General features: G+C 40.8%; 3 protein-coding genes and 2 long non-coding RNA genes across 16 annotated transcripts; all 5 read right to left on the bottom strand.

The window, feature by feature from the left end:
• Nucleotides 1–8,055: 8,055 nt before the first annotated feature.
• LOC136020042 (uncharacterized) lies at nucleotides 8,056–12,793 on the bottom strand. Its single transcript, XR_010615171.1, has 3 exons — nucleotides 12,654–12,793; nucleotides 12,445–12,546; nucleotides 8,056–8,348 (listed from the first exon to the last, which is right to left on the bottom strand). It is a non-coding gene; the product is annotated as an uncharacterized LOC136020042 (long non-coding RNA).
• Nucleotides 12,794–19,792: 6,999 nt separating this feature from the next.
• Nucleotides 19,793–46,357, bottom strand: FBXO38 (F-box protein 38). Of its 10 annotated transcripts, none has more exons than XM_065690470.1 (23): nucleotides 43,815–43,980; nucleotides 41,961–42,027; nucleotides 41,171–41,312; nucleotides 40,181–40,314; nucleotides 38,939–39,102; nucleotides 38,383–38,548; nucleotides 37,916–38,053; nucleotides 37,514–37,651; nucleotides 37,006–37,099; nucleotides 36,457–36,587; nucleotides 35,979–36,149; nucleotides 35,592–35,734; nucleotides 34,489–34,711; nucleotides 33,708–33,827; nucleotides 32,427–32,606; nucleotides 29,900–30,619; nucleotides 26,740–26,840; nucleotides 25,704–25,806; nucleotides 24,484–24,650; nucleotides 22,771–22,916; nucleotides 22,003–22,106; nucleotides 21,636–21,749; nucleotides 19,793–20,440 (listed from the first exon to the last, which is right to left on the bottom strand). In XM_065690470.1, exons 3-23 carry the CDS (start codon nucleotides 41,296–41,298, stop codon nucleotides 20,262–20,264), a joined length of 3,564 nt encoding a protein of 1,187 aa, XP_065546542.1. In that variant the 5' UTR covers nucleotides 41,299–41,312; nucleotides 41,961–42,027; nucleotides 43,815–43,980; the 3' UTR covers nucleotides 19,793–20,261. The 10 variants fall into 10 exon arrangements, with proteins under 10 accessions (XP_065546542.1, XP_065546544.1, XP_065546545.1 ...); XM_065690472.1 differs by lacking the exon at nucleotides 43,815–43,980 and adding an exon at nucleotides 43,385–43,562; XM_065690473.1 differs by lacking the exon at nucleotides 43,815–43,980 and adding an exon at nucleotides 43,044–43,219.
• A 5,706-nt stretch (nucleotides 46,358–52,063) lies between these two features.
• LOC136019906 (ovomucoid-like) lies at nucleotides 52,064–59,166 on the bottom strand. 2 transcript variants are annotated; one of them, XM_065690532.1, is made up of 4 exons: nucleotides 59,103–59,166; nucleotides 57,001–57,020; nucleotides 54,759–54,892; nucleotides 52,064–54,238 (listed from the first exon to the last, which is right to left on the bottom strand). In XM_065690532.1, exons 1-4 carry the CDS (start codon nucleotides 59,164–59,166, stop codon nucleotides 54,193–54,195), a joined length of 264 nt encoding a protein of 87 aa, XP_065546604.1. In that variant the 3' UTR covers nucleotides 52,064–54,192. The 2 variants fall into 2 exon arrangements, 1 of the variants encoding a protein (XP_065546604.1); XR_010615112.1 differs by lacking the exons at nucleotides 52,064–54,238; nucleotides 59,103–59,166 and having other exon boundaries at nucleotides 54,799–54,886; nucleotides 57,001–57,123.
• Nucleotides 59,167–67,390: 8,224 nt separating this feature from the next.
• Nucleotides 67,391–101,031, bottom strand: IL12B (interleukin 12B). 2 transcript variants are annotated; one of them, XM_065690785.1, is made up of 14 exons: nucleotides 100,369–101,031; nucleotides 97,444–97,656; nucleotides 95,369–96,251; nucleotides 91,601–91,747; nucleotides 87,898–88,006; nucleotides 80,561–80,642; nucleotides 78,505–78,688; nucleotides 76,080–76,161; nucleotides 73,436–73,717; nucleotides 72,169–72,286; nucleotides 70,946–71,139; nucleotides 69,937–70,082; nucleotides 68,477–68,598; nucleotides 67,391–67,559 (listed from the first exon to the last, which is right to left on the bottom strand). In XM_065690785.1, exons 8-14 carry the CDS (start codon nucleotides 76,159–76,161, stop codon nucleotides 67,556–67,558), a joined length of 948 nt encoding a protein of 315 aa, XP_065546857.1. In that variant the 5' UTR covers nucleotides 78,505–78,688; nucleotides 80,561–80,642; nucleotides 87,898–88,006; nucleotides 91,601–91,747; nucleotides 95,369–96,251; nucleotides 97,444–97,656; nucleotides 100,369–101,031; the 3' UTR covers nucleotides 67,391–67,555. The 2 variants fall into 2 exon arrangements, 1 of the variants encoding a protein (XP_065546857.1); XR_010615180.1 differs by lacking the exons at nucleotides 67,391–67,559; nucleotides 68,477–68,598; nucleotides 69,937–70,082; ... (5 more) ...; nucleotides 80,561–80,642; nucleotides 87,898–88,006 and adding an exon at nucleotides 90,200–91,102 and having other exon boundaries at nucleotides 100,369–101,028.
• Nucleotides 101,032–103,328: 2,297 nt separating this feature from the next.
• On the bottom strand, nucleotides 103,329–109,856 carry LOC136019866 (uncharacterized). The gene is made up of 4 exons (XR_010615097.1): nucleotides 109,617–109,856; nucleotides 107,746–107,853; nucleotides 106,251–106,439; nucleotides 103,329–106,103 (listed from the first exon to the last, which is right to left on the bottom strand). It is a non-coding gene; the product is annotated as an uncharacterized LOC136019866 (long non-coding RNA).
• Nucleotides 109,857–144,179: the final 34,323 nt, after the last annotated feature.

Below are 144,179 nucleotides of genomic sequence, written 5' to 3'. Positions count from 1 at the left end.
TTATTAAAATGGCACTCTCTGCTCAACAAAGTGTACATCTTCACAGTTTATCACTTACAAGTACCACTTACTCTTACATAGTAACATCTTGTCTTTCTCTAGTCCCAACAATTTTAGTGGGTGCTTCTGTAAATAACAAGATGTTATTTGCGTCATAGTGTGACTGGGAGTGATCATCACCTATTTGCCTTCCTTCTTGGAAATCCTATTATACAGGCTTCTCTTTTCAAGCTTCAAGCGTGTGACGGATCTGGAAACAATTCTTTTCATTTCAACTCCTTTGCAATATTTTATATCTGAGACCTCCTGCCCCACTATTTTTACATCAAGACTTAAGGATCTGATCTGAACACAGATGAAAGCAGAGGCACAGTGTCAAGGTTTCTTTGTTCAGATTGAAGGAATCTCTACTTCTGCAGTTCTGGACATTATCCAGGTTCTAATTCCTGGCCCTCATATCTCCTTACAAATACGTCCTACCCAGGCTACCCCAAGATGCCACCTGTGGCAGATCATCATTCAGTGAGCAGTCTGAGGGCTGTGCCGCTGGTGAGCTGCTCAGAAAAAAGGCTGCAGCTCTCCTATGGCTTAAAGCTTTGCTCTTCTGCACCAAAGCAATTGGCATCTCTCATACCCCGCAGCTGTGGCACAGCCATGGAGTCACCAGAAATTTGCAGGCAGAACTCAGGGGAAGCAGTAGAGAATGAGATGCAAAGGTGCAGGACTCCTGTCTGCCTCCCTGGGCCTGCTGGGAGCAGAACCAAAGGTGGGAGGGATGGGAGAACAGTGGAAAAACTGATTGGGTTCATTGAGAATAACCAGAAATATTTGTGTTTTCTGGGTTGCCTCTGCAACCATTGTCACGACCTCTGAAGGTGCAAACTGGATGTACAAAAGCTGTTACTAAGAAGTTTTCTGGGGTTCTGGGGTAGTTTCTAGTTGGATATGAAGGAAGAAACATATTCTGAAATGTTTCATTTGGAGTGCTGGAAATCAACAACTGGAGCAAGGAGAAAATGAAAGAGGCAGCACTCAGATGAGTGCTCACCCATGCAGAATTGCCAGTAACGCAGTGGTTAGATCAGTCACCTTGAGAAAAGGCAGAAAAAGGCCTTGGACATGAACTGGGGGCTGCTCTGTTTTGAGGGGTTTTATCTCTCTGTCTGATGAGAAGTTGCAGATTTGCTTCACATCAGAAATGGGAAAATATTTGAGACTGTGACAATTTTGGGGGAGCAAGAAAAGCATTTCTTGTACCTCTGATTTTAGCTTGAATCTCATTATTTTTGACCTAGCAAGTAAGTCTCTATAACTGCATGTTTCTCAGATCCTCTGACCTCCATTAAACATCCACTCCAACCCATTAAATCTCCTAATTGTAAACTAAATGAGCCTGTACATTTTTTCAGGGATGCGCTGTCCCCAGAAGGAGCTTGCCAGAGCTCAGCACAACAGATTTCTGCTCAGTTTGGACTGCAGCGTGCCACTGTCAGGAAAACATGAATGGATTTTGACTTTTCAGAGTTTCACTTCTGTTCAAATTTAACGTTTGGTTTGATTTGAAATCTTTCATTTGGAATGAAAGCAGTTGACAAAAAGAAAGTTAAAATAAAAATATTAATTTTCCCCAAAACAGCAGCAAATTGCAGTGCCTTTACAGGAAAAATTTTGCTTGTCATTTTCACAGAATTATTGGGTTTTGCTTATTTTTTAAAGACAAATTCATAGAAACTGGCACAAACTCAGGCAAATTTCCAGTGCCACAAAACCTGCACATTTATTTCTTTACTCATTATTTCAAATTTTCAATAATGCCACAGTTAAAACTTGCTCCTTGCCTGCCTCTGCCTGAATTCCCTGCACCAATCCAGCAGGGAGTCATTAATGAACGACCAGCCGCAAACCCCAAATCCCAGGACAGGGATGTCTGAGGGCTGCAGTTTCATTTCAATTTGGGGTAATCTTCCTGAACTGTGTGAGTGTGGGGCTAGTAGGAGACTCTCACAGGCAGCACATCTATAAGGTCACCAGTATGGCCAGTGGCGGAGGATATTACAGACTTCAAATGATTTAGTATGAACAGCTAAGAATAGTACTTACTTGAAATAATTTTATACAAGGTTTTCCTCTTCTATTCTTGTATTATTTAGAAACTCTGGCATTAACTACTCTGCATTTATAATATAAATATTATCAAAAAGATTTGCCAATACAATGCAACTTGATGCTTATCAGCTTTGTGTATGATTTGTGTCTAATCCCCAGACTTTGCAGCCATTTGTTTACCCAGCTGAGACCCAGGCTATCCTGGCAGTACCAGTAACACATGCATACTACATAAATGGACCCATCCACCTCCTTCTGCAGCAACACTGACCTCTTGACGTCTGAACGTGTGTGCAAACTCTCTTTCCTCCCTGGTGACAATGTGTCATTCATTTTCCTGGCAGAAGGGCAGTGGATTTAGGTGGCTAAAGTCCCAGGGAGCAGCAAGTTAACAGCTCCCTGTATGCCCCCCAAAAGACAAACCCTTCCCAGCCCAGCCCAGGGACAGATGCAGAGCCTCACCTCAGTCTCCAGTGAATGTCAGGACAACAGGAACCACCTTCTGCCAGTTCAGAAATGGAAGTAATTAATAATGTAAGCAGGTGTATTACTGAACTGAGAGCAGAGAGCTGTGCACCCCCAGCGGGCTGGGATGGCTGTGGCTTCCTACAGCAATCCACCTCCATTCCACCTGAAGGCTTTGCTGTGCTTCCACAGTTGTAGGCATTCATTTTGTTCGTTTTTCCTCTGCTATTACTATGGCCCTTTAGGTAAAATAGTTTCTCCTGCCAGGGTTAAAGGGACAGAGGCTGCTGAGGGAATGCTAAGCCAAGTGTTTGTTCAGAGGCTGTGGGAAGTGCAGGGATTCAGCTGTAGCTGGGAAAGGCTGTCTTTGCTCTCAGTTTGTTATTAATGAGCAGTACCTTTTAACGTGTTCCAAACCCTCACAGTTTCTGTACCTGCGAGGGTCACCTTGCCCTTTATAGCAGCCACCAGGACTAACTGCCCACAGGCTGATGAACTCGAGTTTGCAGGGAGTTTAGGAAGGTTGGATACGAGTGGTCAGAGCAAGGACTACCATTAAAAACCAGGGGTGTAATTCACAGGTAAACCAGCTGCAGGGATGCTATAGGGATGCTGGGCAGGGACTCTTCATCAGGGACTGTAGTGACAGGACAAGGGGTAATGGGTTAAAACTTAAACAGGGGAGGTTTAGATTGGATATAAGGAGGAAATTCTTTCCTGTTAGGGTGGTGAGGCACTGGAATGGGTTGCCCAGGGAGGTTGTGAGTGCTCCATCCCTGGCAGTGCTCAAGGCCAGGTTGGACGAAGCCTTGGGTGGGATGGTTTAGTGTGAGGTGTCCCTGTCCATGGTGGGGGGGGTGGAACTAGATGATCTTGAGGTCCTTTCCCACCCTAACTATTCTGTGATTCTATGATTCTAAGTGCAGGCTGGGCTTCCCCAGCACTTCTGGTGCAGAGGAGCTGTTGGTATGTGTAACCAGTGTAGGCAGCTTTACACAGGTACTGCAAGCATGAAGGGCTGGTAGGAAGCATTTTTGGGAAAGACCGGATACCTTCCAATTCCCATCCATTCACTGCTGTCCAAAGAGTCCCAGGCACCATCTCCAGACAGAGGCTCCCTTCTGGAAACTGGACCAGTGGGTATGGGCTCTGGCACAGAGGTGGCACACACTCCATCAGGATATTGCTTCCCCTCCTCCTGGTCATGCTCTGCCAAGGAAATGGATGCAGTTAGGCTTTGTGCTCAGAGCCAGGAGCCCCAAATTGCACTGCTTTCCAGTAAGACAGGCATGATCCTGGGGACAGAGCTGGATGCCAGGGATTTGCCCATCAGGAGAGGGCGAAGTAGGGACCTCAGGCTCTGTGAAAACCAGTGATTATTTTTCATTACAGTAGGGAAAGCCAAAGACCAGCAATTTTTTGGCTTTTCCTCCTTAACAAACTGTGCAAGTCGGTGTGTGGGATAGCTCTGCTGGGAGCAAAAGTGGAGAGATCACAAACAGCTGCTGCATCCCCTTGATGTTTTCTCCTCTGCTCTCTCTAAATTCCCAGGATAATGCTGGAGCTCCTTGTTCTGGTCATGGGTCTACAGAGGGTAAACCCACACAGCTCCCCTCTGCTGTGCTGAGAGCTAATCCAACCAGTTAATTAAAGAGTCCATTGGACTGTCAGATGCAGCAGGAGATGCAGAAGCAATTATCTCCAAATTGGTCATCATCACAATTAAAGTACCATTTGGCAAGTATGTGAATTGCCTGCAGCAGGGTCCCTTTATAGGTAGTAGTGCCTTTTCATCATTGGGCTTTATTGCTGGGTGGTGGTGTTTACAATCTGGGTAAAGCTGTCAAGTGAAATGACAGAAATGCTCGCCCCCAGTTCTGGGACATGTTGGTTACCGGGGGCAGAAGCAGCCTGGGATGCTATTTGTAATTCAGCTTGGTAGCTTAACATGCCAGTGTATACAAATCCCATCGAAGGAACTCATTATAGGCAGGAAAGCAGAGCAACTAATTTGCTGCCCATAATTTATTTAATGCATTTAAACCTTTTTCTTTTTTTTTTTTTTTTTTCCCTGCTCACATATTATGGCTTCCTCAGCTGTTTTCATTACTCAAACCTACTTGATAAATTCATCTTGAAACATTCAGCCCACACACGCAAGGTCCGAGTGTTGTGTTCTTCTTCTGGTCAGTAAGATAAATCTCAGGGTGCTTGGCTTCTCAGCTGGGTGGGAGTTGAGGCACCTTAGCTGCGCGTTCCTCTAGGTGAGGCAAAAATGAGTGCAGCTTTGTTTTCTCTTTGAAGCTTGCTTCCCTTAGATACTGATGCCTGAAAAATTGTGTTTTCAGAGAGCAGATCAGTTAAGATGCGATGGTGTGAAAAAAAAGCAGGGCTGTTACAATCCTGTCTTTTATCCAAAACTAAATTGGTGCCCTGTAGCTGGCAGGTAGCTTTGAAGGGGAAAACTACAGTATGTGAAAACAATGCCGGTAGCACAAACCCCTGCCAGCAGAGGATTCCTGTAACAGTTTCTTGGAGATGCTGGTAAGATTTTTAGGAATGATGTGCCAGCGCCAGGGCAAGGCATCACCCCTGCAGTGCAGCCTTCGCACCCTGCACATGAATGCTCTTTCCTCCTCTCCTACCCATCCTCTTTCCCCACAGGGTAAACAGCTGGAATTGTTGAGCTAACTGCCAGAGGCTTCAGACTGACACTTTGTGCCACACGAGACCCTGGGACACCTTAATGACTTCTTTTTAGCTTAATGCATCTTTGTAACAAATGGCATCTCCTGCTAAATTGCTGATCTTGCACAACTGTTTTCTGACTACTGCAGAAGAGGAAGAAGAAGAAAGGTTTGGCTCTTTGAATATCCTGTATGAAGTCAACTTTCAGTGCCTGTCTGTTGTGCTTCTGAGCAAGTCCTGAGTTGCTCTGAACAATGTCTGCCTTGTTCGCAGGGCAGGGGGTCTCCTGGCTCTCATCCTTTGTATCACTGTTTGTAGCAGACCATGCTAGAGGTCTCTCTGCTGGGTGGCCTCACACAGTGTGCCATGTCTGACTTGCTATATAGAATTAAAATTATGTTATGACTTGTATGCTTCATGGTCTGCTTCATGGTCATCTAATCGAAGTGTCTGTTCAGTGTTAGACGCAAAATATCTTGTTTCTTACATCAAGTCTGTATCTTGTCGGTAGAACTAGCACATTTATTGAAAGTTATCATTATTTGAATTGATGGAGTACTAAAGGGATATGTTCCGTGGATATATCTGCACATACAGACATCTGCATTAAGGCAGCCTAGCTTGACCATGTTGAAAACCAGCATCTAGTACGTTAGAGGGTAGATTCCTCCAGGAATATTCACCAGGGAAACCCAGACAGGCAGTACAGTTTATATCCTGGCTTTCGTTTTGAGTCCATTGCTGATCTACTGGAATTAATGGATATGTCATTTGTAGAATCTTCAGATCATCTACTTCAGACATGTCAGTGGCTTGTAAGCAGCTTAATTAGGAACCTAAGTCCCAGGTATACTCAATGGAGAAAGAGATGCATCCAGATAATTAATACCAAGTAAACTGATGCTGTAGGATCAGTTTTTGCATATGTAGACAATGAGGAGTTCCTGACCTTTTTTTCTAATGATTACTCAACCAAATCCTGAGGCTGACAATGCTTCTGCTAACAGCAGAACAGGTATATTCCTCTATTTATTTTCTCAGGGTTTTTTCTTTTTTAAATGTTTACTAGGATGCAGATATTTCAGGTATGTCTTAGATATTTGTTATTAAGAGAAACAATGCATCTACATCTCTAAACACTCAGGAGAGGAAAGTCCTAACAGAGACCTGATTCCCCCAACAGGCAATTTGGATTAGGAAGAGGTATATGCATCACATAACTCCCAAGGACATAAGACCTGAAGAGCACTAGTAAGTGCTGTATTCAGCGAGACAATACTAGAGACTACTTACTTTTGTAATTGAAAATGCTCTGAAATGTTGGTCTTCATCTCAAGTATTCACTTCCCAAGTTAGTCTCAAATGATCCTTTACATGCTTGCATTGAAGACATTAACTGAAGTGCCTGTAGCTTAGTCCACCTGCAGAGGATCAGTGTTTCTTAGTTCTTTGGTCTGGTTCCCTCTCATTACCAGATGCACCTTAGATACATGAAAACCAACAGGTTCTTGGTTTTCAGGGATAACCTTGACTGTGTCAGACTGAAGATTTAGTCCTGTCATGGAACAAAGTAGGGATTCACATTTGCTTAATGTGGGATGTGGATATTTGTAAGGTGTACTGTCTCTTAAGATGTACTTCAGGGTTTTTAAGAACTCATTTTACATAAGCTTATCCTTTTAACTAGCACAAACAAATTGTTCTTTATGTTTTTCCACTTCCAGGTACACTGTTTTACATAATGGGCATCATCAGGAACATGAGAAGCTTCCCATCCACAATGACCCTGAATCCCAAGAGTCCTGTTTCTAGTCACAGTCCTAGATGAGGAATAGCTCAGCTGAAGGGACAAATTCCTTTAGGATAACCAAAGGATTCATGGACAGCAAGACTTTGTGAACACTTATTCATCTGCATTTTCATGGTGCCTCCTGCCCTGACTTCACATGAATGTCCAGCTGCATGTAGGTAGATTGATGGGGGCATGGGAAGGTACATGAACAGAATGGCTGAGGAGGCTTTCCTGTATCTGCAAGGACAGCTGGGCTACATGACTGTCTCAGAGCCTTTCTTCAGGAGTGAGTTGATATCCACCAATGTAAGGAAACAACAAAGATACAAACCACCCAGTGCATGGACATGGACTTCTGTTATTCCTTTCCAGCTGCCATCTATGCACAAGCCATTTCTGTTCTGTGATATGACCTAAAAGATTGCAAGTTCTGGGTAAAGCCCTAACATAATGCGAGACTAAATGCCCGCTTTATCTGTGCAAGATCCTGCCCAGCGGTGACTGGATACTGTCAGGAGAGAAACAACACTGTTTTCTTCAGCAAAGTAAGAGGAAATGTTTGCCCTTTGATTACAGTTACTGGTAAAAGGTCAGCATGAGCTGCTGATTCACCCTACCCTTCAGAGCTTTCTTTGTAAATGCTTTACTGTTTCCTGGCCAAGTTCTTTGGTAGAAGACTCATTGGGCATATGTAGTGCCTGACAAGCTGGAGTGGGACCTACAGGACATTTCACTGCTAACAGAAGGCCCTGCAAGCACTATCTCAATCGAGCCCAGCTGCTAAAAGACAGCAGCCATCCTCTGCTATCCAGAGGCCAATGGAGGGGATGTGGCCCTCAAAGCCAGTGCTGCCCTCATCTGGGCAGACTTTGGGCATTCTTACCAAGAAGAAAGGGTGGCCAAGAGGCAGTCAGTCTGTAATAGATCACCAAGTGCCATCTTGAAAGTTACACCATCTATAAAGCTACATTAGGAAGACAGACTTCTATTTACGTTTTCCATCTTTATTTTTCTATTTGTTTCTGTTCTCTTCCAGTTGAAGCGAGAAGTTCCAAGACTTTCAAATATCCTTGTATGCACACCTCTGTTTGCAAAGATCTCAGTCCTTAGCTGCTTCCTGCATGTAGATGTTGCTATGTTCCTTGTGAGCTGCTTCCACCTTTGCATGGAAAGGGTAGGCAATGCAGTAGACTTTGCAACTTTGGGAAGACGATTTTCATGCAGTGGGAAGTATGCAGGATGAAGACCACAAGCCTCTTTTTAGATGAAGACCTAACCCAGAGATGCCACCCTGGGCCTAGAAAATAAAACCATACTTTGTTACATTGTGCAATCATGTACAGATATTTTTAATGTAAAAAGAAATGGTGACATTATTTATTATTTTTTATCAGGAATGTGGTTCTTTTTTCATTAAAAGCTTCTAGACCAGGGAGCTTAACATTATATGTATTATTATTTAGTAATATTTCTGTTGCTATGTGACAGGTATTTACTGTAAAACAAACAAACCCTGCTTTGAACAAAAATGTTGCTCAGTAGGAAACAAAGTTGTGCATGGTAAGAACACCTGGCTTCCTAACCATGGTGTCTGACTTCTTTGAACACTTCTTCCACACAAAAGTTGCTGACAAAGCTTTACATAATTTTCCTTTAGGATTCGAAAGGACACTGGGCAGAAACAGCCCTAATGAGAAGACAGACACTTACCAATGCAGAAAATTGCTAGTGGTTAGAAAGAGAAAAACTACTGGTGTTTGTGGTTGTAGATGCTGATGGGAAGAACATGAGCTGTTTGAAAAGATATGGTGAGATAGTTTGAACCAGTTCCTGGTTCGCCATTAGGAACAGTTTGGCAATGATCTGTTTTACAGGGTTGTGTTTCCAAAAGAACTTGTTATCAGTTCAACTCTATTATTGACACCAAAACAGAGCAGTGGGTGAAAAAAATAGGCCATTATTGAAAGTCTGGAAAAAATCCATCCAGAGCCACTTCATTCCTATGATCTACATCTCTGTGGAACTGCTCCCATGGGGTTTTGTCTGGATTTGGATATGCAGGACTGCAGGAGAGACTGTCTTGGTTTCACCTCAAGTATAGAATTTCCTCAAGAAATCCTGGAAAAGCTTTTTTCTCCATCCCTATTAAAAAGCATCAATATATTGGTGTGAAATTACTCAGTGATATGGAACCCGCAGCGTGGGGATGCTACAGTGATGGTGTTCTTTGTTTCTGCTGTTGTCCCTGAAGTGTTTTCTCTGATATTTTTATGTGCTTTAGTAATATATCTCTTCTTAATTTTAAATTAACTTCTCAACACTGTATTTTACTCATGGGCAATGTTCAGAAGGCTCTATCAATGGGATCAGCAGCTCACTAGCCAAAATCATTGAATCATAGAATCACAAAATGGTTTGGGTTGGAAAGGACCTTAAGATCATCCAGTTACAACCCCCCTGCCATGGGCAGTGACACCTCACACTAAACCATGTCACCAAAGGCTCTGCCCAACCTGGCCTTGAACACTGCCAGGGATGGAGCATTCACAACTTCCCTGGGCAACCCATCCCAGTGCCTCACCACCCTTACAGTAAAGAACTTCTTATATCCAATCTGAGCTCTGATAATCTAATCATCAAAAGCTCTGAGAGAAGAAAAGGCTCCAATTCTAAACACCATATTTGAATGAAATACCAAACACAAAAGGTTCATGTTCTGCATCATCTCTGGCTAATTGCTCACTGGACTCAGTAAACCTGTCATGAATGACCTGGCGCCTCCTGCTGAATAAATCAATAATCCCAGCAACTCTTCTGTGAACCCAGGAAATGATGAGGTCCATCATCATCTAGTGGAAAGTGTCCGTGTCCGTGGCAGGGAGATGCAACTAGATGATCTTTAAGGTCCCTTCCAACCCAAAGTATTCTATGATTCTGTGATCAACAATGTTAGAATTTCTATGGAAAAGAAGCTGTCCAATGGAAAGGACCCATACTCCATTTCCATTGCTAAAGGTAGCTGCTCCTGTAGCCTCTGGGTTCACCTTCTCATTGACCATTTTGGCTAGTGGTGTCAGAGTCTTTGCCTGTGCTGAATGATGTGTAATGCATTGGCTGTTTCTAAAAATAAAAAATCCTCTATGTACATTGCAGTAAATTCCAGCTCATGCTCATTTCTTTTACTCTTTTCACTCAAAATAGAAGATGCTACCAAGTAAGACTTCCCACCTGCCTCACAATATACTCAAACAGCTGTAACAGCAAGGGAGAATCTGGCACCATCGCTCTGAAAATGCTGATGAGCTCTTGAGTCATTACACAAGTTCCTAATATTTATCTACCAGAACAGTCCCGCCTCCTGTTCCAAGTTCTCGTGCATCAGCTCTTCCTCCCCACACTTCTGCTTAGATTGTTACTGAGTCCCTCTTTCTCCCTTAGCTGTGCTGTGTCCACCTCATCTCTTATTTCTCCACTGAGAGATGTCACTGCTATGGGATCATATTCAAGAGAGGTACTTGCAAATGGGGAATAGGATGTAATTCTGTGTGGCTCTGTTTCCCCTAGTTTCCCAGTGAATTTGACAGAAAAAAGATGCTGCCTTTCCATCTCTTTCCTGCCATCTCTCACAGATTTGCTCTAATAACTGTCTATTTATTTCTTCACAGTACACTAGTACTCATCAGCACATTATCACACCATCACATTTATGGGCTGGTAACACTTGATATTTTTTTGAATGCAGTAAGCCTCAGAAGTGTTAGCATGATGCCTGCTGTAGCTGTTTTCTTGGATTACAACTGATTACACTTTTCCTCGCCAGAGGTAATGTGCTAGCAGTTCAGCCAGCTAATAAGAAATTGGCTGTCTGGGCTTTTGCTAAACTGTCTTCAGGAGGCCGGTCTGTCAGCACAGTTGTATTTCCATATTTCTGTATTTTCCTAGGCTCCAGAAGCATTTCAGAGATCTTGCATGACATTTGATAGCAGGATGTGTGCCCAGATAAGCAAACCCAAAGATGCATTGAGGTTACTTGTGCTGGAATAGGGAAGGAGAGCAACAAGCTGACTGCTTCCGGAGGCAATTTAAAACCCAGCCTAACGCTAAACCCATGGGCTGTCTGACTTCAAGGGGGCCCTAGACAGTGTCAGGGTGCACAACACCATGAAGTGAGCCATCCTTTCTACTAAGCAGCTTTTCATCTTTCTCATACCCAGTTTACTCAGATAGATAGAAACTAAGCCACAGCCATGCTGCAAAGTAAAATTCAGAGACATAATAAGAATGTCACCAATGGAAGCTGTGTTCGAAAAACAGAAGCTCCAACAAAGAGTGCAGAAGAGACCATACACTTTAATTAGCTGATGATCAAGACTGTCTGGAGGGATGTGAAACAATAACTGGATGATACACGCTCTGTAAATGTCAGTCCTTGAGGCAGTCAGCAGCTGTGTTGCTTAGTGAGATGTATGAAGATATGGCTGCAGCCCAACTGTACTAGCAGGTCATGCTCATATAAACACCATGCAGACAGATGAACCCTTATGGGGAAGTGTCCTTTTGACATTATTCTTCACAGCTCTTTCAACACTGAATACATTTTCAGTTTTTAGTCTTGGAGAGGGCAATGAAAAGAGAAGAAATTGTATCTCAGCAAAACATTTAGAAAAATGCTTCCAAAAACTCTCAAAAGCCTTCCCGTTTAATTCAGAAATGTAGTATGTGACCTGCTCCTATTGCAGGATCCAATGCCCGTCCAAACACAGTAAGAAATGGAAATATTTACTACTATGGCTTAAAAACAAAGGCAACAGCTTCCATTTGCATTACACCAAGGTATGTTGCCTTTGTGCCTACACTCCAGTCGCAGTGTATTAGCATTGCTCAGAAGGGACTCACAGTGGAAACTGAGGGACAGTGTTGCCGCTGAGGAGTATTTGTAGAGATGTGTGAGAAGCCCTTACTTGCTTCTCACTCACATAGTGCCTGGCCCCAATCTACATTTTCCACATTCAGCTTATTTGAAGGCTAAAATCACCCCACAGTCTCAATATAGAAGTGTATACTTCAAAGAGAGGTCATGCACATAGTATGCATGTGTAGAGGACTTGAGCAGAAAACCCAAACTGGGCACACTGAAATCCTCTTTCTCTATGCTCTGTTCTCTGCACATTTCCAGTCACAAGCAGATAGCTGTGCACATACAACCACCATTTGCTTACAGAGATACTGTCATATTAATAAGCTCAATTCATTACCGGTTATGATTTACTTACAATTATAGGAGCTCACACTTTGGCCTAGAATATCTACTGAAGGAGTCACAGGTTCGAGAGTCACTGTGCTGATGGTTGAACTTGCAGAATGAGTGCAATCACAATGCAAAATGGACTCACATGAGCAGTAAAAACCATTCTTGGGGTCATCTTGATTCTGAGCAGTACGAATCCCTCGCTCCAGAGAGTCTCTTTTTCCAAACTCTGGTCCTCCACGAGTCTCTGTTACAAGAAAGGACACTTCAGGGAGAATGTACATTGGAAGTGTGTTAGGTAACCACTGAGAACTTGAACGTGAGTCAGAGCTGGGAGGGCTAAATGATACTCACCTTGTCTTTGACTTCAGCACACTTTACAATGGCTTTTATTTTACCATGCCTTCTCCTACTGTCCCCTAAACGGGATCGAGAACTCTGTGAATAACCAGTAGCAGTGTATTAGTTGTACTTAAATGCTTTTGCGCATCTCAAAATAACTCTCAATGTAGATATTACTAAGAAATACCTTTGACCTAAAGATTGTGGCTCTTAGGATGAAATACATAAAAAAATGGCTCCGCCCGCAAAGACGAGGAAGACTCAAAAGGTATTTAAGGTATTTATTGGCATCGGCCTGACTGGGTAGTGTGCAACAGAATTAATCACCTGGGTCCAAATTGTGTCCATTCAATTCCTAGCACAGATGAAAAATACATAACAAAGCCAGTAAAATGATGGTTTCTTGGAGCAGGCAGCCCACGTATGGCAGACTCTGAGTCATTCTGAAGAGTTTTCCTCACCCATCTTTGTAAATGCTAAAGCCAAGGAGAGCATTTTCATTCTGTAACTGTCAACTGTAAATCCTTCGCTAGTTTAGGATTCAATCTTTTTCTCTGCATCAGATTTTCTGAGGCATCTCTAAGTACTATCACGCCAAAAGGCAATGAATCTGTTGGATTTTTTCTACTAATATGAACTCAATAAGAATATACAAAAGCTTTGCTTTCTTTCCATTTTTATATAGCTTAAATCTCTTAGAATTCAAAACAATCATATTCATTCAGCATCTTATAGACTTACCTTATAACAGGAACTTTCTCACCTAATTATAAAACCAGATACAATTAAATTAGAATTTACCCAATATTGGAGTTCCACTACTTGCTAAACTGAGCTGAAATTGCCTTTGCTATTAGGAAATCCAGATTTCCTGTGAAGCATATGCTTATTAGTTAAATGATTTCAAAGATTTGGCGGAAGAGCTTAACATTGTTTTAGTGTACGTTATTTGACAATTTACAGAATTCTGTCTTTTAAAATGATTTGCATTGATCTTCTGAAGTTCTTTTAATCAATCATTAAAAAACCCCAAAGAAACCCTAAGTATCTTTCCTGGATGTCCTGGGTTCAGCAGTAGCAGTCATCTTTTCTCCTTCTCAGTAGCTGGTGCAGTGCTGTGGCCTTGACTTTCAGCCTGGGAACAGTGCTGATAACACCGATGTTTTTAGCTGTTGCTCGGTAATGTTAACCCTGACCAAGGACTTTGTGATTCTCATGCTCTGCCAGGGAGGAGGGGAAGCCGGGAGGAAGCAGAGACAGGACACCTGACCCAAACTGACCAGAGTTATTCCATACCACAGCACGTCATGCCCACTATATAAACGGGGGGGGGAGTTACCCAGAAGACCCAGACCACTGCTTGGGTCAGGCTGGGTAATGGTAGGCAGGTGGTGAGCGGTTGTATTCTCTCCCCTTGTTATTTCCCTTATCAGTATTATTGGTGGTGGTAATAGCAGTTTTGCATTATACCTTAGTATAGTAAGGGGGAAATAAAGGGGGTAATAAGCAAGAGGCTGTGTGGTTCTGAGTTACCGGCTGGGCTTAAACCACAACACTGGACTGCAACAGAACAGGAATGCAGTGCTAGCTGATGCTCCTTACACAACAGCTATAGTGCCAAGGTCTGTTTCTCTAAGAGATATTGTGAAAGGGGCTGCTTAGTCCTCCGGGACAAGAGGAAAATGTATTTCCTTGCTGAGTAAGTATCACACTACTTCCTTGAAGCTTTCTTCCAAGTCAAGATTAAGGAGGCCCCAAATGAGGACCTCCAGCTGACATGAGGGGTACTTCTGTCAGGCAATGATCCAGAATATCAGAACTAAATCACTTTCCAGCAGCCTCAGTAATGAATCTGTTTTCATATTCCTGACAGCTGAAACCCACCCACCAGACACAGCTCTTGACATAATAAGTATCTGAAAGGGCTGTCAAACCATAACAACAGTCATCTTTTTATCACTAATCTCTAAATCCAACCCTATTCAAGGGCATCCCTCTATCTGCGAAAAACAGAAAACACAAAGAAGAGTCTAGAGCGTTATTGCAACAATTACTGCCAGTGATGGAACAACGGATATTAATCCAGAGATTACTTTAAAAACTACATAGATTAACACAGATATGTTTATTCCACACCAGTCTCCATGACTGTGCCCCACTATGACATTTGATCATTACTGTCTTTGAAAGAGTTCACTTGCTACTACCTTTACAGTCCTCAGTGGCAGTCCCAAGATCATTATTGGTAATCATCTTCACGCAGATATTCAAGCTGTGAACATCTGCGCTCCTCTTATATAAACTTAGAGCAGCCAAGAGAGGCGAGTTTTCTACCCCTGAGAGCCTACATCGAGCTCTGCATCCCCAGCTTGGCTCCCTGTGGACAGTCTCACCCAAGAGTACAACTCGTTTCCCATTTCAAACTGCCAGATTTTCTACCCTTTGCTAGACCAAGCATGTTTAAACCAAATGCCTCCACTTGCTTGCTCCCCTCCTTGCTCAACTGACAGCTTGGAAAGAGGAGTGCAGCAAAGCCAGAGTCTAACTTTAGTATAAAATCTGATTTTTGTACCTTTTTGCCCCTGGAGAAGAAACAGATTGAGACATAGATGAGGAGATTAATCTATATCAGGAAATACTCTTGAGCAGAAATCCACCTTTGCAGACATACCAATGGAAGTAGAAGTTTTTCCCTGCAAACAGAAAGCTGGTGATTTTGCTCTATAACAAGTCTGCAATGGAGAACACTTATCTCAACACTTTATGACTGTTAATGAACTAATGGAAACTCTTCAGATTTGGCTGTCCTGTTATCACATGCAGTGCACACAGATATCTACAAATGCCCTGTCTTCCCCCAGAGAAAGGATTAAGTTTGAATTGCTTGAACTAGTAACTCAGAGCAGAAATCATGGGCACGGCAGGAGTCTGTAGCTGCTTCTAACACATTGAAGAGCTTAGAAACTAGTGGTGGTAAAATTCTTACCTCTATCAACTCCTTATAGCTTTTCCTCAAATAAAAACCTTCAAAATCCTTTTCTTTCCAAAACCCATACAGTGATTTTGTCTTTCTCCAAAATCAGAGAAAAAAAGCAAGAACCAGCATACTGCCCATCTTTGAGACAAGATGTGCTCCTCTCTCCACAGCGCTCACATCTTGAGCATACTTTCTGCTTTATCTATTTACCTTATGCACTTTCTATTTAGATGACATTTCTCAGGCACTTGAGGTACTCACAGCCATGGTTACATCTTTCCAGATGAACTGTTACCAACTCCTACTTGCTGTGGGGAAAGGAAATCACAAAGCAGCTCAAGCACTTGCCTGCAGTGGCACAAGTCATCTCAGACTCACTTTCCAACGTGTCAGTACCTGCCTCTGGCCAGCTGAATAGGCCCTGGAAGTGCTTCTTTCTCTTCACTGACTGTAAGAGGAGACCTCTGTGACTACTGCAACTGCACTATGGGCATATGAATCTAACAAAGGTATAACCCACCAAGGAAGTGTATTGTTGGCAAGGACTGTTAAATCAGAGCTAACCTAGGGAAGATAATCCTTCTTTCCTGTTCGATTCTTTCCCTGAAGCCACATGCATGGAAAGCACATGAGGAAGCAGAGGACAGAAGTTACATAATCATAACAGAATTTTGTTTGTCATTTTCCTTACCTATCCGATTCAGTGCTTGCAAAGCTGCCTTTGAACTCCAGCAAACAGCTTTCTTTGATATCCAGATGCAAATTATTTTGATAAATGGGCTGTAAATGGATTTCATAGTTCATTCCAAAGCTGACACACAGTAAAGCTAACAGCCCCAGCCAGAGTGTCCTCTGTTGTGGAAAGACGAACAGAGCAGCATCACTCAGCCATCTTATCTGCAGTGACAGCAGCCTGCTTCCCCTGCCAGGAACCTAGAGAGAGGTGTCAGACTGGACTTCAGCGTGAAGAGGAAAGCCTGTCACATTCAGACGGAAGGCATCTGGACTGCTTCCTGAGGGAAGTTTAACAACTAGGCAATCCTCCAGGGCTTGAAACAGCAATTGAGTAACAGACTGACCAAAAAGGAAACAAAATGGAGAGGTGGGGAGAAGCTCAGACATAAAAGATCATATCCCTTTACAACCTGGAAGCTGCAAACCAGAATTGCTAGAGCTTGGTATCTCTCCATCTACTTCTATAAATGTGGTGATAGTTTTCCAAATGGTATATAGGGTCTTTTGGAGATATATGTAGGAAATGAAATAGACATAAGGTATCACCTTTTCTAGGGGCTGCAAATTTTTTTAGAAGAGATTGTTAACCGTGGCATTGCACAATACATACTACTTTTACAAGCCTAAATATACTCTGTTGTACCTTTTTTGACCTCCGGGAATCAAGCCGCCAACAAAAGGAACGGAAGTGATTGATATCTGCTTAGTTTATCTAGAGCTCCGATAGAAGGGTATTTATTTATTTGTATCAGCTGTTCTTTGCTCAAGAAGAGGTCAAGCCTGTGTCACCAGGACTCACATCTCGCACAAGGAGTGAAAAGTGTGCCTGAAAAGAAAGTTCCATTTAAATTAAAACAAGAGAACGATTCTTGACCCCAAACGCCTTCACTCTAAGCCTTATTTTCTCCTAAGTAGTCAAAACTTTGCTGCCAGAACTCGCTAAACCCAATGGAACGTTGCGGGAGCCCCCGGGGCACAGAGCCAGTGCTGCCGGGCCGCTCTGCGGAGCTGCAGCCCAGGCGGGCAGTGCCCCCTGCCGGCCGCCGGGACCCGCGCAAGAGCCCCGCCGCCCCGAGCAGCCCCCGGCCAGCCACCGGCACCCAGGCGCTGCCAGAGCGAGTCCAGCAGCGGCGCGGTTATAGACACCGGTCTGGCCGTTTCAGCGGGATGAGGCTGGCAAACGGTCTCAACAATCCAATGTGGAGAGCTCAAACATGAACACCGGTTTGGTTCCGAGTCCTGCAAAGGAGATGTAACCCTCATGGGAAAAGATTCAGCGTAATGAGGAAATCTCAGACCGCCTAGCCCATGAGCAAAGGGGGTGTGGGTCAAGTTTGTGCTTCTTACCGGGTTTCAGCTCCCCTGCTCTCACAGAGCTGCTGGTGCAGTCATTCCGCTTCGGCTGATGATAGAATCAAAAACTTGCAGAAGCAAACACAACTGCTGCACACCCCACCAGCAAACCCGTCTGCTGCAGAGCTACCTTTACTGTGAACACACACCCCCCAGCGCAGACTCAAGGATCCACAGAAGAAGAGATCAGACACCAAAATGACAGCTGTAACATTTTGTCCTTCAGGAAACAAACCATAGCATCTCCAGCCCTCACAGCCAGGAGCTGGCAGTGTCCTGCATGCATGGCTCAGACCACTACTGAAACCACAGACTGGCACACAGATTCCAGTTTGTACAGCAGCTCCTGCTGACACAAACTATACCTGTTCATACATGAGAATAATAACTATTTATTCATTTAACTAAAAAAGGTTGAGCAGGAAAGTAATTATTTTCATCTGTTTTACTCCTTCCTCAATTTCGGATACTGGACTTGGTGAAGAGAGCAGCTCCCCTAGCCAGACCACAGATAAAATCACTGTCACTCAGAGCTCTCATGAGATGAACACAGTGAATTTAGTCTCTACATTACCACTATATGTAAAATGGGTGTAATGTTTAAGAAGTTAAAACTATTGATTCAGTTGCTTACAGAAAGAAATATTGAATATAAATAAGTACGTTATTTGTATAAATACTTCTCCAAAAGGCTAAAGTTAGAGATGCCAGATGGAGATCTGGTGCAACACGCTAGAAATGCAGTAACATTTTCCTGTACATGCTGTGTTAAACAGTAAACACGACTGAATCAATGAGTCAGATTACTTGAAACACTTCTAAAAAGGGTCACAGCTATGTTTTGTCTGAATATTACTGAATATATTATCTGTGGTTAAATATGTTACAACTAAACCATTAACTTTGATCCTGCATTAAAGCAAATTTCTCAGTATTCACATCATTATCTGGTATTTAGCACCCCACCTCCAGTTAGAGAGAGCACAGGCAAGAGATACGCTAGTGTAGCAAATATCTTGCTGCTTCCATTAAGTATGATTCTTTTCCTTTAATATATTTCCATTTCCACATTACCTCAGAGATTTTCTACAGAAGGACCTAGGCGGTATTGAACAGTTTTGCCTCTTCAATTCAACAGAGAGAAGCATCATAGAAATCCCCAGTAGTCATATTTATACCAAAGTTCAAAACCTAAAATCCGTAACAACTATGTGTAAAATCATATCGTGGTATAAACTAATCTGCTCTGTGGGTTTCATCACAGTAAGTTAGCAAACTGTCACTTGTTAGGCTGCTAACGCAGCAACTTTAAGAAAACATGAATGCTGCCACAGCTGATGGTAGGGCACGTGAGAAGGTCCATTTCTGCAGGCACAGCTGTTGTATGCACACAGTGTTTTACAGCATGGCAAATTTGCCTTTAAGAGCTCTCCCACCCTCACATGGCACATTACTAATAGCACACAAGCCACCCAGTTTAATACTAACTATATGTGCATTTTTATACCTGTATACTGGACTTGCAGCAAATTCTGGTCATATACAGAAACCATCCACAGATGCTCTGGGAACCAGAGGCATTTCCTATACACAATAAAAACAAGTAGTCAGGGGCAAAAAGCAGCAGCTATTTACTGACTGTATGGGAAAAATCTGCATTCATGAGTGTGCATGAATCAGCTCAAAAGTTCACTGGTTTTGAGTCAGATGGCTCCTGTACTGACACAGCTATAACTAAGCAATAACATGTTCCTTTTCCTGCCTATCTTAAGGGAAAGCAGGGCTTTCAGCCAGTTAGTGTGTGCAGATTTATGTTAAAGAGAGTGGAAGCAACAATTATCAACTTATTTTTCACATTACAGCATCAAATACATTATCAAAACAAAACCTAACGGCACAAAATGCTCTAGGAACATATCTTCTGTTCCCAAGGTACTAAAAGCTTTTTCTTTCCCCAAAAATGTTTTTAATGAGCTCTAGAAATTACCACAGATCAACTTCACTCTTTTTTTTCTGGTTTTGGCTTTCTTTGCAACAGCTGTAGAGTAATTCTTTCCCTTTGAAAAATGCACACCAGACACAAAGATTATGCTCAACAGGTTTACTCAGACTGAACTCTTAAATGCTCAAGAAAAAGGCACAGATTAAAAGAGACTCTGATGATTCTTTTGAACACAGCAAATGGGATTGTGTTTGTAAGAAAACAAAAAATACTCTTATGAATTGTATGGGCTGAAAAATTCAAATATTCTTCCCTGTTTCTAATTATTGGCCTTCATTAAAATGAAATTTAAATTAAATTGTATAAACATATGAAATAAAGTCTTGGTATTAGGAAGTTTTTCTTTTGTTTTCTCTATGTACAAATCTTAGTATACAATTTTTACTTTTCATTATACATTTACTACATACTCTTTTCCAAACTGTGTGAGAGCAACTGCAAAATATGTGTTTCATGAAAATGCTTTGCATTTGGAAGGAATCCACCTGCTTTCTTGGCCAGCAGAGCCAATCAGAATTTTGAGAGATGATGACAGGGTAAGGACAGTATCCACTCAAATGTAATCATCCTCTACTGGTTCACCATTGACATCACAGTAATGGATGAAGATGGCCACCACACGCTGGAATACACCTTTTTTCATCTGGCGCAGCTCTGAGATCTCTTCTCCTATTGTTTCCATGCAGATGTCTGCAGACAGCTGCCCTTTCCTTCGGGGCGCATAAATTGTAGCTGTGGAAGGCACATAAGAACAAGAACTAGAATCTTTCCTGTAACAAAATTTATAAGCGAGTCTGTTTTGCATTAAATGAGGTGAGTCTTAGAAAACAAAGCAAAGAGAAAAATCTTCCATTGAGCAACTCCACTTAAGGAATATTATTCAAGCAGAAAGAATTCTGCATTCCCCTTATTTAAACTTTTTGATAGCTCCAATACTGATCTAATATACACAAAGTCCATATGTCTGCGAGTGAAGGAAACCCCAACAGGTAACAAAGCCTTCCCCCCTCAAATAGGTCTGATGTACTTTCATGTTTTCAGTGATCACTTCAATGTTTTATAAACAAGAGAAATTAAGATAAAGCAAGAGTCTTTTTTTTCTTTATGGCTTTAGCATCATATTTAATCTATTTATTCTTTTAAATCAAACACAGATATATTTATTATAGCACAGACTACATACTGAGTCTATGAATCAGTTTCAAGTAAGTCTATGTTTCAGATAAGTTTCAAATTAAGTCTATGAATGAGTTCCAAATTAAATAAAAACAAGACAAAGAAACAAAAAACACAAACAAAAGATCAGAGAAACGTATAGCCAAAAAAGACTTCTTCCTCATTCTCTTGAGCTTCATTCCCTTGAGCTGGAGCTAAAAACAGGAGCCAAAACTATGTCAATTAAAAATGCCTCAAATGAAGGAGTTTCCAAGATTTTCCTAATTAAAATAGTGGAAGAACATATTTTTCCCTGCTACCAAGCAAGGTTCTTCATTGAGTCTTAGGAACTGCCCACTATAATATAATAAGACAAGCTCCAAAATAGAAAGAGGTGTATCTATCCTAAACCCACATAATTTCTGTTTCCAGAGTTCCTTCCTCATTTCTCACAAGTTTCTGAATCTCAGTTCTCTTTGCTGGACTCTCTTCAGCCCATCGTAACAACCTTTCCCAAAGCAAAGCCAGAGGCTGTAGTCCAGCTAACCTTTCATGCCAGAAAAGTCCACAGAACATGAATTCCTGCGACCACATCACATTAGCCTTGTTTGTTTTAGATGCATGCATTCTTCTGGATTTGACAAACCCATCACATTTTTAGGCTAAGCACTAGATAGTTCATATGAATTAGAAAACTGAAAAACAAAGGAATGCATTAGGACCAAGCAACAACTTAAAGTTCTTTGAACACATCCAAAAAAAGATTACTCACTTCTCTCATCATCCTCAAAGTCATATCTAGCATAGCTGTTTGGCTCTGCTGTTCTCAGTGATCTTAACCATGGGAAGTCAGTAATCATGGAGTAAGGGGCACCATCCACAATGCCTAGAAGACAGGATGAGGATATGAAGAGGACAATGTCACTCCTGCAGCATCAGTGCTCTTCATAAAGTAAACTTCACTGATTTTCATAAATTGGTGACTGTAATGCAGAAAAAGCACCTCCTCACTTCAATTCCCCAAAGGTCCTCCACTTTCCTCATAATAGTTATTATTTATGTCTCTTCTAACTTGATGCAAAGTCACTTATCTTAGCAAGAAACTGATCATCAGCTTCCAGGTCTCTATAAACACTCACCTTCTAGAGTGTAAATATCTCGTCCCCAAGGGTACTTAGTGTATTTCTTCAGGTCTTCATCAGTTCGTGTAGCTTCAGGGAAGAACTCATATTTAATAAGCTCTCTGGAGAGGAAGAAGAGATTACAGCCAGCAGTGATAGGAAATGTGAAGGCAGAAGGGAAAGAAACCAAATGAGAAATCCTGTTACACAACCTTTCCTTTAACGAGCCTGAATCTACAAAAACACTCCTCTAAGACCCTTACACAAACTCAGTATGCAATCCCTTCGCTTTTGAGAGTAAGCATAGAGAGTATGTAAGGTTTAGATGAGAATTAAGCTACCTTTTAAGCATATCTTTCTATCTGTAAGGAACAATCCAACACAGCCACAACTAAACAATCATCTTCCCCAGAAACGAACCTTCCTTCTTGGAGTAAATCAGTTCTTCTCTTTTTTTTAATAAAAGAAACTTGTTTTCATGTTTGAAGATAACCCCTCAGCCATCCTGACTAGTTCAATGTTTAACTGCATCACTGCTGGATTGAACCAAATCAGAGAATTCGACAGTATTTTTGTATGGTTAGGTTTATTTAAGATGTACCTAATACAAAACACGGACTGACATTGAAATTCTACATTGCACCATCTAGAATTCAACAACAAACTGGGTTTTTATTTGGCTAACAAAATACAGCCAAGTCTACAGCTGGACTGAAGCTGAAGCTGCTGAATCTGATTCAGCACTGAGTGCCTCTTTTGTGAAGTTACTGAAGGGCAAGTACTCACTGGTTGATATTTGCTATTGTGTCCATCCAACTCCGAATGCGCACCTTATTGCGAACATTAGGTGGGTTACTGAATTCATGAATTATGCAGATGTGGTATGGGTAAGGGCCACTAAATATCTTTTGCTCCAGAGTCAGCGTGTCAACCTGTGAAGGGCAGCAAACAGACTTGTAACCAAGAGAAATAAAAAGATGTGATTTTAAAGTCAAGAGCAGACATCAAACCCCCCAAATTCTGAGGGAACATGTCCAATGAAAAGGAATTTTAACAGCACACACAGCTAAATACATGACTAAGCAGAGTAAAACTTTCTGAGAGCAGCTTTGCCAATGAATGATGGGAAATGTCTATTTTCTGATGCATTTCACAACTCCAGTATGTAAGTAAACTTTTATAAAATTACATAATTTTTGTTCCAGTCCCCAACACAAGAGGGACGTGGACCTGCTCAAGTGAGTCCAGAGGACATCACAGAGATGCTCCAAGGGCTGGAGCACCTCTGCTCTGGAGACAGGCTGAGAGAGCTAGGCTGGCTCAGCTGCAGAAGAGAAGGCTCCGGGGAGATTTTAGAGCAGCTCCAGTGCCTAAATGCGCCAACAAAAAGGCTAGAGAGGGGCTTCTGACAAGGACCTGTATGGACAGGACAAGGGAGGATGGCCTTAAGCTGACTGAGGGGAGATTTTGATTAGACATTAGGAATTTCTTTTCTGTGAGGGTGGTGAGGCTGCCTAGAGAAGCTGTAGCTACCCCATCCCTAGAAGTGTTCAAGTCCAGGTTGGACAGAGCTTTGAGAAACCTGGTCTAGTGGAAGGCGTCCCTGCCTGTGGCAGGGGGTTGGAACCAGATGAGCCTTCAGGTCCCTTCCAACCTAAACCAGTCTAGGATTCTGTAATAATGGTCTAAACTACATTCACTTTCTTAGAATTTGTCTCTGGCATTTCTAAGGGCTAAAGCAAGAGGTTTAGTTTCAAAGAAAAGCTGATTTTATATCAAATCATCCCTCCCTCACTGGTCAGGCAAACCAAGCCAGAAAAATAATTCCTCTGCATGAGGGAAGCAGCATCAGAGTACAATACAGAATGCTCTGGCTGAAGTGATAAAGTAAAAAAAATCCCAGCATTCCAGATCTTAAGTTAAACCCTCTTAATTACTTGTCAAATGACCTCAACAACTCACTAGGCGTCAGTGTTTACATCTCCTACACAGTCTGACGGTGGAAAGGGTGGCTCCCAGTAACACAACTGTCTTTGCAATACTGTTTAGCATCAGAAGAGGATGCAGCTTGCAGCAAAGCAGTATTCAAAACAGTAACTGCTGTTACTAAATCTAACAGGACATAGTTAAAGATTCCAAATGCCTATATCATGCTTCTGCTTATAAATACCTTCAAGCTGACTTAGCACATCTAGGTTCTTATTACTTTCAGTTATTCAGTTTGGAATGAATTCAGTGCAATTTTTTACAGGATCTTCTAATGCAAATGAATATTGGAAAGAGTAGCATTAAGTCTTAACATTCAGTATCATCCAGGCACTGCATTCTGCAATAAAAGCCTTGATAGGCTAAAGTTTTAATAAACAAGTTTCTCAAATTTCTGTTATTGTAACATCTCCATTTCGTGGGTTATTGAAAAACACATGAAGCCAAGAGTGGTAAAAGAATACAGGCAGAACTTCAGGTCTGTTCACGATTAAATGAAAGCTGGCTGTGTACCTGCTGCATTGGACGAAGATAAATGATCCGGTTTCTTTCTGGTGGCATCCTGAGAATCTGATCTAGTACCTGATCCATGTTTAACTTCTTGCACTGGGCATAGTCAAACCGATTGACAACTGGTGCATTTTCTACTTTTAAGTGTTTCAATACGCGGCACCGGGTAGCTATAAATCGACAAACAAAATTATTAAAAGAAATGAACCTTAGGAGCCAACTGGTTTGAAGACAAACAAGTAATGTAACTAACAGTTATTGAAGTAGTTTGGCTAGCTGGCAACTTAAGGATATTGAAGAAACAGATTAGCTGTCCATTTCTTCCACATTATGATTAAACTTTTTATTTGTGAACTTGTAAAAGTCCTTTTAGAAGGCCGTGTCGAATTAAATCTAACAATGACCTTTTTCAGACTTTAGTTCAATTCACAAAGGCCCCTGAAATGGTCTGTGGACTGCCACAATTGAAAACCACAGACTTCAAAATCAGACCAAATAGTATTGTGAAGCCACAGAATGGAAAATCAAGCTATTTCCTTTCTATCACTGCTGCTCATGTAACAAAAGCTCAATTCAAAATTAATGTGTGCTCTGAGAAATACTTTATTCTCAGAAGTTTCTGAGAAGTGTGTTTTTTATTCTGGAATAAAGAAAGAATTTCTTCATTCCCTATGTAGAGATACCTCACTTCAGAAGAAAAAGTATTATTTAATGTAGATGTTGCAGAAAACAATACATGATCCAATGCTGCAATACAGGACTAGTCACACACACACCCTGGCATGTGAATCTAGTACAGCCTAAGTGCCATAACTGAAAACAGGTTTTTATCACGTCAAGGAGGAAAATATCATCATGTCAGCTAAAAAAAAAAAAATAAATAAATCTACAGAAGTAGGAAGAAATGAGATTAAAGACAAGGTATCGAGTTCATTTAATCAACTTCCAATTATTGTATTATCACTCTTCAATAAACATCCCATCCTCCTGTCACATAAATTCATTTGTTGATTTTCAGATGTTAATCTTTAATAAACTTGTTACAACTTACAGGGAAAGAGGCAGCCAAACTGAGAAGCAGTAATATTTGGCATTATAAGCATCAGTCTGACACATAGCAAAGCAACTGATGAATATAAAATAAGCAGTGGACTGACTTCAATTCTTACAGAAACTTCTAATAATGCCAAATGGAGGAGAGATGCATGATATTAATTACATACCATGTATGAACATCATTTTAGGGCAGTCTTTCAGTACCAAATCTGTTATGCCACAATTGGTCAAGGTGATTCCAACAAGGTTTTTGGATTTCAAAGTCAGAACCTGGTGAAAAAGAATAAAATAATAATAAAAAATATCTATGACAGGATGAAAAAAAAAGGAAAACTAAGATACTGCCAGCTACAGAAGGGTATTAACGGGATTCTAATCAAACACAAGAACACCCAACCCACAAACCACCCCACAAAACTGTTCTCTCAAAATCACATATTTGATGAAAAAGCACATATCCCAAAATATCTTTTATTCTAACTACAAAAGCTGTAATGCATCCTAGTAACCAGAAAAGCATTCTGGGGCACATTCACAAAAGCTATCTTGTAGCAGTGAGGTTAAGTTCTTCACTGGACAGAGACAAGAACATAAACACAGGCAGGTTCCTCTACAGCGGAGCTCAGAAGAGAAGTAAAATTTGATGTTCAGAGTTACCCTCTCAAGCAATCTCATGCTCTGCCAGAATATAAGCCTTGGGTATACAGTAAAGCCAGACCTTGCAATTTCTCTTTCCATGACTAATCTTCAGTCCAGAAGAGTTAACTCATGTTACTTATATAATAAGAGAACCTCCAGTCTGCAGAGCAACAACTGAGTTGCTATGTCCAGAGGTAATTACATATCCTGCGGTTCCTTTAACAGCAGTAGCCTGTGCTGTCATTTCAAAAACAAATGCCAGAGAATACATTTTTTCCCCCTGCTCATCAAGAACACTGCAGGAAGGCAGGACTTCTTGCAGCACTATAGCCAGGAGCATCTGACCAAACTTCAAGTTTAAACTTGTACTTTGCTCTTCTTGGGCCAGTCTAAGTATTGCTGCACCTCAGACAAATTTCCTGTATGTGGTTAAGACGAAAGAGAGCAGCAACATCATTTATAACTCATCTGGCTCTATACAGAAGATAAGGTTGCATAATCACATCATTGTTCATTGGCATCCCCAGCTAATAAACCTGTAGCAAGTAAAGAAAAAGACCTTACTTGAACATGATCATCTTCAATAACTGGGTCACTTGTACTTGTGGACTTGTCAGCTGTCCTTTTCCGCTTTGTGGTTTGCCGCGGCTTTGTCTTAGCCACCTCTGGGAACAGAAAAGCAGAAAAATCTTTCCTTTGTATACATTTCAGGACAACAACAGAGGCATTCCACAGCTGAAAATGTCCAATAACGAAATCTGCTTCTTACATAAGGAGCCAAAATACCTGAGTATGCAAAATAACTCTTCCTTGCACAAAAACACACTTTCACGTTTGTTGCTCTGAATCATTCATACTAAATAATTTGGGCACAGGGGGTGGGCTCTTCACAGATGAAAACACAGGAATGCTGAACTTGTAAGCTCAACATCACAGACGGATGTGGAGTCAAGAAAAGATGAACTGTTAGGTTATACTTGTCTCTCTTCAGCAAAGACAATATCCTTGATAAATACGAGAACTGAAATACCTTTAAATTACATTTTAAAGTAATGTTCTAAATATTAGAAATAATCTCGAACTACTTAAAAGCCTGCTCTTTATGACCATCAGTAAGTTCTTCCCAATTTTGCAAAGGATGCCCAGGTATAAAATTCTTTGATGATCCCGAACTGCTTCTTACTCCATTTCATGCACCAATGACATCAAGTTCCACCTTGATTTAAAAGATGAAGCTTTGAAAAAGCAATTATGACAGACGACCAACCTTACTTCCTATAGAGAAAAAAAATGCCCTAGCATTAATTTTCTGTGATTAACATCACAAGAATACATTCTTGATTTTACTAAACCAAGAACATATTTTACTAAAATTAAACTTCTTTTGACTTTTTTGTTAAAATATATGACATGTTCAAAAATCCACAATCAAGATATAAGTGCAAAATATTAGAAACTATATATGAACTACTCCATGCTATACTACCATTAACATTTAAAAAAATACCTCTTTTCCTAAGATCATCATCAAATTCCACCAATACATGCAAACTATTAATTAACATGTGGCATTCACTGAGCCCATGAGCTCCAGAATTCAGGCTATTGCTTTAGGGAATCCACAGGTTAAAAGATATAATACTGAAGTATTATATACTTGTGGCACCCATGAACCATCCCCAGGGATTTTTTTTGACAGTTCCTAGAGTATCTACACATAGTGAAATACTTCCTTAACTTTCCAATTTTGTGTGGAATTGCTCAAGGTGCAGCCTAAGGCAAAGAAATCTTCAAAGAAAGGTTTACCATAATACACTTTTTATAATGTGAAAAGCTTGCTTCCCTACAAAATGCAAACTAAATCAAGCTAAAAAACCCACATTTTTTACAAAAGTGGCTCACATTTTTACTAAAGTAATAATCAAAATGACACACTTCAGTCATCTTTCAGTCAGTCTGGGGTGATGATGCTTTTAAAATTTCACTCTTTTAATATTTGACTTATTCCACTGTTTAATATGAGTAAATAATTTAAGAATCAAAAAAAAAAAAATAGGGCTATCAAACATAGGTTTGTTACAGGAGCCGAAAAGCACAATGCCATTTATGCTAGAATAACACAAAGCACTTATTCAAGGCACATTTTTAGACAATTTATGCAAAAAACATTTCCAACTCTGTAACAAAGTGTTTTCAGGTTATACTGTAATGAGTTTATATACTGTGCTAGTGAAGAAAAGCACTGTAACAGCCACGTAGAAGAAGCCTCACTGCCCTACGTATTAAACACAGTTTTAAAAGATAAAAATGACAAATCAAGTCTCATATTCTGCCTCAAGCATCAGCTAGTATCTGATGCTTTGAAGAGGAAAGTAAGTGCGTAAGACATACACATAATTGTATGGAGCTGGGAAAACAGTTGACTTGTATAGCCTAAATATAGAAAATACTGACAAATTTTTCTCCACGAGCAGAACAGATCTTTTTCCTGACTAATAACTGAAACATGAAAACAGAGTACTTTCAGAAAGATACCCTAATTTAATACTTAGATCTGACTGACTTCACTTCATGTTTTGGCAATGGATGATGATAGAAAGGAAATATTCTTTTGATTTTTGTATGCTAATTACTAGTCAAAAATGGAGCAAGGTAGAAAACAGACATTTTAACAGCAGGATCATTTCCTCAATCTGAGATGCATCTTGCTACAGAACAATATTCTAGGTGATTTAGATTTCACTAACACCTGGAAATATTAAGATAAACTGGAATAATACTAGGACATACTGGGTTTGAATCATTCCATCTTAACAGAGATATGAACTTCCATCAATCTTTTTTTACCTCCAATGCACACAGTTCTCCAGCTAGCACATTTCACTTTTCTGTTTCATTTTACTTGCCAGATATTTTCAGCAAAAAATCCTGGATATAAGAGGAAATTATAAAGTGGGCTACGCCAGACTAAGATGATTATTTTGGAAAGTATGTGTGGAAGAAACAGCAAGTTCTTCTCTCACATCTATTCTTTTCTCCCAACATTTCCGGGTTCATTTCAGCCCTTCAGGATTTTGGTTTTATTTCCTTGTTTTCTTTGGTTTACATGATGTGAAGCATAAACCTATTTAATAAAAGGACAATCTTCAACAAGTTTGATCACAATGCCTTATACACTTGGAAGTAGAAGCCAATGTGCAGCTGCACAAGCTTAGCTCAATTATAATTATGGCCTTCTTCAATGGTTGATAAAGTATCAGCTATAAACTTTTGCCTTTTTGCTAACATCTGAGCATACCTGCTGTCTTCTTCCTTTAAAAGGGAGAATTTTAATGGGGGAGACAGTCTTACATTTCAATGAATAACAGCCTTCACAGGAAGAGAGAAGCTGTCAAAAGAAGTTGCATTTGGTTTCCAAACGAGCAAATCAAACACTGTTTAGCATATATGGATAACACACACACAGATACTTGCATGGGGAAAAAAAGTCACTGGCACTGTGTTATTTTACAGAGATCTGTTACTTTACCTAGCTATGGCAGCGGTCAGTCTTTTCTGTTCCATCAACATTCTGACCCTTTGACAAACCACTTACTTTAAAACTATTAATGAATAAACTTCATGTTAAACTTCAGTACTATCTGTGGCTGATGCAGCTGTTCAATACTGTCTTATGCCAGCACAGCAGTTTACACAGACATTAATACATACATATAGGTCATACCTGACTCCGACACCAGAGGGACATGGGACAGCCTGCTTCTAGCTCTTGTTAGTGGCCTGCGAGGGTACTCTTCTTTATACTCCATCTCACAGCTCCTTTGCTGTGAGCCTGTGCTCTCCCCCTCAGCAGCAGTCTTACATGCACTCCCACTAGTCCTCTCATCACTTGCCTCTCCCAGAGGCCTACAGTTCGGCAGAGTCCTAAGTGCAAAATCTGATCCAGTGCTGTTTTGTCCATTCCTGCAAATTCCACTTGTGGATGGGCATTCCCCATCGCAACACCTTCTAGTCCTCTGTTGTGCATCCCGTGGCTTGTAGCAGGTACACCTGGAACAAACATAGTTCTCCTCAGTCTCTCTGTCGCTGGAATCTTCACTTTTACAGGGTGAGCAGGCACACTGCCTGGATTCATCTCCAGCTGCTGGACTGGTGTCAGCAGAGTGGCTATTAGCTGTCTGTGCAGAGTCAGGGCTAGGAGAAACAGCACTGCAGGAGCTGGATGCTCCCATTGATCCTGTGGCATTACTGCAAACTGGGTAAGAATCTTTGTTTTTGTTCCTTTCAGGCATGTCACTTGCTGCTTTCATGTCTGCTTTAATCTGCTCACTTGTTACTTGACAACCTTTTTCACAGCTGCTTTCCTCAGTATGTAACTGCTTTGTCTGGCCCACTTGGCTGGCACTACATCTCTTCCGCAGTGGTGTCTTGCCTTTACCACTCACTGTAAGAGTTAAGCAAGAGAGAGCAATGAGACAACCTAAACCACAGCTGAAATAAATGCTGAATGCTACTCTGTGATACACTACTTAAAACAGAAGGCAGCTTAAAGGCCAATGACAAATCCTATCACACCATGCTGCTATCTATTCACATGTTATGGGAACTAATAGTATCCCTACACAGTTGCTGGATATCTGTAGTATCTTTTAGCTATTTTTGCAGTCATATGCTAGGGTGTTTGTCAGTAAATGAGATACATGTTTGCCAGAGTGACTATTTTCACAAAGCAGCTAACTGGTTAAAAAGGCCAAAGCACAAAAATATGAAGAACATGCTGCTTATAGGCTTCCATTTTCTTAAATATGAGGACTAAATCTGAGGAATTAAACATAGACAGGCCTAAAGTTTATGCTTTCAATAACAATCCTTAGCTCCCCCTCCTGGGTATGGAAAGTGGTGCCAATAGGTAACAGTAAGTCTCAGTTTACAGATGAATAAAAAACCCATAGTGATGAATAGCGTACAAACACAACTGGAACTTCATGTCTGCCGTCTTAATCCTCTCAGCTAATTACACTAAACCACGCCTGAAAAAGACTTTATTGGCACAACAAATATTTATGCAAATCGTCTCCAATCACAGGTTATTTCAACCCTCAAACCAGAACTGACATCTATGCTATAAGCACAGCACTCTACAGATTTCAAGGTGAAAACTACCAGCCTTGTTGAAATGCACTAATATGACAGGGGGACTGATGTGTAGGGAGACTGCTAGTTACAATAGGAAGATACTTGATACATTACAGCTTTGATATATCCTAGGCTTTCCAAAACTTAAGCCAGATCAGTACATTTCTCAGTCCTACACAATGCAGGATATTTATGTTAACTGCTTAGCTAATTAAATATTCATTAAAGCTTAATAGTATATGTACTTCATCTGTCAACTACTTATAGATCACAATTCAGCCTCCTCCTATCTTGCATATGTACAAAACCACTTCATTTAGAATGCAAACTACAAGAAATAGCATGTCATTTCTGTTGCTGGAAAGGGCGTATGTCATATGGCACTGGACCCAGGACTCAGACTTAATGTCACAGATGTGCAGCTTATAGCAAACACCCAAAAGACAGGAAATGTCTTTTTCTGTATCTCTGTATTGTTGCCATACACTACCATGAAGTCCCAGGCCTCTGAATCTGAATGAGTCATAATAATACATATATTACTATTACTATTAGCAATATATACACACACTGTAATAGTCAGGGCTGTTCAGAAGTGAAGGCTACAGTACTGAACATCAGCTTGAGAATTCTAACTAATCCTCAAAGCTTCCATCAAAGCAAAGTTGATCTTTAAGTCTCCCCTTCAGAACACTCCCCCAGGGCTACCATGGACCAAAAGTCAGCTTGCAACTCTCAAGCATTTGCCCCAGTGGTCACATTTTGTTTCAACAGCAGTGCTTTGACAGATGAATCAGACAACATAGTTGCAAATTTGGCTTCACAGATGGGATAAATTCTGTGCACTTGGAAATCCGAAAGAGAAGCTGCAGGTTACTGCATGCAAATCACTGCACCACCACCATTTTTGTGTTTCTGTATAGCAAGTATGTGATTGGAGCTGAGCTGTGTCCTTACACCTTCGCTCTAGATTTGTAATAGGAAGAAAAGAGTAGGAGGCAAACAAACAAGCATGCCTGTGACAAAGTTAGGAAAAAAAAAAAAAGAAGATGGAAAAATAGAAGCTTAAGAATAAATATTGCTTAACAGTGCCCAGGAACCCATCTGTTCCACACCTGAAGTTTCTCTAGTTTCTACTGGATCTCTGCTTTTCTCTTCTCCATCGGAGTAATTCTGTGCAATGTTGTTAGAGATGCAAGCTCTTGAAGTCCCTACGTTTTCTTCCTCATCCTCACTGTCTGAATCATGGACTGTAATAGGTGCTGCTTTTACAACAGGCTGAATGCCACTTGGTCCTGAAAACAGCAGAAAAATGCCAACAGTTCATGTAAAAATAAGCCAAGCTGGATAAAGGGCTGAAGAACTTTTCAGAAGTGTTTGAAAAAATGACAAAAGATTGATTCAATCTAGCCACCCATTCTGTAGCTCCCTCATTAAAATCCAAAGATAAGAGCAAAACACTGCATTTCAGCATTAAAGTGTTCTAGTTTAGAAGAGTGTCACAATGTAAGACAAACTAGTGGTTTTCTGTAATGTTTCTCTGCTTGAACAGTTTAAAGGCTCTTCCACAATAGCATGAGTAACAGTACAACCGCATGTTACAAGCAGTCCCTGAAACCTCCACCACAAAGGCAGAAATGTTGGTCAGAACATCTGCAATTATTCTTCTAAATCCCACGACGACCAGTGGGAAGAAAACGCATGAAGTATCAAAGCTTCTGTATAAATGTGCTTTTTTAGTTACCTCTCTTGGCTACTAACCAAGTGCATTAGCCCATCACTATGATGTATCTGTCTGTGAATAACACGAGAAATGAACATGAAGTTAAATAACCTTTTCAGGAGTTACTGTGAAAAAGTGAACAGATCCAGCATATGCATGTGTCACTTCATGTTGTTGGCTAATTACTAGAAAATTACATTGTCCAGCAAATAGTGACTATAAAAGGAATCAAGACTTCCTTATGTCATTAATGTGTGTTACTAATGCAAATTAATTAATACTGGAACAAGTTGTTTTGGCTTGGAGGGAAGGAAAAAAAAGGCAAAAAAGACTCCACATGCTGCAGTGAAATAAGTCAGGCCATTAACACCAACACAGGAACATGATGAGCTCATTCAGCCCTTCCGAGTTTTCTATTATACTGGGCACAAAAATAACACTTTGAAGATCAAGATATTTTACTCCATATGTAAAAGAAAACTGGAGAATGTAAAACAGGCTTTAGAACAGAGGAGATTTCTTCACAGCAGTAAGCTGTGTTAGCAGCATTACTGCAAACACACCATACAACCCAGCTGAAGAAAACCATCCAAAACCAGACTTATGCTGAAAAGTTTAACCCTTCTCAAGAAGAGGATTCCAAAAGGTAGTTTTACTCCAAACTCAGAGTTACCTGCTTGCTCTTCATCAATCTCCATAGGAACAACAGCCTGACTGTGAATTGGGAGCTCACTCGGGCCCGGCCCAGCAGCCATCCCTTCTTCCTGTGCCACCTCCTCCATCTCATTCAGTGCTGAAAAGATTAAAGTGAGGTCAAGAAGAGGAAACAGAAGGAACAGAGCTCATAAGCATAGAAGGAATTCAACCAGTACCCACAGAGAGTCACAGAATCAAGAAGTAAGAAACAGCTGCCTTGATTCCTTCAGTGACTCTCTAGGTTGCACAGCCTCTCATAGATTTGTTTTGTACCTCTCCAGCCAAGGCCCCATCCTAACTTTTGGGGTTTACTTTTCCCCAAATTTTCCACTCCTCATCAGAAGTCTTGTTCTACTGCAGTAAGCTGCATAACCTGGGTAACTTCTGACTTTGCTGGGGAAACTTAAAAACATACCATCTGACACTGTGATGTACTCCCAGCTCTGACCAGAGGAGCCTAGAAAACACTCACACTCCCACAGATGAGTATCACATTGAAACTCTACATTGCTAACATTTGCACTGACACATATCATTGAACTGCAATGTGTCCATAACAACTATTAGATACAGTACAAAGACAGCTTTTAAGTCACAGGTATCAGATGTGCAGACAGCCCTCAGAAAAAGGTTAGTTACATACCAGGAACTGAAAATGCCACAAGCTTCCAATGTATATTTGTCTTCTCTAGGACCCTACATAAGTGGCAATGCAAATAAAATCACTTCCTAAAAAGGATCCAGAGATCAGAAATTACCCTCAGCTGCAATCTGCTGCTCCTCCACTTGACCATCTTGTCGCAGCTCATTCTCCTCATTCTGATCATTTGGGTGTTGGTGATTGTTGTGGTGGATGTTTGGATTATTGTTATTCTGGTGGTTGTTGTTGTTGTCATTGTCATTGTTAGAGTTCTGATTGCTGACAAGGGCAGATGAGACACCAATTCCTGTGCCTGCACTTAGGCCCACACGAGCACAACCCTGAAAGCAAACAGCAACTATTAAGACTTGAAAACACAGACACAATATCTCAACAAGATATCCTAATGCCCATAGAAAAAGCATTCTGCCATTAGTATCCAGGACAGCAGAATAATATGCATGTGAAGAACAGGGAAACTGTCCCTAATACTTCCGTATGCTCTACATTGCAGAGGTCTATTTTAAGTTGGGCAACCCAGAAAACTTACACTATGTTAAGCTCCTAATGAAAGGGAACTCCACAAAGCATATAATCTTACTTTACTAAATGGTATTTCATTTGCTATAAAATCATATTACATCAATACAAATAGCAGACTACATAGTCTTCCCAGAACACAGTAGCCTCGAGACAGAATTAATGATCAAAGAAAGCAGGTTTTTATGTGGGCAGTTTTCATTACGTTACAACAGCTGATACAGAGATTTGTGTTACACTGTGGGAGAGGGGACAACACGAAGAAATAAAATTCCTAAGCCCTGGAAGGGACTCCAAAAGAACAGCGCCTCAAATTCACCACTACAAAAATCTTCAAAACCCCTTGCCATTGTAAATAAATCCCAAAGTGTGAAAAAAAATCATAAAAAAAGCAGCAGCAAAATGAAGTAGCAGCAGAGACCTCAACAGAAATACAGAATCAATGCCAGTCTTATTTCCTGGTCACATATTCATTCAAGATCATACCTTGCCACTGCTCCCGTCTGTACAAGCAGCATCATTCTCCCTAACATATCATGACAACAGCAACTGCAAACCAAAGTAATTTATTTACCAAGCTATTTAATTAATGACAATTTTTAACAGAATGCATAACAACTGGAGCTCACCATATTTCCAATGAGCTGGCAACAATAAAAGCAAAACCATTCCCTGACTCACCTTAGGAGGTTCACGGAACATCTGGTCCAGAGAAATAAATTCTAAGCTTGGCAATAACTCAATGAACTGACTAAAAGAATCTAGCTTTATTGCATGGCATCGCACCAGGGTGAGGTCAACTAGTCGGGTCCACCTTGAATGATCTGCAGAAAAGAAGAAATGCATTTCCTGAAGGATTCCTATCTCAGTTTTCACTATACCCTTTTTAGGGTAGACATCTTTTGTATCTCCATTCTGAATGTCACCAGCATCATTATGGTTCCAAACCAAGCATCATCTACTGCACTTACTAAGACACAGAACATGCAGTACTATGAGCAGAATAATCCTGTTTAAGTGTCACAGCAATTCATATAATATCTCCAAAATTTTAAAAGTGTGCAGTACCTGTGATCCAATTATTTGGGTTATGTAGATGTGGGCAGTTGTAAATGACCAGATATTTGATGCAAGAAAAAACTTCATTTACAGCCTTCATACCAATATCTGTAATAATCCCCGGATTTTCAACCACATCTGCCAAGCCATACTTCACTAAGTCTCCATTGGTCATTTTACCTATGGAAAAGATAGTAGCACAGCAGTGAATTTCAGAAACTTGCCTTTTATAGCATGATCTTCTAACTCCCTATTTAGTCCGATTTTGCAAAATGGATCAGGTTATTACTTCAGTTCAATAAAGCTGAGCCTTTCCCCACTTAATTTCAGGAAGAAAAACATATTCTGAAGCTGTAGGAGATCAGCAGACAAAATATGGATACTTTAATGTTCTTTTTAATCACTCATAGAAAATGACTGAAAACACATCCACTTATTTAATCCTTATATTTGTCAAGTAATATATATACATAAAAATATTACATACACTGTAGTAAAAACTCATCTACATATCCTAGATGAAGAGTTTCAAACTGTGGAAATTCCAGTTCAGCCATCTTCAAAGCAGAAAAAACACCGTCTTTGGTCAAGGAAGGCTGGATCCGTACTTCATGCAACCTGAATGCAATTAAGAATTGCTCCTATTAAAAGGCATGCCAAAACACAATTACCATAGAAACCACTGAAGTAGACGCCCTCTCATAATAAAATGAAAACATTCTTTCAATGATGGCAGGATTAAGAGGAGATTTGTTTTATCTTTATGGCATTATTTGTCAGCTACAGAGCAATATTGTGAGAATAGCAGCATTGCGCTTTTCAGGTATCAATCTAAGGCAGCAGATTATGACACAAAGAAATTCTGAAACAGACATAACTCCAGTTATTTTAACCAAGGATATGCTATGTAAAGTTTAAATGTGTATTCTTTTAATTTTTGAAGGTGGTTCTGCTGTTTCATGCTCTTGAACTTCATCACTAAGATACTTATTTTAAAAAAGAAGAAGGGGGAAAAGAAAGATCTAATGGCCCATACCTTCGTGCAGCAGTTATGATGAGGTAGCCAAGATCCACTTCAAGTGCATTCTTGCAAGCTCCCAGAACTATAGTGTGCAAATTCCTAAAACCACCTGACAATGAAAACAACCCAAAACATTCTTTCACTTCAGTCACAGATCAAACCTTAAGCCTTATACATTTCCACCACTGTTATCTTAACAAGTGAATTAACATAATGCATCTTTTTTAGGAAAGCAATAGAAACACCTATGCATCCAACTCCCTTCCCATCCTGCTAGTTTAATTCACCAACACATGCAGCTGGAAGCTCATAAATCAAGAGTTAACTGCAGTTAAAAGACCAAAATGATACTCAATACAGAGATATATTTAGCACCATAACCATAGTTCCAAATTTGATACTTTTAAAATAATGATCAAGAAATGATATGTTACAGACAAAAAAGCTAAGCTTCACATGCCTCCAGTATCTGCTAATATTTTTATTCATTTGTTTGAAGCATGAGGGATAGGAAGTTTCATACCTGATCTCCAGCTATCTTCTACCACGTGCTGGATAAGTCCTCCAAGAAATGGAACACGAACCAGCTCTAAATGCTCCAAATTTCGAGCAGATGCCAGGCCTGTCACTAGAGGAACATACTTCAAAGAATTTGTGGGTCCTACACAGAACAAACCAATGTATCATATTAGAGAATTAAAAAATGTCCACATACATCCATCTAGGTCAGGAGGTCAACAGAACTACACAGCACCAAATAACGTACAGGAAAGGCACACGTTTCTATCCAACACCATGAACATAACTGACTGTTTTCAGAATCTTGCATTCTAGTATTTCCATTTACAGTTGGGTCCTACACACTTTAACAGAATTAGATCTCCTACATGTTAAAACATCCCCTCCATGTGTGAATCCCTCTTACCAGCACAGTTCCTCATGACAAAAGCACGTAAGCTGATACAAAGGAAATCTTTAAAAGGCTGTGGTTTGGTTAGCCTCACCCACTTCAAATAAAGGTGCCTCAGCATTGGGATACAAGGAATCTCAGGGACATTCACCCCTACAAATAAACATAAACAAAACAAACAATTTAAACAAGCTTTAAACTAGGAACTCCAGGATCAATTTCTTTGGATTTACATTATGGCTTTTACAAGGAAGCCTGTGGCTTATGAGAAAAGCTGTAAACATTTGAAACACCTCAGTCTGTCAACACAGCTTTTCTAAATTTTGACCTGTGGATCTGTTATCACGTATATAGCAACTAATACTTTTAAAATGCCATGTGCCAAATTCCCTGTCTTAAAAAAGAATTACAATCTGGCAGAGTTTCAAAGCCACTAAATCCCCCTGTGTTGAAGCCAACTACTTCACCATTACCACACTCACCTACTAAGTGCAAAGTCTGAATTTTAGCTCCTATAGGAATTTTCAGCTTGTTCTCAGGAGGAATTGGAAAAGCACCATTACGATTACGAAACTTCCCTAAAATGTGAACTTGTGGCATGTATGTCCAAATAGCTTCCACCAGCTCTAAATGAGAGGTCTCAACACCCTGGATAAAAGGAAGCAAAGCAAATGCTCTAACACCAGTTCAAGAAAATAACATCCTCTTCCCCATGTAAACTTCTAAATAACACACCATACCTAATGCAGTGTGTTATTTCACTTTGCATTTGCAGCAAGTCTTGTCTTTTTAAAAGCAGAGGAATCAGTTTTATTTCTGCACTTAAGAGCACCTGTGATTCCCACTGGTACAACTGAAAATAGTACTCATTTGCAAATATGGTCACAATTAATTGCTACTCTGCACAGCCTGATCTGAATATAAAGCCCAGGTTTGAACACAGAGCCCTGTAAGCAATGAGTCCCTGCCACACTTCTGCTGTTAACATGCCTCACCTCAACTGCTGAAGGAGGTTCTCTCTCAAGTCTAACCACTCACCAGCAGATTTGGACAGGCCTGCAAAGCCTCTAAAACTCCAGGAATGCTGAAAGCTTCATGGCCACGGACTCTGCGTCTTTCAAGATACCTGGGATGAAGACCATAAAGTTGTTCAATGTCTGGCATCTTCCTCAGCAGCGTTAGGAAACTGGAATCAGTGAAACCTAAGATGACAACAACAGATTTGGCATTTGTGTGACAGCAGACACCTAGCTGTAAAGGGAAAGCCAAATACACTGCTCTCTTTACATGGTAGTATAAATTCTACAATGGTGAAAGATACTCTTCTGCCTGGAGCTTTGCAGGCTTGCTATATGTTTCCTTCATTGGAGTTACATGGCTGCAGGGTTAACTATACTTTCTCCCTTCTCAGATGAAGCACCTCTGCAGATTGTCAGGCTTTTGTCTCTGTTGTCTTTCCTGGTATGCCATTTATCAGCTACATGGCTCAAAAATGCCCAGCTGGATCATCTGTGAGCAGTTCATCATTATTCACCACAGCTCACAGTTCTCAAAGAAACAGCACCATTTCTTAAAGCAAAGCATTTCATTCTACCATAAAACAACACAAACAGGATTTTAAACTAGTAAGTTACCTTATTTACAGCTATCTTAGGTCTAACCACCTACCTGATATCGGCCTTAATAAATCCAACTGTGCAGGTCTGCTGACTCTTAGAATTCACTCATTTCACCTCTCTCCCCCAATGAATCCCCAAAGTGTAAATTAAATCCAACAGAAATCCTAATACTCACATAGTTGACCTAGGTTGCCAAATTTATCTATTGATTTGAAGTTGGCTTGAGGTATCACATCAAAATTTATTTATTCTTACATTGTTAAGTGTTGGCGGATAAGTTGCTTTCTCATTCCATTGTATTTTTTCCTGCCTGCATGCAAACAGCCTCTTCTTGGATTAACCCTTGGATAAACTCCCTTACAATAATCAAACATTCACAGATTGTATTTACAGATTGCTAAAGAAAATCCTTATTTCTGCTACAGCAATATCCAATACATATATACACACAAACACACACACACGCTCAGATGAGTTTTCTAAACCACGTACTCAAGGAGGCCACTCAAATCCCATAAAAGTCAAAAGGAATTAAACAGCTAAGTCCTTTTACTGCTCTTGAAAATTTACCCTGCAGACATCATTATAAATGGCAGCACAGCACAGGCAGTTTTGATCAATACCATTTTAACGCTGTATCCTGAGTGAGTGTATTACTCACCAGTGGGCATGTATTCCCACCAACGGCCCGCACACAGATCCACAACCTTCACTACTCGCAGATAAAGAGTAACTGCTTCCTTCAGCTTACGGGACAGGCATTCCATGCACATGATATCCTGCAAGGGAAGGTACCTTTGGGAGAGGAAAAAACACCCCTCTGATTTATCAAAGATGGATCCTTTTCAATTTTTTTTACAAACTAAAAGAACATCCCAAGCATGACTACACAAATTCATCTATTTCTAATGTAATAATATTAATTCAGACAGAACTGTCAGACTGAACTTTAATAAAGCATGAAATTTTGCTTAGCAGAATTTCAATTTTTGACATTTAATATAAGTATTTGAGGTACAAGTATAATATTAAAATGGAGAGATGCTTTAGTTTTCTACTAAATACCGGTGACCAAACCATTTGCCACAAGAGTTTCTACATGCTTTAATTAAAGGTACTTTAATTTTCTAGTACATACTAGCATGCTCAATTTGCAAACATTTAGAGCTACTGTTTTTAAAGAACCTGTCTGTATGGCATTGTTTTGAATATAATAAGATGAGTGAACACTTTGGAGGACTGTGCTATAGGGAAGACTATATGTTCATTCAAATTCCCTTCTGCACAGTATAAAGCAGATGAAACAATTTCAAATCTTGCACCTCAACTGTGTACTACCTGAGATACATTTCTGCACTGAAATGGATATTTAAGCACTTGTTACCACACACTGGTGAACAGAGTTAAAGAATTTATTTCTTCTTTGTTCTATCATTCATAAAAATTAATTTTCTAAGCATCCAAATTAATTCTGGGACTGAAATAAACATTTATCTTCCATTTTTATCCAGTTTTTATCCACCAGTTCACTCATGGTACATCTGAACTTTCTGACTACTATGTGACACAAGCATCAATACAGGTAAGAACGGTAAAAAGTAGAAAACAATATAATAATAAACAATAAATTGACATCTGACAAGCCACTCACCTAAAGATGTGACAAAGCACTTCATGAGAAAGTTGGTTCATGTAATCTTTTGGCTCATCAGCTTTGGTAGACTCAGAGACTTCCCTGTTCACTGAGCATGGTTTCACATTTTTCCGCCGGGGACCCATATTTGCAATGGTTTCTGATGAAAGGAAATATTCACAATGTTACGTAAATTCAGTGCAACTCAAAGAGAAAAGGACAGAAAGTAAGAGGAGGAAACATCAGTTAAGTTCTGTTTGCTGAAAAAAACCCAACAAAACAGCAAAATGTGCCAATAGACAAGACCCAGGACAGATAAATTAAATAACAAAAAGAAAAATTCTTCCAGCAAGTTAGTTTTCCTAGCACATGAGGTCTCAAACATAAGCTGACAATGATTAGATAAACTAGGGAGTCCTTCTAAGCTAAGGGAAATTGACAAAGAGGAAAACCACTACAGGTTTAATCAAAGATCAATTCTTTAATGTGAATAAAATGTCTTCAGAGACACCATCCTGTGATCAAGACAAATCACAGAAAAGCCATGCAGAGACTACAGAGGTTACCAAGCAAATACCAACAAGACATTCTAGTGAAAAAAAAGCTCAAAGTTTCTGTTTGGCTGAAAAATACATAATTTTCCTTTCATAAAAAATGGGCTTCCACCAACCATTCAAAAAAAAATAAAAATAAAAAATTCCCTATTAAAGATGCTCAAACCAGCTCTTCTTAGAGGTCCAAATACCAAATAAAATACTCAGGTTGCTTAGTTAAACATCAAAGCCCCAGAAAAACTGAAAGACCTTGCCTCAGCAACAATGTGCAGGATATCCTCTCCTCTTTACTGAATTAATGTGCTCATGTCTATGTTGTTCCTGCAGCACACAATAGGCAAAGAAAGACTGAAATAACAATCGTATGTTTCATATAAAAACATATGAATCAATTATAAGAAGTAAGGAAGAAGTAACTCAATAAATACAAACTTAATACTAACACTAAAATAACTAAGTTAACACCTCATGCGCATGAACAGCAAGAGAAATGGCTTCACTGCTGCTTTTTAGCTAAGGAATGCTTTCTAGTAAGTCAGGTAAAGCATCATTAATGCAGTAAACCTGTTTAGCAGGTTGAATACTAAAATTCAGTGGAGAAACAACTTTAAAAAAAGACCAATTTTGGAAAACTTAACAGAGATGCTTCTGTTATGGTATTCACTGTGATGTAAGAATATCACAGTGTTTGCTTCACATTACATGAAAGTGGCAACCGAGAAGAAAAACAAAGTACCTTGTGAAAATGAAAAAGAAAACATATAGAATTTCTATGCTGGCATAAAATTTGAAATATTGGTAGCCTCACTGTGATCTAATTATTGAAAAACATGTGCTTTCACACATTTGCATACGCATTTTAAATTAACAACTGTATGTTGTCATAATTAATTTTATTTTTAAACTGTGATATTAAAAACCTAAATTAGCATCCTCTGCCCATGAATAGCATGAAACATGTCTCTGCTCCTCTGAATAGGCTATCTCCAGCCAAAGCTAAAGACACTGAGCTTTTTGCCCATACACACACTACCCTTCCTACTGGTACATACTGGAAGGGGTCACTACGCTCATAATACTGCATTGTAATGTTGTTCAACCTCAACAGAGCCAAAAATTGACTTCAAGCTACTCATGAGACTGGATTCTGATGAAAACCAGCATTACACAGAGTCACAGTGAATGTCACCTGACTTAATTTGAACAGAGAGCAGGATACCACGTAAAAAATTCTAGATTGGTACAGACACATAATGGAGGACAATACAGCAGCATCTAAAGGACAGCATTAAAACAACTGTGATGGAAGGTAAGAGAAAGAAAGATATTAGACTAACCAGCATACAGAGAAAAAGACTGAAAGAATCCTGTAAGACTTCAATGTAACACGCACAATCTGTCCCTTGAGTTTGGACTGTAGCTTAGTTTGTCTCCTGCCACGAAGTAATAGTGAAAAAGAATGACCTAGTCTCTTATGAGGCAGTAGTTTCTAGAAAACAGATGTTCCTTTTGACATTATTTTCAGCTAACGTCTGCAGCTTTACCATCTCATTCTACATTAGGAAGCTGACCCCATTAAAAACCAGCAACAGTAACGAAAAAAAACCAAAACCCAACATAAAACCCCCACCCTTCAGGTACTTTATAAAGCTGACAAAACAGAGTTTTCCTTTCTCACACTCAATGCGCAAGTCCATGTATGAAACAGCTCAATGGTAAGTAACTACTACACCGACTTTAAAAGGGTTAAAACCTCCCGGGGAGACCCGCAGAAAGGGCCGCTTTAGAGCAAAACGCGGAGAAAACAGCTAGGGACGGCCTGGCAGGCGCCAATTTAAGGGGTGTTTCCTTACAACCTAGAGGAGCAAAAACAACAACAAAAAGAACAAGTTTATTTTTGCTGGATAAGCGATATAAAAGCAGGTTTCCCCACAGCCGCCTTCGCTGCAGCAGCCCAAACGGCGCCGTTCCCTCAGCGGGGAGGGCGGGGGTGAACCACGGGCGGCAGCCACCCCTAACGCGGTGTCTCAGGGCTCCCCTTCTCCCGGCAGCAGCGGGAAGGATAGCAGCTTCCCTCAGGACCTGTCACACCGGAGAACGGCCCCCACCTGCCCCAGGCCGGGCCGCCCCAAGGCCGCCGTGCTGGACACACAGCCCCAGCTGGTGAACGGAGACAGCGGCGCCGCTCCGCCGTACCGGGCCCACCCAGGGCCAGCGGATAAAGGGCGGCAGCCCCCGGCTCACGGGGAGCCGTCAGCCAGCCCCGCCGCCAGCCCGCGGCTCCTTACCTGTGCCCAGCGCCGCCCTGTTATTGTGGCCGCAGGGGCAGGGTTAACCCCGGCAGCCGCTTCCTGCGCATCCACTTCCGCCAGTGCCTCCGCGCTTCCGGTTCCACTTCCGGCGCCGGGCGCGTTGAGGGCAGAGAGGGGCGGGGCTTTGCTCCCGACATATCGAGTGTGGCGTCGCCCTGAGGGCCGCCATGCGGGTGGTGGCTGCAGCCCAGCCGGTGGCAGGGTGGAGGGCTCCCGGTCAGGCCCCCGAGAGCACCAAGTGCCAGCTGAGGTACAGGGCCATAAATTGGGTATTTTGAAAGGAACTGAAGGAACCCTGAGAGATTGGTGAAGAGTTCTGGAACAACAACAGCAACCCTACCTGTGTGGCGCCTGTGAGGTGCGGTGGATTAAAACATTTGGACCCTGAAGTCACTTTGCACAGACAGGGAGAGAAGTGTAACTTATTAAAATTATACCCTAATGCACAGTTCTGTATGAACTGACAGGTGGCAGTGATACATTATCTGCAGAGGCTTTAGCCTGGCCCCAGGAGTCCTGCTAGTTGCCTTTGTCAAAGTGTATTTGCAGCTTTGTGGTTCTATGTTTAGGCCATCTTATATTCAGTGCATTTGGATGGATCCCAGCAGAACTCACAATTTACTAAACATCTTGGAGGCACATTTCATAATTTCATGTAAACACCAAGGAGTTGAGTAACAAAGCCCATTTATTACTGTGCAGACTATTAGTGGTTTACTGTGAAGGCCAACATACAGAGAGTCACAGTTAATGGTCTAACAATCACCCCAGAATAACCCACAACACTGCAGTGAAATATGAAGCAACAAAATCAGTTTTCAGATTGACTTTGCAGAATGAGTCACTGAGAAGTGGGAAAACCCACGTGCAGGATGCATTAAGACCATCTCTTTTGAGAGATCATATGGTAAATGCATGCAGTAGCATTCACATTTAGTCTGATGTTACCCCAGCTGTGAAATGGCTTCAGGAAATGCTCCTGTTTAGCTTTTCCTCTTACATGTTAGAGGTAATTCTCATTACTATAAAAATCAAATAACTGTTCTGTCCAAGTCTTGTTTCTCTTCATCCCTCATCTAACTTCTCACATCATCACTGCTACCTACAGCAAAGACAACAGGAACATATACTGGCTGATATCTTATACAAGCGTCTCACAGCCTGGCACGTTACATTCGTATAAGATAATTTGAGTACAGTGGAGAAAAAGCAGAAGGCAGCAGGAAAGAATGAACCAGTGACAGGAACACATGCAGAACAGAATTTAAGCTGTTTGCTAAAAGAGAGGAAATGCTGCCACTGGTGCTACTGCTGCACATAGAACAGTAATAGCTGTGCAAAGAGGGACAGACCCTCTTTCTGGCAGTCAACGCGGATTTTAAATGAGTCAATTGCAGCATCCAAAAAGTTTAGACCCCAAAATATGGGGAAAAGTAGGCAAGTGAGGCCTCCTCTGAAAAGAAAACAAGAAAAGGAGAACAGTAGTTCATCAATAGCAGGATTCAAGTCTAGTAATTATTGTTCCTGCCTTCCCCACAAAGGCAAGTGGCATGTATTGAGTGGCAATAAGAGGAGACTGCTAAAAAGACACAAGAGAGACAAAATTGAATTAAAAAATTTGGGCAGGGCACTTTGGTTTAACTGTTATTTAGAGTTATGTATAAACAGCCACAGTATATGAATGGTTTAGTGGTTACAAGATAAACAGCAGAAACCAAAACCACCATATTTTTTTCTTAAGAGAAACCCCATTACTTATCACATAGATCAGTTATACATGGGTCTTCAAAAGCAGCTTGCTGATTCTATTTCTTTTTCTCTCCACTGCTACTTATAAGAAAATTTAGAGTTTGAGTCACTTGAGTATATCTAAACTAAAACCCAAAGCAAAACAGTTAGAAACTTGAGATGCTGAACATCCATCAGTAAAAATACCGTTCTGGTCTTGGTCAAATTTGAAATGAAATAGTACACTGCATCACATATAGCATACTACTGAGAAGTTTACAAAGTTAAAAGGTTATTGTTTCTTAAACTAATATCAGAGCATTGCCTTTGCTTCCTTTTATGTAGGGTGTTGGGACATCTTATTTATGGCTGGGGGAAGCTATTTGAACATACACACTACAAGTTTATACTGTAGGGAGGTTTCATAATGTTATTTCTGTAACACAGGTATCATTGAATCAAAAATAAAGGACTTAGGCTTTAAAGAAAAAAAATCAAAACAAAAAATCAAAATCAAACAAAAATCAAAATCAAAACAAAACAAAAAAGTCAAAAGCCTACAACCCACAGCCTCTCAATACTCACCAGTCTCTCAAAGTGATGTTTCTAAGCTTTAACCTTCTGAGACAGCGAATGCTCTCCATACGAGCTGGTGACAAAATTAGGTGCCATCTACATAGGAAGTGGTTAACAGTTTATGTAACACTTTCCTTGCATCTGCACCTATCCCATCAACATATTTGTCAGAAAACACCTTAATGTTTCCTAAACTCCAACAGATCATCATTCCCTTCCAAAGATATTCTTTCTCTCTGTATTTATAAGAAATTGGTGCCAAATGTGTCTCACCTGCATCACTGAATCAATAGTTAGTATTTTTCTCCTCTCTCCACAGTTGATACCTGATAAAAGTGAATCAAAGGTATTCTGACGTACAGGGTTCCTTTTACATGTTAGTAGTATTTTCATCAAGGTTTAAATATCTAGCCTCACATTTTTGTGTCTTCTTCTCTTAGAAATTTCTATTTTAACAAGGTTAAAATTTGAGAGAATAAGTTCACTTGGAGGGGACTCCCTTGTTTTGTCATTCCCCTGTTTGGAAGGGTGTGAGTCCTTCCCTATCAAAATCCCCAAGCCCTCCTGTAAAGCCTCACCGAAGTGTAGTTTGTAGAAGTAAATGCAGCTTTGGTCCTTGCAATGATGGGCTTGCTCACTGAAGGAGTGGAAACTACCCATGATAGTGGGTACATTGGGTACAGTGGCAGATGCAAACCTTTTCTTTTGTTATGCTCTGTGTCAGGTGAAATCACCTTTCAGCTGTGCTCAAAAAGAGCAGAGATGTGCTGGTGGGAGGCCAGTAGCTACAGATGTGCTGCGCTTCTCCCAGGAGGTGGCATCTCAGTGACGTAGATGGGAAAACAGCCTTCCCCATGGCCGTATTCCTCAGCCTTCAGGTGCTGCGTCTGCGAGGTCTGAAGCAGCTTGCCCAAATTGACATAAGGTTCATGTAACAAACTACTCTGCAAAAGGGCTGTTGTTCTTTTTGCGATTGAGGGATCATTAACCTTCGGGGATGAGATACTAGAGCTGTCATGCTTGTGGCTGATGCATTCTGTCTTCCTGTTATCCCTGAGAATATCTAGGCATAACAGGGGGAAAACGTTGTAATTAGTGATCCCTGGGACCACCTTGTGCTGTAATTTTGGCTTGTGCTGGAATGAAGTCCAATTAAGAAAGGAAAGAAAAAAATTTTAATCTTTTCAGTTTTTCAGAATTTTAATGTGTATGTCTGTGTTTGCCTGTGCCTCAGTAGCTTAACACACCTCATGTCCCACAGATAGCAAAATTATTATGGACAGTTAGTTCATGTAACTCATGATGTCTGTAACTTGTATACAAATCTTTGTGTTACTAGAAATTGTCCAAACTGTCAAAGCATTTGTAAAATAGAGGTTGAGAATCTTACTACATGCTTGAGAGTTGTCAAAAGTCACTCAGATGCCTAGTTTAGATTACTATTTAAATTTGATTATGCCTCCTTCTGAGTGATTCCCAAGGAAGACTGTTACTTCCTCAGTTTCCCAATCCTCAAGTAACTGAATCTGAGAACCCAAATGTTGCCAGACTTAAACTTTTAAGATGTCTCCTTCTTGGCACATGAGAGTGCTGAGAACTTCAGTGGTATTTTAGTGGTGGTATTTTTTTTGCCAGTTCGTGCAGCCATGAGTTAGAGAGTCTTATGGAGTAAGACTTTATGATCTTCAGATCAAATAGTTGCAAATGTCTTCTGCATACATTTTCTTAAGCTGTAACACTAAGGAACTGTTTTCTTGGGTTTTGTTGTTTTCTTTTTTTTTTTTTTTTTCCCCCGAAAACTTTGTATTATTAAAAGATTCAGAAACACTGGATAACTGTAGTAACTAGAAACACTCAACAAGCATGAGATAGATAACCTTTGAGCTATTTAGTGTAAAAAGCCTGTGCAGCATCATGCTCTTTTTAGAGCAGAGTTAGAATGCAGCTCTCCAGGCTGAACAGGCACTGATACACTATAAGGAAGCCAGCTAAATGTGAACGACTATATTCCATTATACTTCACCAGTCACCTGATATTATCTTCAATCCAGAGACATGGGATTCTGATCTGATCTAAGGAATGATTTATGCAATAGTGACTGTAGAACACAGCGGGCAATTTTTCATCTTGCCCTGATGCCTTTAAAAATGTAATTGCTGGTGTAGGAGTCATGGAACCTGGATGTTGGTTCTGTCTCACTCATGCATCTCTGACATATAAGAGGCTTTGATTAAAGTGTTTATGTTTCCCCCAACAGGTTGCTCTCCAAATCAATCTCTGAGGTCTTAGGAGTGGGGTCTATCCCTTACATTGAGCACGTAGAGCACCAATGCTCTTCATCTGCTGTACTTATATGGTAGAACAATGACAGTAACAACAGTATCAAAAGATGACAGTAACAACAATATGAGAAAATACACTGTGGGCTTTAAGGATAGGTGAAGTAGCTTTATTATAGCACTGACGTTTTCTTTTTTGACAATCCACCCCATCTGATTTTCAGGCCTGTGTTTCATTGCCTCTTGTCAAAGAAATGAAAAAGAAAATGTCGTAACACCTTACTATGAAAATCCTTCCTTCTCCTCCACATATAAATAGCTACAGCAAAGATACGTGAGCACCTTTTCAGTGCAAAGTTTTGAAAACTTTAATCCTCAATAAATGCAAGGGGATGTCTTTTGTTTTCCCATTCAATGCCAATATCTGTCTAGCTCTGTTTTATTTTGTAGCAAACAGGATCTGAGCATGTTTCATCCCCTCATTCAAGCTATGTACATTTTTCCTTCCCCATATTTCTATGTCATTGCTCCATCACACAAACTTGACAGTCCAGATTGTCTGGCCACTTCAGCATTTTTCTTCAGATGCTATTTACAGTAATTTGCAAATCATGTTCTTTGCTCTGGCATGTGGCAAAAGCTGGTCTGCTTCTCAGCATTATCTGCAGCTATGGGCCAGCATGTGATACTTACAGGAGATGATAAAAAGCACAGGCACTCTGTGTTGGAAATTATTGCTCTCAGCTGCTCTCATCTACTGTTCCATGTCAGAAATAATCAGAAACAAATTAAAGTTCCAGGGATCTGTGGTTGATGCAGGGGTCCATGGTGGACTGTTTTAGTTCTGTAACTTACAGGGATTTGTGGATGTGCATTGACTGCATGGGAAACATAGTATCATAGGTTTGGTCCACAGACACAGTTAAGTATCTCAATATACTAAAGCAGATGGTGTCAATACCCATTTAAGCTGTAACAAGCCAAGCTGGAAGGCAGAAATTACCCCCAGATTGTCTGCTGGATTTTTTGACATCACGATAAACATCAGAGTTTGGCTTTTTTTCTCATTTTTTCAGTCAAGACACATTTACAGCAAAATGACTTGTTCTGAGAATCTTTTTAGGTTGACTGTTCAGAGCCACAAGCCTTTGAGCTATGAGAAACTTACAACATTACCTTGTTCATTTTCATTCCTACTACCTAATTGCTGAGACCTCACTTCCAGATAAACAGAATTATTATAATGGTGGCTTTAGCCTGTGTCCTAGGATAGAGAGAAGAATTTTCTGCCAACATTCTCCATTAATTCCTCTCATTCAATGCTATAAGAATTATGTTCCTTAAGTTTCTCAGTTTGTCTCTTTAACAGGAAACAACTCTAGCTGATGAGCATTAGCATTTCATCCTGGCAGATTTTTCTGCTGCCACTGGTTTAGCTTTAGCTGCAGTAACAGCCTACATCCTCATGCTTCATACATATCCTAATCCGAAAGATAATAGAGCCCCCTGACAAGCCTCTTTCACCAGCCCATGCGCACAGCCCTTAAGTCCTGCTGTTCTTGTGCCAGAGGTCATGAGCACTTGTGGCTCTAGCCAACAATTTCTAATTACCTTAGTACAGATCTACAATTCATCTCTTTATGAGCAATATATCTAATTAATGTTAATATGAGCAGTCTAGCTAAAGAAGAAACTAAAAGTGTGTTGGAAGTACCTGAATAGTCTGGTGACCCAATGGAGGAGTTTTATGGCAGTGCTTTTCTAGTCTGTTGTCTTACCTGAAACACCAAGACATAGCAATGTCGCTAGACTCTTCAAGAGTATTTTTAGAAAATACTTAAATGGTATGTAATGTTCATATATTGGGCCAGAGAAAAATGAAAAGAAAAAACAACAAAACCCTGTAATGTCAGTTTACATCAGTATTTTCCTAATATATGCCACCATTCTAACAGTCTCTGTCATTTATTCACTCAGATTTACAGAGTTGAAAGAGAGTGGGAAGATAACCATATAAACCACAAAAAAAGTGCATGTGACTTTGTTTATGTTAGACTTACAAAGATTTCCAACTACTTTATTTCATAGAGAAGAGAAAACTACGCCATCTGCACCTGACCCTTTATTAGTGTTTCAGGCAGCCTGTAGGATTCTTGAGTACGTGGCTTAGCTGAATAAATGGAGTCTTTTCTACCAAGCAATCATGGGAAAAGAAAGAAGGCAGTATGATCAATATGTGTTTCACTACAGATTTTTTTCAGCTGACAGATGTGTCCTTAGGAACCAGTAAAGATTATATCAGAGAATCATAGAATAGTTATGGTTGGAAAGGACCTTAAGATTATCTAGTTCCACCACTCCTGCCATGGGCAGGGACACCTCGCACTAAACCAGGTCACCCAAGACTCCATCTAACCTGGCCTTGAACACTGCCAGGCATGGAACATTTGTCACTTCTTTGGGCAGCCTGTTCCAGTGCCCCCACCATCCTCACAGTAAAGAACTTCTTCCTTATATCACTCTGGTTTGTGCAGTAAAGTAAGCCTGGAAAGACAACAAGAACATACAGACAAGTGCTGTCCAGCTTCCTGGTTTAAAATCTTCTCTAAGCTTTTTTATCCTGAAGGTTTCCTCTCATTTTTCCTAAGATTTGTAGTATTTGTTATGTTTCACCTTTAGTTGTGTTAATATATTTTACCTTCCACAAAAAACAAGCCTCTTTGACTTGAATTCCTTCTCAGCACTTGATATATTCATCTCCAGTATCATCTACCTGCTGTCTTCCCTTTCTCTTTTAGGGGTCAGTGTGGGGGCTAATGAAGAGGAAGAGATGAACAAAATTCAAAAGATCTTATGGGTTGTTAAACTCTAGTCTATATGTGTTGATCTCTATTTGGTGGATTCCTGGGTCATGTTAAAACATCGTCTGTGGGTTCTGCTTGATAGTCACTCATTTGCCTGTGGTGCTGTCACTGCCACCATCTGAAAATGTTTGAACATGGCAAGTTTCAGGATCCGTGATTTACTGCATCTGTTCTTCACTACTTTAGAAGGAAGGGCTGCTTTCCAAAGCAACCATGAGCACAAATTACTTTTGAAAATGTGTCAGTCTGATGTCTTACTTCAGCAGCTGGGACACTCTCATGAAAAAAATATTTTAAACATATCCATCAGAAAATAGTTCATAGCAACGTAAACTTCCCACAATCAAAAAACATTAATGATGAAGAGACTAATTAAAGAAATATATGTGATAGAAACCTCTTACTGTCTGTTGCAGCTCTCTTGTCCCTGTGAAACAAACATTTGGCTTCATGGAAACAGCCTTTGTTAATAAAGTGCAAAGATGAAGAATGTAAATGTGATTTGCTTTGCCAGCATTTCTGGAATAACACTGATAAGCTGGCACTGTAGGGAACTATAGCTTGCTTGTAATAAACTGTGCTTTTTCTGTTTCATGAAGAATGTGGCCCCTGAAGACAAGCCCCTCCACCACTACTCCCTACACACACCATACGTAAAGTTTACTGAGAGAAATACATCTGATAGAAACACAGTCTCTCAGGTACCATGTAGATAGTGACCACACTCCTCACTGTACAAGCTTTATGTTCCTCACATACTTGTGTGGTTCGGCATTCAGAGCAATAGTCAGTCCTGTGACTTGTGAAGAGGCTAATTAATACTGACTTCAGTTACAAAGAGAAGGGGGCTGTGGTCTGTGTAGAAACTCTTCACCCATCATCATTAGTCTCAGTATTTAATTTTCCGATTTTATCCTGGCATTTGGCTAACACTTGTTCTAAATTGAAAACCTCAATAGAACGTCAAAGCATCTTCTGCTTATGCTTGCTGAAAGACGAGGGTTAAAGCCAAGGTCACAGGTAGCACCTTATAAGTTTCAGTGGCCTTTGAAGGATCAAGTATTGAGTAGGTTTTTGATGTACTAAAAGCACCATTGTCCCTTTGAATTTAAAGCTCCCACAGTGGGGAATAAACACCACTCCATCCCCAAAACGGTGTCTAGGCTTCTATCCTGGTATCTGTGGTTTCATGAGACACATCTGTGACTGGGAACAGTACATAGCAATGATAAGAAATTTATCTGGCCAAGATTTACAGAACATTCAGTAGCAACTGCCTTTTTTTTTTTTTTTTTTTTTTCGCCCCAGGAATGCAATGCATTAGGGAGTTGTAGAGTCAGGAAAAATATATCCCTTGTTAAATACAATCATTACTTAGAATTATTTGACAAAGAAATGCAGAGTATTTATTTTTTATAGTGTTTGCTTGGTTGGACAAGAACACTCCATTTACATACTTAATCTAGCACATTATTAATCCTCCTTTTTTCCTTTCATTTTTTGTTGTTTTCAGCTTTATCATTCTTCCAGATGTTCTATATGTGCTAAGTGTAATAGGCAATTACCATAAAAATAGTTCAGCCAGGTCACATTATAAATCAAACTGAAGACTAGAGCTACATTAGTGTGTACTAGCAAATGAAATAGAGCCTCTCTTGTCCGGAGAATTGAGTATCAGACAACATACGACACCTACATTCCAGTTCCAAAATTTTGTTCATGTGTAACCCCAGTAAACTCAGTCATTCATAAGTTTTAATTCTGGGAAATGTATTTCCTTGTCTGACTATTCCAGTGTAAAAGACAAACTAGTTCAATAATGAAGATATTAACGATGTAAGAGCAGAACAGAATTATTTTCAGGTCTAAAAGCTGCCAGTTTGTCAGAAGTGAACAGAATCATTAATGATGACATTTAAATGCAGGATTCAACAGAGGCACTGCTATGAAGTTTATACAGTCTTACAGTTTAACAGCTTTGCTTCATTTGAAGGAAAAAAAGAGAGCCAGACTGTAGGATCAATTCCAGGAATATGAGGCCATCTAGTGGAAGACAACTTTTGTCTTCCAGGCTTTGTTTTTTTACCTCTCTCTCTAGCTCCTGCTCTATAATTATTTTCTGTAACTTGGGAAGTATCTCATTTGTGAATAATGGATGCAATAAACTTATTCTCCAGAAAGGTCACCATGGAGAAAAAAAAAACAAGTCAACGTTTATTTTAATAAACATGCAGACTAAGTAGCTAAACAACACGTATGTATCAGAATTGTAGAGAGGTGGAAGAAAAATGAGCATGTAAAATTTAGCTGCAAACCTGGTAGAATCAAAGCACTACCTGGGAAAGCTGAAGCCTTGGGAAAAAAAGCATCTGCAAAAGTCTGAGTAAATGAAAGAAAACACTTCAACAGGGAAAACAGAGGCAGTTCCTGCACAGACGTGTCCACTAAGATCAGGCAGCACCATCAGAAGAATAGAGCTCATGTGAAAACCAACTTGCTACAGAAACAGGAATCCTGAGGAGGTGCTTTGCAGGGAGGACAGAAGTGTCAATCGCAACACTTGGGAGCAGAGAGAAGCAGCAAATGGCAGAGCACAGCTGAAAAAGCTGCTGTGTGTTTTGTTCACCATCACCAGATAAGGCAGAATGAATGAAATTAAATTAAGAAACTGTGATAAGGCAGTGTAAAGCTGTTCTCAGCACTCTTCGCTACCATGCAGAATCCATTCAGCATGCCCCTGCTTGCTTCATTTGTAAGGTACCTCTGCTTTTCCTGCAAAGAGAAGCAAAGATATACACATTGCAGACAATAAGTTTTATTCACTAAAATATCTCTGAAGTCCTCAACTAACAACTTGCTAAACACAAAAGATACTATAAACATTTGTAGGAGGCAAGAAGGCACTGATCTGTAAGCATTTTGCCTTTTAAAAAGTTATATTTTATCTATAAAAAGCAAAGTATTTCTGGCACTACTTTTGAATTCTTAGCTGAACTGATTTGGGTTCAGGTGCCTTGTTAGCCCTGTGTTGTTCACTGGACTCTTCTCTTTACTGATTTCTACCATTGTGCCAGAACAGGAAGTTGCTCACACAAATATCAAGGTCATTCACTTAGAGCAATTGGACCTTATTGGTGGGAGAAGAAATTAATCTATAAAGATTAAGCAAAGGAGCAGAGGAATTGTTACCCTGAAAAATATGACAGCCATTAGGTAGAATGGAAACACCAGACAACTGAGCTAGTCTCAGCTTTTGGCATATTCAGGAGTAATTACATAGTATTGTACTTACAGCACTGCTTTGCAGAAAGAACACTTGTTGTTATATGTTTTCCCATCAGAGCCGCAGAAAGGTTGATAGAGTCTTTCACAGTAAATAGGTCTTCCTCTCTCTAACCGACTGTATTCACTGCAGTCTACCTGCAAATAGAATATCAATTTTCTTTGAATCCATCTTTCTCACATTCTCCATTTATGTACAGAAATATTGAATATATGAAATTTTTGGACAAATTTGCCAGCTGCTTTAGAACAGCACAGACAAGGGGTTCCACCATCAGTATTTACTGAGCTTAAGCCTAAAGAAATAAATGTTCCTTCCGAGAGAGATGTGTGTGATGCAACCCATGTCAGGTACTGAGCACATTTAGAGACTTTGCTGTCTATCAGTATAAGTCACTGGAAAAATACAGCCCTTTTTCCATCTACAGAAAAGAGGAGTCAATATATTTTTCTACCTGCTTTCAATTGTCGGTAAATTCAGGTGAGATTAGTTCTCAAGAGTGGGAAGGGTTTCTGTCTCTTATTGCACAAGTATCAGCTCTTTATGCTTTTTACACTGGTGAAAGGATCTGCCCAGGTGGAATTAAGCCCTATTTAAGTATTAGCATGAAAAGAAATTGTTGAAAGGCCTTCATCTGATAGTGGGGCTATATTCATTACAGACTTACATATGAAAATGGGAGTACAAACTAATAAAAGAAATGACTGAAAATGCTCCTGTGCTAGTTTTGGAGCTTTATCTTCTGTCAAGTGAATTCATTCCTAGTATTTGACAAGCAAGAAGTCTTTGTGCACTGCACATATTCCACTTAATCTCCTGTTTGTCACCCTCAAAAGCCTAGGATTTGCTTGCCTAGGAAATAGCCTGTCCTTATAGCTGCTGTTGTAACTAAAATGAGCTTTTTTTGCTGCTAGTCTAGTGACAGTTTGAAACATATCAGTCTTTGGAAGGACACTATGTCTGCAGCTTTTGCTTTCTGAAAATCTAGCCAAAATATGTATTATAGATTTATATATTTAAAACAGAACCCAGCTTTGCTGTTCTCTTCTTATGGACTGTTTCTTTTCCACCCCCTTCATTCTAATTCTTAGTGAAGGACAGGACTATTACTTCAGCCAAACGGTGGAATTTATTACAGATTATATGATTGGTTTTGTGGTAGTCATTGCCCAGGATCTGCAAGCGAGTGAAGAGCTATGTGTGGTCAGCCCCCTCAGCAGGCCTTGTGCCATGGCTCAGCACAGACTGAGAGGTCTCCAGCGGCAAAAAGAGTCATTAGCCAATCACTCCTTTGGGAATAATAGGCTCAAATCCGGTGTGTGTGTGTGTGGGGGGAAGCACACAGGTTGTTAATTTTTGTAGGTTTTTCCTTTGCTTGGCCCTTTCCTTCTCCTCCAAAGCCCTGGCTGCTCGCACATTTCAAAGTCTGGCTGTAAAGCAGGAGGCAGCACGCCTATCCTCGGTTGCAAAAGCGATCCCACAACGTAACCCAGCAATGGCATGGGAAGGAATCTCTGTAGTTTGTAACTTAGCATTTTAAAATGCACAATGCACTGGTCAGGCACAAACTTGTGAGAGGCAAGGACTAGCTAGTAAAAAAAGCCAGAAACTAGGCAAATTTGCCCCATGTACATCTGTGTAACAGCTAGTGAAATGGGGAAGATACATAGTTTGGTGTGAAGAGTGGAACGGTGTCTTCTTGGGAAAGAATGGACATCTTGGTGTAGTTCTAGGCATCAAAAGCTGTATATATTGTGCTAATATGGGACCAGCTCTGTGTGTGTACAAATTTCCACTCCCTGCTACTGTCCACCAGACTCTGAGGTGGCTTGTCTCTGCTCATCCGAGTAAGGATTTTTATCATTTGGCGCCCCATTTCTCTCAGAGATTGACCCCAGGATGGGCACTGCAGCATGGTCAGAAATAAAAATCTCCAGGTACATGATTTAATATCTGAAAGTCACCAGAAAGCATTAAAGTGTCATCACCAGGTAAATACTAAAAAAATCCTGATTTCTCTGACTTAAAATTTGGCCTTGCCTGATTTCTTGTCCACTATGCAGTACAAGTGAAAACATCTGGAAGTTCTCAGGTCAAGTGTATGGAAACCACGTATCTCAAACTCAGGGATTTCTCTCTGAAATCTCAATACTTTTACACTATTTAATTAATGCTTAATGTGTTTTTATCTGACCTCATGTTTTTACTAACTACATATTTTTATAGAGCAATAAAGGAGAAAGTTACTCACCTCATTCTCTTTGGCAGCATCTGCAAGGCAAGCAGAATCACAAAAGTTAAATTAAAAACCACTGTTGCTGAACATTCAGTTTGCAACTAGGATGATTTCACTACCAGCCCTTCCAGCAACGCTACATCTCCTACTAGCTTGAAAGTAAATACTTGGGTTTTCAGTGTTTAATAAGCTGCAGGTGTCAGAACCTATTAAACAAGTGGACCTTGTTGTATTGTTGTGGGAGGGGAGGAAAGATATTGTTTCTCTTTTCACCAGAAAAATACTAGAGACCCAAAGTTAATGTTACGTTCAATGGCCAGTCTGTTTAGGATTAATGAATTGTAGAGCATGCCTGGGCTTTAATTCCCAAGTTTATTTAAAAAAAAAAAAAATATTAGATGTGGCTGTAAGCAATTTACAAGGTCCTTTTCTGCTTTGGATTTCTGTCAATAATGAGGATAGTATCTTCATTGCAATACAATACTAGATACGTATATAATAATAATAATAATAATGCAATTTGTATCATAATATCACTTTAAAAAGTGTTTTCCCTTCCTGGTTCATATGGATTCTAAACTATTGGGCAGAAGGACTGGCTCCTATTTTGTATACACATGGCGTCTGATATAATAGGAGCCCTGTTCTCAGGTTGGACTTCAAAAAGCTTCTTCAACACAATGACATGTACACCTCCCAGAAAGTCATCAAGTAACGCTGGCATGTCTCCATTGCAGTGACACACTTGCTACTTTCTTTAGGAATGTATTTTGTCCTGTAACTGTCATTCTGTGGCTTCCAAGGGATAAAAGTGATCAGGCAGAGGCTTCTGTAGAGAAGGAGCAGGAAGAAAACATATTATGGCAATGCAGCTCTAGTATTTGTCTTTCTGACCAAGTGTAACTGGTTTTAATTTTTAAAGCCATTAAGCCTTCCACTGAAACTTTCTTTCATGGAGCTGCTTACAACTTCCCAACAAATAAAGTTGTCCAAGGTGAAGAAAACTAGCAAAAAAATGCTGTGTCATGCTTCAGTCTGTCACCAGAACTGTGACTGAATTTTCATTATTCTGGAATTGGATCAGATGTAAACCCCTCCCACAAAAATATTAAGATGCTATTTTTTTCTCTAGTAACTTTTTAAAAGCCACAATGTATTTGGGAGTGAATGCAAAAAAAGATGTGGCTCAAAAAGTATAGATCTATACATTTTTAATGAAGACCAGGTAACTTAAAAAGTTCAAGGAAAGGATTTGCTGGAATTCTTCAGAAAACAATATTAATTTATTTTTCTGCACTCACTGGAACACTGACGGAACAGTTTCCATCAAAAGCACGCCATTTCATTGAAATTGACATTTCTCATGACATTTTTGATTTTGAGACAATTTTCAAAGCAAACTTTTCAGAGCTATTCAAAAAGGAAGAAGATTATTTTGGCTCATAATATTATTTTAACATTTTCATTGTTTTGCTTCTTTAATGCTATTGAACTGTTATACTACTGGCAGTGAAGATTTGGACTCTCAATTATTGTAAATGTACTTATTCTTCTATTTTTTTCTCCAGTTCTTTTTGTTAACAAAAAAAAAAAAAAAAAAAAACAAACAATTGCCAAGTGGAGGCTCAAGAACTTGCTCCCGTCTCCCTATTTTACCACAGAACAGCCTGCACCTCAAAGCTCTCTCCAGCCTAGCAAGCTAATATATCATGAAGAAGTTATTCACAGCCATATTATCTGGCCAATGTGTAATCAACTGTCTTCTGCTTGGTCAGTGTGGTAGGAGAGGCACCACATCAGCTCCAAGCTCCCAGCTCAGATGGAAGAAAAAAATAAGTAGATAAAAACCTGCTTTAGTTCTGAGGCTTTACAGTTTACTTTTTACTTGCAATGTAGAATGCAGCTCTGATTCACATCATCACCAAAGGAATAGGTTTCATCTGCTTAAGTTGGAATTTGTAAAGCTGGTGCGTTATTGTTTGCTAAATAGTGCACAAGCATAAAATTTCACTTGCTTTCTGCTACCCAATCATTGTTTTTTATCCCAGTAGACTGAGAAGCTTGCATTGTTTGAATAGGAAAACTATAATATATCAGAAAATAAAACAGTTACTCACTTGCTAAGCAAAGAACTGCCAGCGTAAGAAGCACAAAAGCACCTGTTATCTTCATGGTACTCATGGGTTCTTGACTTGTTTCACAGCTAGCTTGTGCTCTTGGTATTCCAGTAAGATTATCTGAGATGTGTATTCCTGTATCTGTGAGAGCAGATATATATATACACACATGCACAGAGCAGGAACCCTGATGATGAAATCCCCCTTGTAGAGAAGGTAATTAGAAGAAGGTGTTGCCCATGGGTAGTGTCAATAAGAATCTCTTCTGTACAACATGAAGGTCATAAGTACAGGGCAAAGATGAGTGTCACAGCATGGATTGTGTTGATACAGGAGATGTATTGTACTTTGGTTAAGCTCCTTGCCTAATTAACTGTTCCATCTCCATTAGCGAGTTCAGGGAGTGACTCAGTAAGGTGGTTAGTTATTGCTGTTATTGCCATATTGACCCTTAGAGTTGAACATAGTTCCCAGGGGAAAAATTATTCGCACTGGGTGTGTTTCGAAAGATTCATGCCAGTAGAGCTGAAATGCGTAATTCCTAATCTCTTGAAACTTTGGAGAGCCTTGTCACTAGCTGTGGATAGAGGTGATGCTGATTACTATGGCCATACATTGAGCCCTTTCAGACTGCTCTGTGGTAGTAGTTGCTGCTTGGAAAAGTCTGTGTTTCACATGAATACTCTCACCTTCACACACAGCTCAAAAAATCCCCCAGTATTTCAGTGTTCTTCTGCCTTTAACATTCCACCAGTTCAGAGATCAGAAACAAAGCTTTGTGACAGAAGGAGCAAAGACACTGCATTGCGCTGCCTAGTGAAGTGAGGAGTTCACAGCCGTTGTGAATCCTGCTGAGTTGCTGCCTACTTTGCTGTCATGGAGATAAGGAGAAGATTTCTCTGCCTGCCCATCTTCTCCTTTGCTGCTATTTCCAGCACAATAGGTGTCATATCATGTGGGATCCTTTAAACAAATCCAACGTACCAGTATGTTAGTGACTTAATCAGTAGACATAATTTTCTCCCATTTATAATACATGGAAGGGGTTCAGTTCAGTTCAGCTCTGAGTCTCAATTTTCATAAATTTCAAAATTATGTGGAGTTTTGAGCCTATAGTTTGGTTTGAACCTTCCAGAATTGCCTTCTCTTTAGCGATTTGCAATGTAGATTTGCAAGTTGTTTCAATACGAAAGATCCCTGCACATCATTACAATTCACAGTATTTCAGTCATCATCTTCCCTACATCACAAGATAGCCTGAGGCTTCTTCCCCGTGCAGGAGTTAGGGTCATACATGCTAATTTCACTTAGAGGGACTGAGAGTGCTTACAGAGGTTGTGGTAGGTTAACCAGACCTTGGGCCCCACTAATTCATTCAAAGAGGGGTATAGATAATCTTGTTTCTAAAGAATGTAAATAAACGGTTAGTTGAATAAGATGAATAAACAGTTAATTTCTCATCACTTAATGGGACAAAAAAACCCAAAACAATCCAAACCAGATGCCATCAAATTCCAGTTCCAGGATAGACAAGGACCTGGATTGAGCTGCAGGCCTGTAGATTGTTTTTCTTTACATGCCCTTACTTCAGAGATTTAATTTTAAGTTATTTTTTATTCTTAACCTGGACATCTGTGCATATTCCTGTGAAGTGGAGATGGCAGAAGACAGGCTGTAATTTAAATTGGGGTTGGTCTGGATTCTGCTGCTTTGTGAAATTTTTGTTCTGGAAAGCCCAAATCTTTCCTGAAGAGCTTCCTACAGTACAGAGCATGTAGAAACTCCTGGAGAATATTTGGGACATGTTTGCTGGTTGATGGACAATTACCAACATTAGGCAACAAGAGCAAAACCCCAAACCACCCAGAAGGTACTCCTCGTCTGAATAGTTTTGAGCAAACAAGTTTCTTGAGAATAGCTTCAAACTATAAAACTGCAGCTTGACAGAACATGCAGGTTCCTTGACACTGGTATGAGGAAATCTGCCACTTCGGTTACACTCTCTTGCCTAATATGGTGCTACAAAGTCTACTGTCTGATGCAACCTCAATATCCATCTCATCCCTCTAACAGAAGAATATAAACATCTGTTTGCAGTCTTCTGAGTTGATGCAGGAAGATTTTCTGAGGATTGGTGTGGAAAGCAAGAGAGGACTTTTGGAAGTGGGAGGGAACTAATGGGGAATGTAGATTTTGCACCAGATTTTTCTCAGCATTTGAGAATTACCTTGCTATTGACAGGATTCCTTATGCTTATTCAGTGACCCGTAACAGAAAAGCCATGGTGTGAATGTTTTCTTTCTGGTAATGTTTAAGTTGTTTGATTAAGGCTTTTGAATCAAATTAAGATTCATTTTCTGAGTAGTGGACCTTAAGCTTAGTAGGGCTTGCCCAGACAATTCACGTAGGAGGGATACAGTTCTCACAAGAAGCTGTGACATATTGTGACAGTATGTGACATACTGTAAGGTGTGCAAATAGACACTAAATATAAGCACGGCACAACAGGGGGTCAGCTGACGTTCTGGAGATTTTAGCATTTGGAAACATAAAAGCTATCTTGAAGCTTTGAGAATTAAAATGCCATACACAGAAAACAACAGTCTGTTCCACTTTCTGCAGTGGGGTAATACTCATGCAAAGTCTTAATAAAAAGTAGTGTCACAAAACATTTATTGCACCTATTTATTGCACCTCCCATTTTAAAGGATACCAAAGTATCTCTGTATCTATACGCCTAGCTTTAAAAACGGGCAGAATTCACATTAGCTGTAATAGTCACCATTTGACTGAAAAAAAATGCTTCATTTGAGGCATATTTCCGTCCAAACTTGCAGAGGCTTGTTTTTTGCCCTGGTAGTCTTCATACAGAGCTGGTCTGACAACCAGCTGTCATCCTGCCATCCTCAGGTAGGACAAGGGTTCACCTAGATCACAGTGCTGTCTTTGAGAACATTCAGCTCGGCTCAGAGGAGAATACAGAAATTCTTTTGATGGGCAAGCTGAACACAAGCCAATGGTTTGCCCCTACAGTGAGCATTTCCAGCTGTATTAGTAAGAATGTAATTATGAAGTGAAAAAAAAATCATTGTTTCCTCCTGTTCAGGCTGCATCTGGAGTTCTGTGTACAGTTCCGGGCTCCACAGCACAAGAAAGATGCTGAAATACTGTATCAAATACAGCGAAGAACCACAAAGATATTTAGAGGGATGAAGCATACTAGGAAAGACTGAGAGAAGTGGTTTGTTCAGTTTAAAGAAAGAAGGCAAAATCTCACTGTTTTCTTCAGCTACATTATAAGCATGTACAGAGCAGGCAAGAGCCAGTCTCTTCTTGGAGGTTCACAGTGAAAGGAACCAAGGGAATAGAGCAAATTGCAGCAAGAGAAATTCCAATTAGAGGTGAGGAAAACAAATTTCACAATGACAGCAGTCAAGCATTGGAACAAGTTGCCCAGAGACATCACTGGAGAGACTAAAAAAAGGATCTGTTCTTACCACGGTTTGGTGGTGGGGCAAGGATGTGGGGAGCCAAGAGTCCTCCAGTGGTCTATTCTCACCTGAACTGATTCTGTGATTCTCATAGGTGAATGTCAGCTGTTGCTGGCAGTCAGCTGCTTTGGGGCTTTGTGGCACATTGTATTTGTCCTTATCAGTTCACATTTCTAGGTTTGACAAAGCAGTCACTGACAATAGAGTAGGACACTGATTTGATTTTGGCTCCTCAGAAAAAAAAGTTGTTGGGAAACAAGTGTTCAGATCTGTTTGGTAATAGCTGCTTCCCAGAGTTGGATAGGTAAGGCCTCTTTACCTAAAAACTATTCTGAAATTGGTGGTAAATACTCAGATTGAAAAATTGGGAGTGAAATCTTGGCCTCATCAGGCAGACTTGTACCGGGTTCCATTGGCTGGGACGTACTGTTTGAATACATGTATGTTAACTGTGGGCCTCTCGTAATTTTCTACTTTCCTTATTGTATCTTGTCTTTTCCCAACTTCTTATCTCTCTGAGTTGTTATTTGGAAGGAAAAGCAGTTGCTTGTTGAACACATGATTATTCACTTTAATGGGTCTGTTACATCTGATGAAATCTTAGTGCGTATTTTTCTGAGTGAGAACATTTGTCACAATTATTGATGCATTGCTTTTATTTTTGGAGCCCTGAATGGCACACAAATGTGATGCCAAGAATGCTGCTGTAGCTTGTCATTAGCTAAGTGCCTGCTTTATTCTGCATGGGAGGATGTTATCTTGCTGCATTCCAGAAAGCGCTGGTGGCAGCAGCTTGTTCCCATTCATGTGGAGTGCCTCATACTGAGGACATCAACAGTGCTGAAAAAAATGGCACATGGAACAGCTAAAAAACATATTCTCACACCCCATGTATACCTGGGAAGAATGCACAAGCCAAGGTAGATGTTGGTACAGTCACGAGTGGGAATTGAGACCTGTTAGTGATTCCAGTGCCTGTTTATACGCAACCCAGAACACAAGCTCCATCAATTTTGTTGTGGGTGGGTGGTTAGGGTTGTCCACCCATGTGCAATTAATGTATCAGACTTTTAAAGTCTTGCTCAACCGAAGATTTGTGAACCAAATGATGTATTTCTTAAGGCATCAAACCGTGCCAAAACATTTGGGTATCTGCCTGAAGGAAGGTGAGTTTCCCATTTTGCACACCTTAAGAGAGATCAAAGAAGGGTTTAGTCAAAATTGCAGCTGTCAAGCTGGGACAGGTCCCCGCTGAGGCTTTCAGGTGTTATTTTAGAAAGTAAAAATACCAAACACCAGACTCCCGGCAAAGGCTGGAGCTGATCTTTATTCTTTTTCTTTGTATCTTCTGATCTCTTTAAGGTAAATTACAAGGCTGTGATACCTACTATTGTGCAACTACCTTGTGAATCCCTTGAGTTACTTAGTGTTATACCATTGATGTTTCTGAATGACTTGATTCTTCACAGATATATGCAAAACAGGCATTAGCAGCTTAGCACTTAGTTCTGAATAAATTGGACAGTGAGCTCTGAATAGGACTGATTTGGAATCACACTCTATTTTGTACTTTAAGATCTAACTTCCAGGTGCTTAGCACTTTGAAGTTCTGTCACTGAAGTCAGTCAAACTGACATATTTGAGGAAAGCTTTCTTTTTTTTCATGTCTCAGAACAAGGTTGGAGGACACACATTTGTCTTGCCTGTATTAAAAATCTTACCTCTATTTTTATAAAATCTCTTATGAAAAAGAGAAGCTACGACTTAAGTAGAAGAGGCAGAAGATGAAGGTCAACATGAAAGGAGGGGTGGATGTGAAGAATTTGGACCTGAAATCTGTGTTCTTTCACAGAACCCCTAATCAGACATAAGCCTTCCCCCTCCTCTTTTGCTGTTAGCAGTCTCAGCTTACCCAGCTGTAATGGGTGAAGCACTTAGAGGATAGTAAGCTCCTACTGCAACCTATTAGTGCCTCATTAAGTACAGCAACTATTTGCAAAGCCTTCTTTAAGATGAGGATCACCCACAAAAAGCCCTGGAGGGAATTAGTCAGTCTCAGTGCAGTGCAGATTTAGGGAGGTGTGGTAGGCAAAACCTAAACCCACATGATGAATGAAGAATCTGAATAGAAAGCTAGAGGAGCTGCCACTTCCCAGGAGATGCTGGATCACTAAGACAGGGGTCCAGCAGAAGACCTATTGTGTGTCTATATGATTAATAACTGTAGTTGCCTCAGGAATAAACATAATTCTATAATTTTATATCAAAGAAGCTTTGATTTTCAGTATAAGGATATTGGAGGCAATTTTTACATTGTGCAGCCTGATTGAGTCTACCAATTGTGACATTTAGGAGAAGGTTTCCAGATCGTTTGCAGCGCAATCAGGACAGGAATTAAGATACAGAAGCACAAGGATTAACAGCCACATCAGCTATTATTTTCTTGACTGGATGGGATATGTTCAGAAATGATCTCCGGTGTATGGAGGCACCATAGTGAATATTTGTGCTGTGATACTGACACCCTTTTATAGAATCTAGAGAGTTCCCCGGAGATGGGAGACTGACAATTTCTACAGCAGATACTCAGGGGCACTTGGATCTGTATAAGGCCCGGGATATGGATAATCAAGGATTGAAGCCAACTTCAAGCTGTGCTTTGCTATTTTTCTGAAGAATCTTAGACAATGATTTTCCTCACTGAAGCTTCCTGCAGGGAGGTTTAACTCACATTGTGGGATCAAGGCACAGAAAGGCATTTTCCTCCAAAGGTACTAGTTTCATATAGTCTTAATCAGGATACTTGTAAATTCAGCTTGAGTATTTCTGGGAGTGAAAATGGCTGAATCAAAGGTGATGAGAGGTTTCAATGACTGGTTCCAATGGTGCCGGGGTTTCAGCCCAGATATTCAAAGAGCAGGAAGGTCCTACTAATTCTGAACACTGTACCAACAGTATTAGAGAGAAACCTCAACGACCTCAAGATACATGTCAGCCTAGTTTCAGTTGCAAACCTCCTGACCACAGAGGCCAGTGAACTTCAGCGTGCTCTTAGACTGCAGAAGAAACAATCCTTTCTTGGCCAGCAGAAGAGGGTTTAGAAGAGACTGACGACTAACAGTCATGGCTCTTCTGTGTTTTCTTGTACACTTTTACAAGCCATGAACTTGGTAGCATTAATCAGTAACATTACTTCTCCCTACAGACACTATCTCAAAAGTAGTGTATAATATACTGGTAGGAAGGTGAAGAGTGATATAAACCATTCTCAAATATCATAAGTAAAACAAGTTTTCTTGTTTTCAGATGTATTTATTATTAGCTTCTTTGTTAAAAAAAGCACAGTAAATTGCATTTATAGCAAAAATAAGAAGTGTACCTTAATAAATACTAACAGCACTTGTAGCTAGATTATCAACAATTTTCTGAAATATCAGATACATCCCACATTTCAGTGTCTAAATATCTTAAATTACCACCTAAAATTGCTAAGACTGGAAAAAAGGAAGCACGGTCACAATGGAAGCTTGTCTTTAATTTCAGTGATTCTCTATCAGGGGTTAAGGCCTAAATCTTCAAAGGTATTGTAATGTATTTCACCCTCCTGGAAGTCAGGACTTAGGTGGTTTTAGAAAAATGTACAGGCTTCAGCACTTGCTTCTACTCCTTTCCAGACCTGGGCACTTACACTGTAAGCAGTACAGAACCAGGACTTGATTTTTTCCCTAAGGTTCTGTGGAGGCACCTAGCATATGCTGCAGAAGCAGGGCAATACTTTCAAAATGAACTATAAAAATCTGTGTTCTAAAACTCTAACTAGATGTTTAACATCCACAGATAAAACCAGTTACCAATTCCTATCTGAAATACCAGATAAACGGCAGTTTTTCTTAAATCATTTAAGCTGCCTTGGTTTCAGTTGCAGATTCATGACTACTTGTGCCCTGTGGTTTTGCCTGTGGCACAGCAGATCTGATTTAATGTTACTGTCAGAAAACACCACTGCAAGAGATGCACTGGGTACAGTTGGGTCACTGAATAAAGGGCCTCTAATGATCACAGACATGAAAGAAAGGGGTTTTGTTAAGGAGGTGTTATATTCAGCTACTGACTCCCTTTTTCTTTCATGCTCACCAGAGGTGGCAACAGCAAAAGGACTTTTCCAACCATAGCACCTCAAAGCTGCCCCCACGCCCCAGTGCTCCCATTGCTGCCATTGCAGCTTGGGCTCAGCTGCAGGCATAGGCCTTTAAGAGTGATTGACCTCTCAGGCAACAGCCATTTGCAGTGTTCATACCTGGGCATCAACATGATGTAAGGATAGGCAGTAGAAAAACTCCAGCAGCAAACATTTTTGGGACTCAGAACTTGCAATTCCTTCGGTTACTAAAACATCTGCCAACACACTGGCCAACAACGATGGCCCAGAGACATGATACGTGGCTGTCGCATGCAGCCAAGGCTTTCTGTGCCAATACATTTCAACACAATAAATAATAGTAAATTAAAATAAATAGGTTATCAAATAATTAAACAGTTAAATAATGGAATACTTAAACAGTTCTTTCAGCACATTACCTTCCCAAATAAATTAACACATGAAACAGTTTGAATAGCAACTGCCATCATCTGGCATTGCAAGTCATGTCAAGTAAATAAATAATAAATAAATAAATAAATAGAAGCAATACAAGAATATGCAGAACCTATAATAATGGCTAACAGCAATGCACCAAAATACCATGCATGTTAATATAACATGATGTATGCTAAAGGTATTACTAAAATCTAAGGAATTTAAAAGTGCTGCCAAAATCAGGACCACGTCAGACTATTACAAAAAAAGTAAGCATGGCTTCTTAATAATCTCAATGCAGATTTCCTTCTAATTATGTTCTTGTGCTAGCTCATTCTTTGCTTTCTTTAGGAGCACTGTGCCATTCTCCTAGAATCTCTTACTGGTTATCTGTAAAAAAAGAGAAAGGAAATTTACATAAGAACTAAAAACTATCTTCATTTCCCTCAGATCTAGATTTTCAGCCCATTTCTCAGTAAGGCTTTGCTGGTCTGAGCCATCCAGTGAAATGCCACTCCTCAATTGCTCTAAAGGACTCCAGACCAGGCAATGCAAGGCTCAGAAGTTCCCGTGTGAACATGACAGAAGTGTGATCTCATTTCAAATGTTTCAATAGGGCTACAAGTTTACAACTGTTCAACAATGTGACTCAGGATACTTGGAGGTCAGAGAGATTTGCATCTACATCTAAGTGAAAAAACCCACCCCAAAATTACATAAGAGAGGAAGAAGAGAAAAATCTGCATAATTCTTTTGGGTGTTGGATCTGAAGGAGGATATTTCCATATTTAAAAATGTGTTTTGACTTGGAAAGCTGGGCTGAGAGTAATTTAGAGCTGGCCGAGAACTCTGATCAATTCAGAGAATAAGGAAACAGCCATTTCTAGGACTAGCAGAAGCTGCTTATAGCTTTTCTTTCTAATAGCAAATATCTCAGAGCTCTCTCTTACTCCCTTTCTTATTTTACTGGTAGAACTTGGCTGTATATGGGTTGTCTGCTGCATTTGGATGCTCAACATTGATTCAACATTGGCAAGAAACAAATGCTTATCTATTTCTTAGGCAATATTTGTAAGTGCCTAATGAGGTAGAATCCTACCTTTGCCCATAAACCTACATCCATTGTTTCCTTTCTGATTTAAATGGATTAAACAACCAGACATTCAGGAGACAAAAATGTCTGTGAGGACTACGAGGAATTGTGAAACAAATGAATATTTAAGAAGCGGAAGTAGTTCATGGGCACCTTACTCTCCTAGGTAAGGAATCACCCCTGCTCCTCCAGCAGAAGGTTCTCTAAGTCTTACCTGCAAAGTGGAGACCACTCACTCCAGGATGAATTGTAATAGCGATCCCTGGCTTGCACAGAGATCTTCCTCTTTGGCCCAGCTGCTGGAATCTGAATGGACTGCTCATCAGTGCCATAGACCTGAACAGGGCACAGCTCCATCAGCAGATTGTAAAGATCAAGCAGAACACACAATAAAGTGCCAGACAGACTGCAACAAGCACACGTAACTTAAAAACTCCACTGGCAGTCTGTTGTTTCCAAGGAACCAGTCTTCACCCACAGATACCAAAGTCATGAGGACTTGTGAAATCTTAAGCCTCAGTAAAAACAAACTAAAAGCCCGCTTTCCACTGGAGTTTGTGTTGTAAAGTGATCCAACCCCAAGCTCAGCCATTAAAACAAAGGGTTAACTTGTTTATCTGGGGTTTTCTCTTTTTATTTCTTCTTCCAGAGTGGGAACCATAAAAGACAGAAGTTGCTGCTTTTCAGTATCGCTGAAATTTCCGCTGAGGGCTTGTGGCTGCTACAAGAAGCACTCCGTGCTTCTCTGCCTCAGGGACGAGGGACTCTACTACCGCCACTAAAATCGAGTCAGCACTAAGGGGAATGGCTCCATCTGCCGGTACAGGCTTGCTGGGTTGTTTTGTTTTTTTTTTTTTCATGTAGAAAAAGACATCCTCTAGTGTCTGGTTTACAAACTGGAATGCTAATTCCATTGGCTTACTTTTCTGACTGCTGGACCAAGGAGGAGAGCAACACTGCAGTTAAGGACCTGAGCTGTGGTCCACTGATTTGTGTGTTTCTTTCCAGTTCTGCTTTTGGTTTGTCAGCCTAAGCAAATAGCCGTACTGCTGTTGTGAACCCTTCAATGTGTATCCATGAGCATTAGCAAATGAAGCAAAACCCTTTTGTGATTTCAGACTAATACAGAGTAGCAATGATTAGTTAACAACTAACTAATAACTGGAAAGTTGGTGCCCAAGGCTTCAGCCTTCACCAATCCCCATAGAAATGCTACCAAATGAGTCACCGATTCCTTATTTGCCAAGTCACCTACAAAGAAAGCCTGAGCTATCCCGGTAAAAACAGCACAGAAGGAAACCAGTGCAACAGATCCTAGACTTCTTGGTTTGGAAATGGGGATTTTCCCATGTTAGGACCCACACAGCCTACTAATGAATTAGTAAACACTTTTCTCACACGAGCACAGCTATGCAACGCTGGGCATGATTTATCTCCCCAGTGACATCAGCACTGCATCCACCCCAGAATGTGTTGTTTGGATCTTACTGCTCACAAAATTAGGAAGAGGTCTCTTTGTGCCAAGACAGTACCCTGCCACATGTGGGTCTCAACACCCCTTTTTATTATTCTTATGTTTTTTTAATTTTAGTCCGTAATTCTTGCATACTAAGCTTATATTATTTATACTGTCTGTTCAAGCAAGAAATTGTGTTTCAAATGTTGTATCTCTACCTGACTGTTGCCCTTCTTTGTACTTCCAACTTTGACCCTGAAAGTCAAAGGGAAGTAGGACTTGGGTGTGCTCCATGTTCTGGGATAGGTCCAGGTCACTGTTCCATTTGTGGCCACATACTGACACTGGGGTGGGTCAGGTTTTACTGTAAGAGAAAATACAGAGTTTGCATTAGCAGCATAGTAGTAGATGTTGGTATACTACTGTTGGTAGTTTTATAGGAGTCATCCCTGAGGGCTCCCATGAGATCAAAAGAGAGGTAGATGAGATGGATACGAATTGCCTTGTATGCTTCTTATGAAAGCTTAAGCACACTCCCAGTCTCTCCAGGTTAAAATCCTTCTTTTTCTTTGCCCAGAGGGTTGCAGAGGGCTCTGTTGGACACAGAGGAATGTCTTTAGGCCGTGCTGACTGTTAGGACATTTAGCAAAGCATCTGTTTCTGTAAGATGCTGCTTCCTTTTAATGTGCCCTGTGGCATCATGGACACAACTGGTCCTCTTTGTTCCTGTCAGTTTCTATTTGCCCATTTGTAAGAATAGATCAGGGGGAGAGCATTAACCATTACCTGAGTAAATCTGCAGTTCTCAGAGAAGAGGCTGCTGGGTTATTAGTTATAGAATCATAGAATCATAGAATAGTTAGTGTTGGAAAGGACCTCAAGATCATCTAGTTCCAACCCCCCTGCCATGGACAGGGACACCTCACACTAACATACCCCTTACAAAACATCTCCATCAAATAAAGAAGGCTATATAAACATCTGGGAGATGCAGTGTTTGAGGGTTTGAGGTCATAAGCTAGTAAAATGTTGTTTCTTCACTTCCTCATCCTCTTCCAGACTGCTGCTATGATTTATTTTCCCCTGTTCCTGTAACTAGGGGCTTGATACAGATTTACAGTAGAACAGGGCAGGGATTCCCAAGCTTGGTTTGATCAGCTCCCGTTGTTAGTTCCACTATTGGCAAGAATAAAGCTAAGACTTAATCATGGTTCCTGATCTACTCACTGATATCTCGGATGAAGAAGCTGCTAGTGTAGTTCTCATATTCCACCTCATCAATGACCTCCAGGAACATCTCAACTGGCTCGTGCTCTTCAGCAAAGGGACAGTAGCTTTCTTTCTGGCACTGGGCTGTGTATTCAGTCACTGATGTATCAGTGTGAGCTACAGGGCTGCTGCAGATTACGTCTCCTTGAGAGCTGAATACAGAACAGAGAAAAGTACTGGGAATGCTGGTTTGCTCTGAGAATTCATTGCCACAAGAACACCATGTAGTTGGTAAGGTAATGTTCTGATGTTGCCTGGATCATTTCATGGCTGTGCTTCAACAGCTGCAGGACAGTGGGAGTTCTTAGCTCTTACATTTTCAGTGCTGTATTACATATCAATGTAAACCACACACATGCACACACACATACAACCCCCGGCCTTAGCAGAATGAATTAGGGTTTAAACCTAAACCAGGATATCTCATTCATTATTACCACTGTCCTATGACAAGCTCTAACTTTGTTCCTTAGCTCTTTCCAAAGCCTTGCTGGAAGAAATAAGGGAAGGTTAAAATGTATCCATTGGGAAATAAATAACAAAAGCCACCTATAAAGTACTGCCTGAATCCAGTTCTATTTTTGCATTCAGCGAAATAAAACACTTTGCAGTTGTTTCTTCTGTAACAAACTGAAGTGACGTTTGCTTAAGCCCTCCATGTTTTGGAGAAACCCCCAAGAGTAGTGGGAAGCAGGAAATCCCCATAAGGTTCCCCTCACATATTTCCCCTGCAGGTTTCTGCAGCGTTCCTCAACAGAGACTCGTCAGTGGCATGTGGCTTCTGCAGTGGGTGCAGCCTCTCACTCCCTTCATTGCGCTGGATCTGCTGCGAAGGGACTCGGTACTATAATTGTTTCTGCTTTTGGCTCAACTTCCTCTCTCCCCAGCATGAACTGGTTTGTTATTGCTTAAGTTACTCTGTGGCTGTACTATACCAGCCGTAACAGCCCTGTGGGGGTGGTCCATTTCCAAGCCTTTATTTCTGAGCAACTTCCATGCCCTTATTAAAGTTAGTCCCAGTGATGGCTCAAAACATTTTGCACATGTTCAGACTCTGGAAGAGGGATTCCTCGCCTTCTACATGTCCTCAACAGCCTAAAATCCAGAATCTTCTATTGAGAGTAACACAAAGGGTGTTCCAGCCTTACTATGAGGTTGTTAAGGAAAGTACAAGCTTTTACCCTTTTAGACTTCTGATTGTGAACTTCACATTTGGACTCTCATTTTCTGTCATCCATGAACATATGAAAATTCCAGAGTAGTTCTTTGCTTCACATTTTAAAAATGTCTTGTTTGGCTCTAGATGGAAAAAGACAGAAAACACAATTTATTTAGTCTTTTTGCCAAAGAGGTCAAAGCAGAGAGAACACAGTGATTCAGTAGGCTCCCATCTACTTTGGTAGCTGGCGGGTACATCAGCAGACACAGTCTCATATCGCCCTTGGGCAGCCACCTGTAGTTAAAAGGCCATATAACCACAGTTAGTGAGTGGCTGGAGGCTGGTTTACATGGGCCCACATTAACCACATCTACATGGCTATTGACAGGAGCTAGAGCACACCCCAGCTGTTGCAGATAGCTGTCAGTAAGAGATTTATATACACAAAGCCATTGTTCCTTTCAAAAAAAAAAAACAAAAACATTGCTGCTATTCAGTTGGCAAAGCTCTGTATTTGTTACCCTGTGCATGAGAGTGCTTGCAGTGGATCATATCTTCACACACTGGGGCACTTTGTGGGGAATGCTTCCAGTGTGAGAAGTGAATGAGGCCTTAATACAGGTGTGTATTTTGTTTCTACTGCCCAGCACTGCAGACTCTCTATATTGCACCCTGGATGTAGCTGACTGGCAGACCAGCCTACTGCATCTGGCATCTGGGTCCAGGAGTCAGGGAAAAAGCCTTGGAAATTCCTAAGTTCTTGGCACAACAGTAAGGAACTGCAATATGAGACATAGATGAGTGAGGTTTATGCAGAAAATGCAAAATATCACAGGCTTGTCCTGTGGAGAAGCCCAAATGACAGCACTTAAAATCTAGGTCAGTCCCTGGTCATGTCAAATCATGTAGCCCTGGTTTTGCAAACTCTCTCCTGAGTGCTGGGTCTGTGAGATGAAGGCAAAACAAGTCACTTGATTCCCCACCAGAAAAGCAGTGGCGTGGTATTGATGTTATCCTGATTCTAATCATTCCTACCACCATTCTATCCTATAGGTCTGGAGATTCTAAACTAATGCCATGACAACAAATTCCTATGCTGCTCATTATCTGCTCCACTCACAAACCCACAAAAGTAATGCTTTGCCTTTAATTGTCAGTAAAACAAGTGAAGAGGACCCATTTTAAAGTAGATGCTTCTGGCACATTTCTCCAGAGAGCTCCCTCTGGACCTCACAAAGTTCCAAGGCACAAAGCTGAACAAGATACATCGCAGCATATGATGACCGTACCGTCAAAGCTTTTCAGAATTGACCTTATCATTTGCCCATTGGAGTCTATTTTAGTTATGAGGAAGAAATCATAGCTGACGATTTCATGGGTATCAGCTGTCAGACAAGTATAGTTGCCAGCATCTGGGAACTCTTTCACTTCAGCAATCAGAGTCTTTCCAGTTCCTTTCAGCTCGGTGTCCTTTTCCCAGTACACTGGCAGTGTGTCATCAGACGTGTTACAGGTGAGCTCCACTCTTTTAGCTGGTGTCTCATTATTCCACTCTGATTCTATGACGTACACTGGACATTGCAGAGAAAGACATGTTAGCAGCTACTCATACCTAACAATATAAAGATTGAGCTGAGCCCTTTTTTCAGCTCTACTTTCCAGAAAAAACACTAACAAATCTCTGGCTTTCTTGCCCAAGGCCTCACCATCGCCTGGAAATCTTAACTACAAGAAGAGGTTCGACTTAAAAAATTTATTGTGTCTCTAGAACCTGCTGATCAATAGGGGTGACGTTTTAATGGAAGTGATCATTATTTTTTTTTTCCATGTTCCCAGAGAACCTTACAGCAGTTCATAACCATAGGAAGTAGGCAGGTACCTTTATTTTAAAGGTGAGGATGCCAGGACACACTGAGCCCAGGTATTCCTTGGGCATGTGGCCTATGGCCTTTCCTCACAGAATGGCATGTAAAACTACTTTGTGGTTTTAAAGCTGAGCTAAGATTCTTTGCCTTCTTCAGCATCAAAGTCTGTGAGTAAGCAATGAGATAGATGGGAGCTCTGGGTAAGTGGTTTGTGTTTGCCCGTAGCTGTTGTTTTCAATTTTCTGCAGGGAACAATTTGTACTCCTATCACCCTGGTCCCAGAGGAGCAATTACTAAGAGATGGGATATGACTGAATTGAGCTACAGCAGAGCCAAATGGACTATAACAGAGGTCTTTTAAATGCCATCTGGTAATTCTGAAGAGCCCTGTTGGCCTTTTCAAATCAGAGGACATATCACATAACAAAATAACAATCCCATCAAAGAGACGTTATCTTCTCTTGTCTCTTTGCTAGAGAACTTCACCTACATTTTTGTGTGGAACCAGTTCTCAAGCGTAAGTGTCATTGCTCAGATATACTACTGCTGTCGCAGGCTTCCCAATCATGCTCAGTGACCTCAGAGACTCTTCTACATGCAAGGAACGGCAAGAATTTGTTTCTTAGTGTGTCAAGACCACAGCAAGGCGCAGCTCAGGAAATCAGAGTTCTAAGAGCTTTTCATTGGAGCACCTCACCAGCAAAATGAGAGCTTTAAGACTTTGTAACTAAGAACGCTAAGAAATACATGTCAAACACTGAATCTAAAATGACAGAAAATATGCAACTCCAGGTAGCTTGAAAGTTACCAAACGGCTTATGGACCTTTGAAGCACAAGCAAGGTAAATCTTATAGACTTTAAGCACAGATTATGCTCCATACTGACAAACACAGTTTTCAGCATCATAGCATTGTCCAGGGAACCCCCAGGATAAATATTTTTTAAATGTAAAGATACAGGGAAAAGCAATTTAACTAGTTTTGGAAATTAAAACACAATCAGATTAAGAATGATTTCATCGCATTGATTAGGGTCCTTTTTGGATAAATTCATCGAAGACAGCCTGGATTATGGAGCTACACTGGGTGAATAAGAACAGCAAATCTGATTAGCTGAATTTAGCCCAATTTTCTGGTAAGTTATTCAGAAGATTTGCTTATTACTGACTCTGTATTTTTACAAATGTGTTTACATTTAAGTTATTTACCAGAAAAGTTGGATGAGCCACTTCTAGGTTTTAGGTTTTACTATGAAATATTCTTTTTGACAATTAAGTCTGCACTTAGAATCATAGAATATTTAGGGCTGGAAAGGACCTCAAGATCATCTAGTTCCAAACCCCCTGCCATGGGCAGGGACACCTCACATTAAACCATGTCACCCCAGGCTCTGTCCAACCTGGCCTTGAACACTACCAGGGATGGGGCATTCACAGCCTCGCTGGGCAACCCATTCCAGTGCCTCACCACCCTAACAGGAAAGAATTTCCTCCTTATATCCAACCTAAACTTCCCCGGTTTAAGTTTTAACCCGTTACCCCCTTGTCCTGTCACTACAGTCCCTGATGAAGAGTCCCTCCCCAGCATCCCTATAGGCCCCCTTCAGGTACTGGAAGGCTGCTCTGAGGTCCCCACAGAGCCTTCTCTTCTCGAGGCTGAACAGCCCCAACTTTCTCAGCCTATCTTCATACCGGAGGTGCTCCAGTTCCCTGATCATCCTCGTGGCCCTCCTCTGGACTTGTTCCAACAGTTCCAGTCAACTTGCTTATTTGTGGCTGTTACCTAAGTCACAAGATGCTGTTTCTGTTTCCAGACCTCATGACTGAAACTTTTGAAACAAGAGAGTGGGAAATAAGACAGTTTCTAATACAAAAATTCAAATGGCCTTTGAACAACATTTTAGGACTTTAATACTAGTTAGGTGGCTAGTTATTCACAAACAAACAAGAAGAATCTTGGCCTAAGGTACTATAGCTAACAAATGTTGTACTTGTGAACACAAGCATGACTCTGAAATACCCTTGTGTCCTACAGTAGCTGTAGGTCTCAGTAAGTGAAGACTGCTTACCATTTTCCCTCAGTTTCCACTGTGCTTCCAGAAGGGCAGCAAAGGAAAATAACGAAATTATGGCAAACAGTAGGTGAGACATCTGCAGGAAAAAAAAACAAATTACTAAACTTTGTTGAGGATTACCGAGTGTGTACAGAAACCAAGCCCAGTGCTGGGCAGGATAATAGCAAGAGAGAGTCAGTTCCAGCAAGCTAAGAACTCTTAGACTATAAGAAAATTGGAAATTAGGTTTGTACTGAACTCAAGCCGAGATTTTGAGCTGCTGGTTATTGACACCACAAACCAGTTTAGAGAAGAAACCACGGAACTTAGAGGAAATTGTTGTGTGCATAGGTCTTATGTGGTCAGGAGCTCAGAAGCATTCCCAAGTCCTTCAGTTAAACATTCCTCAGGCAAGAAAAGTCTTGCTGATGTCACTGAGGCTACTTGCATGAACAAGGCATTGACTAAAGGATCAATAGACATTAAATTCCAGTCATACAAAGCTGATATTTCTTGGTGTATGTACGTGTCAGTAGTCCTTCTAAAACAAAGGATTGCAAATAAAATGAAGGACTGGCTGAAGTGTTTTGCTGGACTGTATTCTTCCCCACCTTGGTGAGAACAAGTGACAGCAGTGTCAGTAATGCAGTGTAGAGCTGGTGTCAATACTGACACTTGCCTAACTGGTGCCAGTTATAATATCCACCTGAGGCTGCATAGCTTAATTAATTTTGCAAGCAATTTCAGGCAAAATTCCTACTGGATTCAATGCCGCAGCTATATTTGCAGAAATAGCTGGGTATGTATAACATTGTGGCTGTGTTCATTTGAGACCTAAACATATATCTCACACGGGAATATACAAGTATGTGGCTGTATATACAATATATAAATGTATATTTGTCCTGACTGAAAAATACAGCTAGAGCTCTTGATGAAACACAAAACATATTTGCTAAATATTGTAGTAACCACTGGGTGCATAAAAAACCTTTGACAAGTTACAGTTTCAGACTTTTTTCAACTGGAGATTAAATCAAATGAACTTAGAAAATTACTTAGAAAAAGAATGCACATGAAACCCACAAAATTAAGTGGTTTGGGGTTTTCTTCCTCCCAAACTAGCCTTTTTCAGTGAAAGGGGAGTAGTCCTGATTTCTTCTCATATGCCATGAAACATATTCATTTGGGTTTATGGAGGAAGAATTTGCATTTGTATGTGCTCCAAATCTGTTATTCACTGGCAGCTCCTACTATTACTAGCAGTCATTAATTGTGATCAGAAGTCAGCTGTCTCTGGACTAGTGCTAAGTCATCTGATTTTGAACCCCTCACAACATAGCTATTAATGGGATCAGAAGCTACAAGTATCAGCAGAGAGTATCTAGGAGAGGAACTAGGTCACACTGCATCTGTACTCAGAGAGAGGCACTACTCTCAGCGAAAGGCCAGATCCTATCAGGCAGCCTATCAGCAGTTTATTGCTTCATTAAAAGGCAAACATTCTTAGCTTCTGATGATTTTCCACTGCAGGCAGGATTATCTGTAATTTGTGGAAGAAAAACACCTTTTGCAACTTTCTAAAAGATGCTGATTTCTTTCATTGTTACATGGCATCCATCACTATGAAATATCAACTAAAATCTGGAGCAGAAGGGTGTAAAACATGCCTTCTGTTCTGTATCAGCCTTTCATAAAAACTGTAACTTGAAAATGGAAAAGTTTCTCCTGGTTTTAGGGAGAAGATTCATAATTCAGGTTTGGATGACAAAAAAAAAATAGTAAAATTTGCATGGAAACTTATTCCATTTTGAAGATAGAGGAAGAACAACCCCCCCTTCTCACCCCCCCCCTTCAAATTTTTACTGCAAAATTGATCAGAGATAAAGTCAGTTTCTGAACATCACTAATGAGTGATGCCTGAGCACTTCACAGATGAGGATTGCGTGCCAGCATCGTAGGTTCTTTGCGTGCTGGGAGCAGGAGCTGCTGTAAATCAGCACAGATTCCTTCACTGAGGATCACAAAATGATTTATGTGAGAAGGGACCTCTGGGCATCACTCTGGCCCAGTCCCAGCTCAAGGCAGGGCCAAGTCAATGGCACTGCATGTTTTTTAAACCAGAGAATGGTCTGACCATAACTACGTATTTGTCAATGGACACACCCCAGCAAAATGAATCCTGGTAAGATACAAAAGATTATTACTTCAAAACCTCAGCTGTTCTGTTAGATAGCAATTCTATATATGTGTATATATATACACACTCTGTGCTTAACTTCAGGCACAAAAGCATATAAATACTGTCCTGTGAAAAATGTCACAACTACTATTTAAAAACATTTTAAAATAAACAATTCTAAGTTTTTGTTAGTTGCACCTGACTCAGTTGGTACCAGACTTGTGTTGCCCCAGTGTTAGAGAAGAAAGGAATTCTCACCTTTTCCTGCGATGCCTGTTAGCTGAAGTTGCCAGACAGGTTGGTTTTGTGATCTGAAGGAAGCAAAGTGCTGGCTCCCTTATAAACACTTCTAAAGTCCGAAAGGAAAGGGATGCTCCGTTTCACCGCAATACCACAGAATTGCAACACGTGGTTTGGGTTCCTTTTTTACATAGTGGCAGAGCTAAAGCAGAAAAAAAAAAGAGTTGGGACTCCCAGGTAAACTTTAAAGAGGAAATGAGATGATGAGATTGTTACAGTGACCTTTATGGCATGCCAGAGGCATTTCCTTTCCTGCCTGATTTTCTGTCCCTCTCATACAGCCTTATTCATTGTCTGAGGAAGAGTAAATACAGACTAAATAAACTTCCAAAACTATCTGATGGGAAATATGAAGACAGAAAGAGAAAGTTAAGTAAAATAAATCTATTTCTACCTGATAAGCACAAAAGAGATAAAATCCCTGCTACAACAGCAATCAGAAGCTAAGGGGAAGTTAATTTTTAATTGCTGTTTTAGAATTGCATTAATCTAATTATTGAGACTTGGGCTAACCCAAAATTAAACTATTAGTTCTGGCTCCCAGATAAAAATCTGAGGTGGTCACATTATTTCATATTGCAGTTTTAAAATATAACCTACTGTTTTTTCTTTATGACCTGATGTTCCATTGAGACCTGTCCTCAAGCATAACAGAAGCCCCACACATAACGTACACTTTGAAAATGAGGAAAACGTTTCTACTGATTTTTTTGTTATTTGTGAAACAACAGAAAACCATTCACTTTATAGGGCAAACCAAAACTAAGTTGTTGTTCTAGCCCTGTTCCAAACCTAAGATGACTGAAAAGTTATAAGCAAGAAGAAATACGTTGTTTAGAAAAAAATGGCTTGAAATTCAGCCTGACATAATTTTAGAATTCATGAAGAGACTCAATTCTACCCTGTGGGCTTTCTAAGTGCCAGGAGTATTCCCATAGGCCAGAGATCAATGCTATAATCTAGTAATCCTGCAACAACAAGAAGAGTGCCTGTCCCTTCTGCTGTAGGCCATGGTCTTTGGAAGTCTTCCTCATGAAAGAACCAACACAAGCATCTGCCATATGTTGCTTATTCGGTGCTTCCAAATACGGCAAGAACATAAAACAAAAGGAGAAGCAACCCAAATTAGCAGCGAGATAAACTTATTATGAACCCCAGCAGTTCCCAGTGCATGGGGTTCCTGTTTATTGTCACACATCTGGGAGGCAAACAGCTGACAGGGTGGCACGCTCTAATTTGAAAGAGGGTTGTTTCAGGATTCCACATTCACTGTGCTGACAGCCTTACACAAACATACAACATTGCCAGTGCCAGTGCAATGCTTTTCTCTCCTCAGTCACCCTCTGCAAGCACAGCCTGAGTAGGGTCACATACACCTTTGGCTGCTGAACTTTAACTCCCACCTGACTAAACGCAAAACTAGAGCACTGCAATCTCAGATGGGCCTAACAACTTCCTCGCCAAGCCCAGCGTACCCAACCTGTTACTCAAACATCAGCCGAGATTTCCCTTTGCTAGAGCTCACAGCCAGAGCTGGCAAGAGCCGAGCGAGAGGGCTGAAGGCTGCAAGTGCAGCTCCTGGAAGCAGATTTGAAATGGTGGCTTTCCCATAGAGAAAAACTGCTCCCTTCACATCCTGTGTACTGAATCTGGATCAAAGTGGCTTACTGATTTATTCATGACAGAGAACTGACCAGCAACAGCAAATTATTCATTCCAGATCTGTATCAACAGCATAACAGACAAACCAGAGTACTAGAAACTTCCAAACTGTTAATTAATACCTATAGGTCTCTACTCTCCACTTATCTCAAAAAGCTCTTCTCTCACTCTTCCACACATACACACAGTCTTACACACATATTGAGGGGACGTGTGGGTTACAAGCACATGGACTGTCTTTGCATCTGACTGATGCTTGTCTTCCTCTCCTACATGATCGTCTGGGACAAATGTCTTCTCAGGCAGTTTTGGATCCTCCATTCATGTACACTGTTTATACTCCCACTCCTACCTTAACATCTGTTGTTATCCAGGCTAGTTTGCCAAAGGTGGCTCACACAGACATTGACAGTTCCTCTGAGGGTGTTGTTCCACTGATGAGAAAGAGAAGATGGCAGTCTGAGAAGGCATGCTGAGAAACATGTGGCAGAAGCAGCTTGTGCACAGGCAAGTGAAAGGTATTCAAACTGTTCCAGGTGAAAATATTGTCTCCTCCTGATCCTGGTCCCTGACTACCTTTGAAACTCACATCAGGAGCAGGCTGGGCTGTGCAGCATGTTCCCATTCATCTGCTTTTCCTCCCAGGGAAGACCTTGTAGCAAGGGCAGGGAGAAAGCCCCGGTGAGCAGTGGTACCCGTTTCCCCTTGCATTCTTAGCCTCTTAGAAGTGCAGCCTCTGAGAAGCACTTAGGGCAGCTCTCCTTTCACAAATGAGAAAGACCCCAGGGTGAATCTAGGCTAGGCAACATTTTTTTCCCATTTAAGACAATTTTCAATATCCAGAATTCACCTCTGTGATAACACGCAAGTTCAACAGCAAGTTGGCAATGACCAGGAAAACTTGAAAGATGCATTCAGTCACTGAGCAGATAAATAAGGGCACAAGTAACTTTACATACATGTTGCCTACTTCCTTCTCAACCCATCTTAGCTTGCCAGTTTGCTTACTTAATCAACCATGTATTATGGCTTTCCTTTTTTGACTGTAATGTCACTAATGCGTAGCATAGACATCCACCCAACCTGATGGTAGTCTTTGAATGCCTGCTCAGTTCTGAAACATGAATACTTAATGATTAATAGAAATAAATACACTTTTATAGAGTGTGCACATACATGCATGGAGCCTATAGAACTGCCTTAGCTCAGCTATTGCTACGGGTCAAGTGGAGTAATTCAGTACCCAAGCTTTATGTCAAGAATTTTAGGCACCAGTTAGGAAGCACAGATGCATTTGTGTGGAACTTCCATGATGGGATAGTTTGCTATGATCCATCAGAGGAATTTTTAAATATTAAAACATAGAGATTGTGAAAATATCTTTGACGACAGTCTGGTTTTCCATTATGAGCTCATATATTCTTAAGGGGAAATTTGGAGGAGAGCAGCTTCTCTCCAATTATTTTATCCTACTTCCCTTATGATGCTGAAAGAGAATGGTGGAAACTCTATGTCCAGGTTTTGCTCTCCTCTAACGCAACGGAAACATTCCTTTTCAGCAGGAATGGCTTGTTTGAAAATGCTTTTCCTTTCTTTTGAATGACAGATGATTTTTGCTTCTTGAAATGACACAGTTATTTTACCACAACCCAGGAAAAAACCTGCATAACATTAGTAAAAGGAAGATTCATACAAATTGTATAATTAGTATGATTCCTCTATATGGAATTTCCTTTAGCATCTGGCTGGTTTTGCATGGGTGTTGATTTGGAGATCAACGCCAAAGATCAGATTTTAATACTGTTATTATTAATGTAGTAGCAGTAAGAAGGGAACTCTGTTCTTTAGTTCACCAAATTCACTTAATTCACTCAACAGTGATTTATGTGACTTCATGAGGAAACACTGTGTAATATTAGTATATCAATGAATTTTCCTAAAAAATTCCAGTTGCGAGCTACTACATGGAATCACTGAACCAAGATTAAACCTTGAGAGAAATGCAAAGCAATAGTGGGGGGGGGGGGGAATAAATCCCACTTTTATACAAATCAAAACCTCTAAGGTTTATGCAACACTGGTTTCTTTGCATAGTGACACAACTAGAGCAGCCACACAAGGTGGGGACTTTGAGCACCTCTCCTTGGATGGAGAACACGATAAGAAGTTTACCTCGCTTGTGCTCTGAGCTGGTATGCCATCCACTACCTCCAGAGTAGAAGCTGAACAATAGTATTACTGTGGCCTGACCCAGTTAATTGGCCGGTATAATGCTAATGTAGTTACTCAACTTTAGATTAAACTGTTGTTCAGGGTAGGGCTGAATATGGATATAAAATACATGCAGACACAGAGCACATGCTTCTGTAAATAAAGAGAAGTGGAAAGAAGGGGGTTTTGACTCTTAGTCCTACTCCTCCACCAGTAAATTCACGTCTTCCCCGCCAACTTAAAACTCACGATATACTGGACCTCTCTCTGTAGACTCCATTATACATGCAACCTGTGTTTAGAAGCAGTATTAGAAGTGAAAAAATAATGCGAGGAAGGAGCTAGTACCATCCTGCCTAAGAATAAATAAAAAAAAAAAAAGGGCAGAAAGAGATATGTCATTTCAATAGAGTTTTAAGTACCAAATTACGTCTTCTACAGTAAATGATTGCAGAGAGTTAATGGAATTTGGGTATCCAAGTCCATGATATGCTTTTGCAGATCTCCATAGTTACTCAGAAAATATGGGGCAGAGATATAAAAGAAACATATTCATCCCAGAATGATAGAGATACCAGCCTCTCTTTAACACAGGAAGCACAAAAGCTCCTCCCTCAGAGCATACATGTGAAGATGGTTCATTGCTTTTTTAAGTGCATTGCAATGCAGTGCAATGCAATGCTTCCTATTACATCAATCCTCTATTTCCATCACAAATCTCTTGTTTACATTTGGTAAGTCTGATATGTTACACCCAGCTGGAGGATCTAGATGCAAGTTGCTCACTTTATGTAAAGTTCACTCATTTCTTGAGTGTGATGTTGAACTACTTGAAATCCACTGTCACTGTAAGTTAGGCCAGGATACAGTGGTGGGGGTGGGGGAAATAACATATCAAACTGAAAGTAAAGGGGAAAACCAAGCTCTAACTTACTGACTTAAATTCAAGCAGCATTTTCTTGTTTGTCAGGCAACTTCTATAGAAAGGAGAGCAGACACTTGGTTTCTTTGCAATTCTAATATTGCATATAACATTTTTGGGGTATTCACAGTAAGTTAGTAATAGACAAGGAAAAAATCTTTGGGCAACAAATTCAGAAAGGAATTGCAAAGTTAAGCATGCCTCAGAGAGAGGTGTTATAACACCTTCTGCAGGAGTCATTACGCTGTAATTTTTGTGGGATTATATAGAATATTTGATTTTAACCTCACTCACCTGCCAATAGCACAGTCTTTGAAGGACAGGTTACTCTGGGGTTGTTTTTTAAATTATTCTTCTTCAGCAACTGCAAGAATTAGTTTTGGCTCTAGGACTTGCAGTCTCAGAGATTAAAGAAATAATAAACTGCTGGAAACAGGAGACATTGTTTTCCTTTAATGAAGTATAAGATTGTTAAATCCCTATGGCTACATGCAGTATCCAAGGGCCTTATGAGGAAAAGGCTGCTCATGAACCACAGGTGAAGGAGTGCTGCTTTTGCACTGGCTAGCATAGCCCATGCTGAGTGATCTGCAGCTCTGATGAAGTGAAGATCTGGGAATAAAAGTGCCATTCATTAACTCCCATTTTAGGGAGAAAGGGAAAATTGTCAAAGGCACTGAAAGACATTATCATAGACTCATAGAATCATAGAATGGTTTGGGTTGGTAGGGACCTTAAAGCTCATTCAGTTCCAACCCCTGCCACGGCATGGATGCCTTCCACTAGAGCAGGTTGCTTCACGTCCCCTCCAACCTGGCCTTGAACACTGCCAGGGATGGGCAGCCACAGCTTCTTTAGGCAACCTGTTCCAGTATCTCACCACCCTGACTGAAATGTGTTTATGAAGAACAAAGTAAAGTCTCCTTCTTGCCCTTCTAATCCACAGACACTTCCTCCTTTGGGGAAAATGATTTGTGCTATATACAAGCACACTGCTCATGTACCAGCCTGTTATCATAGCATTAACGACAGGAAAGCAAAGTAGAGCAGAGCAGAGGAGTTATTCTTACTAGTAGTTCCGTTGACTAAGTCTATATTTACATAGTATTTCACAAGCAGATCTGAAGCTTTCTTAAGAGGGTGGGCTGTTCAGGCTCGGCACTGTGCTAACTACTGCTGTGCAACTTCAGATCAAGCTCAGGATCCCAGCAGAACAAGCTGACATCTGGGTATGAAACACTGTATTAATAGAATTTCGATTGTACTTTTAGTGCATGTATGTCAGTACAAAGTGTAACTATTAGGAAAAATACTTCTCTTATCTGCCTATATTGCTATTTTGAAGGAGAAAATGGACATAAATTACTCAAGGATATACCTGGAAGTATAGGGAAGTAATGACAGCTTCCTACTTTGATACGTAATTATTAATGTTTATATATTTATTTTATACTAAAACCTAGAGACTCAAACTGAGATGGGGACCCCATATTATAAGGGATACCAGGAGCAAGATTCAGTGCCCAGTCATGAGGTAAGCATCTTGTTGCACCATTTTTTATCTGTCAGAAAATTCCAGGTTCCTGGAGGGGGGGAATAGGTATTTCAAAGTATGTAATAAGAGCTTTAACGCCTGCTATGACTGTTAATGGATGAGGTCATACAAGGCCTATTTGGAAAGCAATGATGTTTCAGAAACGAACCCCTGAAGCGTCCCTCAACTTCTGAAAGTCAAAGGAAATTTCTGAAATGACTCCAGTGGTTGCTTTGTGACACGACATGCACTTCTGCAACTTCTGTCAACGTTCGCTCTGCTGAAGTCATGTTGTAATAAGAGGGACTACAGTATTACCACCCCTGAGGGCTAAAAATTCGGGAGCTTTAGTGTGTGATGGTTTCTAGCAACCACAGTAGAGTGGGGAAAAGAGAGGGACTCTGGGCTGGCAAATCCTCCCTGCTGTTACGTACCACATAACATTTGGAACAGAATATCCCAGGAGGGGCTATAGCCCTGCTGGCCTTTCCACGTATCACCTACTCCAGGGACTTACCTTTTAAACAGTATTTTCTGTCTTCTGCTGGTATGCAGCTGCGTTGCACGCATCAGCGGTTCTTTGCAACCACAATAGCCAGAAGCTGATTTTAGTAAAAAATGTAAGCTGAAAATTGATTCTCATGTGTTACCATGTAAATCTGAACACTAACAGTTATGTTAAGAAAAGATGAGTCTCTGTAAAATTGTGAGAGTTATTAATACTATACATAGAGAAATAATAAGGTTGCTTGGTACTAGCCTAGACTAATTAAAACTACATAATTCAAAGCTTTACATAGCTTTTATGTTGATAAACTGCAAAGGCAAAGGTAACCTGTGAGCAGGTTCTGGAACTTTGAGCAAGCTCTTTAAAGAAAGCTGAAAGAAAAGCCTTCTTTTGGCTTTTATTTTCTATTTCTGATAGAGCCAAATTTGGATTAATGTGAATTTATACAGAGTTTGTACAGTGGAAAAAGGAATGTTCCAAGTTTAAAGAGGAAACAGTACAGGGCTAATCCTTCTCCCTCTAATATAATGGTGTTTCAGTGTAGATGTCAGTGAAAACTGTTTCTGCGCCAATGGTCACAAAAATCTCTTGGGTGCTAAAGCTACAATGCTTAGACAGGAGAACTCATTTCAGACTTCTCTGACCGAGGTGCTGCAGAAAGGTTGCCCCTTACATGCAGGCTGTGGCTGAAACAACCTTGACGATAGGAAAATCTTCCACTGTTTTTAATGGATCATGTCAGACCTGAAGCGTGCTGCCTGTATTCTCAAAGAAGGGATCAGGAGACTAAGGTCTATCTTCTGGCTTACATAGGGAATGAATGCATGTGCCAGTCTTTAAGACATTTTCTGCAACAGAGATTTGCAAACTGGCCCACAGTCTGATCTAAGATACTTATAAATGAGCTTTCTGAAAGAGTAAGGTTACCACAGCGGTCTAACATTCTCAACAGATATTTGAAATTCCACTGGAAAATTTGAAGAAATATGAAACCCAGGTTTTCAATATCCATTTGAGTCATAGATCATGGAATTTCAAGGACACAAAACTACTCTTGCTGTGTAGTTTCACATAGTTAATCATGCAGCAAACCACTAGGGAGAGCAGCAATACACGAGCTTAACTTGGATGTGTGCAGTAGAATTCACATTCCTTAACTTGGTCCATTAAAAAGATGTTCAGAGTAGATCTAAACTCTAATAGGGAGCATATGAATATTTCAATATTTTTTAATTGATTTCTTTGTAAATTAAAAAATTTGAAGCCCCCGAAGTTATTTTTACAGTGTCATCTTTCAGTGAAAAACCACACTTTCTGTGGTACTGCTTTTAGCCTTGACTTTGTATTGCACTCTTCTACTTCTTAAAAATATGGTCCCTGAAAATTCATCTTTTTTTACAGTTATTTATCATAGCCATAAACCAGGAGATCCAGATATATTTTGTTTTCCCTTCTCAACAGTATCAGCTTTCTTAGTAATCAGCTTTCTTGTTACAAGGTTTATGATACGGATCTGCTATCTGAATTATATTTGAAAAGGGGAAGTCTTTTAAAAATTTCTTTTACCACTAAAATGACCCCTCTGCAGCCAAAAATGTAATTAAACAGGCAAAGAGACAAAAGAGTCCTTAGTTTTTAACTGCATTTTATCTGTCTCATTCTCAGCTGCATTGACATACAGACTGTTACAAGATTAATGGGAATTAGATTGTTTCATACTTAACCACAACAACTCTATTTCTCACCACTACACATTACTGAATGAAATCTTTGCAGAAGGCTTCTCGTTCACGACACAGGGGCAGGTGTGGGAGCTGATGTGCCAGCTGTAAGAATGAAATAATAATGCCAGCCTGAAGCTGTGTTTCTGCGTGGCCCCTGCCCTGAGTTTGCCACAGCCATTACTAACCAGGAATACCTTGTTTGTGTTGATGCCAACTGAACAGCAGTTTTGCACTGGTAGCAAGTGACATTGCATGCCTTGCCTCAAGATTTAACAGCAGTGGGATTAACAGACATTGTCACATCCTCCAGTGTTGTTGTTGCTGTTCTGCAATTTCTTAAAAAGCTGCTTTTAAGGGATACAACATCAAACAGCTAAGAATTGAACACTGAGCCCGCTGGTATGGCCCCTGTGTACAGGTGCTAGGGTAAAGACATTGAGATCAAGCTGCTTCATCAAAGGAGCCAGGTCTCTACTGCCTGAACTACAGAAAGGCAAGGAGAAGAGAGAGGAAAACAGGAAAGGAGGCGACAGCTTCCATTTCTGTTTGAGCAAAGCAAAAGCAGACACAGCTTTTCACGTCATTATGGGATGTCTTGAGATTTTGGATATGAACCTACACACTGTTCCTTATTCTGGGGAGGTTACTGGTTGGTCAATAACTGTCATTCAACAAGAAATTTAGGTGTCAAAGTAAGGAGAAATCCTTGCATACGGGAACTTCCACTGAGTACTTTCCCAAAAAATGATGAAACTGCTTGCATGGAGTGGACACATTTGTTTCTGCTTACCATCACGCTGTGGAGTATGAGGATGTGCCTGGAGTTGCTCATATTGGGAATTGTGCTCTTTTGCTCCTTCTGTGGCTCTGACATCATCCTGAGTAAATGCACAACAGCTCTGTAAAAAACAGGTCTGTCACATAGATGAAATCATTGACAAATGTCAGTAAATTCCTGGACTTGAGCAGCAATGAGATGTGTCTTAAATTTGTCTGAGGAGATAGAGAAAAAAAAAAAGGAAATATTTCACAAATAAGATGTTCGTGGATTTGTGCTAGGATTGGTTTTGCCAAAAATGTAGCCCAGCGCTTCTTTTTTTTTTGAGATCTTATACCCAGGGCTTTTCAGAATTGCACACAGACTGACAATTCTCAATTCGAGTTAAAATTGACTGCTTTTTGCATGTATGAGAGCTCATTTGATCATGTATCAGAAAAGGAGAGTCTCTACTGGGTTCTGCTCTCATTATAGGCAGAAAGTATGAAGGTAGTGAAACCAGGACCTTCTAGATTACAGAGGGAAGAGGATGGCATCCTGTTAAGTAAATAAATAACCCCTGCAGTTACCACACAGTGATTGGTGACTTTCCTGTCTGTTCCTAACTCTGCTCTTCCCTGAAGCTTAACTGGTTCTTGGGGGGTGGCAGTCGTCACTCTATCTATCTAGCTGGAGAATGAATGAACAGGATAGATATTAAACTCAATCTCCAACCCTGCAGTGCAGAGCTGCAGAGCATAAAGATTCATTGGCACCCAAGCTCTACTTGACTTCATAAGCTATTTGAGCCAAAAGTGTGTCACTCCATTTTTAACTTTACTTCTTCAACTGGTTTTTCTGTTGCCACTTTCTAAGGCAAAATCCCCTAGGATGTTCCTCAGATTACTCAAAACAAAAATTCAATTTCTCTGTACAAAGCTAAACGAAGTTACACAATAGATACCGATGTAATGAACGCACAATGGAGTTTCTTCGTAACTCCACCAAACCTTTCCCCAGCACTAGAAAGTCAATCAAATGTGGGTTCCAGCCACAAATGGCATTACTTCCTTTCCGTGGTAGTAGCTACTGCAAGGAACATCATATGAAAACAGTGCACTTAATATTCACTGGTTATTTCTCTGATTCGTGTTGAGTGAGCAAGGCATTTGCTTGCCTTTGTGACTTTCCACAATGCAAATTCCTCTAATGTAGTGAGCCAAAGCTGTACTACTTCCAATTAGCAATGGAATTTCACAGGTAAGTGAGAAACAGCAGGAGAAAGCCAGCATTGTAGAATGTTTTCCATAAGCACATGCCTGATTACCTCAGAACGTTAATATTCTTATGCAATGCTTGTTTGTATATGTGATAATAATATCCATTTTAAATGTTCTGTTTCAATTCTCTCCACCTATAATTAACATCTGAGAGTAAGAATTACTTCAGAGAGCGTTAGTCTGATGATCATAACAATAAATCACCTTGTCAAAGGAACTGTTGCTTGCCCAAAGCAAACAAGATGTCAACCATATTTAGAGAGTTCATCAGAAAACCACTTTTATCACAGGATGCAGTCCAGTAATGGTAGCTCAGTGTTGTAAAGAGATTGGATGAAATAAAAATTCTGCAGTAGAGCAAATAGTATCCTTTGTACGTGAACAGCTCCCTTCTGCTTTTTTTATCTCAAATTTAATGAATATACATAACTACTGTGAGCACCCTGGAGTAATCACATAGCTTCCACGGAAGTCAACTCTGCAACAATGTGTGGCGTTTTTTACTATGACTTGAATCTGAATTCCTTGTAAGCAATGCAGAAATGTGGTAGAAAAGACCTAGGTACATTTCCATGAACAGCACATCTAAAACTATGTGATGTGGACAAGGCACAAGTAGATAACATTGTGCGTAGTTGTATACAGATTATGTCTGTTATCACTATTCATTGTTCAAATACTTTGCTAAAAGGTTTAACCTAGAAACTCTTTACCTCCATTCTCATTTTGTATTTTTAAACAAGGATTTATAATGTTGAAATCCAGCAGAATGCAGCAGAGTTTAATATTCCTCACAAGCAACTTTAGCATTTCTGCATTTGGGAAGGAAAAATTAAAGCCACTGCTCCTAAAAGAACTGATTTGTTTCAGTTGGAAGAGGAATCCTGGTAAAAAAGAAAATTCGGAGCTTTCCTTCACAATTTCACTGGAAAGGAGCCACCTCGAGGCTCAGCAACGTTTTATCTGTCCAAGATAAATTTGGGAAATTAATGAATGCCCAGAAGAAGCCCTTAGACTTTCCTTTTTCCCAGGCTTTTTTTTTCCTCATTTTACTCGCCATTTGCACAGTTTGGAGTATGCCAAGCTCTTCAGTGAAGAACAGCTATGGAAAAAGTATGAGAACAGCCATGCAATGACAGTGAAATTCATTTTATCTTTTTGGAAACTCCTCTCTCGCGAGAAGTTGGCCAGTTTCATGGAGGGTAACTTTTTTTGCCTCAGAAAGTAAAGGTAATATTTTCCTTACAAAGACTTGTACCAAGCCCAACAAAGCTGAAGTGTGTCAAAGAAAACAAACAAAGCAACCAAAACAAACCCCGAAAGCCCAACAGAGAGAACAGGTCTCCGGAGGGGCTCAGTGCAGAAGCAGATAGCAATGCTGGCTGGACGTGGGTGTCCCATGTGTTTCCATTGCAGGGTGCAGGACAACCCCACTATTGTGGTGGTATCCTTCATACGCTCTAACACATTGGGCCACAGCCTCCTCCTTCACAGCATGAGAAAACAGTTGCTGTTTTGAAATACCATTCAGTACCTTGCATCTGTGTCCACTGACACTACTGTGCATATTCACTGCACGTTCCCCCAGGAGCATAGTGCAGGTTGGTGCTGCTTGTGTCCACCTTCTCACTCACCACAAGACAAAACAGCTTCAGCCTAAACCTGGCAATTCAGGACTACCTGTGTATCATTTAAAGTCATTGCAACGTACAGAACGTGATTTCAAAATAGTACTTTTTCCTGATGCAGTCACAATTTCTCCCCTCCCCCAGTTCTAATTTTCAGTTTCAAAATACTAAGGCAGTTCTGTTATGTTAAAAACTTTGCTGTTTCCTTCTGAGAGCAGCCAGACATGGAGTACACAGGCACTGATTTGCATAGCCTCCTTGACTTCAACAAAGCTTCCAGTTGCTGAGTGGTTATCTAGGGATGTCCAACCAGCTCCAGTCAAAACAACTCTGTGGTTTCATTTACATATAGGGGAAAAAAAACAAAGTGATGAGTCAGAAGTGGAGCTCTGTTTATTATGTAATAAAATAGTAAGCCTTTCACAGAAGACGTAAGTCTGTGTTCACTGTAGTACTTCCCCCAGAACTGTCTGTAAGACCTAACTTGACCTCAAACCCCAGAAGGCTGAAACTGGCTCTTCATTGTCACAGGGAAGTGCACTGTTGTAGCAGCCATGCGAATATGAAGAGCAGCAGCCGTTACACTTTAAGCAAAGCGGTGTGTTTGCACAGACACACACACGTGTGCACACACGAATTTTCCCCTCCAGCATCTCTGATGAAGTTCATGTGAAGCAAACTCCCAAACTAAATGAAGAGCTCAAAGCAACTTGGCAATTCTCACCCTGTGCTGTTCCTCCTCTGCTATACCTGCCATGTGTCTCTCAAAGACACACAGAAATCTTGTATGGGAAAATAAAGTATTATACATTTGCTGGGTTTTCTTACTTGAGTCAACAGCGTTTCTACTTCTAAATCATCTCCAGAGCAAGAAGTACCAGGTCTGTAGATGACCATAACCCAGGAGCATGAAAACTGAGCCATGGATACTGCTGTCACAGTGGGGCTGGTGGAATCTCTCTCTGAAGCTGCCAGCTGGAGGATGGTGAGAAAGAACGACATTAAGACCTGTAGATCCAGTGAGTAAGGGAAGAAAACACATTTGCTGTGGACTGGAGCGTAATGTGATCCAGCGAAACACAAAGGCCAGAAAACCTGTGATTTCAGAGATTAGTACCTTCAAAAGTCATCGGGCAGGTGCAGTGTGCCTGCCTGCAGCTTGCTGGAGGAGAGTTTTACCTGTCTGCAAGCCCAGGTCTGGGAACTTGGTTTGCATGTCAGGGAAATAACATGTAAGCTCTGATGCAAACTCAAAGGTGCTGCCATGTTGTCATTGTCTTCTGCCAGTGGATAGCACTGGGTGGAATTAGATTTGTGTCTTTTGGGAGGGTGTGATGGCCCAGCTCAAAACTCAGCGGAAAAACACTGCATAAGAAAAAAACCTTATGTTTTTTGTGTATTATTTAAAAACAACACTGAAGCCCAAGCATGTCCCAACAGTGTAAATAGCTTTAAAGAAATAGCATCCTTAAAGCACAGAACATGTGCTTATTCTCTTTAACTGTACAAAATTTTGTACGTACCCTGTCCTGCTGATCAGTCGATCAGTTCCTCTGTAGAGTTTTATCATATTCTACATAGAACAATCTCTCACACTGTGAAAAAATGTTAGTTATTAAAAATAATGATAAAAAAGCTGATTTCCTTCATTTTCTGAGGAGAACTTCTCAAGTATTGATTTCAAATGCTTTTCTTTGACATAAAACCCTAGCATGTTGTATTGGACATCAACCAATCAATTCCTGTGTCATGTATTTTTCATGTCAACACACAGCTCCGTAAGTATGACTGGTGATGTTACACTGACTATTTTGGAGTTAAGATTTGGCTGATGATTTTGAGATGCTTAAGAACTGAAGCCATATCTCTGCTCCACTTAAATAAAAGGATGCTTAACTTAGAATGTACAAAAACATGTGTTCATTTTACTGGGTCAGGATTTCACTCCTGGTATTTACAGATGTGACTTGCGAAATGGCAGGAGGACATAAGGAATTTCTGACTGCTCGGTGGAGATTAAGTACAGACAAGAAGCATTTTAATGTCATACTACAGGTGCTGCCAAATAAGAAGAAAAGCAAGATGGACACATCTCAAAAACACTAATCAGTACCTGCAAACTTTTTGCTGTTGCAAAATAAACCAGAATAAACTATGAAGATTATGTTTTCGGTAGAATTTCTGATTTGATAGAAGAGCACAGATGCTCTGATCCAAGTTTCTTCTGCAGCACTTACATGGGCTGTAGAGATATGTGAGTCTCATCCCCTCCCATAGCTACACCAATACCCTTCAAGCGCAAGTTATTCTTTCGGGCTTTTGCACGTATCTTAATAATTGACTTGCAATTTCAGTAATTTTCTGTGGTTATTCTGTCTGTACTTTTCTTACAGACTTACAAATAAACAAAACCAAACTGAAAATACAGAAGTTCCATTGTGTCATGTCACATTGACACTGTTTAGGTCATCAAGAGCATTTGAACACCCACAAATAAGGTAAAGACAGACATGGTGGGAGCCAAGGACCACCATCAGCTCTGCAAGTAGGATGAGATTTGACATGTAATTTGAGTAGTTTTTGTCCCTGTTTGCTGGCAGTGATGTCACACTGGCCACCAGAAGCCCCAAGTCCCTTGTTTATCTCTGCCAAGAACCTGCTGTGGCAACTGCAGACCATGGCTGGCATCATTCCTTCTCAGCCCTCTGTCCCACAGCCTCCATCCTGTCCTCATCCTTACATCTCTAGCATCCCAGCTGCCTTCCTTACCTGCTATTTCCTATTACACACTCTCCTCCACATCCTTTTATCCCCTTGGTGCTCATCCCCCTCAAGTGCATTTCAGCAGAACCTCTTCTGCTTTGAAGGTAATAAAGATGTACAAAATGCTTGACTTGCACAATATTTTGTCTACCATTTATACATTCCGGTTTTCATTTTATACCCAACTTTAACCTTTTTTGTGTTTAATTCTAGGCTTTAGTTCATGCTCATTTTATTAAGGAATCATCTGCACTGCTTAAACCAGATCCAGAATTCTCAAAGCTCAGTGATTTTCAAAACAGCCCCTCAGAAACTGCAGTTTATTTGAACTTTGTGAACATTTTCACTAAACCCAGACCTCATTAACACTCTGAGACCATTGCTGGCATCAGAAACTTCAAAGGTATCTGTGACATTCAAATTGGACTACTAATGTATTTTCCAATGTGACTGCAAGTCTCACTTGTGGTGTGCCAACAAAGTTCATGTGACCAATGCAAGCATGCAATGGCAGAAGATGGTATCAAAACCAAATCTTGCCAATAGCTTTCACAAAAAGATCTAATTATGGGAAATGAATTATTCAAGCCAAAAGCTTCAAGTTTCAGAACAAGAGAACTAACGCAAATGGAGCTGGTGTAGCAAACATTAGGAACCTGTCCTGAACAAGTGAATTTGCTTTGGACAACCCTGCAAAGCATATGCAGTAGTCTATACTGGGTTACACACTGGTCTCTTCACCACACTGCCTTTTCACCTATTACTAAGTGACACGATGCTATCTGGTAAGGTTTTGGTAGCTGGCTGGAAGTGGGAGGAGGCCACAAGGGTGGCTTCTGTGAGAAGCTAATAGAAGCTTCCTCAATGTTAAATGGAGCCAATGCTACCTGGCTCCAAGATGGACCCATCACTGGCCAAGGCTGAAACCCGTCAGTGACAGTGGTAGCACCTCTGTGATAACATGTTTAAGAAGGATCAGCAACTGGACTGTCAAAGTTCAATCCACAAAGAACAGCAGAAAATGTTACCTGATGCAGTTTTCACCTGATGCAGTTTTCCATTTCAACTTAGTAGTTCGCAACTGCTTTCATTAACTTATTATTTAAGCATTTGTACCTTTCCTGCAATAGTTTCATATCAATAGTCTTTACTGTTCTTATGGAATTCACAAGGTCCCAGTGTGGATTACCATGGCATTTAATACTGAGAAATTAACATACTGAGCAAGTTACCCGACTATAGCAATACAAACACACGATTTGCTTCTGCCATGTGCTCTAATTACAAGGTCACTCGTCTTCTCTATTTAGGCAAATGACTAAAAAATGAGAAAGAAATTGTATTAAGAATTTCCAGCATAGAACATGACTATGATGTCTTTTTAGTTATGAATCAGAAATTCACTGCCAACCTTAATTTACTGCAACTGAAAGCCACTGATCTTTAACAAGTAACTTCATAGAAAGTTTGAATAGTTTCATTCCACTTTCTGATAGATAAATTCCAGTTAGACTCATATTGAGGGTGATCTCACTTGCAAGACTAATGCTCTCAATTCATCTCAAAATTAACAAACTCCACAAAGATCCCTAATGTACAGTCAATTCTTCAGTCTACTTCCCTTTTGTCATTTCTCCCTATACGCAGTTCATGTTTTTGGGTGAATCAGACGCCTTTGGCCAGCTGTGCCCATTCCCAAGGCACATGTACCCAAGTCAGTGATGTGTTACCACCCTGGGGCTCCTCCATGGCCCAGGCAATTGTGCAGAGTCAAAGGACTTCTGGGACCCAGGGCCAAAACATGAGACTTTGCTTTTCTCCATGTGTACTTACAAGTCCTGGCTGCTGGAAATATTGTACCTCCTTGCACATTAGCCAGCTCCCATAGTTTCATCAGAGGCTGATGAGCTCCACAGCACTGGCTTAGTGCACATGGTTTGGGAACCAGTGGCAAACATGAAAAGAACAAGGAAAGGCTCTACTGCAGCAGTGTTCTCCTAGGTGAGCTGAAGCGATCACACAAGCTTACCCTAAGGCTGCAGGAGGAGGCAATGTGGCTCTCCAGCAGAGCCTGGATTGGAAACAGCTTGCAGCCATCCAAATTGCTTGCAGTCATTCTGCTACAGAAGTGGCTCCTGGTCCATGGTGAAGGAGCCCTTCTTGTCCTTTTCAGCCTCTTACTGTGTCTCAGCAAACAGAATTTGCAGGGATGAAGCCAATGACAGAATAATTATGGATGTGAGCTGCCCACTCATAGGCATGGGTGACAGACAGTGTCTGGGGGCATGCAGTGATGTGAATGCCATAGCCTCTTCACGTCTGTGACTGTTTATTCTGTATTGGTTTCTCTGCCTCCATAAGCATTCAGATTTCTTGCTTTAACAAGAACAAAATCATAAAGTAGTCCAAGAATGCAGTACTTAAGAAAGCAATGTAATCCTTGCACGCTGGACTTCCTGCCTCCCGGGTGGGTGGAAAACGTCCTGGGTAGCTTCATTCCTGTGACATCAAGAGACCTCTTACAAGACTAATAGGGGCATGAAATGGGGAAACTCACTGGGGCAATTTTCTTTCTTCCTCTTTCATTTTCCATGTGTGTGAATATACTGCCCTTCACTGGTAGATCCAAGTTTAAAAACACGATTAGTTGACACTGAAAAGAAAGACCATGCGTTTCAGTGATGGTCACAGGGTTCACATGTCTGTATTTTTTGCCCTGAGGATAAAAAAAAATATAAATGAAAGATATTTATCCCCTTTAAGACATCCTTTCTTTAAAAAGAAATGCCTATTAACAAAAAGAAATTGTAAGAGACACCTGGATCACCAAGATCAATTCCCTGTCATCATGACCACACAAGAGATGTTTACTCCAAAGCATTCCCCAGACAACCCCTTCCCAAGCCATTAAATGCTCCAAATGCTTTAAAAACTGAAGGTTACAAACCCAGTACGGTTTAAGTGCTGAACCCAGGACACAGTGTCTCAGTAACACAGCAGGGAAGACCAAGGACATTATATTGAGTATGAGTCCCCCCAATTCCATGGAATTTTTAAGATGAAACACCTAAAGAAAGGACCACATCTCTTTCTGCCACAAAAAAGCAAAAGAAACTCCCCAAGTTATTTACTAAATCTCACTGAAAAGTCCTCTCTGAGCCCTTGTTCCATTAACTGGCTTAACACCAAATAGCTGAGCAAAATATATTAACTTGGTTCCTCTAAGCAGTACTTTATAAGGAGCAAGTCAAAATGCCCAGCAGAACCAGCATCTCATTCTTCCAGAGACTTCCCTCATTAACTGGGATGGTACATAGACAAGTACCATATTCTTTCCCCAAAACTGGGGCCCAAGGGGGGTGTGTGGGGCACTGAAAGCAGGACAGACATTTTGCGGTCAGAAGTAAACTGGTTGGAGCACTCTGCGCGCTGGTTGCTGTGTGTGGCTGCCCTGGCCAAGGCAGGGGGCAGCTGGGCGGGTTGGCTGCTCCTACAGCAAGTCAGACATGTCCCATGCAGTTCAGGTCCTGGATGAAATATTGCAGCCTCAGACCTTTGAGTTGCATCTCAGTGGAGGCAGCCTGAACATTACGCTGTGCCCCATGAATACAAAGTCTTCCCATAATCTTTGATTGTTATTTGTTGTCTGGGGGGGCTTGCTCTAAAGATACCCAAGCACTGCACGGCAGGGGCAGGGACTTCTCCCTACATCCCTGCTACCGGTTCACAGACAATTTATCCCTTCGGTTAAAAAAATGCCCCAAAAGAAGAATTTGCCCTCATTGACTTTACAAGCCACTCCATTGCTCTGTGTTGGAATCCATTTAACCTTTTTAATCACCCAAGCAACAGCAGCAGTGTATCACAAACACACAGCAAGTGTATTACAAATGCCACAATCTTCTTACCATGAATCTCAACCTTTCTCCTCTTGGCAAACACATACCCACAAGTTTCCCTAGTGGTTTCACTGCTGCCAGAAAAGAGCTGTTTTGTAGATCCCCTTGTTAAAACACTGTCAGAACACCACTGACATAGCATTCCCAACTCATATTCTCAGTTCTGCAGTATTTTCTCTGTAGTCTTTGAGAGTTAGGCAGTTTTGACAACATCGGTGTGGTCTGAGGGGAAAAAAATACACATATTGAAACATATTTAGAATTGAGGATGGTATCATCTTCTTGAGGTGAACAAAAATTCCATGTGCTCTTTTAAGTGTTATGAGAAAGGTACCCTTTTCATTGAAAAAGGCTTCTTCATTTCTGCGGAGACTTGTTTCAAATACAGATAGTGAAATAAGCTCTCAGCTTAGCCCTCAGAAGTCAGGTTTTGTGCCATAAAATTTCCCACCTTAGAGGCAATTCTCCAAGGCAGTCTATCCTGAACCAGAGTCATCAGTCTCAATATTGCTTTCTTTGTGGATCCCAGAGTTCAGACATTGGCATTATGCACCCTCCCTGCCCCTTCATCCTTTTCATTAGTAGGTTTAAGTCATTAGTAGGTCCAAGATTGTTTTAAGCAGAAATCAAAGTGTCTCATTCAACATAGTTATAGGTAACTCCAAATCAGCCCAACCAACTGAGCTGGAAAGTTTGACATTTTTTCTGACTTCCTAAGATGTTGGTGAGGACTCGACTCCAGCAGGGTTTGTGCTGCGTTGTATTTCATTAGGTGCTCACATACAGCAGCTGGCACAGGAGAATCTCTCTGCAGTTGTACAAGCACTGAATTTTGATCAAGGCATCAGGCAGGTACGGGTGCTCGAATCTGACTTTCTGATTCTCTTCAGACACAGTTGTTGTTTCTGAAGCTACTAAACAGCAAGGAAATAATCCACATTCTGTTGAGTCAATACCCTTGTGCCCAGAAAGGAAAAAGGAAAAAAAAAAATCTACTCACAAACCCCATTTTTCTAAGTTAAGGCTCTGGCTCTCCTATGTGAGAAATCTTATTCCACGGCTCCGTTTTAATGAGGTTTACACTTCACATCAATACACGAGAGTCAGAAAGCCCAAACTTTTTATTGCTGTTTTTGTTTCTTGGCTGCCTTAACACCTACCAACATTTTCTATGTTGTATTTAGAAAAGCAGAAGACCTGCAAAACCAACATCAGGTTTTGCAATCAGGGCACAATTGTGGACAGCTGCCCACAGAAATAAGGTTTTAGCAGGATGGTGTCAGAATGAGGCCCTTGAAGAAGACCAGAACAAGCTGTAGGGCTGGCAGTAGTCACAGCTGCTCTAGTGAGGATGCAGTTATATCAATCCAAGTATGCCGCACCAATATAAGCTCCTTTCCGCCTGTAAAGAGCTGAGCTATCAGATAGCCTAGGGGTTACCTAGATTATTTTCTTAATACATTCTGTGGCCAAGCAACTCTTTAAGAAACATCAAGGTAGCTCTTTCATATTTTTTACCATATAGATTCCAAGAAATGCAGGCGGTGATCAGACAGAGGGCTTTCTTCAGGGAAATAACCAGGGAAGACTTCGTTATATGTACAGCTAGACATGAACAACCAGTCCATACAGCCTTGCAAGCATCTTTGGTCACTCTTTTTTATCACTCCTCATTCTTTAAGCTTTTAAAGGCTCGATAAGGACAGCAGTTACTCTACACATTCACAGTGGCAAACCATGTTACCTTGACTGGGTCCTAAGAGAGCACCTTTCATAAGTGAAGCACTCGAAGAAAAACTGTTGATATGCCAAAATCTGGCTGCAAATCAACTGACAGGCCATTAAAGCAGAAACTTAACTGCATTTCAGGACTTGTGATTAAAGATACCTGGGAGACATCAGTAGCTGTGCTCCATGCCTGACTAATCAAGGTAGTCAAAAGGCCACAAGTCCACAAAGCACCATTCAAGTGCTTCTGAAATCTCATCTGAAAGACTCTTTGCAGAGTCAATTGAGTACTGGGAATCAAAGTGCGAATCTGGGTCTTAATGTCACAGTAATACCTCAGGAAACAGATGAGCACACCCACACGATCCTCTTTAGGATCCCAAAGGATTACCCACCCCTTATCTTTGACTAAATTCTGCAGTTTTTAATTGTTGAAATTTTGCCTTTGAAATCCATGGGTATTTGTAATTAAAGATTACAGAATTTAGGACCCTGTAAGAGAACTTTCAATGAAATAGAAACTTTGTTCATAAGTTCCTAATTATTTCTAGGCCCAAGCAGCAACCTTTTACTTATGAATTTTTAATTTAGCAGAGTGACAATCTCAGTTACATATGAATATACACACTAGAGATTGCAAAAGAAGGTAGGTTGCCAGGAAACAAACTTCTATTTCCTTAATTAACTTGGAAAATTAGAGGGAAGTTTAATGACTTCACACTATTAAAATTGTTGAAGAATGATACTTCATGAAAGGAAAGAGAATTGTCTATAAAGATGCCAGAGCCGCTACCACTGCCTCAGCCAGAAGCAAATTCAGATGGACCTTTATGAGGCTTATACAACATTTGTTACATTCACTTTAAATAATTAGCCTCCCACTTCCCTCATATCATAATCCAGAGCCACTTGCAAAAGCAAGGCAGCAATATACTGAAAGAAAGCTAATTTTCAATGTATGCCAAATGTGACTTTAGCTTCAGAGTTGAAAGAACCATAAAAAAACCCAACACTTTTTCTAAGTAATTCTACCCAAAAAACTTTGAGATTTTTAGACCAATTCAAAGATACTTCAGTTTATTTAATTGCTGCATTCTTGGAGGTTCCTGCTACATAAACACAGACTACAACAAGAACCCAGCAGAAAATGCTAGCTAGAAACACCCAGTTTTCAGTATGAATCTACAAAATTCCTCATAGTCTTACCTTACCAGAGAGCATTAGAGTAACAACATATGGATCCATAGACATCAAAGACCCCAAATACAAAACATACACAAACCAAAACCCCCTCTTACCAACAAAGCTAGGCACCACAGTAATTTATACCTTCCAACAAAAGGGGTGTGATCAGGAAGGTGTTTCAACTAGGAATTACCTGTGAGCACCTGTGTCCTGTTATCTCTGAACCTTGGAAAGAGGCTAGCAAAGCCGTGTTCATATGAGGCAAAGCAATGCAAAATAGGATGCATTGAGATTAAAAGAGAATGATTACACTAAAAAAGTTAATTCTGCTGCTGAAATATGAAACTTCACTGAAGTTGCATCAAGGGGATAAAAATAATCAGATTCTAAGATCAATGATCAGTAGGGCACCAGATTATATAGCTGTAAAGGATTAGTGGTAATTCCTTCAGTGTCTCAAAGGCTGAAATCAAAAGGGATAGTAAAAACAGAGCTCAGGCCTCTCTTACACTGGCACTGTCTGGCTTTATCACGGGTGGAAAAATCTGAACCTTATGGTGATACTTTAAGCAGCTTCACATTCTCAACAGCCCTGGAAGTTTGCTGCCTTTAACATAAAAGGGCTTCAAATTCCTGTATTCAAAATATGTGATCATTCTTTGCAATGAGAAATTGAGACACTGTTTTCATACAAGCTATCAGCTTGAGATAAACACCACAGAAAAACTTATCATAATATCCTAGGGAGGATGTGATTTTATTTTTATTCTTAACTCGGGAGAAATAATTAATCCCTCATGATATAGTGGGAAAGCTAAGATGCCCATCATATTTGAAAAATCATGGCAGTCAGGTGAAGTTCCCAATATAACCCCCGTTTTCAAGAAGGGGAAAATGGAAGACCCGGGGAATTACAGACCAGTCAGTCTCACCTCTGTGCCTGGTAAAATCTTGGAGCACATTCTCCTGGAAGGCATGCTAAGGCACATGAAAAACAACAAGGTGCTTGGTGACAGCCAGCATGGCTTCACTAAGGGGAAATCCTGCCTGACCAATTTGGTGGCCTTCTATGATGGGGCTACAGAACTGATGAACAAGGGTAAAGCAGTTGGTGTCATCTACCTGGACTTGTGCAAAGCGTTCGACACCGTCCCGCGCAACATCCTTCTCTCTAAATTGGAGAGATATCAATTTGATGGATGGACCACTCTGTAGATAAAGAACTGGCTGGACGGCCGCACACAAAGAGTTGTGGTCAATGGCTCAATGTCCGGCTGGAGACCAGTAATGAGTGGTGTCCCTCAGGGATCGGCTTTGGGACCGGTCTTGTTCAGCATCTTTGTAGGTGACATGGCCAGTGGGATTGAGTGCACCCTCAGCAAGTTTGCTGATGACACCAAGCTGTGTGGTCCGGTTGATACGCTGGAGGGAAGGGATGCCATCCAGAGGGACCTTGACACGCTTGTGAGGTGGGCTGATGCCAACCTTAACAGTGCAAGTGCAAAGTCCTACTCCTGGGTCAGGGCAATCCCAGGCACAGCTGCAGGTTGGGCAAAGAAGAGATTCAGAGCAGCCCTGCAGAGAAGGACTTGGGGGTGCTGGTGGATGAGAAAATGAACATGAGCAGGCTTCAGTGTGCGCTTGCAGCCCAGAAAGCCAACCGTATCCTGGGCTGCATCAAAAGGAGCGTGACCAGCAGGTCGAAGGAGGTGATCCTGCCCCTCTGCTCTGCTCTTGTGAGACCTCACCTGGAGCATTGGGTGCAGTTCTGGTGTCCTCAACATAAAAAGGACATGGAACTGTTGGAACAAGTCCAGAGGAGGCCACGAGGATGATCAGGGGACTGGAGCACCTCCTGTATGAAGACAGGCTGAGGAAGTTGGGGCTGTTCAGCCTGGAGAAGAGAAGGCTGCGTGGAGACCTAATAGCAGCCTTCCAGTATCTGAAGGGGGCTATAAGGATGCTGGGGATGGACTGTTCATTAGGGACTGTAGTGACCGGACAAGGGGTAATGGGTTAAAACTTAAACAGGGGAAGTTCAGATTGGATTTAAGGAAGAAGTTCTTTACTGTAAGGATGGTGAGGCACTGGGATGGGCTGCCCAGGGAGGTTGTGAATGCTCCATACCTGGCAGTGTTCAAGGCCAGGTTGGACAGAGCCTTGGGTGCGATGGTTTAGTGTGAGGTGTCCCTGCCCATGGCAGGGGGGTTGGAACTAGATGATCTTGAGGTCCTTTCCAACCCTAAGTATTCTGTGATTCTATGTGAGATAGAGATATGTGAGAAGATCTATAATTTATTAGAATTTTGTACTTAGTTAACCTGGTTAGGCATGAGGAGGGAGACAAGGATACAGGAAAGGAATGTTTCATCACTGTAAATGGTGTTTGCCTGGGAAGGCTCAAATAAAGGCAGAGCTCAGGACATGGGATGCAACTGGTCTGATGTTTGCTAACCCACTGGGGCAAAATACCCCAAGAAATTCTTCATGTTCCATTTGTGCTGTGTTGACATTTGGATATGATTTCTTTGAGGTTTTACAGTACCCAGCTGTTTGGGACTGAAAGACATAAAACATCCCCGACAATGCCTGAGTTTTACTACAGTGACGTTCCATGGACAGAGAGGACGTTCTTTGGGGCAGCCGCCCTCATTCTGAGAGCAGCAAAATAAAAGATCCAACAACTTGCTTTTTAAGACTGCTGCATACATGGGGCCTGAGTGGTGGGGGAAAACATTCTATACATTTCATTTCAGCTACAAACAAATGTTGATCTTTGGATACTTTGGGGACTATTTTGCGATTCATAAATATTCATATGCTTGGAGTTCCAAGTTCCAATATATCCTGAATGAATTTCTAATAATATTATACTTTTATTTGGAAAGTTTTTGTCAAGAATGTCCTCTGAGTTTACTTTGCTATAATTCGTACAGAAAGATTTGCTAGAGGAAAATAGCGCCGTTAAATATATTGGGCAGTTATGCAAAGTTGATTGAATTGTTTCGGTTAGTTACAATAAACAATAGGATCATACTGAAACAATGTCGTTTCAAATTGAATGTTCTGTTCTCATATTCATAACTAGAATCATGTTGGTTATTTACATAAGTTATCCTGCCAGAATGCAGCTGATATCACATAACTCATTACCATGGCAGTGCAAAGAGCACATCGTGAATACTCACTGAACACTTTTAATGTAATCAAAGTCAGAGAAATATGGCATTTAATGTAATTGTTCTGAAGGAAATACACATCTCAAGCTCTCTATTCCTTTTTAAATAACAGAAGTGTGAAAAGTTACCAAATTGCCCTGAGATTTATTTTATTACTTTAACTGGAATTAAGCTAATGCGAGTCTGTCAATTTGTTAATAGCAATAGACACACTGTTCCGACTCTATGATAAATTTAGAATAACAAAGAATGAACAAACTGAACAATGCAAGCCATGATAGTGATTACACTGCCAAATTCCTTGAGATAAACATATTGATCAGTTTACATGATATCAATCCCCCCAAGCCCTTAAGAATTTGAAATTAGAAATAGAAGCTGAAGTTTAAAACAATTTTATTCCTTAGGAACCTTGAATGACTGCTCCCCAATGAACCCCAAGTAAAAATGGCAGTTTTCAATATACTTTTCTAAGTATTTAATATTAAATCTCATTGCTTTTTCTGTCTTCCTCATTCCTTACCTCGTCTCAAAAGATGTCAGGGAGGTTTAAAATAGACCTTTATCCATTTTTAGGGTCTATTTTTATCTTCAGACTGTGGTTCTGCATTTCTCAGTGCTGAAGATCATATTTTCTGCTTTGGCAAAAATACACAGTTTCTCTCATTCATTTCCTTCAATGCTACAGTGATTCAGTTGGGTTTGCACGTTTTCTATTATTTTGAAGAAAGCTTTTTTAAAAAACATAAAACCTGTTAGAAATGTTGAGGTCAAATATGGTCAGTTAAAGGACAATGCTTGAAAACCTTGAGTTAAACACTTCAGATTCTGGTGCTCAAGGACTCAGCCACTAGAGGGTAATACAAGATCAGGAAAAGGGAATTTAACGCATTCCAGTTTGAGCTTGTTTCCAGAATTTAGAAGTTCAGGTTTTTGTGACAAAGTTTCTTCAGTTACTTTCTAAGACTGCTCGGTGACAGTAAAGAGCTGTTGCTGCTTACACTAAGGTGACATGGAGGAGCCATAGCTAAGGACAGAGACACACTTGTACAACGGGAGCTGTACTTGAAAGGAGGGGTATGATCTGGCAGTTTCTCTACTTGAAAAGCTACACTGATGAAGGGAATGCTTTGTAAACTCTAATGAATGTGGAAGCCTTGAAGGCAACTGCTTAAAGTCAATTTCAATGTTGCTCTTGGTGAGCCCAAAAGCTGCTATTTTTCCCAAGTGAGAGTGAAATTTGGCCTTATGGAATTATTGCTGAATGAATGGGAAGTGAGGTTTTCTAATAGAATCACAGAAAGTGAAGTTACTAAAATACATCATCCTATTTGGGTCTAAATGCATGCAACCAAAAGACCTGGGAACTTTTCGGTGACCTTTACAGGCTGGCTGGAAGGGCCACTGAATGCTTCCCAGACACCAAAGACTGGATCATGGCTACAGACCACACTACAGAGCTTATTTACAGAGTCTGCAATCTGAAGTGCATCATCCTCTCTCCTTTCAAGTGACTTAAGAATGAAGGTTTCTGCAAGTTCCTCAGAGATAAATACCTCTGCACTGACTCACACAGGAAATTGCTGAATGACATGCAATAGCTGTTACATTCTCAACTCTTTATGCACAAGGCCGATACAAAATGTTCTAGGAACTATACTGTGCAAGCTGTTTGGCTTTGCTGAGATTTAATTTCCTCAACTTTTTTCCTTCTTTTCATTTATTCATTGCAAACGAATTTACACATATGGCTTATGTCAATAGGGTCAGCCCTGTAAGCTGTGAGCTGATGAAAACTCTCTTTGAATACCACAACTGGTAACCTGTATCAGATTCAGATCAATGGCACCAGCAAGAAAAGAAATCTGTGCACTGTAGCAATACTTTAAGACATTATGAAAATTAATGCTGTTCTCACAGTTATAAATAAGTAACCTCTGGAGATTTTTTTTGTTTTGGGTTCATTTTGTGGGGTTTTTTTTTTTTTTCAGAAAGAAAATGGGAAAGAAGAAGGAAGAAAAAAGATGGGAAGAGGTGTGAACGCAGGGAGAGGAGTAAGACGTTGTACTGCCTGTCTCTAAGACACTAACAGCTTACTCTGTGTTTGGGGTGTGCACAGGCAGTATAGTGAGAGTGAGAGCATCTGCTGCAGGTGGAGCCAAATCTGATACTTGCTTTGAACCTTGCCTTATGTTCTATCTCAATGTGTACCCTGAAATCTGGCACACAGTATTTTTTATTCCAGACTGGAAGGCACCCACTGGATCCCATCAATGGCCTCCACACCTGGAGCTGTGCACATGCTGCCTGTACTGATGTCCACACATGGAGCTGTGCACATGCTGCCTGTACTGATGTCCACACCTGGGGCTGTGCACATGCTGCCTTTACCTTGTCATCCCCTAAGATCCAAGGAAAATTCTGCAGTTTGGGTCTCTGGAGTTTGGTATATGGAAGGTGTCCGAGATTTTGCAGTAAAGCCGCTATATCCAGTCAGCATTAGTCTGTCTAACAGCTCCTGACACTTCACTCCATTGATCATATGGCTCCTTCCATGGTAAAATCCTAAAAGCTTTCCTGTGAGGAAATAAACACAAATTAATAATAAGCTGTTCCTCTTTTGGGGGAATTATGGGCTGATAGGCCATATGTAAGAGATGCTCTGAGAAAGTGCGGAATCACACCTTGTTAAGAAATGCACGCTCAAAGCATGTGTATTCTGACCTGCTACACTTGTTTGAAAGAGTCTGGTCAAGTCAAATCACTCCGGAATGTAGACTCTGGCATGTAAGACCAAGAGTTTCCTTCATCATATTAAAACATTCCTTGAAGTGCACTCAGAGGTAGTAAGTTTAACAAGTCACAGCTCAGACACATCAGCATTGTTTCACCACATATGGATGCTTCAAAAACCTAATTAAAAGAAAGAAATGAGAATGTGACATACACCAGAACATCAATATCCACTGGGATTTTCAAAGGCACTTCATTGTAAAACTCCCCCTATACACATGGTCTGCTCTACACCACTCTAATTATGACTGAAAATCTCTTTATAACTGGAAAGGAAAGGTTCTTATTATTCAAGCTGAGAAAAATGCAGTCAAAACAAGCAGCAGGGTAAAGCCTTTTTAACACTTTGATCAAGTATTATTTGCAATTATTTTATTACAATATAGTCTGTGTTTTATATTAATTACATTTTTCAATTTATCCTTTCCTTTCATCTGATTTCGGGGCGTTTCAAGTAAAATGAGAGTTTTTTGTCTTTGAGTTGTTTTGGAGGACAAATTTTTCTGCTGTTGGGTTTTTCAGTGTTGGCTCTCCATTGTTACGGAGTCACGCAGGATAAATGCTGCTCACGGAACTGCCAGCTAAAGCTTTTAGAGTCAAGAATGACAAGCGGCATGCCATGAATAAGGACCACCTGGTGCAGGTATTTTTATAGTTACGCTTGTATTTTAATAGCCGCTAGGATTTGCGAATGTGTTCACAAAGGAAGCAGGCATGTCCTGACAATTCAAACAGTTTTCCTCCATAAATAACAGCAGAACAGGTTTGTTATGTCCTCTGTGGGAATTGTGAACCCTTTCAGTATTAGAGGGACAAGAAACTTTGCACCTTGCCTTTGGGAATGCAAAATCTTAAAATCCTGATAAACTTGTCAGGGGCAGAGTGAGGGCTGTAAAGATCTGAAAACACTGTAGAGCCATCAAACCCAGAGACAAGCAAAGAAGTAAATCTTCCAGTGACTTATCTATCTCCCATTAAAGTCTCCCTTAGATCTCATGTCTATTGAATGGGCAGCACTGGAGAACCCCCCTGCCATGATTTCTTAGCAGAAGTGTAGAACTCAGCTCCTGCTTTACTTGACAAGGAGAACCAGCATGTCTCCTTCATGGCTGTATGCTGCCATAAATTATGCTGCTACAGAAAATGGTCTTCTGCAGAATATCTCAAAGACACTCTGCACTCAAACTATTACTCCTTACAAACACTGACCTGGAGCAATATCAAGGAAAATTGCAACTCCGCAGCTAAACTTTAATAAAAGGAAAGAATCTATAACTCTTAAACCGCAAAGTGATGACAACAACAGAGAAAAACAAAAAGCCCCTTCCGTGTCAGAAAGTCAACTCCATACCCTCTAATGTCACTTATCTAGAAAGCACACAGTCATTGAGTCAGCAGAGGGGAAGAGAAACCAGTTCTACATTACCGGTCATTTCAGGATAATCTGAATATTCTGTCTTTTGACACTTGCTACAGGGAAGCGGAGGTAACTTTGTACTTTGGGCTCAAGACTGGATGGGTCTTTCCAAAATATCTGTTAAAAAATAAGCTACATTTTATCACAGCAGCATCAAGCAGTGCAGGTCAAACAGATACTTCTAATGTTTTCCCCTCTTGATTCTGCTCTACTTTGTCCACTAAACATCAAAGTCATTGCAGGAAAAGCATCCTCAAAGGTGATGGAGTTAAAGTAGGAGTTAATTTGTCCTCAAGCAGCCAGCTAGAAAATTTCTTACTGCTGCCTGTGTCTGATGATTTAGGGAATGTAATAAACATATTGCTGATCTCATTTTCAGGGCAAGGAAGAAGCAAAGTAGATGTATTAACTATTCAGGCCTAGCTGCTTCTCTTTCATAGACACTGGAACTAAATTATTGTCTGCTGCTGTGGCCCCTAGAATCCAAATTTAGTTACATAGTTGGCATAAATGTGTCCTTAAACATCAACAAGTTAATATTGCTGAGATTAATCATAGAACCTGCTGGGGTCATCTACTGAATTACTGAGTCATTTACACACTGGCTCAGTAATTTAAGTTTAAGCATATAGTTAAGAACCTTGTTAAACTGAGACCCAGGAAGCTACACTACTTATCTCTTGATTAATTCCCAAGTTGAGAGCTAGACCTGTCACTGAACAGATTTTTCCCCTTTCTCTGTTGTGTTTGTCTGTCTCCATTGATTCTCTTCAGCTGATTATTTCCTAATTTTGCCAAGAAAATGAACTTGTTAGATCCTCCAAAGGGTTTTTCTTTTACCAGTATAACCACCTCTGCAACTCCTTTAAGTACTATCAGGATTTGACAATATTAACATAATTGAAGCCCTTTCTCCACAATAAAAAGCAAAATTTAAAGATACATTGCTGTGACTATACTACCGCTTTCCCTCTGGCTTTTCCTTTTTTCAGTATCCCCAGTTTTGAACTGGCTTTTCCAAATCTGTCTTGTCTTGATTTTGCTAGTATCTGCAAATGAATGGTCTTTCCATTTATTCCACAAACTGTACTGATTGGTTTTTAGGGGAAACCATGATAAAAAAGAAATCAAACACCCAATACGCTCTTGAGAGCTGGATCTACAGACCCTTAAAAACTAAAAAAGGACCAGGATCAAAGAACTCTTATTTCTTAGTAGACTCAGCAAGATGGAGGTCATAGTGGAGCCAGGGCATACAAGGTCGGAGAACCAAAAGGGACAGACCAAGCTCTGTTTCCATCACACCTGCACGTTGATTTTCACTTGCACTTTTATGCCTCCTTTCTGTATCAGGCATGTTGCAGAATCCCACCTCCTCCTGCCTATAGACTTAACAGAAAATGTTCAGCCTCCTAGCTGGCCACTTCACTTGACTGCCTTAATCTCTTCACCCTTGAGGGGAACAGGCAGCAAGTTGTCAAGTTGAGGCCCAAATGACCCTGGTTCGGCTCCCTGAAGATGACAATGAAATGTCATACCTGTTCTGTACGGCTTTATAATAAAAATAATAAATAGGGTGGCCTTTTCCCAGCTATTCCTGTGGGAGGGACAACACTAAATCAAATTCTAAGGGACTTTATTTGTCTTTGTGGTATTATTCAATAAATATAATATTTAGCTTTTATTAACATTTTCAACATCACTAATAACACTGATCTAGGAGCTTCACAGCACTGGTGCTTATTTACATAACAGATTTCCAGCTGAATTTGGAAAAATTCCTGTTGCTCAGACAAAAAAAAAAAAACAAACACCAAAACTGTGCTGATCAGGATGCACATTTTTGGGATGTTTTTAGCACAATTTTCTCCTGTACTCACCTCTGTACCAGCAACACTTCATTTGTTCACAGCATAACACTAATCAGCATTCACTGCAGTTGTGCTTTGCCAGAACTGCTACAGAACATGTCTTGGTGCTGTATATTAGAATATCGCAGCTACCCCAAAACTAGTGACACAATTAGCAGCCACCTCTGGGGAGTCTGATTTCAGGGGACCTGCTCAGCATCTATCCCTTCTGTGTCTTCAGACTGCTGACTGATTCAGTCCATGGAATTTCCATGCCTCCAAAAAGAAGGCAGAGCCTTGCACACAAACAGTGCTTTGCTATGCAGCTGATCTATGCCACAAAGTTCACCCTGGGCAGTGGTGGAGACAGGTCCTCCATCAACTTAGTAAGCAATTGAGTAATTAAGGATTGTGCCATAATGCATAAGATGGTTGATGTAATGTTCATGAGGCAAGAGTAACTGTAGTATTGCTTTCCTTTTGACACCTTTATGAATGATCTGGTAACACTGCTTCCAGTAGTTTCATGTAGAATATATGCACCCATCACAAATATTGTGGTCCATGGTTTCTGCAGACCATGTACAGAAGCTGTCTTCCATAACGGGTGCCCCCTGATACAAGTTTCATCCCTGAGATGGCTTCTGATGAATCACTGATGACTGCTCCTCCATCTGTTGCACTTCCAAAAACGACAGCATGACATGATGATTCACCAATCCTGTGTTAGGAGATTGAAAAAGATGTTTTAAAAGCCACAAAAGATGTTCTTTTTACATTTATTCAGGATGATATGTTCTGTATATGCTTATTACAGCTGCCTGGGGAGGACGTTCACTATTCTGCCAGCTCCCCTTATTGGAGAACTGGTTTGAATCTGATTTGGATTCCAATATATATAAGCCACAGAAGAACATCAGGTTGATGTTGGCTGTTTTAGTTCCTAAATGCCATCACATCAGGACCTTTGAAGTTCTGTTTCTCTATTCACTCCTAGACCTGTCACATTCATATGCTGGAGCTAATATTATAAAGTGAGCATATGGGAAGCCCCTCCTTCCTGTGTCAGCAACAGCAGCAATTCAGTCTCTCAGCAGTGATTCAGCTGCTTTCGGCAGTGAAGGGTTTGCAAGCAAATGCAGTTTACAGGTTGTCTCATCCAGTGATGAGAAGTGAAGTTTTACTGCCTAATTTTGCCCATAAGGTCATGTTTTCCCAAAACCATGTCTCCTGTGCTCTCACTTCTTCCCCAGTTTTCTCTCCTGCTTCTGCCATCAAACTGTGTTCATCTTCTTCCTGGGACAGAAGCAACTCCAGCTCCTCATTCTTAACTGGACAAGGTGTAACAGCTTAGGGCAAGGGAAGAAATTCTCTCATGAGTCTGTAATAGCTTTTTGTTGTACGTGGAGCAGCAACTCTCAAGGGCAGATGGATCATTGGTCTCCTTTTCCATAGTTCCTACCTCAGTTTGCTCATGGCAATCAGCAAAGTGGTGTCACTACCTACAGACTAAGAAAGGAAGCAGATATGTCCATTAAATGGTACTGCATATCTATTTGCAGAAGTGGGTATATTGGCTTTGTCATGGCTCTGAATGCACCATCCCTAAAACAAGCATAAGGAAAAATTCCCTGTAGCAAATGAGAGAATTTCTGTTTACCTCATTGGTGCACGCAATCAAAACACAACAAAACCTCATCTTTAATACAGCATGAATTAAAACCCTAAACAGGCACAGTCTTGAGGATCCAGCTCAGCCCTCAGCCTTCTCATGTAAGTATTCTGGAGTGTGGAATCAACAATTTCAGCTCTCCCTTAGTCTCAGCAAGGGTGAAAGTCCTCATGGAAACTGATCTTGGTGCCATGAGTGATGCTTAGTGCCATATTGAAGCATACCAGAACTTCAGACCCTGTCAGATCTGATTGCAGCCTGCCTGGAGCCAGTGGCTGGAGCTCACACCATCACTAATACAATCAGAAGGGGCAGGAAGCTGGTATATTTAGACTTTGAAACTGACAGAAGCAATTGCCACTTGCTCAGAATAACTAGAAGTTTTTAAAGGCATTGAAAAGATCAAGGATTCAATATATGCCAGAAACACTCACACAGTGCCCTTTAAAGAAGTCTCTCACACGTAGTGAATGGACAGTACGATACGCTGGAGAGTACTTCTCTCTGGACAGCTTCCATCTCTCTGGATAAGAACAGACTCTACTACTAAGGTAATAAGGAAGTAGTTTCTTTAAAACTCTAAGCATCCCTGGGGACAGCTGCTTAAGGTCATCATTTCCCTAAATATCTGTTTTCCAGTTAATAAGTGTTACTGTTCCCACCAATATAGTTTTATTCCCACAAATCTCTGCCATGTCACACTGCATAATTTAGACCTCAGCAGGTAAAACCAAGTTGTGAGTTCCCTGCACATACTCATGCTTAATCACATTTATCCCACTGCCTGCAGGTGCTCTGTGCTGTATTCCTGCTCTTAAAAAATCCCTACTAGACAGGTTTCCTGGCAGAGAGATTCTGTTTATTCAAACAATCGTAGCCTGCAGCATAAAAATCTGGACAAATTAAATGTTCAGAAACAGCTTCAAACAATAATCTATTTCTGGGATCACTTCATCATTTTAGAAGAAAACCAAGAGAAGTGCTGATGGCACTGAAGCTGTGAATGGGTCATGAAGCTTCACCTCATGGAAATAGTTTCTCCACTAGCACAGAGCAGATACAGCCACTGCTACCTCCATGGCCTTGCTGCGGCCAGCTTCAGCAGCCCCGGTAGTTGCACCCACCAGGGCCAGAAGCTCAAGCAAGGGGGTCAAATGCATGGATAACAGTGGGAAGTAGGAACTCCTCCATTAGCTCCAGCCACATTAGCTCCAGCCTGAGCCTGAGCTTTCTCACAAAATGTGTCATTTGCTGTCTGAGCTATGTGGTCCTGAGATGAGGGAAGCATCTCCGATAGCAGTGGCTGTTGGAGCAGGAAGAGGAGTGTGCTGGAGATTAGGTGCTTTTCTAGGAGTCTCACTTGACTATGACATGCTGAAATCTGGGATAAGAGCCTTCAGAACCTATGTGAAAAAAGGATACCTTTAACTTGTATGAAAAAAAGCCTTTCCCGGCCACCGCTTGCTTCCTGCTTGGAACAACAATGTGGTGGGAATGAGGGCAGGTGGGCCTTCATACATTGATATACCAAGAAAATTATCCTCCTGCGGGCCTTGGCTAGTGCTGATATTGTTGGGATGAGTACTGCACCTATCTTCTCTAGACATGCCACACACAACAAATAGGACTTTAAGCAGCTATGAAGAAAATTGTCCAGACACCGGCATTGCCTCCATTAGGTCCTTGAGAGCTAACTCCATCAGGAGTGTGTTGGGACAGATAAGAACTCATTTCCATATGTGTGCAATCCAGTCATATAGTCCTGCTGGTAGAAAATTCTACTTAATAAGCCTAAAAACATGATTTCTTTCCTCAAACAAGTTCAATCAGAAGATGAAATTGGGGCCTGTAAATTATGACTTTGTTTACTTAAAAGGGGCAGGTTTGAGCACTGCAAGGGGTCTGCAATAACTGAGATCCCCTAGAACTTCTGCCCCAGAAGCCTCTCTGCCAGCATGTCGCTGGGAGCACTGTTTCATGTATAATCCTGCTTGCCAGTGTCAATTAGGAATTTCTTGACCTCTGGGACAACCTTCATTGAAAGAATTAGAAATACAAATCTTCAGCAAGAAACGGAAGGTCTGGGGAAATGGTCCATACTGGATTGTTATTAAGACTCTCTTCCGCTCAGTTGTTTCTCAGTAATCTCAGAGGAGAGCTGCAATAAGACATGCTACCTCAGTTTCATGTCCCAGCAATTAACTTCCTGACTAATAGCAAAGATTGTTCCAGCTCAAACGGCTGCAACTGGCAAAGGACAAACAGGTCCTCTAAACTCCACTGACTGCTGCTCATCCCACAGCATCATGAGCCAAACTGGTAACAGTTTGTGCTTTATACTGTAGATTTCTAAAAGGTAATAACCACTAAAAGGGAACCAGTCAGCGGGGCACAAAGTTGGGTCATTTGCTTGAAAACGTGGTCTCACTAGCCATTTTTTCCCCCAGATCTTCAAAATTATCTGTTGGAAGGCTGGGAGTTGGGTTAGGATGTTGATTCTCCCAAGAGGAAAGATAAGCTTGTCAGTGAATGCAGATATGTTGGGTGCAGAAAGGAAGAAACCACAATACTCTGTTCATAGCTTTTGGGTCAGGCCACCAAGCAGCAAGTCCATGACATTATTGAAGAGCCTGGTAGACTTCCACATTGAAGTCTGTACTCTCATTCTTTCTCCATAGGGGGTACCTTGCTACTGTGTTTTCGCTGGACTTTCCTAGACTACAGATTGCTTAGGCTGAAGAACACATTCCTGTGGCTCTGTTCTTCCTCTGGAGAGACAGGTCCTTCCTGTTGACTATGACTACAACAGATATGTACCATTTTTACTACGGGTATGGAACCTTTAGCTGAAACTTAAAAACTCTTGGCTGAAGAACTTTTTAAAGCCTTCTCAGCTGCTTCTTCTTAGGCCAGAATAACATGTGACCCTCTGAATTTGTCCCCGCTGGTTAAAAGGGAGTAGGGTATAAATCCTGAGTGTATTTCCCCAACTGAGGTTAGAAGAAAGCAAAAGTTTCCTCACCAAGCTCAAGATCCTTCAAGCCCATCCTCAGCACTTCATACCACAGGGCTGTAGCTCCATATGATGAAAAGGTTTGTCTAAATATGTTCTGGAAAGAAACCTGGCCTTGTTTCTCAATATACTAAAGAGCTACGACTTCAGCAGGGCCACACAATGCCACCCCACTACACTGCTCTCCTTTGTGCTCTGCAAAGCTCATGTTAGGAAGGATCCTTGGGGTGTGATAGGAGATGTTGTTAGAAGTACACTTTCTAACAGAGAAATGATGTTCAAGAGCAGAGGGACTGGAAGGAGCAGCCAGTAGAACGAAGGAAAAAGGGTATCCAAAATAATGCTACTTGCTCCATGACAGTTTTCTCTCTGAAGGAAACCTCTCTTTGTCAAATTGTGAGTGATCCATGACTTATCAGAGTGGAATGAATGCCCTGTTTCCTCATGCTCCCCAGAGATGCTGTGCTCAAACCAGCTTCTGCCAAAATCTCATAGGCATCTATTTTGCCTGTACATCCATTGCTGTGGTTTTTGAAGTCCCAGGAGTGGGGTGGAGTGTTACAATTTGAGTTATCTTCAATGCTGCCACTGGGAATGCCAAGGAATTCTATGGTGCTCCACCAGTCTGAATTTCACAGGGAATAAGCATAAAATTCCCTTAGATACAATTAAAACCTCAGGCTTCAATAATGCAAAACTGGTTTTCTCACTTAATGACAGTTTACGTGTTGGTATTGCCCCACAAAGTTTTTCGGAGGTAGCTTATCTCATTCTCCTTTCCATTCTTCTCCAGAAAGATAGAAATAAAAGCATGACTGTTTCTCTGTGTCCTTCTTGCTTTGATTCACCCAAGAAATATGAAGATAGAAGCAGGAATATTTCTTCATGTAGCTCCCTGTGTAAGAGAGAGGAGCCTTAAACCTGTTCTAGTTAGCACAAAGCTGGCAGACAGGCAAAACACAGCCGCAGCCTCTGCACTAAAACACCCTGGGAAAACCTGCTGCAGGGAAGATTTTCTGGCACTGCTGTGATGAGCAGAAAGTTATCCTGTGCTGGGGCATTCCCTGGGAGTAATTTCCACCAGGTTAGATGTCTTTTTCATGCTTAAGTGGTTTAAGGGAATCAGAGTTCCGTAATGTGTCCTCATTAGTCCTCTGATAAACGCACAAAGCTATGACGATGACATCTGAAAGTGTGTGTTTTCTCACTTGTGAGTAGTGCTCAGTGATTAAATCTTCTGTCAGAAAGAAGCAATGGTTGGTTTCCCTAGGAAGCATTACAAGCCCCAGAGAAAGTCCTTATCTGGTTAAATAACCACCCATGAGTCAGGTACTTTCTTCTCTTTTCCTGAAAGAAGAAGAACTAATTCAGAACTGGTAGCTAGTTCTGTAGGAAAGGGAGGGACCTATAGCAGGGAAGAAGTAGTTTCCATTATCTGAACCAGAGCAGTAATCTCAGATGGATTAGTAAAATCCAGCAGTTGCTATCCCCACAGGACAGAACTGCTGAAAAGTCTCTTGCCTGCTGGCCCCATGCCAAGGGAGAAAAATACTTTTCATGCAGCGCAGTTCAACAAAGCTGACAGTGTGGAGTGAGAGAAGGCCAAAGATGAACGATAATGTCACAAGATCTAAAAGCCACTTGGAGCTGTTAAATTCCCCCCCAAGGAAACAGTGAAAAGCTGTTTCTGCCTATTGATTTGGTTCTGTTCTTCATCTTTGTTCTTCAAAAGCTGCATTTTATTTAAAGGCAAAAATGCAGGAATTGGAGGTGGTGATAAGCAGTTCCTCTGCACTCCCTCTCCTTGGGCTCATTTCACTTGCATATTTTTATCTCCCTTAGCTTGTGTCAGCCTCAAAAGGAGCAAATATATTCTCATTTTTTAATCTCCTCACATGCATACCCAAGTGTACAGACTCCTGTTCCTCTTGAAAAACAACAAAAAGCAGCTTGGTTTTTAGTGAAAGAAATTGCAATGAAATTAAAATGGCAGAAATTGGGTTTCTGCTTGGACACAGAGTGGCTTGGCAGAGCCCTAACACATCGTTGGGTTCTGCTTTTCTGCCATCTCTGTTTCTAATTCAGAGTGGCTGTTACATGGTGTAACATTCTCCCTAATAGTTCCCTAATTCTTCAGCAGGTCCTGCAGAGTATTTTTCCTCATCCCATTTTATTGGGAAGTCCTTATACTATTCCTAGTCACTTGAGAAAATAGCTGTCTGTATATTTTGGGCATTGGAGTAAAGAGTGATCTACATTTTCCATCTCTTCATTAACCCATTCCCTCATCTTAGGTTCACACACGGATTGCTGGCTCTGTCCTTTCTTCCTTGGCTGTTTATGGGTAGTCTGAAACTGCTATTTCAGTGAAGGCCTGTGGTACCACTTGGAAAGCATAACTAATTCATGATGCTTACCTAGCAGCAGATCTTGAGCTGGCCTGCCACAGCCCCAGTGATACTGGTACAGAGCTGCTCCCTTAAAGCCTTTGTACAGTCATGGCTTAGTAAGTGCAGGCTTTATACTCAGAAAGTTTTACACACATTTGCATGAGGAGGATCATGAAACTGAAACCTTCTGGGCTTTTGTGCATCATAAAGGAGAAGATCACGTGTCTTGTCAGGGACAAGAAATGGCCCAGATAAAGGGTTGGGGTGCTAAGTGTTATTTTATCTATCTTTGTGACATTAACCTAGAATTAACCATATTAGATCCCACTGAAATGGTTCTAGCAGAGATATTGTCAACACACACAAACTGTTGTATGTTTCTATGCAGCCTCATTGCTGCTTTGTTTCATTTCCTCAACATAAACTCCTTGCAGCAGAGGCAGGGCATAGAGCTAGATGTCTTCTGAACTTATAGCTAGATGCAGCCACGGTTTTGAGTGACGGCTTTCTTCATAGCTTCAATGATATTTTGCATTCACATTGCTTAAGTCCATTAATAACTCTTTCTCTTTTCCAGAGCCTCTCCTCTCCTGCTGTTAGCTAGCATTTTGCTGCAAAGCTATATGAAGCAAATGGCCCTTTGGTATGACAATATGATTTACTCGCTCTGTTCATTTGCAGCAAACACAAGCAGCGCTTGCTTGTCTACAGGAGATGCTTTTTCTAGGTATCTTTTGGCTGTCTCACTAATCAACCACAGGTTACCAAACATTTCATATTCAGGGAACTTTCTGTTTGGTGGAAACTCAGTTCCACATAGCTTTCTTGTGTTGTCACCTGCACACATGAAGTACCGCAGCTCGGTACAGCCTAAGAAGTGACTTTCTGTCAAGAAATGAGACAGAACTGTAGTTTTCCCAGGCTTACTCAGAACTAAAACTTTTTTTTATACCAAATAAAATTTTGTACAAATGATATCAGAATAATTTATATTCATCATTAATGCGCTATAAATAAAAGGAGCTGTACCCAGGGCTCTGGCCCAACTGACATGTCTCTGCTAGTGTTATTACAGTCCCTCCTGCCATCAGACTGGAATGGCTGGGATTGCACCAACTGGGACAGAGACCACTGTTCAGTATAAATGCAGACCAACTATCTACATCAGAGGGTTGTGAGTAGGCCTGCTTAGCAGTTTCTCTGTTGAATGGTTCCTGTGGGTGACATTCAGAGCCGCTCAGAAAATGAGGGGCAATGTCATGCTCACAGTTTTTACAATACTGTAAAGACAAAGATTTTGCCCAATATTTTTCTCACCAAAAGCACTGATTTCTCTCTCTACAGAAACTGAAAAAATACTGGAATATCTTGCCAGAAGCTGCAGTGTTTGTCCTTGCTGCCAGAAACATTGCCAGGTACCTCCTCAATGCAGACCTCTCTACCCAGCTGCAGAAACCAGCTTTCAGCAAAATGGATAACCCACCTTGTATCTGCACAGCTACCCACAGGAAGAGGGGGGAGAGCTGTATCTCAGAGTGCCTGTTACACTCTAGCCTAATTTACCACACCAGAAGTAACTCCACTTCAACACAGGGGTTGTCATCCTTCACCTTTAGAACCCGCTTTCGTTTTCTTCCAACCAGAATTAAAAGCAACAGTGCATTTAAATAAATACAGATACACGTAAAACAGCAGGAATTAAATTTCTGCTCATGCTGCCCGGACGCTATTAGTATGACCACCATGGAAGCGCTGCTCAGATCTGATAAAACACACAGAGGTCAGAAGCCAGTGTCAATGTTATACATTTTTTAACTCATGTGTAAAAGTTGTTCATGCTGAAGCGCAAGTCAGAGCTCTGCTGTCACTGCTCTCTGCTGATCTGAAGATTCGAGGCAATGAAAAACATCCTGCCACTGTCAGCTGGAATTACACCGTGTGGGGAATAATCTCACACTTCATTACTCCGTCCTACATGGGTGCAGTACTGGCAAAGGCTGAAGGACAGACAGGATTAAAAGTGCCGGCTGAGCAATCTGGTGCAGTCTGGCAAATCCTGTATTGTTCGCTCAGCAGCTAACTAAACTAGCATCTTCACTGGGGTCTGGCAAGACTGCCTTTTACTGTTCTGATAAAGTGAGCTACAACTACTGAATAAAAGAGAGAAAGAGAAAGAGAGAAGAAGGGGATAAAAGAAAGAGAAAGAAGAGAAAGAGAGGAAGGGAGAGAGGGAAGAAGAAAGGGAGGGAGGAAGGGAGGAAGGAAGGAAGGAAAGAAGAAAGGAAAAATGGAGAAAGGGAGGGAAAAGGATTTTAAACACTGTGTGCTTTCTTTGCGCCCTTAGAACAGAATTCTCTGCTACTGTACATGTTTCTGTAGCTCCAAATACTGTAGCACTCCGTTCTCAATGAGAGATAGCAAGGTAAGAAAAACCAAATTGACATTTCCTGCTACAAATTCACCAACGAATTCCTGTCAGTGCATGCTGTGCTCTTTCCGTCTGTCTAATTGTGGATATTAGATTTATACTCTGTCTGGAATTTATGCAAGTGTTCACTATGGGGTCTGAGTTTCAAAGTAAAAAGTAGGCAAAATATCTGCATCTTTTTCCACTGTGAAGTACTTTGTCGAATCCAATGTTATTTTTATGGAATTGAACTTTGTCGAGTGCAAGTGGCACTTCCCCATTTCTTTAAATTTTCTTGTTCTATTGTCCCATGTCTCATGAAATATTCACTTATTATGGAGAAGATGAAAAATGTTTAAAAACCTGAGAGGTGCCAAGCGTCTTGAACTTTTTCTTTAAATCTGCTGAATGTCTCAATTGAATTAACAGGAAATGAACATGCTCTAAAAATTAAGCCCATTTATCTTCCATTTGTTTCTTTTAGCCTGCCTTTCAATTCAGAAACAAACAAAAAACAAGGTTGAAAACAGGGAATCACCAGTGGAAAGGAGTTTTCCCATTTTGTCCAATTTTAATTGTGCTTAACCATGTAAGTGATAGGACCAAGATTCGGTGTTTGTATATTGAGCTTAATGATGTTTGATTGAATTTTCTGCAAAAATGCTTTGCTAAACCAAGGTGTGCTTCAGCAGAGTTTTTAGCCTTAAACTAGTTGACTCGGTTGCACTCGCTGGAACTCTTATTCATAATTCTTGCAAAACCTCACACCATCCACTGGAATTTCAGCTGCTCTTCATTCTCCTTTTACAAAGACTTCAATTTTGTGAATCACCCTTTTAGAAGAATTGAATAATTCCTCACTTCAGGACATTATTTTGTATGGAAAAACAGATCATCAAATCAGAGAGTCTGACAAACAAACTTTCAAAGAATGTGTGACTCAGTGTGTGGTTAAATCAGAACGATAACCCCTTATCTCTACCCACTGGAATGTCCCCAGGTCCCTAAACTAAGCAACTAGTTTACTAATTGCTAATGAGACTTTGAAATGAAGAGCACTTAAAGACTGCATAGGACACGCAGTTCACATACTGCATGTAGCCTGAGGAGATCAAATTAATGCCTGTTGATGGGAAAGACTGCTTCCCCTCCATCCTTGCTTACTGTCAACTTGGAAACCACTTCCTTAATCTTCTCTGCTCTGAGCTGAGTCCTCGGCATGCTTTTGGTCATGCCTCCATAATTCAGATAACCAAGATAAGAGAGGCCAACTACTCTCTAGACTCAAAACCGGTTGGCTGGTGCCTGAGGCTCACTGTAAAATGACACTATCAGAGAAGGGTCAAAGGCAAAACATTTTCTCTTACAAAACCAAGAAGTCACTTGGCCTCTGTGACAGATTCCTGTTCTCACAATCTGGCAACAGTTCACCATAGCTATAAATAACAGTCAAAAATAGAAAGAAAAATCAATAAGTAAACGCGCATGGCTTCTGTGCCAATGACATATAGCTCTTAAATACAGATAAAAACTGCATTGCAGCTAGGAGTATCGTAACTTTTTTCTACTAAAATAAAAAGTGAAAAATACTAACTTAGGAAGAAAAACTCCTGCTTTGCCTATGCTGGGGCATTTGTTCATCATCTACAGCTTTTCTGGAGGAGTGAATGTATTAAAAGACAGTGCTGGTGGCTGAGAGATCTGGGGCTTTCAGTACCACCAGCATAACTACAAAATGGACATGTCAAGCTCGCAAACATTGCCATGCTCACTTGGAGTGGTCTTGCACGTTGGAGGAGACCCTCCTTCAGTGTCTGTTGGCTCTTGCTGTTTCACTGTGCGGCTTTGAGGATAGTGTTGCTTGAACACCCTGTGCTGGGTTCACAGGGGTGCAGGGACAGTTGCCTAAATAGCTGCTAGAACTGTAAACATCTGAAGGCTGAGATGTAGCCATGCTCATTAGAGGCATTTTGGATTCTGGAATTGGAATCAAGCATCCAAAAAGTTGGGACTTTATCAGTTGCAACGCGAAACTTTGTGCTCTCAAGGATTTTGACAGAGAGCGAAGACTGCAGTGATGACTCCTGGCAAGCTGCCTTTTGTGCCAGCATGCAGCATGTTCCTGGCTGCTGTGACGGAGATCACTTCTGTGAGGGACTTATCATTTCAACAGTGCTTCTGAAAAATACAACCTGTCCTTTCCCCAGGAGCTGATAACAAAAAGTGAATCATGAAAATAATGAGGAGGCACCAGACCTTTTTACAGATTTGTTTTGAGTAAGATCGGAGGCACTGAGACTTGGAAGATCTGTCTTCTGGGATGGTTCCGTCCACTAGGAATTCTGGTCAGCTTGTGGCAGGACTTGCCCTCCCACACGATGCAACGCCAACTCAGAGACATCTTCGGTGTCTGCACAGCACACCATCCATGTACAGATACCAGCCTGGATCCCAAAACCGGCGTCACCACATGATGTTATGGCTGGGATAGTAACCTGAAGGCACAGCCAAATGCTGCATCTGGAGAATCAATCTGCCACAGCTCTGCCACTTCCAGTTCTGGAACTAATTAAGGCTGCTACTGAGCAAATACCAAGTAAGTAAGTAAGCAAAAGACACGTGAAGCTTTGTCATGGCAAATCAACTCACTTATTAAAGAAACTCCCCCAAAACAAATATGCCATCATGTAAAACTACAAGGGAACCTTTTAATTAGAGATTAAATGTATTTTCACATATACAAAAATCAAATTAATTTCGGCTTCACCTGTTCATTTTTTTACCTGACTGACACCATTCATAATTTCTGCAAAGAAAACACTTATTGTTTCTCCTTTTAAAATAAATGGCAATTTCACAGAGGCCTGGCTACAAATAAGTTTACATCCGAAAATCCTCAAAATGGCTAACGCACTAGACTGGAAATTAGATATATCTCCGAAGTGTTTGCAATATAAAGTAGTGAACACTGGATCATTAGAAATAGTGGGACTGGAGAAAATGGCAGAGGAATTCTACTCTGCCTTCTCTTCATGATGTAAGTTAAAGATTTATGTAGTGGCATTGCCCCTTCCATTAGCTTTGCTTGCTTGCAGGCAGAAATTTTGTCAAAGAGGGTAAACAGAAAACTTCAGACACTTTGTTTCAGCATAGAAAAATGTGTTTCAGAGGGAGTGAATATTTGAAAAGAACCTCTGTCTAATGGAAAGCTATGGGGAACGCAAGAGTATCTTTCCCAGCTTTGGAGAAGTCCCCAGGAGATAGTGTTAATATTCTTAATTCTTCACTAATACAGGAAAACTGATGAGGTACTAAAAAATCTGAGTATCTGAATTTAGAGTAGCTTCCCTAACATGGCATTCCAAGAAACCGAACCAGAGACATCTCAAACATCATTGAAGAGAAACCCCATTATCAGCTATAAGAAAAGGGTTGTGATGCTATTCGGTCCTCCTGTGGTGCTCTCCCAAGTCTGCTACCTAGGGTCCCAGCTACTTGCCCTCAGCCTGTGTCACTGACACACAGGCAGTGGAGGAGCACACGTTACAATGCAGCAGCAGCATGATAATGTGACAGGAGCAAAAGAGCATCAGTCCAGCAGCTCTGTCTTGTCTCAGCAGTGGACAATACCAACTAACCAGAGAAGAGAATACAAGCAATCTGCAAGCTCATCTTTGCACCTTGCTGTCTGTTTCAATGTCAGAGATCACTCTTTGAAAGTATGGAACTTCATTTGGGGCCGTGAGATGCTTAATCACTTCTTTTTGGCTTAGGAACTGTCTGTGTTTGCAATGCATTGACCATTAGCCCCGTTTGAAGGTCATCTCGTGACTCCCTGATATGATGTACAAAACAGACATATTCATGACCATTCTCAATTATATGTCTGAAATATAATATTAAGGCATCCTGACTCTTTACTCCCACTGCTGTCTTCTGCTCGCTGTAATAAAAGGCTCTTAGTCAGCCTTTTTCTCTAGGGAAAAGAGATGCCAGTGCAGGGAAGGTGATTTATAGAAGACAAATGAGAAAGGTTGAATAACATCTCATTTAGGGCCTCATTGTGCTATTGTTATTCACAAAGAATAGCTGCTTACCCCCATCAGGACCTACTCTTGGATTTGCCTTGAAGTAGTTCTTGGCCTTAACAAAGGCTGCAAAAAAAGGCCTTAAAAACTCACGGATTTTCTGCAACATATCAGTTACGAAAAGCAGGAGAAGAGCTGACCTTAGCACGATGGCCTGTTCTGCAGTGCGGCAGAGAGCTGCCCTCGGCACAGCCAGCAGCTTCTATGCAGGGAGCAGGACAAGCCTGAGCTGTCAGTTGTAGTTCAACTCCCTGCTAGGCTAATAGTTTGCTGCATGGCCTGGCATCTCAAGAGGCTATATAACAACTACAAAAGTCAAAAGGAAAATGAGTTGATCAACCTAACATTTTTTTTTTAGTGCGGCCTGAGTCATTATTGCAGTCAGTAGGCTATAACTTACTGCTTTAGTCAAATCATTGCTACCATCATATATTACCTTTAAATCTATCACTATTAGAGGGTGAATATTGGAAACTCAGGCTCCTCATTATCCTCAAATGCCTCTGCATTAAGTCAAAAGAGAAACGTTTCTTTTTTTTTTTTCTATCTGAGCAATGAAACTGGGAAAATTTATCAAATAGCAAAGGCTTTTGCAGCAGCTCCCGCAGAGCCCAAGCAAACATCCCTGCAGTGGTTTTCCTGAAGGCAATGAGGCTGTGAAATAACACAGGGAAATGCAAAGCCCACCTTTCAAGATGAGGCTGGCACATTGACCCCACTGTTAACAGAGCTCATGCCCTTCTGCAAAGATGGAGAGGAATCTCTACCAAGCAAAGACCCTCAGGACATGGTCTGGAGAATGTGTGTGTAAGACATACCATGTCACATCACAGCACTGTGGGTATATCATCTGCCTCATCCCTAGTAACACTTCCTTAGCACACTCTGGTTTTGCTGTAAGACCTATTAGCTGTGGGCAGTCTTCCATCGCTGTGAATTTTTGTGAGGAATCTGGAAGGGAGAAGGGATGCTGCCAGGACTTTATGCCTCTTTTACAGAATTTAACCACCTGCATAGTGTCATGTAAGAAATCCCCAGTAATCTCTCTCATCACTGTGTTTTGTGCTTCTTAAAATCTTGATTCAGATTTGTCATTGAGATGGTCTCTATCCTTAAGCTACCAGATACCTTCCCCATTATTTAAGACTGTTCTTTTTTTGTTGTTGTTTTTGGTTTTAATTTTTGAGGTTTCCTACCACCCCTTACAGGTTCACAATATTCACTTCTCCCCAAGATCCAATAATTCACTCCCCTGCCGATCACAACACAGACAAAATGATTTACTATGAAAGAAGTAAGGTAAGACATTAATGCACACCTGCCAGTGGTAGACTTCATTGTGGTAGATGGAAAAGGGCTTAGCTATCTTATGCTTATTGTGGGATAGTACAGGACATGATCCTGAATCTGGGCAATTACTTACAGCTGCTTTCCGTGAGGATACCTTTGTTTATGCATTAGAAATCACTGGCATGTCCATTTCCACAGTTCTGTCTTTGCTACAGCAATAATAGCATTGACCCTCCTAGTACAGTGCTGCAGCACTAGAGCTCAAAACTACTGACTTCAGAACACCATTGTAAGCTACACTGTGAATTCCCAGCCTTGGTGGTTACTTAACACTATTTATGAATGTTTACGCCTGTATTTAATTTCCCGTGGTGCTTGAAGTCCTTCTCTGAGACCTGCAAAAATGGTATCATATATTTCCCAAAGAACCTTTTGTTCAGTATAAATAAAACATTATGCAGCAGCTTTAATTTCCTGATAATTAAACGTTAAACTCTTCTACAATGCTGGATCCTGATCAGTGATAGGAACAAAACACTGTATTGCTGAGACTTCAAAGTCCAATTTGTGTACTGAATTTACTTAAACACCTTGATGCTCATGAATTTCTTAAAGCTGCATATTGAAGCACAGTGTTAGGAAGCTGGGAAGGTGTATAAAGGCAAATTTAGGCTGGAAAACAATCAGGTCAGTGGAATTTCCTATGGATGGTAAGGAAGCAAGCAATGTAAGTATTAGAAAGGAGAGACAAGAGGAAGCAGCCAAGATACCACAAGTGTTTTGACTGCTTGGGTAGAAACTGATCTCCAAAATGCTTTGGAGAAGATTTGAGCAGGTAGGGTTTAACAGAGACAGGGACCAAAGACTGAGTCAACAACTTGCTGGAAAGGGTTTCAATTTATCCTAGATTCAATAAATAAATAAAAAAGAAAGCCGTTTTTATTGGTGTGATTTGTTTCCTCTGCTGCTGCTGTGCTGTGACTAAAGAAGCTTTTAATCTCATCTTCTCAGGCTTCTCAGAGCCACAGCTGTGCCCTATGACAAAAATAGTCTGTTCTCACGAAAATACCTGTGACTGGAATGAGGAGTCAGTCCAGCCCCAGCAGGAGCAAGGAAGGACTCACAAAGGCTGTGAGAAAAAGCCCTGGTTAATGCATTTGCTAATTCATTGCACTTTTACTTGCTAATTAGCAAGCAGGAGGAAAAGAAGAAAAGCCAACAATAGAGGCCACATCCCTAGCTACTGTAAACACCAATTTACACCAGCTAAGATACTCCAAGGGAAAAGATACTTGCTTGCTGTTTGTCTTGATATAAGTAGCAATTACTCCGCGGCTGCTGAGCTGAATTTTGGAGTTATTGGCCAAATTATTTGAGCAGGCATATTCTGAGATATCCATCTTGCAGAATCCTTTGTGCAGAGCTGCAAAGTTATCCCTAACTGTGTATTAAAATAATCTCTTTCCATTTAATTATACTGTACCAGCTACATACATACTTTCTTTCTCATGAAGCAATTCTGCTTTTCTGGGCTGCTCAATAAACTAGTCACCCAAATAACACCAGCCCTGGCTAGGCCAAAGAGCACCACGAGTAATTTCTTAAGGAGGAAAAACATGCTAATTTTCAGATTGAAAATATCCCTGTATATGAATAAGGGAATTTCACTCCCGTTGGCCTTTAGAGCTGAGGTAACTGTCTCCACATGAACTCAGTGCCTTCCAAGCAGAGCATTTGCTAAGTCGGACAAAATAAGCAGGATACTAGTGCTTCTTCCCCTGTAACTACTCAGTGCTTCGTGCGGTAGCTGTGAAAACCCACTGCATGACTGAGCCATCTGGACATGTGTTTCAAAACTAGAGCTTCAGAGAAACAGTCATGCAGGTTTTGTTTTTCTAAATCTATCTAGAGCTTATCCAAGCAGACAAACTTTGTGCAAGGGAGGAGGCTGGGCTGCACATCAGAGCCCCCTTGTTTACTGGTAAATCCCACACAAGGGCCAGTGCAGGAACATCTCTTTGAAGGATAAAAGCATTAATGTTTCTCTGTAGTGTCTGCCAATAAAATTAGGTATAAGTTACTGACACAGTCACTAAGCAGACTGACTGCTTGAAATACTTTCCCATTCTTAGATAGAGGCTGTTTTATAAACTCAAATTATTTTTTATTTAGTTGACAATATCTGTTTTTATAATAATTAATGCAGTAGAAATAAATACCTTTATGCCACCACCCAGTGGAAAATGATAAAGACCAGTGGCTTGAACCTTTCTTAAAAATTACTATGTCTAGAAAAGGAGAATATTTGAAGAGTTAGAAGTTGCGTGTAATAAACCACATAATTTTGATCATTTTAATCTTAAGGGAAAAAATACAGGGCCACATCTTGACATTGACAGAACTCTGATGATGATGCCATGCAGAATGTGATTTATTGTTTCATTTTTTATCATTCCATTCCCACTGTGCTAATTCATTCACATTAAAACTTGGACTAGCTTAGATCAAAATGCAGCTGAAACACAGAATGGAGGCAGCAGCCATTTCCTTAAGTCCACCAAAAGATCTGTTCCTGAATGAGCTCTTTGGAGCTGAAAGTCCTGCCTGGCAATCAAAATATGATACAAGTCATCAGAAAAGCAATTCTGTCTTCTGGATATAGTCATAAATTGAAACACAGGGTATTGTGACTGAAAGAAATTGGGGTGGGGGGGAATATACGAACAGTTAAGCATTGGATCATATTGTCCAGAGAGGCTGCAGAGTCTCTGTCCTTGGAGGCTGCTTTGTCTTGTCTGAAGAAAAGCCTGAGCAACCTGATCTGAAGCCAGTATTGACCCCACTGTAAGCAGGAGGCTGGACCTCAGACCTTGCTTGGTCCCTTCCCAGCACACTGATTCTCTAATGCTATCAGGCATGAACAATCTTTGCTGTTTATATATGTGTTTAAAAATAAAACCAGAGAGAATGGGTAACTCTTCCACTGAGGATTTAGAGTTCTTAATATAGTTGTTAAAATTTGTATTCCACTGTTTTGACATTTTACCTAGATGAAAGCAAGCACAGCGAGGATATCCTATCGTGAACCCATTTAAGGTTTTTTATCCCCATAGGCTCTTGCCTTAAAGAGGGAAAAGGAACATCTGTTCTTTTGGCTCCAGTTAAGGGTTTAAGTCTTCCCAGTCTTGAGGAGGGCTTCATAAACAAAGTCTGAGATCACTGGATGTTCCCACAAAACTGTTTGTGTAATCAGGCTGAGATGGTTGCAAAAGCAGCCACGCTGAGGCTGCTGTGTGGTAGCAAGAAAACCTGCAGCAGTGTGCGGTCAATCACTTCAGAGATTGTCTTTTAGATAAAGAGGGGTCTGTGGACATTCAGAACTATAAATCAGCCCTAGACTAATTTTTTTGTTCAAAAAACAGATTACACATACACAAATACGCAAGAATAGTTACTTTCCAGTCAGCAGTTACCTGGGTAAGAAAAGAGAATAGACTGGTTATATTTGTATCTCATCCATCTTCTGAGTCTTCCAGGACCATCTTGGTTACTCTGATGAAGATGAGTGACAGCAAAGCTGCAGCTGCATAAAGTCCCCTCTTTCCTGCCCTGTGACATACAGCACAGTGGTTGACTGTACACAGGAGCAAAAGGCTGCTGCCCCATCAATCCGCTCTCCATCTCCTGCTACATGCCTGGTTGAGCTGCCCCAGCTTGTGGCTCCTGTTGATGGGCTGCATTTGCTGACTCTTTTTGGAGTGGGGCAGTAGGATTCAAAGTGGCGGAGGCAGCTTCAAGAAGTTTACATGTTTCCTTCAAACATCGGACACAGAAAACGTTTGCTGGATTCTGAAGTCTGAAAATGGGGCTTGAAACAAAGTGAAGTTAATGCTCATTGTACCAGAACGGTTGCATTTTCTCGTCTTCTATGGGTTCAGGCAGAAGATGTGACTACTTTGTCAGTGTGGTTTAGGAAGACAGCAGGTTAGCGTAGAAGAAACAAATTGTCTCTGGAGCTTTGGAGGCTTTGCCTTCACTCAGGAGGCAGCCTGAGTCCCCTCCACAAGCAACTCAGGAGAAAAATACAATTCTCTTTAGTAGTTCCCTGAATTTCAAGGAATGATTATTTAATGTCTCCAGGTGTCCGACAGGACCATCCTCTATTTCCTTTTTCAGCTGCCTCATCCTGCCACACTGTCATTGTCACCAGACACCTCTCTCACATCATTGTCCCAGTTGTGCCCTTTGATTACCAATTCTATCACTTAAGACCAGCTTTAGTAATCTGTATTTTCACAGCTAACTGAGGATTCTTTCGAAACTCAAGATTTAGGAGGACTGTTAAAGACAGGGTAGACAAGACCCTGCTTCCATCTATGCTTTCATTTTCCCATTGGCTCCAATGGGGCCAGGACACCACCTTTAGTGTCTGAGAGATAAGCATCTACAAGACATTTTAAAATCTGGGTTGTTGATCCTAAGCACAGTAAATCCATTAGTATACAAAAGAGATGTCATCTGGACTGAGAATTAGTGAAAACCAGTCACACTTGGAATTTTCTTCCTCTTTAAAAGGAATATCTCATTTTCTTCTACCCCTATGAATGATTTCTAATGTTTGGTACGCAGCCAGTTTAACCAGTTGTTTAGCAGTGGCTCATTCTGTGTGTGCACAGATGCTCTAGAGCCACCACAGTGCTGTTTCTCTTTCCTCAACAACCAGGCAGAAGCCACTGTCAGGGTTTCCCAAACGGCAGTGTTTGGAGAGCCTAAATGAAGTTTCTCATATGTGAAATTAAAGCCAGTGGTGTTTTATTCATCAGGGAGCTGTCTGGTGTGCATCGTGAATGTCAGGTAAGTGTAACCCATATCAGTTATCAGGAGACAGGATCAAGACTGGAAATTAAAAAGCTGTCTGTCTTTGCTTCAAAGCTGGCAGGGACAAAAACTTAAAGGATGAAGAAACTAATCAATCCTGGGAATGTGCTGTGTGGACTTTCTAGAAGGGAGAGTAATTATCCTCTTTAATCTCTCCCTGAAGCCCATAGCAGCGTGTGGCCAGATATTACATGAGTAATTCAGGAAGGGAGAATATAAAGTAACCATATACACAAATATTAGGTTCAGTGAGTTTTCTTCTTCTCAACTTCCCTGTTTCTCAGCATGCGGAGCTAGCTACGTACCTTCAAATCAGCATCGTTTATTCTTGTTTGTCTTACACTGAAATCCCCCAAAGCGATTTGGGGTCCGAGGTTTCACCTTTGATGACTGCCTCAAAACTGCAGCTGCCACTGCTGCTGTTCTGCAGAGCTTGTGGACCCTCATGTGGGGCTGTTAGGGTGGACCAAGATGGGTGAAGCTGGGCTCCACGGGGATCCTGAGTACTGGCGCTGCTGGTACCTGAGACTCTCTGTTAATACTGGCTCCTGCCTGGTGGTGGCCAGGCTGTGAACATGGGTGCACTGACTGTGCAGTATCCGAGCAACATACTGGACTTCTTCACTTGTATTTCTAATGCAGACAGAGAGCCCAAATGTGCCTTTCACAGACTGAGTTACTTTCCCAGCAGCGCTGACCTCAGTGTTTACATTTTTGAACAAAACTCTCAATCTCTTTTATTGTCTCCTGAGAGGCAGAAAAAAGCATCTGTGATTATTGCACGCATATTTTAAAAGATGATCACTACCATTCACACAGACCAGGGCCTTTCCCATGCATGCTGTTACAAGCATTTCCCCCCCAACCCACACGTATTTTGGGGCAGCAGAGAAGGAAGAACCCTATCTTTCCTTTAGAACATTTCACACTTCCTCTTGCTGCTGTGTTTTCCTGCTCCTCTCAAAAGGGAACATTCTTTCCTTTTCATATAGCTTAGCCTTCAGCAGTCAGTCTCACTAATCCTAATCCTCCCATGTTTCCATTTATTCCTCTGTAGAATAACCCATGTTTGAAATACAGGAGAAACTCTCAGGGTGTTCTACGATATATGGATGACACAGAAAAGAATTCATAATCATGGTAAAGAATCCAATGATACGAAGTTATCCATCAAGATATGAAATATAAATGTTGATATACTAATAAGATAAAATGAATTATTTGAAAGAAAGCACAGAAAGAAGCAGATATCTCTGATGAACCCCACTAACTAGCCCTAGTTAAACCTGGGAATTTCCCAGTGGAAATTGTTTCACCAGAAAAGACAATTTTTTCAAAAGCAAAAGATTACATTAAAAAAGGGAAAACAGACTCTTTGGGTGGTTTTTTGTTAATTTGAAAAAATATAAACATTTTCAAATGTTAAAGGTGAAAAATTTTTACCTGCCAAAATATTCCTTGTTTAAACCTCCTACATCTGGGCTAGGAATACTAGTAAATATTTAAAAATAAGAAAAGAGGCTTTGGAAGATAAAAGCCAAAAGCAAATAACTGCTTCATTTTTCCTTGGGTTCTGTACTTTTTTCCCCTCTCACTTCATTCCAGTTCCAGCTCGGATAAATTTTGTAGACATTTGCAAGTTTTTCAAGGAAAATCCATCTCAGCTGCAACAACCAGTAGCCAATTAATTATGAAGTGATCCTTTCCAGGAGAAAACCCAAACACAAGTTCAGTAACCAAAGAACATTATTGCCTTGGCATGTGCTAAAATAGCACTCCTAGACTTTTTACCTAAAGGATCACACATCCTTTCTGAAAAAGTAAAATGACAAAAGGCCACCATGTGTCTCACTATGAGCTGGTAACTGGGAAAGCAGATGATAATGACACGCTCCAATAATCACAATTTTATTGTTTGTTACTTCCATCATTTTCACTGAAGATACTGATAATACAAGACAGGTCCCAGCTGTCCCTGGGGACCAGCATGAGTGGGAGTTGACACCTTTCACTGTCTTTCAGATAGTTGGTGGTCCACAGACTCTAGATGTAGGGAGCTCTTACTTCTGATTTTACTCCTTTATCACACAGTTTCCCCACTTCTGATACAGGAAGGACAGACTCACCCACTGTTGCTCTCAGTTACTGCTCCAAAGAGTGATCCTCCCCTTCCAAGAAGAGTCTCGCATCGCCTGGCTGTGGCAGAGCTGAGAAAGTCCCTCTCTTGCTGGTGACTGAAAGCAACCATAAGCCACATCCTCTACTTCCCCAGGCTGAACCAGCAAACTCTCCACTCCGAGATAAGTCTGGTCTATATGCGCAAGGATAACACAGAATTACTCTGATGTATTCCCAAAGACAGCCATTGCCCTTTCATTAAGTTCCTTGGAAATAAAACTAAGCTGAATTGACAGCATTGGTGCCATGGGAAGAAAATCCATGGTTCAGTTAAAGAAGAGAGGGAGGGGAGTAGATTCACTGGAACATCATTTAGCTCTTTTTTTTTAAACCAGAAATGTTTGAAATCGGGTTTACAATTCTCCTGCTGTTCTAATTTTAAATATTTCCTTTACATCACTGAAAAGAATTCAGAACTTGGATTTAGTAAATCCAGTGTGTGAAAGGTCCTTTGGGCTGGTAATAAGACTTTTGAAGTTGCAGAAATCAGCCTGTGAAAAGACGTTCACTGGGCCCATTAACGTGGAGTGTCTCTTCAAAAGGGAAGGCTGACTTGGCTACAGGAAAGTAATTCCTTCTCCTGCTCAGATAAGGCTTTGATCTTTTTTAATACAATCCTGAACCTTACAAAGCCATTTCTAGTAATTGCAATCCTTGAATAGTACACTGACCTTTCATATTTTAAAGATACAGCCCTAAAAATAACTTCATTTTTAGAAACAACCTTACCTTTGCAGCGCTGTGGCACTATCAATGTGCTTTGTCACTTCTTAGTTCAAAACGTTTTCAAGATAAAGGTGGCTTCTCTCAGCGTAATGAGAAAAGGGCTGTTTATTTGTCCTCTCCAAAACTATTTCTGCGTACTTCTTCATAACTTCATCTACCTATCAAAACCACCATGATTCTTGTTTCTTGCCTTCAAAGACACCCTACACTTGTAATTTTGGATAAGCATTAAGGGAAGACTTTGAGAGCAGCTATTTTAGAAGCAAAACAATGCATGGAAAAATGTACTTGTTTTCTTGTTTTCTAATTTGGGAAGCTATTAGATATACCTTTGATATTGATAATAACGGCAGAGGCTCTGCTTGTTCAAATTGCTCTCAAATGAGCTGGAGGGATGTCAGGAGGGATGCAGCTCTGGTGCTGCCAGTTTCACTGCAGGGAAGTCTGCTTTGCCAACAAAGATCTGGTCATGGTGGAGCTGAGCTCCTCCAAAGCTCCTTCTCCCAACCTATTTCCACACAGCCCAAATGCAACCTGGGTGGTAAAGGCTGGGATCAATATGGTGTCAGCTAATGTAGCTGTTACACGCACTAATTTTGTATCTTCTACACAATACCCTTCAATACCTTATTCCAAGTCATCATCCCTTCCACTGGGTCATCTTCTTATCTCCAGTCTAGAAACTGTCAGCATTCCTACCAAGCTTCCAAGCCTCTCTGCTATATAAATGGTTGTGATGAAAATGGACAATGGGCTAGTACAGAAACATGAGACTTTGTCTGAAACTCAGAATAATTTCAGTCTTTGGGATGTGGCTTGGTTTTTTGAAACTGAGAAAACATGAAAAGCCCAGATCACTTGTAAAATTGTATCAACTTCAATATTCATTAACAACTTGCAGGCTATGCAGATCCTGTTTGAACAGAGATGATCAGCAAATGAGGGTTCAAGTGTTTTCAGTAAAACTCCATAAGGTTTCTAAAAGGCTGTGAATAATGGCAATTGTAAATTCTTTACAGTAATGGCAATGAACAAATAATAAACGTGACGAACAAAAGCGTACATTTCTCTAAGGATCCATACAACAACTTTCTATGGTGGCAAGCATTTATATAGCTGATGAAATGAAGAACATATGTACAGGGAAAACGACAAGATAAAGCTTCATGTCTTGCATAACGCTGAGCTTGTTAATGCAAAGCCAGGAGATATTTTGGCAAAAGCCTGTCCAGAGAAAGTTTTCAGAAAGAAGTTTTATATCAAATTCTCAAGGACTTTTGCCCAGAGCTGATAATGGCTGCATTTATGGCTATTACCGTCAGGAAAGCTGCTTTCAGTTGAAAATCATTTGAACTTGAGGAGAAAGAGCTGAATTGAGTTCAGACGAAAGAAAGGCTGTTTACAGCAACAAGGTGCAGCTGGTATCTAAATTGGTAGACCGATAGTGTGACAGTGTAGGAAGTCCGCATGGACCTAACAGGGACAAATGAATGCTGAAAGGAGAATTGTTTCTCTCAGGTGCTTCAAAAAAGAAAAGCTTCACATCAGTTGCCACACACTGCACGTGTCAGAGCTATTAGTGACCTCCAGCTGCAGTCACTGAGGGAGGGCTGAATACCTTATGCTGTTGCTGGATCTCTGCCATTGCACACAGCCTCTCTTTTCTCACCCGCCCCCCAGGAATCCTGCTACATGTGCTCACCTGGCTTCTTCTTTTTCATTTTGTGGCGCCCTGCTGAGGGCTAGACAGCCTTGTTAAATATTTGACATAAGCACAACTAGGAAAAAACACTACTGTATTTCCGAAAGCGATAAGAGGACACATGCAGGGATGAGAGGATGGGGGAGGAAGCAGAGACATTTAAACCACCAGGTCATCTCCAGACTCTGAGAACTGCTCAATCCAGGCTCCTGATGCTCTTTGCACGAGGCTTCTCCAACACCCTGGACACTTCCAGCATGAGCAGAGGGAACAGGTGAACGGTTTATTGTTGCATCCCCAAAGCAGAAGTCCTGCCTGGTGGGCATGTCCTCTGCTGGGTCAGGGCTCAGGCTCCCGCCCCTCTCTCTGAGGTCCGCAGCCGTAAAGAACACTGCTGGAAGGGATTTAACAAGACAGACATAAGCCACTCTAATCAAAATGCCACCTGAGTGAGACCCTGTGATTAGAAAAAGAGGGAGAGAAAGAGAAACACAGCACAAGCAAAGCCCCAGTGTCAAGTTTTTCACCTGCATCAGAAAAAGAGAACAACTGAAATAAGCTGTTTCAAGTTCTTGCCAGTGGCCTAGGTGGTTTGAACAACCTTCCTTGAAAAAAGAGAAACATAAAGCCCATTGGCATTGTGGTCTTATGATGTTGCTGAAAATCTTCCTTTTACTTGGTCTGTTTGGGTGCCCTGCTATTTTGTAGTGATGCCGTGTCATTAAGATAAGATGCAAACATACCTGGAACAATCTCTTTTTCCCCAGACTAACTAGATTTACTTGCTGTCTTGTAAAACAATCTGAAATAATAAGACTTGAACCGCAGCTTTATCAGAATGACAATTTATGACTTTTCCAGATGTGTTTTGATATCCTCATATGAACTCTACCTAAGCCTTGGTATTTCAAGGTTAAACCATTACTTCTATAAGAAATTATCTGCCTGCCTTCAGGTTAGTTTATGTGCTGACTGTTGCCATTGCCAAGAGTCAAACTATGAGGAGCTGAGTAACGCCTCTATAGAAGGGGTATTTATAATTTTCATCATTAGGCATCTATTATAACTGTGTCTGAGTCTCACCTAAGAGTTCACCCCTAAACCAGAGCCAAAATACCCCCACATTTGCAAAGAAACATCCCTTGCCCAAAGTAGTTTTTCTGTTACCAAGGTGGAAAAACTTACTATCAAATTAACTGACACCAATAGTGTGGAATAAAGGCTGACCTGATTGTTCAGTGTGGAAAGAAAAACTTTCATTTTCTATGAAAAATGAAGGCCTTCTTCTTTTCATTTATATGACATTTTATAGTCCCCTGCTTTCTTTCTACCTCCAGTGTTAGAGTGCTCTGAAGGCTGTGATTTTAGCATACAAATAACCATCTTAAAACAAATAAATCAGTGAATCAAAAGAACAGCTACAATGCAGACAAAAAGTTGCCTTGGAAAAAAGCAGTGGACTAAAGTGATTCTATGTAAAATTAAACCAGCCATCCCCCATGACTACAGCAAAAAGAAAATGCCATGCATGAAAAACAAGTTACAAAAGATGGAAAAACATGTCACCATGTGGCTGACAACAATATATATTATCCTGAAACAGTGATAATTCAGATGGAGACAGCAGCCTGTATGAGTCAGAAAAGTTTTATCTGAATACATCTAAAATAGGAAAAAAACCCAATTAAATACAAATAACAAGGAACTTAAGAGATGAAGCAAGCTCGCCTGACTGCATCCAAACTTTGGTGATATTTAAACTGGTTACAAATCTCTGGGTTGCGTCCAGCTTCACAGTCAAATCATAAATCTTCACAGGACCAAAGGAGAAGAAAATTAAGATATTCTGAAATTTTGAGAAAGAAAATAGAGCAAGAAGTGCAACCAATCTAAAGGAATGTTCAAACCCCCATATTTACACTGTCAACCAGATGAAAAACTGATTATAGATCAGCAGATAACCAGGAATGATAAGGATTGTAGATTTTTTTTAAGAGATCTGCTGTTAAAAACCAAACTTGATCTTTTATTCTTGCACTAGAAGAGTTCAACAAAAATTATCATTGAACTCTAATCCTAAAATGGCAAAAGCACTGCAACTTAAAGATGTTTCTGGTTTACACATTTCAAGCATTAGAATAGTTTTAGTACAAACAACGCCACTGAAGGTTCACGCACAGTCTTTGCACAAAGAAAGCATCAGGCATCCCAGTGACACTTCCTACCATACGTGATAGAAGAATAACCCAAATGTTAGAACAGAACACTTCCTTTTTGGAATGTTTTCATACCAAATTGTTGAACTCTGACAAGAAAAAGAGAAACCTAGTTACCTTTTCCAAAGCTGCATACCCAGATTTGTACACAGGCAACTGTCTGTAGCTGTCCTAGTTTAGGTTTCAATGGTTGTGTGCAATGCACAGAAGCAACGCATTGCAGTGGCCATCAGTCCGGCTGGTGCTGCAGGAGACAGTCCTGTCCCTCAGTGCACACGAGTGTAAAGAGGCACAGCAGACACAAAAGAATGACATGGGGCAACTTAAAGTGATACTACAAGGTTATGACAGGAAGTGGATTTAATTTGGTTGGGTTTTCTATGTGCAGGTTCTCAGGTTTTCTTTGAGAGTTAGTTCTACACTTAGATTCAGCACTACCATCAGCTCAACTGCTGCAAAACACTCGTGTGTGTCATTGTAGATGGGCAAATCAGGGAATATTGGTTTGACAACAAAAATTTCATTAGTCCCATAGACTATAATAAACCACAGTCATCCTACACACCAATAAAGATGACGTGTAATAAAGATTAGGTAGGATGCATTGAATATACTGCAGAAATATTACTCCCGAATACTGATGAGTTTCTTGTGTGGGTTTGTGTCTGATGTGCAAAGATTTAACAGAATATGACAGTACCTTCCCAATAAGGGATCAGTGAACTTGGAGCCTTGAGGGGAAAGCAAGGAGAAGCAAGACAGAGCACTAGCTTCCATGGGAAAGCAACTGGTTTTATATACTGATTCCAGTGTTTCACTGTCACAGAGGAACCTCTGGGATACTCTTAAGGAAAACAAAGGAGAAAAGAATTTCTCAGTCTGAATTTGCTCACACAATATCATGCAGTGCAATATCAGGGGAACAGGTTACTAGTATGCAACCTCCCAGCTGTGTTACCACCAACCTTCAGCTGATGAGTCTATAAAAGCAACAGAAGCAGAGATGCTTGACTGCCTACAGTGAAGTGGAGGTTTGGGAAAGCTCCTAGGAAACAGCCTCCAGTGGTAGCAAAATGTTTCAATAATGCCAAACTCCTGGCTTAGAGGAAAAAACACCAGGATCTCTGGTAGGCACTAAAACCTGCAGCAGATTGATCTTCTTAATCCTTGGGAGGCAAGATCTTTCAGTTCAAAGACCCCTACTCCAACGGAGATCACTGTTTTGCTGAAAAGAGCCATGGATATCCTCTGTGAAACATCTCCATGCACACGCGTTATGCCAAGCTGATTTGCATAATATGAGAAGAGAGAAAAACCTTTTTGCCTAAACCTCAAATTTGTTGATGCTTGACTTTACTGCAGTTTTCTGAACGCAAAACTGAAATTTCTTGGTTTCGCCTGAATCTTAAGAAGAGGAACTTACCAGAATCCTATGAAAAAAGGTTGTTTTCATCATATTTCCAGCAAGAGTAACTCAGGCTCTATCATAAATCACAAAGGAGGATGAGCTTCAAAGAGATTTATGGCCTTATTGGCAGTGGATCAAGGCTGGCCCTGTGACCTTCTCCAGACAGCTGGAAGTGAGAGAGAATGTCAGGTCGTCAGTTGCTTTATCCTCTGATTCCAGTACTGGGGAAAAAACAATAGTGATAGTGAGTTGTGTCTAAAACCCTACAGTCTGGCTGTCAAAGAGGGAAACAGTTACTTTAAAAGTTGCAGAAGTAGCTGAGAATAAGAGGCCACGGTGGTTATTTGCTTTGGAGTTATTCACACGCTTGAATTTTTAAATGCTGCTGCATCAGGAAATATGAATTTCCCCACTGAAGAAGGCAGCGATACTCAGTAAACAGAATATTTGATCTACTCAGGACAATAGTAAAAGCACAGACTAAAGTTATTTGGCCTTGAGAAACTGCTCCTTTCAAACTTATCCCAGCATATCCTCATGGTTCTCTTCACTTGCATGTTCCTGGTCATTTTTTGCATGGCCTTCTGTCCACTACATCTGTGCCTTCATTCATGCTTCTTTAGTTCAGTTACACTGGTGGAAAACTGAATCTTCCCTGTGAGCTGTGTCCTTTCTCCAAAAGCTCCCCCCAAAAGTAGGGCTACTCAATCTGTCTTTGCTTATTTATGAGGTTCCGTGATTGCTACCTATAGTTTCTTCCTGGAGTCTGTCTATGAACATCTGTAATAGGCATCCAGCCCAATAGATACAGAGCTGATTTTATAAAGGTAATTCTTTTTCTATATGGATGACTTATTTTGCTGGGTTGGGTCTTTTTTGCCAAAGTAACTTATTTCTATAAACACAACCTGTCACATATGTATATCCTGAGAGCAGCTCAGCTGTGAATGTGATTAAATGTTTTACACAGTGAATGCTGCTGAATAGATTTAGTGAACTACCTTATAACTACTGAGTTCTCTGATTGCTTATGATAGTTGCTATGACATATATTGATATCAGGAATTTTACACATTGTGACTTTTAAAGATGAAATATTGCCGCTGTGATTTGCCTCTCCATATGCAACCTGTCACCAAGAGCATGCTCTAGTGTTTGATCACAAACCAAGTATTAACCACTCAGCATGATCACAATTCTAGCTAGGCAAATCTTGAAAGATGCCATGCATCTTTCATGATTCTTCAGAGTGAGCAAAGGCTTTGGTTTCTCCTGCTTGGATAAGAAATGAAAGTCTAAGAATGACATGCAGCTGTCATAACCTCTGGGCCAAAGAGTGTATTTATAACCTGGCTATTCTGCCTTGCTCCTAACCCTAGCCAAAAATCCTAAGAGGAAAACAGCCCTTTGGGAATCCAGTCCATTCAGAGCTCTGGGCAGTTTCGGACCAAGTTTCGGAGAAAAATTATCAAAGTTGTTCTTAGTCAGATGAACAATCTCTGTCCTGAGACTCATCAATTACTGCCTTCTTTCATGCTATATCAGTTCACCGTGGCTGCCAACAGAAGAAGAAACATTTACCTTAAGTGCCTACCCAGACTCCTGATCCACTTTCACAAGCAAACCCCTGCCTTTTCCAACAGGGAGATAAGGGGAGCCTGGTGAGAAATGAAGACCTCAGCTCAGTGCATACAGTTTCCATTCAAAATGTTCATTCTATGATTCTGTGATTCTAAAATGTGCAATCACTCTCCCTGTTAATGCTCTCATCAGAGACTGATCTGCTCTTTTGTCCCTAGAGGTCACTGCAAAGCAGAATTAGAGTGATAAGGCAGTGTGGGGAGATGAGCAGGGACCTTGGCTCTATCTTCGGGCTCTATCTTCGTCCCTGTTCTTCCATTTACCTGCTTTCTCTACTGACACTGTGCTGCTAATTCTCAGAAGCAGTCTGGTTTTAGTTTATTCAGTGGAACTCTATTTTATACTGTATTTATTACAAGTAACATGAACTTAAAAAAACATGTGTGGCCGTATGCTTATAAGTATCATGTGTCCCTCCATGCCCCCTCCATGGTTATCAACAGGTAGCTACATGAGATATATTTTGTTCAGAAGGGGTTAAGTTTTCTTCTGTTTATGAGCTGCTCAAAGTTAGCATCACTTTAGGGCTGGGATGCCTTGGGTCACAGCAAAGGAGTAGAAAATTGCATAGGTCAGTTAGGAAGTTATTTAATCATTTTAATTCATTTTCAGTTATTTGTGTGAATGAAACCATCTGCAAGAGAATCATACTCACAAACCACAGATGTGTCAGCAGAGAACTGTAGTCAGCCGCACACTTCCAACAAACTCTTGTTGGATGATAGCTGTAACAGAGCTCTAAAGCCTACTAAATACGCACCGTTTAGATACAAACATTTAGGATTCTTTCAGGATTAGTGACAGCTTAAGGCATGACAGTGAAGATGCTTATAAGCTCTCTTCTAAGACAGGAGATCTGCACTAATGCAGCCAATTATCCTCATCTGACTTTCATTTCAACTTTTTGTACCTGCTTTACCCTCTCATGTCTTTTTGGCCTGAAGTCTGTGGCAGCTGGTTCTTATGACTACAGAGTGGTAACATCACATCCCATCTTCAACATGAGCTGTCCACAGAGTATTTAAACCAAAGCAGCCAGAGTCTCTGCTTAGGCCATTGGCCATGGATTCTGCCAGGTTTCCAGCTAAAGCATGTGGGACATTGGGCTAGAGATGCGGAGAGCAATTAAAAGACAACTTCTAACAGAGTTTGAGAAGGAACCGAGTTCTCAGTGAAATGGATAAATCATTTACATTTTAAATATTTATTCAGCAGAACCCCTTTGCTAATGCTGCTTTCCCCAGGAAAGCAAGTATTTCCTCCCATACTGATGGAAGATGTTTACTGCTGTCCGCTGATGGCACTGACCAACCAAAGTCAGTTGCTGCAGCTATGCATGTTCCAGACAGAATACAGACACCACTTCACCAAATGGATGGGCTTGTTATTGTAAATTGTGAGATAACCCAGCCGCACTGTCCAGCTGACATTAAAACAAGGGTACATGGGTTATATGCATGGGGTTATGTCACTGAAATACAGCAGACTGGGAATTACTCATGTGAAGGGAAGATATATAATTTAGAATATTTAAAGGTCTGGGAGAAGATGTGGGAACATCCCTGGCAGTGTTCAAGGCCAGGTTGGGCAGGGCTTGGAGCAATCTGCTCTAGTGGAGGATGTCCCTGCCCATGGCAGGGGTTGGAGCTGGATGAGCTTCAATGTCTCTTCCAACACAAACTACTCCATGATTCTAAGAGGGCTTATATCCATCCACATTATGTTTGACCAAAGGAAGGAGTCTGCTGCTTCTGTTAGCTGCACTGTAGTGATACATGGAAACATCAGCGAAAAGAAAAAAGGGGTGGGGTGGAGGGGGGAGAGATGAAAAAAATCCCACGAACAGAACCAAAAGCAGAAGAGAGAAACATGAGTGCCAGATGTTAGCAGACAAAGAAGAATTGAGCATCAGATCCAGAAGTCTTTTGTGGCACCAAAAGCCATGCTATGAGCAAGATAAAAGAGGAAAACCATGAAATACTTTTTGCATGCAATAGCAGCCGGCACCAGAGAAGGTGACTGAGGAAAAGGAGCGCCAGCAGCACTTCATAAATACCCCCTGATTCACAAGTGGTGAAGTAACGACTGAGACAGGAGTCAGATGTACTTTTCCCATCCCATTTGTCCTCTGACGTTTTTTAGTTGTAGGACATTATTAAATAATATTATGAAATCTTTACAATCCCTTTTATCTCTTCCTACTTTCTACGTGTCCTACGAATGAAAAAGGTGAGTTTGTTTTCAGCTCATACACATGGGTATGAAAATACCATGGAGAACTTCTGGAAGATTACTCACTGCTCTGTCTGCCTTTTAGAGACTGAGCCAGCTGATGGGCCCAGTTACAGGTTTTAATTACTAAATAATGAATATAATTTCCAGATCATTCATTCCACTCAGGTGTGGATTCAAGATCAATAATTCAGACAATTATTACCACACTGAACCAATACAGTAAAAGAAGGATCATGGTTACAGTACGAGCCTTAATCTTTAATTAGAGACATAACTTCTTGCTGCAAAAGACCTTCTCTGACCTTCAGCAGGTAACTTTTAGTTTCTTTGTTCCTATTTCTAGAGAGCATAGTAGCACTTTCTTACCTCAGAGGGGTGCTATAAGTATCCAAACATTACATAATTGATCTCCACTGTAAGTATATTCAAGTGGGTATCACCCACTTTATATTCCCATCGCTTATAAATATTGTATCTCCTATAAATTTTGAAGTTATAAAGTTTTACGTTCTCTCTGCAGAGAGAATTAGGCATTTTCCTGTCAGTTATGTAGATTTACTTTACTGTTTCCTGCTCTTCTAATATCATTTTTTTATCTAGCAGACCAAACTGAAAGAAAATATATGTGACTGTGAGACCTTTCCATGGTTTGAGACCGCACGACAGATGAAAATAGAGCAATTTCCTAAAAGTGCTAAAAGAATTTTTCATCTTCACTTTCCAAAGAAAGAACACATTAAATATTACCTCTTTCTGTATAGAAATCTCCTCATGCACTTCCAGTGAAAATTACTGTTTTCTGTCAAGGGAACAGAAGAAAAGAAAACAATATAGGTTTTCATGAGTGCAGTGTAGGCTGGATTTCAGCACATTTACTCAACTCTCAGATTAAATTATCTGTCCTATAAATCAGTAGAGAAAGAGTGCTTAAAAAATGTAAGGAGTAATACAAAGAAAACCAAACCTCAGACAACAGCTATTTTTCCATCCTATAAAAGCACGCTGAAAGTCACAGCTTTCTGCAGTCAAGCTATAGTCAAGTGCCAAGACAAGGGTAATGCTCAGCAGAAGCCAAAGGCAATTCATTGCCTCGAGCCACAGCCCTGCCCAAAATCTCATTTTAAAGCAGACATCTGCAGGAGTCCCCTCTGTGCCCTGCCTAGGAAGCAGAGCTCAAGATGCAAGGAGCAGGGCCAGGTCCGATGGGGCTTGGAGCAACTTGCTCTAGTGGAAGGTGCCCCTGCCCATGGCAGGGGATTGGAACCAGGTGAGCTTTAAGGTCCCTTCCAACCCAAACCAGTCTATAATTCTATGATCACACACACTCATTAGTGACATTGCCTGTTTTTATAACCATCATCTGGTTTTGAACAAGCTAACGGAGGATATGGAAAGTCTGACCAGGTACAAACACGTCTATTTGAAGCTCACTTTGGCCAGGATGGAAAACGGGATGTCTAGTTCATTTTTCACCCCTTCTTCCTTGATGCTTATGCTTTTTAACAACCACAACCATGCTTATCTGTTCCCCTTACTATCCGAGGACTCCAGCCTACAACATGCTGCATCACTGCGGTGCTCTCTAGTCCAGGCTGATCCCTGGGTGGTTGATCGCGCATGGAAGGTACCACAGAATGTCCTCTGATTTTTAGCACTTCTGTACATATCTCAGTAACTGCTGCCTCTGCCTTTGTTGCGTCTTCACAGGAAGCTTCTTAAAAACTGAGAGTGAATACTAAACCCAAGGCCAGTGGGGCAACAGAGACAAACCCAGATAGCCCAAAACAAAGCCTCATTATAATTCCACTACACTGCCATTCCCTAATAGCTCAGGTGTCCCATAGTTAGCAAAGATGTTTCTTTACTAACATGAACAAAAGTACAGGATCAGTGACATGCCATGAATAAACATTTAACAATCAAAACAGAGCATACTGGGATCAGGAGAGTTTCCCCAGTAAGAATTGATCTATTATTGTTCAGTGAGCAGCCTGGTAGGGTAAATGCATGCACACACATGTTGTGACAGTTCAGTGACCTCCTTGCTATTTAAAACAATCTGTGCCACAATCCATGCTACCTCTACACTTGCACAGATACAAGAAATCTCCTTGACAATAGTGCCTCGCATATTTATCTGCTGTACAAGAACAGAATAAAATATACTTCTGTAAATTTTGTCAAGCTTTCTGTTTCTATTATATTGTTTGCAGCAAAAGAAGAAACAATGTCAAATGGCTGCATGGAGGGATTCTGCTATAATTGGGTATTTTAACACAAGCTGTTCCATCCCAGTTGAGAATACTTTCTGAAAGAAAACCAGGTGATAATCGTATTTATTTCCCAATTTTGCTTAATAAAGCAAATATTGCAGTAAATGGGGTTTTCCCAAAGTTTTAAGCAGAAAGGAATATTTTAGAAAAAAGGGAAATTAACTTCAGCATCACAATTTCTGCTCTCTGTGCTTTGCTGTGTGGCAACCAGGCACGGCTCTGAGCTGTGAAATCCCAATAGGAACCAGCAAATGGCCTGGAAATTATAGGTTTGCTCAGCTTGGCAGTTCAGCACTGATTATCAAAGAAAGAGAGGTTTGTGCCCAAAATCAGGATGTGAGGTGTGTTGAAGGAAGGCTGCAAACTGAAATGGGAATATCTGGGTCCAGGGTTTGCTCATTAGAAATATAATTCCTTATAGTATTATTAAGAAAAAAAAGTCAAGAAGTGATAAATTGATCTTATTTCTAAAGTTT

The sequence above is a fragment of the Lathamus discolor genome, chromosome 10 (genome assembly GCF_037157495.1).
Source record: "Lathamus discolor isolate bLatDis1 chromosome 10, bLatDis1.hap1, whole genome shotgun sequence".
In the NCBI taxonomy this organism is placed as follows: domain Eukaryota; kingdom Metazoa; phylum Chordata; class Aves; order Psittaciformes; family Psittacidae; genus Lathamus; species Lathamus discolor.
Note: the sequence above shows the minus strand (reverse complement) of the source record. Positions and strands in the feature narration are given on the sequence as shown.

Bases quoted from the DNA above. Each gene is read 5' to 3' on its own strand.
- FBXO38 (XM_065690475.1), bottom strand. From the start codon at position 41,298: ATGGGTCCCCGGCGGAAAAATGTGAAACCATGCTCAGTGAACAGGGAA. The intron at 36,150-36,456 runs GTATGTAATATT...TCTTTTCCATAG, and splicing joins AGATGAGTTTTTACTACAGT to GTAAAATGACCAATGGAGAC. The intron at 20,441-21,635 runs GTGAGTAATCTT...TGCCTTCCACAG, and splicing joins CTTTGAGGATGATGAGAGAA to CTACAATTTATGCGCCCCGA.
- IL12B (XM_065690785.1), bottom strand. From the start codon at position 76,161: ATGTCTCACCTACTGTTTGCCATAATTTCGTTATTTTCCTTTGCTGCC. The intron at 73,718-76,079 runs GTAAGCAGTCTT...TGCAATGTCCAG, and splicing joins GTGGAAACTGAGGGAAAATG to TGTACGTCATAGAATCAGAG. The intron at 70,083-70,945 runs GTGAGTAGATCA...TTTCTCTTACAG, and splicing joins CTTCTTCATCCGAGATATCA to TAAAACCTGACCCACCCCAG.
- LOC136019906 (XM_065690532.1), bottom strand. From the start codon at position 59,166: ATGAGTACCATGAAGATAACAGGTGCTTTTGTGCTTCTTACGCTGGCA. The intron at 57,021-59,102 runs GTGAGTAACTGT...CTTGCCTTGCAG, and splicing joins GGCAGTTCTTTGCTTAGCAA to ATGCTGCCAAAGAGAATGAG. The intron at 54,239-54,758 runs GTAAGTACAATA...TTCTCTTTGCAG, and splicing joins TCTTTCTGCAAAGCAGTGCT to GAAAAGCAGAGGTACCTTAC.